The 144,179-nt window shown below is 44.0% G+C and overlaps 1 protein-coding gene across 1 annotated transcript; it reads right to left on the reverse strand.

Annotated features, from left to right (window-relative positions):
• Window positions 1-12,489: 12,489 nt before the first annotated feature.
• Window positions 12,490-109,455, reverse strand: CYYR1 (cysteine and tyrosine rich 1). Its single transcript, XM_044287609.1, has 4 exons — window positions 109,198-109,455; window positions 83,211-83,313; window positions 35,494-35,651; window positions 12,490-13,159 (listed from the first exon to the last, which is right to left on the reverse strand). Exons 1-4 carry the CDS (start codon window positions 109,265-109,267, stop codon window positions 13,026-13,028), a joined length of 465 nt encoding a protein of 154 aa, XP_044143544.1. The 5' UTR covers window positions 109,268-109,455; the 3' UTR covers window positions 12,490-13,025.
• Window positions 109,456-144,179: the final 34,724 nt, after the last annotated feature.

Consider the following 144,179-nt stretch of genomic DNA (forward strand, 5'->3'; position numbering starts at 1 on the left):
GAACACCAATCCTCTTGATTCTCCGCCACAAAACAACGCAGATATGTCTCCAGATTCTGATTGACGCGCTCTGTCTGGCCATTCGACTGCGGGTGGAAAGCAGAAGAGAATGACAACCGAACCCCCAAGCGAGAACAGAAAGCCTTCCAGAATCTGGAAACAAACTGCGTGCCCCTATCAGAGACTATGTCTGAAGGAATACCGTGCAACTTGACAATGTGATCAACAAATGCCTGCGCCAGCGTCTTAGCATTGGGCAAACCAGGAAAAGGGATGAAATGCACCATTTTGCTAAAACGGTCCACCACCACCAGAATCACAGTCTTCCCCGAGGAACGAGGCAGGTCCGTGATAAAGTCCATGGACAGATGTGTCCAAGGACGGGAAGGAATGGGTAAGGGAAGGAGAGGACCTGATGGCCGTGAATGAGGGACCTTGGCACGAGCGCAAGTCTCGCAGGCTGCCACAAAACCCTCAACCGACTTACGAAGCGCAGGCCACCAGAATCTCCGAGCGATGAGATCCAGTGTGGCTCTTACCCCCGGGTGCCCAGCAAGGACCGTATCGTGGTGTTCTTTAAAAATCTTGTGTCTTAAAGCGAGAGGCACAAACAACCTCCCAGGAGGACAAAGATCAGGAGCCTCTGACTGGGCTGCCTGCACCTCTGCCTCCAATTCAGGAAAAAGAGCAGAGACCACCACACCTTCAGCCAAAATGGGACCCGGGTCTTCAAAATTCCCGCCTCCCGGAAAACAACGTGACAGGGCATCTGCCTTCACATTCTTAACTCCAGGGCGGAACGTGACAACAAAATTAAACCTAGAAAAGAACAACGACCATCTGGCCTGTCTCGGGTTCAGACGCTTGGCTGACTCCAAGTAGGCCAGATTTTTATGGTCAGTAAATACGGTAATAGGGTGTCTGGCCCCCTCTAGCCAATGGCGCCATTCCTCAAAAGCCAACTTGATGGCCAACAATTCCCTATCTCCCACATCGTAATTTCTCTCTGCGGAGGAGAGTTTTCTTGAGAAAAAGGCACACGGTCGCCAATTGGCAGGAGAGGAACCCTGAGACAAGACCGCCCCCACACCCACCTCAGAAGCATCAACCTCAACTATGAAGGGTAATGAAACATCAGGTTGCACCAAGATGGGAGCGGAAGCAAAACTCTCCTTGATATCAGAAAAGGCCTTACGCGCCTCTACTGACCAAGAAGAAAAATCTACCCCCTTTCTGGTCATATCAGTGAGTGGTTTGACAATAGAAGAATAATTCAAAATGAACTTCCTGTAATAATTGGCAAAGCCCAAAAAACGCATCAGCGCCTTTTGATTCTCAGGAAGCTCCCACTCAAGCACAGCGCGGACCTTCTCGGGGTCCATGCGAAAACCAGAAGCGGAGAGAAGAAACCCCAGAAATTGAATTTCTGGAACCGCAAACACACATTTTTCCAGTTTCGCATATAGTTTATTCTCCCGCAGGATGAGCAAGACCTGAAGTAAATGTTCCTTATGAGTTTTGAAATCGGGAGAAAAAATCAAAATGTCATCCAAATACACCAATACAAATTTTCCCATCAAATGATAAAAAATGCTGTTCACGAAATGCTGAAAAACGGCTGGGGCATTCATCAACCCAAAAGGCATAACCAAATTCTCAAAATGGCCCTCAGGGGTATTGAAGGCCGTCTTCCATTCGTCCCCTTCTCTGACCCTGACCAGGTTGTATGCCCCTCTTAAATCTAATTTGGAAAAGACTTTAGCCCCAACAACCTGGTTAAACAGGTCCGGGATCAGAGGAAGCGGATAAGGGTCACGAATTGTGATATTGTTCAGCTCCCTGAAATCCAGACAAGGTCTTAAAGAACCATCTTTTTTCTTAACAAAGAAAAAACCAGCGGCAACAGGTGACTTTGAGGGTCGTATGTGTCCCTTTCTCAGACTCTCAGAGATATAAGTACGCATAGCGATCCTCTCAGGTTGGGAAAGATTGTATAAACGAGATTTAGGCAGCTTGGCGTCTGGGATGAGATTAATAGGGCAATCGTACTCCCTGTGCGGGGGCAAATCCTGAACTCCACTCTCAGAGAAGACATCCGAAAATTCAGAGAGAAAAGATGGTACAGTCTTAGTAGCAACCTCAGAAACAGATGTCGTGAGGCAATTCTCTCTGCAAAAGTCACTCCAACCATTTATTTGCCTTGCTTGCCAATCAATGGTGGGGTTATGTTTAGTGAGCCAGGGTAGCCCCAACACTAGAGGAGTCGGCAAACCGCTAAGGACGAAACATGACACATCCTCAACATGAGCATCACTCACAATTAAACGGATATTGTGAACTATGCCTTTTAATGACTTCTGAGAAAGTGGAGCGGAATCGATAGAAAACACAGGAATATCCTTTCTCAAAGCGCACACCTGGAAACCATGAGTTATCGCAAAGTGATTATCAATGAGATTAACCGCTGCTCCACTATCCACAAAAATCTCACAAAAAATGTTCTTGCTCTCTAGCGCCACCCTAGCCGGCAGGACAAAACGGGAACTACAAGCAAACGGAAAATCTTCAATTTCCGCCTCAATCCTGCCAATAGTAACAGACGGAACATTTTTCAAAGATTTTTTCCTCTTTGTTTCTTTATTATACCCAGAGAACTGCCTGAATCTCCTAGAGGGACAAATATTTGCCAAATGATTAATACCTCCACAACAAAAACAAACCCTCTCATGCGGGCTGAATCTTCTATTGTCAGAAGCAATCAACCCCAGCTGCATGGGCTCCTGCTCAGAAGGGGCTGACAGCGACTGAGACCCCTGCGCAGAGAATGGGACCACTGCACAGTCCTGGGACCGAGTATGACAGGAAGGAGAGATCTCTCCTCTCTCTCTAAGACGCCTGTCAATACGAACGGCCTGAGACATAGCAGAGTCCAAAGAAATAGGCCTTTCATGAAAGGCAAATGCATCTTTCAATCCCTCTGAAAGACCATGGCAAAATTGACTTCGGAGTGCAGCATCATTCCAACCAGTATCAGCTGCCCAACTCCGAAATTCTGAGCAGTATATTTCTGCGGATTGTTTACCCTGGCATAGGAGACGTAGTCTAGACTCCGCCAGAGCAATACGATCCGGATCATCATATATCTGACCCAGGGCTAAAAAGAATTCATCCACTGAACGGAGGGGCCGTGCCCCCTCCGGCAGCGAAAAGGCCCAGGACTGAGCGTTACCCCTGAGCAGCGATATAATGATCCCCACCCTCCGTTCCTCATCACCAGAAGAATGGGGAAGAAGGCGAAAATGGAGTTTGCAAGCCTCTCTAAAACGCACAAAATTCTCACTACCCCCGGAGAACGTATCCGGGAGCGAGATCTTAGGCTCAGAACAAGCTCCATGAACGCAAGCTGAACCGGTCACTTGAAGCTGAGACAAAGTCTTACGGAGGTCAGCTACCTCCAATGAAAGACCCTGGAAGCGTTCAGCCAAAAGTGAAACCGGATCCATGCTTAAGACGGTTTTGGCGGCTTATAATGTCACGGAATGTGTACAGGTAACAAGGCAAAGCAACATGTATAAACGACTCGCTGGATCCAAAAACTAAGGAACCAAGGGAGACCCCTGCAGAAGACCTGGCACTTTCCCTGGCTGCTCAGCCTATGCAAAGATCCTAATGGTGGAGGTTTGCATATCCACGAACCTTGACTATAAAGCCCTGAGCACCCTACTATAGTGAGGGGACACGACCACCGGCTCCCTACACAAGACACGGAGGGAGTCAGGGTCATCTGGGATCCAGCAAACAGATATAAACATATAAAAGTACACTTAGCTTTGAAGCAAAGAGGAGGACAGATCAGCGTGCACACACACTCCAGGAGGAAATATAAGCCGCCCAGAAAAGCATTCTGAGGAGGCATTTAAAGGGAAGCAATTAAGACATGACAGCTGAGAGAGGCTGACGAGAGGAGGAGCTGAATACCACAACACAGAAATTCAAGGAGGAGGTTCTGAAAGGCCTCTGTCAGAGCTTCTCAGCTGTCTGGTTGTGACACCTAGGTACAGTGAGGGGTTTGCGGAGCTGCGCTATGAAGCTGATATCTTAAGTCAGCCTGATGGAAAAGAAGTGTAAAATTAAGGCCTCATGCACACGACCATTGTTTTATTCCGTGTCCGTTACGCCGTTTTTCGTGATTTTCTGCAAACCCATTGATTTTTAATGGGTCCGTTGAAAACTCGGCTAATGCACCGTTTGCCACCCGCGTCCGTGATTCCAGTCCGTCAAAAAAATATAACCTGTCCTATTATTTTCACGGAAACCGGTTTGTGGACCCATTCAAGTCAATGGGACCGTTAAAAAAAACGCAGAGGCACACAAGATTGTCATCCACATCCACGCATCCGCGTCCGTTTTTTTCCTATCATTTGCATGGCAAACCTGTCTTAGACTTTTTTTTTTTACATTCCTTTATGTCTGGTGGTCCTCCGAAAATAAAGGAAGACACACGGAAACAAAAACGGAAACGGATCAAGGAACAACGGAACCCCATTTTGCGGACCGATGAAAACAACTGTCGTGTGCATGAAGCCTAACCCTTTAAGGCTTGCTATTATTTCCCAGTAACCAATAAAAATGCACCACATTTAGTCACCTCCCACCGGGGGGGGTGAGGTATATTCTGTGTGAACACTCACAATAAACTAGAGATTTGCTTTGACTCCAATGGGTGCATCAGAGTTTGATTTCTCAGTGCACGTTAAGATAGATTTCTGCTGATTTGGAGCATCAACCTACCTGGTATCTTGACCACATCCAAAACACTCCCACTCCTCTCCTCTGTTCAGGCTCTTCACAGGTCCCTGCAGATTCTGTTAAAAGTGAACAATTGTTCTCTTGTGGACTGGCAGATTGTGGTCCTGAGGGGGTCCTAGGAAACTGTGGAGAACATCAATGCTCTCAATGTCATTCATAAATGTATTTAAAATAATAAAAAGAAGGGGCATAAGGAGGGTGGGTACTGTCATGCTCTGCACCTGCTATATCTGTCATCACTGATGGATGCCATACAACAAATTCAGCTCTGCTAGATATGGACTCTATTATGTTAGTAACTAAACAATTAACTCCCGCATTACTAAACTCTATGGCTATTTAAGGAATCCTCCTCTACTCTTTGCCTCAGCAACCAGCTCAATTTGTTAATTTTTACATAGAAACATAGAATGTGTCGGCAGATAAGAACCATTTGGCCCATCTAGTCTGCCCAATATACTGAGTACTATGGATAGCCCCTGGCCCTATCTTATATGAAGGATGGCCTTATGCCTATCCCATGCATGCTTAAACTCCTTCACTGTATTTTCAGCTACCACTTCTGCAGGAAGGCTATTCCATGCATCCACTACTCTCTCAGTAAAGTAATACTTCCTGATATTACTTTTAATATCAGGAAGTATTATGTCCGCTAGCATGTCCGCAATATACCTGTCCTATAGGGCTGTGTGCTTTTATTTTCTTTAAAAAAGGATTTTAGAGATATGTAAATTAGTCTTGTAGGTGCCCAAGGGTCTATACGAACCTTCCTGGTGCCCAGCCACGCCCGCCTGCGAAGGAGCCCAGCACCGCCTATATCCTCCGAATCTCCTCCTTTCATCAACGATAGATTGCCGCGAGCTTGCGATGCGCAGTTCTTTCCCTGAGGCTGATGCCAGCAAGGGAAGGAACACTATACCGGCAGTGATAAAAGGAGGAGATTCGGAGGACATAGGCGGTGCTGGGCTCCTTCACAGGCGGGCATGGCTCGGCACCAGGAAGGTTCGTATAGCCCCTTGGGCACCTGCATGTCACGGACGGTGTACAGGAAACAAGGCAAAGCAACATGTATAAACGACTCGCTGGATCCAAAAACTAAGGAACCAAGGGAGACCCCTGCAGAAGACCTGGCACTTTCCCTGGCTGCTCAGCCTATGCAAAGATCCGAATGGTGGAGGTTTGCATATCCACGAACCTTGACTATAAAGCCCTGAGCACCCTACAATAGTGAGGGGACACGACCACCGGCTCCCTACACAAGATACGGAGGGAGTCAGGGTCACCTGGGATCCAGCAAACAGAAAATAACAGATAAAGGTACGACACTTAGCTTTGAAGCAAACAGGAGGACAGAGTCAGCGTGCACACACACTCCAGGAAGTAGTATAAGCCGCCCAGAAAAGCCTTCTGGGGAAGAATTTAAAGGGAAGCAATTAGTCCAACACATGACAGCTGAGAGAGGCTAACGAGAGGAGGAGCTGAATACCACAACACAGAAACTCAAGGAGGAGGTTCTAAAAGGCCTCTGTCAGAGCTTCTCAGCTGTCTGGTTGTGACACTCTGTCAGAGCTTCTCAGCTGTCTGGTTGTGACACTGCAAGACTAATTTACATATCTCGAAAATCCTTTTTTAAAGAAAATAAAAGCACACAGCCCTATAGGACAGGTATATTGCGGACATGCTAGCGGCGATCTAGCCGTGCATGTCCGCATCTCTATAGCCCAAAACTTGGTGACAGAATCCCTTTAAGGTCCTTCAATCTTTCCTGGTAAGTTTTGTCCTGCAATCCATGTACTAGTTTAGTAGCTCTTCTCTGAACTCTCTCCAAAGTATCAATATCCTTCTGGAGATATGGTCTCCAGTACTGCGCACAATACTCCAAATGAGGTCTCACTAGTGCTCTGTAGAGCGGCATGAGCACCTCCCTCTGTCTACTGGTAATGGCTCTCCCTATACACCCAAGCATTCTGCTAGCATTTCCTGCTGCTCTATGGCATTGTCTGTCTACCTTTAAGTCTTCTGAAATAACTGTATCACTGATTTTATATTCTGCTCTTGGGTTTTTACATTGCTTGGATTGTTTTAGATTGCTTGTTGCATTGGACTTTCTGCTTGGATTATCATTTTGTATGAACTCTGCCTACTCTGACTTTCTGCTTGATCGACTAGAAATTCTGTCTCCTGATTTTGCTACAGTGTTAATTGTTACCCACAGGCTCCACACCAAAAGCTCTTTCCTCCTTCTATGGCAACTCAAAGCATCCATTATCCAGGTAGTGTCACAACCAGACAGCTGAGAAGCTCTGACAGAAGCCTTTCAGAACCTCCTCCTTGAGTTTTCTTTGTTTTGAATTTCAGTTCCTCATCTCGTTAGCCTCTCTCAGCTGTCATGTAGTTGGACTGATTGCATCCCTTTAAATTCCTCCCCATAATGCATTAGTGTGCGGCTTTTACAACTTCCTGGAGTGTGTGTGCGCATGCTGATCCTATTTTCCAGCCTTCTACAAGATAAGTGCTGTACATTTATTTGTGATTTTCTGTTTGCTGGATCCCTGGTGACCCTGACTCCCTCCGTGTCTAGTGTAGGGAGCCGTGGTCGTGTCCCCTCACTATTGTAGGGTGTTCAGGTGGTATATAGTCGAGGTACGTGGATATGCGATCGTCCACTATTGGGATTTTCGCATAGGCTGAGCAGTCAGGGAGAGAGCCAGGTCTGATGCAGGGGTCTCCCTTTTGTTCCTTAGTTTTGGATCCAGTGAGTCATATATTCATTTTGCATTGTCTTGTTTCCTGTACACCTTCCGTGACAGGTAGGCCTCATGACCTATACAATATACTTTTGAGGGATGTAACATTTTTGTAGGTAGTCTACAAGATTATCAGAACATTCCTTCTGTTTAAAGAGTTTTTCAGATTGAAAGTGCTGCAGGGATGGCATTCATGAGGCAACTTCTGAACATTATTTTCATTACATTTTCATTTAAGCAATTCCCTGATATATATTTGTAGCTTCTGCTTAGATTTTAGATGGGAATTTAGAACATTTCTGTCTCAACTGATTTAACCCGATTTGAGAAAAGATTCCACATCTCGGACGACTGCAGCAAGCATCCTGTCGAGACTTACTGTAGAAAGGGACTGTCAGAAAGAATTAAGGACGATCTTGCCCCAAGTCATCTGCCATAAGCTTTAAATGACTTTATTTCAGTCACAGTGCCTCACTAAACATGGCTGGGTCAGAAACAGTAGGGGAAATCTTCCCCCTCATTTAGTAATGTGTCAAAGCAGGTCTGACGATTAGCTTACTATATAAAATTCTTCATGGCTCAGTTACCTCTCCGTTGGTATAACTCAGGCTTCTAAGTGTTTTTCTACAAATATTGTGACCTTTTTCGAGGTTGCTGGAGCAGACAGAATTAGTTCTTCTAGTTGTTATTGAATACAGCTTTGGAATATGTTGGTATTGATGGTAAAATGTAATAGTAGTGATGTGCATGTGAGTGAAAGTTTTAGAACGGTATCAAATCCCATTCTACAGTTATCAGATCATTTAAGGCAGACTGAATATTAAAGTGGTTTTCCGAGATTATTTAACTGATGACCTATCCTCTGGTCGGCGGGTTTCCTACATCCGGGACCCTTGCCGGTCAGCTGTTTGAGAAGACAACCGTGCTTGCAGTAGTGGCAGGGCCTTCTTGCAGCTTTAACTAAAACAGGTGACATCACATTCTGTCATAAGGTCTAGGCACAGCTCTGCTCCATTGAAGTGAATGGAGCTGAGCTGCAATACCAAGCACAGCCACTATCAAATGGTCGGCACTGTGCTTGGTGAGCTGAGAGAAGGCCGTGGTGCTACTGCGAGTGCCAGTGCCTTGTCTAACAGCTGATCGGTAAGGGTCCATGGTATTGAATCCCCACCAATCAGATACTAATGACCTATCCAGAGGATAGGTCATCTGTTAAATGATCTTGGAAAACCCCCTTGACTCCTTCACGACATCCGCCATACAGGTCTTTAAAGATGGTGCCGACTCCGGAGTGGAGTGAGCGTCATAACCGCAGACACCTTATAACTATGTCCGCGATCAGTGGTAGTGCTGCCCGTGGAATTTAACCCCTCAGATGCCATGGTCAAATGTGAGCACATGCTCCCGGGTAAGGAATGCCTCCCCCAGGCGGAGATCGGGGAAGGCGTTAATACATACTGAAGTAATAAGCCTTAGCCTGTACTAGGATTCCAGGCTCATTACTTGTATATTACAGTTCAGGCCAGCAGGTAGCAGCGCTGAACTGTAATATAGCGATTTCTATATTGAATAATGGAGCAAATTCCAATATTCCATACATGTGATGGCTAACCTCCAGCACTCCAGCTGTGGTAAAACTACAACTCCCAAGATGTACAGTTGCTTGGCTGCTCTCAGAACTCCATAGAAATGAATGGAGCATGCTGGGAGTCAGAGTTTCACCACAGCTGGAGTGCCGGAGGTTAGTCATCACTGTTTTATACAAATTACAATCTGATGACTGCAAGTTGGGGTCCAATTGGGGACCTAACAAAAAGTAAAAAAAAAAAGCAAAAAAGTTTTGAAAAATAGAAAAAATTATAAAGATTCAAATCACCCTCTTTCCCCAAAATCAAAATAAACAATTAAAAAAGCATCATGGGCATTGCTGTGTTCGAAAACACCCATATTATTAATATATTAAAAAGTTGTCCCATATGGTGAATGGTGAAATGCGAATTTTGTTTTTTATTCTGACATTAACCCCTTCACTGCTGTAGACCTCCAGGGATCCTTTCCTTAACCCACTCACTGTCTTAGATCACCCAGGATCCTTAGATTAACTCTCTCACTGTCCAAAACCACTAGGTACTGTATATTAAAGGGGTTGTCCAGTTTCCTATATTGATGACCTATCTTCAGGATAGGACATCAATATCAGATTGGCGGGGGCCCGACTTCTGGCCGATCAGCTGTTTGAAGAGAACGCAGCACTTGTGCAAGCGCTGCCTTCCCTTCACCGTTTACCTGCTCGTCGTTGACATTGCAACAGTGAAGAGAATGCAGTGCTGATTGGTGGGGGTGCCGGGAGTCGGGCCCCCACTGATCTGATATTGATGACCTATTCTGAAGATAGGTGATCAATATAGGAAGTGTAAAGGGCCTTTAGTTAGCATTGTCTAAAAGATTGTCTAGAGGACTCAGAGCATCCACGTGTTACACATACACCATGTAATGGCTCACTTCTCCTGTGGAAGAGCTGACAAATTGAACACTTGATAGTTTCCCTCATAGATCACAGATTACCACCAGGGGTCCAAAAAGCATGACCTGTGATCAGTTTATTTTTAGATTGGTTTTAAGGGGAAAAAAAATCAAGGTTGTAGTGGAAAACAAATTTTTTATTTATTATTTATATCTTTGAATGCCCAACCTAAGCTCAAAATTGTTATACCTTATGACATCTTAGCCACCAGTCATGGAGACAATTTGATGACCTTCGACAGAACTTCTAAGTGTAGTGCTCTCAGTGCTGGTTGACCTTCACAGGTCATATGGTGCCATCACCACAGATATGGGATTTATTCTTTATTGTCTTGTTATATCATTTTGATTTATACAATTTCAGGCCTTATCAAGCATTTTCTTCATGCTTTGCTTGTACTTGTTTGTTCTTCATGCTTTGTTCTTCTGTGACATGTACTATGCACAGAACATTGTGAAATGAACGGGTCCTGTGACAATTTTCTGGTGCATTTTTTTTTGTGATTTAGACATCAACAAAACAGAGTTCCTGTATACTACAAAACAATATTCTTAGCCAGACATAAAGTATTCTATTATTTGATGCCTGGGGTGTTCAGATATATGACTCACCTGCTTCTTATTTATGTAGTGGACCAAAGAAATACTACTGTTATGGGAGCAGAATCTGCTTGTCATAAAATGTAATAATTCATCAGCCAAAGGAACCAGTGCATCTCACTGCTTCATCTGCATTTTATCAGAAGATGTCCTCCTGCATGCTTATGAATGCCAGGGGCAAATTGGGAGTTTCAAGTGCATTGGTGCCCACAACTAAGGGCAACATTTTCATCTACCTCCTGGTTATAATTGCTTTTCTTAGTTATCTGCATGTAGGACATCATCCATTTTTACATAGGGCTGAGATGCTACTATACAGTACCAGTAATTAGTGATGAGCGGCAGGGGTCATATTCGAATTCGCAATATTTCGCGAATATTTTGTAGAATTTTCACCGAATATTCGTGAATTCGAATATTCGTTATATTCTACGTTTTTTTTACTCGGAAAATCGACAAGGTAATGATCGCGTAATATGCAAATTTTGATCACGATTTTTTAAATTGCCGAGAAAAAACATGATTCCTCCCTGCTTCTTGCTTGTTGGCAAATGAGTCATAGCACTATATCGAATATATTAGTTTTTTCGAATATTCGGAATATTCTAAAACAAGAATATATAGCAATATAGCGAATATTCGAAAAAAAAAATACGAATATAGAGCAATTTAGCTAATATAGTGCTATAATCTTGTTTGTCTAATAGTTGTAATTTTTTTATCATCTGAAGTTCAGATTGGAAAAAAATTTCAACTACTGAAAAAAATTATTATAGAACTATATTAGCTAAATTGCTCTATATTCGTTTTTGTTTTTTAATATTCACTATATTACTATATATTCTTGTTTTAGAATATTACGAATATTCGAAAAAACTAATATATTCGATATAGTGCTATATATTTGTTTTTTATAATATTCATCATTTTTCCCATTTAAAGTCATGATTCCTCCCTGCTTCTTGCTTGTGGGTCAATGAGTCATTGGCCCACAAGCAAAAAGCAGGGAGGAATTATGTTTTCACTCGGCAATTGAAAAATTTGCGATAAAAATTCACATTTCAAAAATTCGCAATAAAAAAATCTCTAATATTCGAAATTACGAATATATATTACTATATTCTAAATATTCGCAAATTTTCAAAGTACCTATATTCGCGCTAAAAATTCGCAATTTGAATATTCGTGATCAACACTACCAGTAATATCCCTGGGAGTCTAGAGTGGTTGAAGTCTATCTGTCATTTTGCTAAACATGTGACATGTCATATTGAGATAGGTGGAGTTCTGGGTGCTCAGACCCCACCAATCACTGAAATTAAGGGGCAAAAACACTCAGCTGAACGTTGTGTTCCTTCAACTATGATTGGTTCTCCTTGGGACAGCGGTGTCTATGAGCTGGTATACCGCTCATTCACCTCTCTGAGGAAAACCAAGAAGAACCATTCTGAGATGTTCCCCTAGACCAGAGATGGCCAACCTGTGGCTCTTCAGCTGTTGTACCCCATTTTTTAGCACTAAGACATATCAAAAGTTTACAAAATGATAGATACCTTTAAGATAGTTAATAGTATCTTAGATGGTCTAGGATAGTGAAGGGAATGTGCCAAAAGTGTGAGCCGACTTAAATGGTTGTGTTTTTGGGAAAAATCCCATTTATATTATACAGTAATATAACCACAGTGATCCTATCCTTATAATATGTCATGCTCAGGATTAGTGAGAATACGGATTAGCTGATTTTCTAGGTTATGGAATATTTTAATGAATACTTTTTATACACACTTTCATTAATACACAAATTGGACACTTTCTGATTTTTTATATCTTTTATTAAAAATGTATATTTGCCCATGACGGCCATTTATAGTGCACAGTCCACATCAAAGTAATACTGTTTTGCAAGAAAACCTTGGCACTTTTTTCTAGTTTTTCTTTATCAAAGTCTTAGAAATTCTCACAAATAAATGCACAGAAAAATAAATAATGTATTTAAAATGAAGCAGATATTGCAGATGGTCCAAAGGATGAGAGTTCAAGCACTTCAGGATATAAGGCTGGAAAGTTTAAGGATTATTGCAGACAGTGCAGAAGGTTGAAGCCTGTCTTCTCTGTTCCTATGCATCTTTCTACTGTTCTTTAATTGGGTTTTCCAAGATTAGCAAAAAAAGGTCTGTTTTTGTCTTGAAACAGCGCCACCATTGTGTCTGGAATTACAGATGAGCTTCATTCACTGCACATGGACAAGCGCGGCGCTGTTTAATAAAACAAAGTGCAATTTTTGTAATCTATGGGTCACCCCTGAAATTTTAAAACACTTTTATAGAAGTATCCCAGCTTGGCATTTTATTTTCTTGGTGGTCCAGGATATGGAGGTGGAGCACAATATTGTAAAGGCACTGGGGGTGTTGGTGTATATGGAGGAGGTAGATCCATAGGATACTCCATCTCATATTCATAGCTGTAAGGTGGTGGTGAAACTAAAGGGAGAGAGAAAAAAAAAATTAAAATTAGAATTTCTTTTCATTGCGGTGGAGATTTTTATGCAGTGGAAAAAAATATTAAAGAAAATTCTGCTGTTCTTTTTCACCCACAAGACACATATAACCTGGTTATTAGAATACTATAGCTCAGCTTCTAGTCACTATACTGCTAGCGAAAATCAAACTCCTCCTCTGCAGAAAGGAATATACTGTAGATGACATCATAGTAATGTCATAAATAGGGGACAAGAGGAGGGTCGGAGGATCTCTCAGTGAGAATGACAGATCATGCAGGAGATCAGCTGTGGTCACCCAATGCATGTATCCTGACATATCTGTTTTAATAACCACATGCATTCCCCATGTAATACCAATTCTGGAGCATCTATTGTTATGCATCTATGTTGTGCCATTCCTTTATTATTCCTGGTAGAAGTTATGAATTAATTACTGGCAGTTTGCAATGAAGGTCCAGCTGAGTGTTACCAACTGGGAGTTTGTCCCTTCACAATCTGACTCTGTCCAATCAGTTCTACCGATGTGATACTATGCAAGGACCACATCCTCAACTGGTAACACCTTATTCCAAATGCTAGCGTTTCAATAATAAATTCTAGCAGGAATAATAGAGGCCATGCCACGACATGGAGTCATAAGAATAGATGCTCCAGAATTGTTATTACAAGAGGAATGCAAGAAGTTACAAAAACAGACATGTCAGGAGTGGTGAAAGGTCTTCAATTCAAAAAGGCTTGGTTTTTGCGTGAGGAGTTGTATGTTTAAATGGCACAATTTAGGGGTACATATATAATGTATTGTATAACTTTTAGTAGTTTCTTTCTGCTGTGGATGGCATGCAAAAATACGGCAATTCCTGCATTGTATTTTCTAATGTTTATATTTTTGCAAAACTTATTTACTCTTGTACGCATGGAGCTGTGTGAGAGCTATTGCTATTTTGAGGTACATTACATATGACTTTTTAATCATTCCACCTCCCACAAAACACAATAAGAAGTGAACAAAAACATACATTTTTCCTCTTTTTTTTTCGATATTCACTGTAAGGTATAAGTATGTGATCATTTCACAAAAATGACCAATTAGGAGTAGTCTTTTTTTGTATTTATGAAAATGAAGGCCTTTGTTGGCAAACAAAAGTGATTTTTGGATGGTTAGAAAGGGTTAAAGGGTCAGACGTTGACTTTGGCTAGGTATTTTAATAGGTGGCGTGAAAGAAACATATTTTCTTCTTTTTGGAGGAGAGCTTATTTGGAGCGTTGAGCGAAATTGTGTTTTAAGTTCGGCGTCTAAAGTTCGGGTTATCGAAGAATCGCGTTATGGATTCTAAATTCCGTTATGGTCCGTGGTAGCGGAATCCATAATGTGATTGTTCGATAACCCAAACCCGAACTTTAGACGCCGAACTTAAAACACAAGTTCGCTAAACACTACTTATTTGCATACCAAAAACCCATGGATGCCTAAAAATGTATGGTCCTTTGGTCAAGTGGCTAACTACCCGCATGGCCAGATGTGTCTGAAGAGAGCTCCCACTCATGACCTTGAATCTCATTGATTTTAATTGCCATTAAAATTCCCTACCCGACTTGGAAAAGATTGCAAAAGTCTTGCAGAAAAGGAATAGCCTGCAATAAAGCTCGCTCTGCGACAAGACACCTCTGGGACTTTGCTCGTAGAGATGGTCAAGATGGTGCCGCTATGCAAAAGCAGATACGTCTGTTGCATCTGGGGACTCTGATCTGGAACCTGAGCTACCCTACACTAACTGACCCTACCCTACATGTAGATCTTCGGCCTCTTTGCAGGAACGGGTTAGAGAAGCTGAAGAACGAGTGTCCCAATTGGAGGATCGCACTAACCCTATCACGGCACAGCTTGCTGCTGTAGAATGTAAGGTGGACTTTCGGCAGGAGATAAGTGACGATTACGAAAAACAGGCTATGTCACAATCATTTTTGAATTGTTATGCTCCCAGAGCCAGATGAGGGCAGTAACCACTGTGAGTTTGTTGCCCTATAGCTAAAAAACACATTTCCAGATGCTACCTTCTCCACGTTTTTTACCATCAAGAAGGTGCATTTTCTACCCACCAATCCCCTGGCTGCAAGGAGCACCACCATGACCCTCGCTTGCACATCTCCTTAATTCCACTGATAGAGACCATGTTTTGCAGTTTGCTCATTGAAAACAGGAGACACACTTTAAGAATGCTATGATTCTGCATTTTCCTGACTTTTATGCTGAATTGTAAAAAAAAAGCAAGCAACATTCACAGCTGTTAAGAGGGGCTTGAGAGAGCTTAACATTAAATACCCAATGGCATACCCCTGTGGTAGATGGAGAAACCTCAAGCTTCTTGACATCCCCGTCTGATGCGGATGATTGGCTTAACGGTAGAGGTAAACCAGCCGGTTTACCAGGATAAAAAGCAGATAGCTGATTATACTTCTCTCTGGATACTGTTGAGGTTCCATACCAGAGGGTTTAGATTGCTCTTTTGTTTATATAGCTCCTCACCTAACAAGACCTACTGGAATATACGGTATGCTGAACGAATGCTTAATTGTGCTCTCTGCAGTTATGGATAAGTACTCAATAGGTTTAGATTTGCTGCATTATCTACGCACTCTCAGGGACTTTTCATGAACGTGTATAGAACTTTACTGATTGCACTAACCTCGATCCTGATAGTCTTTCCTCTAGGGCTGTGTCTATGTGAAGTACCGCTTGGGAATATAGTCTGGTCGCTGTTTGGAGCCTTTTTCTTTATACTTCCCTTCCCTCTTCTTTCACTCCTCTTATCTCTCTCCCTTTATCTCTTTCTTTTTACGCTTTCTCTCCTTTTCTTCCTCCTTCTACCATTGTGTAGGCATCTGTCTTCCTGACCTCCTCCCTTTTCCTCTACAGCAGCAGCCTCTCTGTTTCTCAGGTGGTCATCTAACCTGCTATGGTTCAGGTCCTTAAGCTGGGATTCTAGTTTTGTTTGTGTGGCAAACTAATCTACCACATGGCAAGAAACCCACCTGACTCTGGATCTGACTCAGAGACTGCAAAAGCCATGGGTCCAATGGTCTTGGCACTCCTGTCATACCATCTAATCCCAAGGAGTATCTCTCTTATTGCACAAATCCTTATGTTGTATACTTGTCAGAAAACGTACGGGTCAATAAATTTTTGTGACTATATCAACTGTGTATTATATATAATATTGTGCCAAGAATTAATTGTTACTACAGACTGCTACTTTTGTAGCTGCTCACCCAACTGCTAAAGTCCTTTGTATTGGTGATTGCAATATGCTTCTGAATCCCTTCCTCAATAATTTCCATCTGGGAGGACTACCCTAGGGTAGCTCTGTTTCACAGTCACTTCAGTGGATTTCTCGAGAAGTTGAGATGGGTGGACTTATGGAGACAAAAATACCTGGACACCCTGCTGTCTTCATGCCATTCTGTGAGCCATCATTCCCTATCTTCCATTGATTATGGTTTAGGTAACCCCCTGATATATGCAGCAGTGAACTCTATTGAATACATCACACAACCCTCTATATTTGACTATTTTTAGACCATCTCATACCCATACTAGCTCTATGAGAATTCATCTCTTCTGGCTATCACTTATGTCCCCAAATGACTGTGTCCCAGATCAGCTATCACTATTATAGAAGACCATATTGCCTTTTGGAGATATATTACTGATCTAGTTCATGCTTAGAGGAATACCTGAGGGAATGACTGAAAACATTAATTTTTCTTACATTAAATGATATACTGCACAAGAGGAACCTGTACTTGCGGTTGAGTGTGTCCAGCTGGAGGCAGCCTACACCGCTATTCCCTCTGATACAGGCAGAGATACTTAGCTACATAAAGGCTGTCAATATTTGTTTTCTCTACATGAGAAGGTACGGCATATTCTATTTTTCACAAGGAAATCATTTTTGAATAGGGTGACCAGCCTAGAAAACTTTTAGCTTATACTTTGTACCAAGATCAGGCGTCTCCTGCAGTGCTGCAACAGATAGCACCATGTTGATGGAAGCTGACAATATTGCACATAGATTTCAAGAGTTTTATCGAGGACTACTTAATTAAAGATTACCTCAGAGGATACTACTAATTTTCTTACTGCTATAGATTTTCCCTTATTTATTGTTGGACGTTCTCATTACCTCTAAGGAAATAGATGAAGCCATCTTGGTTCTTGCCAGAGGGAAATCCCTGGGTCCTGATGATATACTATTATCTCAACCTATCTTGTTATTAAACATAGATGATAAAATCCTAACAAAAATTCTGGCTTCCAGATTGATTAAATGTATCCTACACATCTACATTCGGATTAAACAGGTTTTATGCCTAGGAAGTTGACTTCAGAAAACATTAAGCGAGTGCAGATTATCTTGCAAACAGGATTTTGGCAAGAAGCACCAGTGAGCCTTGACGTTACTGAATGCTGCCAAGGCCTTCAATTCTTGACCTTCGAAGACTGGATGCGCCAATGCCTTCGACTTTTAAATGGCCATATTTAATTAGTACTCTGAGGTGATTTCGCTTTGGTGAATCCTTTAGAAAATGGGTTTCAACCCTCTATAAACATCCCAAACCCAATGTCTATGCTTATGGTATTGGTTCTATGTACTTGTCAGGGGTACCCTCTTTCCCCATTATTATTTGCTCAAGCCTTAGAGCCGTTAGCTATTCAGCTCCAGCGAGACCCCATCTATCAAGGCATCAAGAAAATGGATAGAGAGTTGGGCTATATGCAGATTACCTAATTCTATTTATTTCACAGATGGAAGACATCTTTGCCCACAGCATTACCCTCGTTAATGTTTTCGGTCACCATTCAGGTATAAGAATAACTGAACTAAATCTACAATAGTGCCATTATGGAATGCCTCTTGGCCGGACACCCGACGAGGCCTGAATGTAGTCTCTCTCATTATTTGCCTTGGTATATTTATAACTAAAGAACCAATGGATCCACACCATCTAAATATCCACCAAATTTCGATTGTCGAATTCACTACCTTTATCTTTGGCTGATCATATTAATCTTAGAAAAATGATTGTCAATATATATATATATATATATATATATATATAGTGCCTTGCAAAAGTATACACCCCCCTTGACTTTTTTCGTATTTTGGTACAGCCTTAAGTTCAATGATTTGTTAATCTGAATTTTATGTGATGGATGAGAACACAATAGTCTAAGTTGGTGAAGTGAAATGAGAAAAATATATAAATAAAACTATTGTTTAGAAATAAAAAAACTAAAATTGGCATGTGCGTATTCACCCCCTTTGTTAGGAAGCTCATAAAAAGCTCTGGTGCAACCAATTACCTTCCGAAGTCACATAATTAGTGAAATGATGTCCACCTGTGTCACATGATCTGTCATTACATATACACACCTTTTGTGAAAGGCCCCAGAGGCTGCAACACCTAAGCAAGAGGCATCACTAACCAAACACTGCCATGAAGACCAAGGAACTCTCCAGACAATGTTGTTGAGAAGTACAAGTCAGGGTTAGGTTATAAAAAAAATCCAAATCTTTGATGATCCCCAGGAGTACCATCAAATCTATCATAACCAAATGGAAAAAACATGGCACAACAGCAAACCTGCCAAGACACAGCTGCCCACCAAAACTCACGGACCGGGCAAGGAGGGCATTAATCAAAGAGGCAGCACAGAGACCTAGGGTAACCCTGGAGAAGCTGCAGAGTTCCACAGCAGAGACTGGAGTCTCTGCAAAGTATTGACTTTAGGGGGTGAATAGTTATGCACATTGATGTTATTTTGTCCTATTTGTTGTTTGCTTCACAATAAAAAATAAAAAACATATTCAAAGTTGTGGGCATGTTCTGTGAATTAAATGATGCAAGTCCTCAAACAATCCATGTTAATTCCAGGTTGTGAGGCACCAAAATACGAAAAAAGTCAAGGGGGGTGAATAGAAACATAGAAACATAGAATGTGTCGGCAGAGAAGAACCATTTGGCCCATCTAGTCTGCCCAATATACTGAATACTATGAATAGCCCTTGGCGCTATCTTATATGAAGGATGGCCTTATGCCTATCCCATACATCAGGGGTAGGCAACCTCCGGCACTCCAGCTGTTGTAAAACTACAACTCCTAGCATGCATACTTGCTCTGCTCTTCTAAGAACTTACATAGAAATGAATGGAGCATGCTGGGAATTGTAGTTTCACAACAGCTGGAGTGCCGAAGGTTGCTGATCCCTGCCGTACATGATAGAAACATAGAATGTGTCGGCAAGGCACTGTATATATATATATATATATGTGTATATATATATATATATATAAATACTATAGTAGTACACCGGCGCTTACACTGAATTTAGCTGACGCAGCGGTACCGCAACGGTATCGCCACCGTTGGATATCAAATGAATGATATATCTATTAGGGCCCAGCTCCCCAAACCTTCCCTCATCCCGAACGGCACCAAAAACAAAAAGAAAAAAAGAAAAGAAGAAAATTGGAAAGACGCAGGAGAACAGCACCCACAGAGGAGCATCTGGGATTAATACATCACAACCAAACTGTAAGTCCCTGCTATAACCATTACGTATCTTCATGGTGCCATTCTGAATGAGAAAGCAATAGGGAGTACGAGTCGCGCAGTACCTACATATATATATATATATAAATACACTTGAACACTCCCTGTGCATATGGGGTATTTCTCAACCTAAGTTGTCCATAAATACTTTTTGTCATCCTGAGGCGCGGGGTGGGGAAGGATGGGGGGGGGGGGGGGGAAGGTGATAGGTCTATGACTTCTACTATTACTTTCTTGCTGGCCAACTCCAGTACTTAAAATTCAGAGGAACATCTAGCTATTTATCTTAGTCTATGGTCTGTTTTGGAGAAACCTCAGCTTTTCACATGTATACTATTACTTATTTCATGATGTCATAGCAGAAATGTCATTTTGGGACCATGGCATGTTTCCTCACCCGTTGACCCTCTGGGGTCCACAGTTTTGGAAATCTTACAATCTAACCCCTCTTGAGGACATCTACTTTGCTAATGTTCTTCATCTTCACTCATTTTCACAGCCTCAGACCCATGGCATTTTTGTTTAAATATCTGCAACTCAGGTAAGCGCTAAGTGCACAATTCTCAGATGCACAGGTGACTAATTCACACTATCCCATGATTGGTATTTTTCAGTCTCAAGGTCCTCGTGGGCTTTTTTTTACCTTATATACTAATTCACTAGAAGCTAAAGTGCCTTCTACTCAGTTTGTGAGAAAAGCTAGAAGTTGAAGACCCTGATAACTACTCTTACAACTGAAGATTTTCAGAGCTTCTGAAATCAAACTTTTTTGATTATCTATTCAATTACGCATTATACATTATAGAGTTGTCAGGCATCAACACATTTATTCCCATTGAGCAGTCTCTCACATAGTGTCATCCGTGCTCCACAGACGGGGCTGATTTCTGCTATTTAATCTGAGACTGCCTATACATCAGAGCATAAATCTCCCCCTCCATACTCATCCCTCTGTTTATTTGGCCTTTAAGATGAGACGGTATATACACATGACACTAGGATTTGTCTTTAGGAGACTCTCTCTTTAGTACATAAAGCCATTGCTCTTAGATGGACTGGAGACAGAAGTCCTTCACTCTCTCAATGGAAAGCTCTAGTGAATACAATTATCCCATATAAAAACATTGGGGGTCATTTACAGAGACCTGCTTTTTATGCTGGTCTTAGATTTCCTGAAACAAAAATGGGATACAAAACATCCTGCACGATATGATACTAAATATGCGGATGTGCATGGCTACATTTATAAAGTCACAGAGAATAATGCACTATAGTAATAGATGCAAACATAACATATGGACTAGGCCCTCACTCTAGTAATAAAATCTGAGACACTTAGCTAATACATTTGGTCTTAGATTTCCCCTTGCGCTGCCGTAAGATTCGGCTTATTTATGACGAGGCATGCGACTAGTCGTAAATTAGGGGCATCTACAGCAGCTGTACACCGGGAGAGAGAAACGACCCCACTCCCTGAGGTTTTGTTTACCCTTGCACAGCCGGAGGATTAGACTAATTTATTATGTCTGAAATTTGGCTAATCTTTAACGCAGCCGTGCACCTAACGGAAAAACTACGGCAGCCTGTTTCCAGACGTACGTTAGTAAATTCACTGGAGCTGGGGCTTAGCCCCTGAGATGCCCCCAATCTGCCCCCGTCCCACCCAACTGTCAGCTGTTCAACTTCATATTGTCGCACGGCTGGTCAAAAAGGGGTCTTGTGACTATTTTTAAGCCAAAAGCTGGCATACAAATATTTGTAGATGAGCCCCAGTATCTCATGGGCTCTAGATATTTTATGAAAATTTCAGCCCACATGTGTGCCTAACCCTGGCCTACTGCAAATGTGGTTACAAGAAACTAATACTAATGAATGTATAGACTACTTTTCCACTGTGTAGTCTCCATACCCGATTGTGGGAGTTCACCTCGTACTCACAGGGTGAAGGGTAGGAATTAGGGATGAGAAAACCCGATGTTTTCAGTTTCGGCATTTGGGCAGTGGAGGATTTCCGTTATGGATTCCGTTAGCACGGAATATAACAGAATTCTATGACGAAATGCAAAACAGAACCCTTTAATAAGAGGCATTCCGTCATAATAGAAGTCTATGGGCAGCATAACCGATCCGTCTGGTTTACGCTATGCAGGACAGGACTTGGAACCAGACGGATCATTTTGTCATAGAATTCTGTTATATTCCGTGCTAACAGAACCCATAACGGAATACCTCCATCCCCCGAAACCCAAACCACTTAGTAAGTACTTGCACTCCCTGTGTAATGACAATTCTGGAACATCTATTCTTATGACTCTGTTGTACCATTCCTTCTTCTAGGAGTTATGAATGAATTGATTGCAGTTTGCAATGAAGGTCCAGATGGGTGTTATCAGTTGGGGGGGGGGGGGGGGCCTGACATTGGCTGCACAGATTCAACTGGTAACACCCAGCTGGACTTTCATTGCAAACTGCTAGTAATTCATTCATGACGTCTAGAAGGAATAATAAAGGAATGGCACAACATAGAGTCATAAGAACAGATGCGCCAGAATTTTTATTGGAAATCCAAGTATTTATTAAACAGACTTAAAAAATAAAATATTTAAGAGCATCAGATGAGATGCTGAAATTCATATTTCTCATATTCGTAACGTGAACCCCTCCTAACTTCCCTCTCATTTACTGCACAGTAAGCAAAAATTACCATCCCATTTTCTACATTACTTTAGAAGTCATACGATGCACACATGCAAGAATGATTAGCAATTAATTTGAAATAAAACATTATAGTTTTAAATCTATTGTCAAGCATATAATACTATTACAATTTTTATCATGTTAAAATGGTTCAACAAACAAACCATAGTGTAGATGTTCTAGAGCAGAGATGCCCAACCTGCGGCCCTCCAGCTGTTGCAAAACTACAACTCCCAACATGCCCTGATATGTGTAGGCTGTCCAGGCATGCTGGGAATTGTAGTTTTGCAACAGCTGGAGGGCCGCAGATTGGGCAACCCCGTACTAGAGTGTCAAGTTATGCATTACAACTCCTGGCCCTTTTAGAAGCGGTTATCATTTGCAAGGTGGCAAAATTTAGTTTTCACACACAAATGTTCTATTTTTTTTTTGTGTTCTCATTTATACTTCAAAAAAGCATAAAACATTACAAAAAGTTACTGGAAACACATAATGTAAATATTAGTAACTACTGGAGTCATTTATTAAGACCGGCGTCTAAAACAACTTAATCCCCCTGTGCTGGCGTCAGCCTCTACATAATTTAGGCGCATCGACCGCCGGTCTAAATCTACTCCAGCTCCCTTGCTAGCGTAGATTTTGATAAAACAGATGTAGAAAATGATAAATGAGATAGGCCGGCCAGTCCACCCCCTTCCCCGCCCACACCACTGCCCCTTGTTTTAGAACTAGCGTACGTGGCATGGATGGTGGAGAAGTCGCAGATTCGGATGCAAATCCCCTTTGCGACCGAATCTGCGACAGATATATACGTCAAAAATCTATTCATAAATGACCTCGTACATTTCTACAGAAAATGAAACATTTTTGCATATGTTGGGAGAAATCTTATTTAACCACTTCCAGACCGAGGCAGTTTTCACCTTTCCGGACCAAGTCTAATTTTGCAACTCTGACAAGTCAATTTATGTATTAATGACTTTGGAATGCTTTTACTTATCCAACAAATTCCAATATGTTTTACTTTTATTTACTTTTAAAAAAAAATACTGAGAATTTGGCAAATTGGCAATTTTCTAAATTAGAATTTTTCTGCATTTAAGACAGATAGTTATTAATTAGCATTGAACATATGTATACTTTATGTTTATAATTTTGTAAATGTCATTTTATTTATTTTTTAGGATGTTAGAAGGCTTAGAATTTTAGAAGCAATTTTTCAAATTTCCAAAACTGACTTTAACCCCTTTGGGACACAGCCTTATTTCACCTTAAGGCCTAGTTCACACGAACGTATGGCTTTTATAGTTTTTTGCGGTCCGTTTTTCACGGATCCGTTGTTCCGTTTTTGAGTTCCGTTGTGTTTCCGTTTCCTTTACGTTTTTACGTATGCCATGTACAGTATACAGTAATTACATAGAAAAAATTGGGCTGGGCATAACATTTTCAATAGATGGTTCAGAAAAAACTGAACGAATACGGAAGACATTCGGTTGCATTTCCGTATGTGTTCCTTTTTTTTGCTGACCCATTGACTTGAATGGAGCCACGGAACGTTATTTGCGGCCAAATATAGGACATGTTCTATCTTTCAACGGAACGGAAAAACGGAAATTCGGAAACGGAATGCATACGGAGTACATTCATTTTTTTTTTGCGGAACCATTGAAATGAATGGTTCCGTATACCGACCGTATACGGAACACAAAAAAACGGCCCGTACACTCGCAAAAAAAAGTTTGTGTGAACTAGGCCTAAGGACCAGGCCATTTTTTGCAAATATGACCAGTGTCACTTTAAGTGGTAATAACTTTAAAACGCTTTGACTTATCCAGCCCATTCAGAGATTGTTTTTTCGTCACATATTGTACTTCATGACACTGGTAAAATGAAGTAAAAAAAAAGAATTTTTATTTATTAAAAAATACCAAATTTACCAAAATTTTTGGGAAAAATTGCAAATTTCCAAGTTTCAATTTCTCTACTTCTATAATACATAGTAATACCTCCAAAAATAGTTATTACTTTACATTCCCCATATGTCTACTTCATGTTTGGATCATTTTGGGAATGATATTTTATTTTTTGGGGATGTTACAAGGCTTAGAAGTTTAGAAGCAAATCTTGAAATTTTTCAGAAATTTTCAAAAACCAAATTTTTAGGGACCAGTTCAGGTCTGAAGTCACTTTGCAAGGCTTACATAATAGAAACAACCCAAAAATGACCCCATTTTAGAAACTACGCCCCTCAAGGTATTCAAAACTGATTTTACAAACTTTGTTAACCCTTTAGGTGCTCCACAAGAATTAATGGAAAATAGAGATACAATTTAAAATTTCACTTTTTTGGCAGATTTTCCATTTTAATAATTTTTTTCCAGTAACAAAGCAAGGGTTAACAGCCAAACAAAACTCAATATTTATGGCCCTGATTCTGTAGTTTACAGTAACACCCCATATGTGGTCGTAAACTGCTGTATGGGCACACGGCAGGGCGCAGAAGGAAAGGAATGCCATACGGTTTTTGGAAGGCAGATTTTGCTGGACTGTTTTTTTTTTTTACCCATGTCCCATTTGAAGCCCCCCTGATGCACCCCTAGAGTAGAAACTCCAAAAAAGTGACCCCATTTTAGAAACTACGGGATAGGTTGGAGGTTTTGTTAGTACTAGTTTAGGGTGCATATGATTTTTTGTTGCTCTATATTATACTTTTTGTGAGGCAAGGTAACAAGAAATAGCTGTTTTGGCACAGTTTTTATTTTTTGTTATTTTCAATATTCATCTGACAGGCTAGATCATGTGGTATTTTTATAGACCAGGTTGTCACGGACGCGGCGATATCGAATATGTATACTTTTTTTTATTTAGGTAAGTTTTACACAATGATTTCATTTTAGAAGCAAAAAAAAATCATGTTTTAGTGTTTCCATAGTCTGAGAGCCATAATTTTTTCAGTTTTTGGGCGATTACCTTAGGTAGGGTATGATTTTAGTGGGATGAGATGACGGTTTTATTGGCACTATTTTGGGGTGTGTGTGACTTTTTGATCGCTTGCTATTACACTTTTTGTGATGTAAGGTGACAAAAAAATGTTTATTTAGCACAGTTTTTATTTTTTACGGTGTTCATCTGATCCCCTGCAGTCCCCAACACCCTTCGTCCCCCCTGTGCGATCAGCCCAAGTGCATCAGTTCCCCCCAGTGCCATCAGCTCCGTTCCCCCAGTGCCTTCAACCCTCCCCCACCCCAGTGCCATCAGCTCCACTCCCTCAGTGCCATCAGCTCTCCCCATCCCAGAGCCATCAGCTCACCCCCACCCCAGAGCCTTCAGCTCTCCCCCACCCCAGAGCCTTCAGCTCTCCCCCACCCCGGTGCCTTCAGCTCTCCCCCACCCCGGTGCCTTCAGTTTTCCCCCACCCCGGTGCCTTCAGCTCTCCCCACCCAGTGCCATCAGCTTCACTCCCCCTTGTACCATCGTCTCTCACCCCTTGTGCCATTGTCTCTCCCCCTTGTGCCATCATCTATTACCTCTTGTGCCATCATCTCTCTCCCCTTGTGCCATTGTCTCTGCTCCCCTTGTGCCATCTCTCCCCTAAGGCCGGGCCACACTTCAGTTCAACCACAGACGCACGGTCTGTGAAAGCCCAGCCTGCCCTCCTCCTGACACCCAGACTTCACAGCATCATTGGTTGTTATGACGCTGTGCACTCCTTCGTTGCGCCCCCACCCCCTTGGTGTCACTAACTTACGTTTTCAGCAGGGGCACCTCCGACACTCCATCGTTCTGCACTGCTCTGGGCCTCACGTCACACAGCGTGTCAGGTCACGGCGTGCGTATGTCAGGAGGTCAGTGCAGCGCGGGACCATTGACATGCTGTGGAGTGTCCGGAGGCCCCCTTCTGGAAAGGTGAGTATTCTGAGCGCACTGCGGGGCAGCTGGAGACCACGGAGTGGGAGTACTAGCAAGCGCTTCACTCCCACTTCGTGGTCAAGTGACACAAACGAATCCTCGATGCTAAAAATTAGCGTCAAGATTTTTTTTGGGATGTAATTACTCTATTTAATTGAGTACTCGTTGCAGTCCTAGACAAGTTACTTCACCACAATGAGCCATAGTGCTGCCTCATCCTCCTCTCTGCTTGTCGGGAATCCTGATCCCGAATACAGGTGAATCTCTGTGGGAATGGAGATGATGAGGAGACATGAGAGGAGGTGAGGTGTGGCTAATGGGCAGCAACACTTGTTTACAGTCTCCATTACTACAGCAACACATTACCACAGTCTGTTCTGTCCATCCTCTCTGTACTTCATGTCTTCTCATGAACTAAATTCCCCAGAGGTTCAGCTAAAGTTCTTATCATCTGTATTCAGGATCATAATCCCTGAAATGTAGGAGAGGAGGAAGAGGAAGCAGCTCTTTACCTCAGTGTTGTAAAGTAACTTGTCCTCATGTGTGATCAGGACAGGTTTTGTGTGAGCTAATGGGACAGCGGCCATTTTGCTTCCCCTGATGATTGCTCCCCAGACAAAACGAGCCATTGTAACTTATGAAATGTATTTGAGAATATATTTATAATAAATTAAGTATAATATTTAAGTATTTTAATTTTCTTAATTCCCGGAGAACCCCTTTAACCCTTTCAGGACCAGGCCATTTTTCACCTTTCTGCCCAGGCCATTGTTAGCAAATCTGACATGTGTCACTTTATGTGATAATAACTTTAAAATGCTTTTACTTATCCAAGCCATTCTGAGATTGTTTTCTCGTCACATATTGTACTTCATGACAGTGGTAAAATTGAGTCAAAAAATTTCATTTTTATTTATAAACAAATACAAAATCTACCAAAAATTTGGAAAAATTACCAAATTTCCAAATTTCTATTTATCTGCTTTTATAATAGATAGTACTACCTCCAAAAGTAGTTATTAATTTAAATTCCCCATATGTCTACTTCATGTTTGGTTTATTTTCAAAATGACATTTTATTTTTTTGCGACGTTAGAAGGCTTAGAAGTTTAGAAGCAAATCTTAAAATTTTTAAGAACATTTCCAAACCCCAATTTTTTCAGGACCAGTTCAGTTATGAAGTCACTTTCTGAGGCTTAAATAATATAAACCACCCATAAATCACCCCATTTTAGAAACTACACCCTCAAGCTATTCAAAACGGATTTTACAAACTTTGTTAACCTTTAGGTGCCCCACGAGAATTAAGTGAAAATGGGAATGAAATTTCAAAATTTCACTGCAGATTTTAAATTTTAATCTATTTTTTCTGCAACACATCAAGGGTTAACAGCCCAAAAAAACCTCTAAATCTATTACCCTGAATCTGGAGTTTACAGAAGCACCCCATATGTGCTCAAACACTAATGTATGGGCGCACAGCATGCTTCAGAGTGGAAGGAGCACCATATGGCTTTTGGAGAGCGGATTTAGCTGGAATGGTAATTGGGAGCTATGTTGCATATGAAGTGGCCCTACAGTGGAAACCCCCCAAAAGTGACCCCATTCTGGAAGCTACACCCCTCAAGGAATATTTCAAAGTGTGTAGTGAGCACTTTGACCCATCATGCTTTTCACAGAATTAGGTAACGATTGGCTGTGAAAATGAAAAATTTAAAAAATTTTCAGAAAAAGTTGCTTTACACCTACATTACACACACAGGACAAAATGCACCCCACATTTTGTTCCCCATTTCCCCCCAAATACACCAAAACCCCATATGTGCTCCAAAAATTATGTATGGGTGCATGGCAGGGTTCAAAATGGAAGTAGCACCATAGAGCTTTTGGAGGACAGATGTTGCAGGATTGTCTTTTGGGAGCTATGTCGCATATGAAGACACCCTGAGGTACCCCTAGAGTGGAAACCCTCTAAAAGTGACCCCATTCTGGAAACTACACCCCTCAAGGAATATTTCAAGATGTGTAGAGAGAACTTTGTCCTCAACAGTGATTAATGGAATTGGCTGTGAAAATGAAAGATTAAAATCTTTGCAAAAAAATGAACTTTAGGCCCCAATTTTTCACTTTCACAAGGGGGAACTGGAGAGAATGTACCCTCTAATTTATTTTCTCCTGATTACATCAATGCCCCATATGTGCTTGTATACTGCTATATGGGCATACCACAGGGGTCAGAAAGAAAAGAGCACCAAATGGCTTCTGGAAGACAGATTTTACCAAAATAATTGACAGGCGTCATCTTGCAATTGAACACACCCTGAGGTACCCCTAGAGTGGAAACCCCAAAAAAGTTACCCCATTCCGGAAACTACACCCCTCATTTCAAGGTGTGTAGTGAGCACTTTGACCCATCGAGCGTTTCACAGAATTAGGAAACGCTTGGCTGTGAAAATGAAAAATTCAATTTTTTTACAGAAAAAGTTTCTTTACACCCACATTTTTCACTTTCACAAGGAGTAACAGGACAAAAAGCACCCCATAATTTGTTCCCCATTTCCCCCATAATACGCCAACACCCCATATGTGCTCAAAAAATGATGTATGGGCGCATGGCAGGGCTCTAGAGTCAAACTGCTAAATATGGTTTTTGCTGACCTGAATCGGCAAGACATGTATTTTAGGTGCCATGTCGCATTAAATAAATTTTTGAGGTCCCCAAAAATGAAAAACCCCAATAAAAACCCCAACAAGTAACCCCACAAGGGGTTAAAGGAAAAAATGCACCCCAGGTTGTGTTCCCCATTTTCTCCCCATTCAGGAAACACCCCATATGTGCTTCTAGCCTGCTGTATGGGCGCACAGCAGGCAAACGGCAAAATATGAATTTTGCTGACAGGCCTGAAAAGTTAAAAAATTCAAGTTTTCCCCCCAAAAAATTTAAAGTTTCAAGTAAAAATAAACAAAAACTTCATTTTCCCCAAATAAAGTAAAAAAAAATTGGTAAAAAATAGGGGGGAGGGAAAGTTGACATATTAGGTATCGCCGTGTCCGTATCGACCGGCTCTATAAACATATCACATGACCTAACCCCTCAGATGAACGCCGTAAAAAATAGAAAATAAAAACTGTGCTAAATAAACATTTTTTTTGTCACATTACATCACAAAAAGTGTAATAGCGAGCGATCAAAAAGGCGTTTGTAGTACCAATCTATTCGTCACCTCATCCCGCAAAAAACGAGACCCTCCCTGAGAAAATCACCCAAAAAATAAAAAAACTATGGCTCAGAATATGGAGACACTGAACCATCATTTTTTTGTTTTAAAAAAGCTGTTATTGTGTAAAACTTACATAAATAAAAAAAAGTATACATATTAGGTATTGCTGCGTCCGTATCGACCAGCTCTATAAAAATATCACATGACCTAACCCCTCAGGTGAACACCGTAAAAAATAAAAACTGTTCTAAATAAACCATTTTGTCACCTTACATCACAAAAAGTGTAATAGCAAGCGATCAAAAAGTCATATGCACCCCAAAATAGTCAATAGCCAATCAAACCGTCATCTCATCCCACAAAACCATTCCGTACCTAAGATAATCGCCCAAAAACAGAAAAAACTCTGGCTCTCAGACTATGGAAACACTAAAACATGATTTTTTGTGTGTAAAACTTACATAAATAAAAAAAGTATACATATTAGGTATCGCCGCGTCCATAATAACTTGCTCTATAAAAATATCACATGACCTATCCCCTCAGGTGAATACCGTAAAAAAAAAAAATAGAAACAGTGTAAAAAAGGCAATTTTTTGTCACCTTACATCACAAAAAGTGTAATAGCAAGCGATAAAAAAGTCATACGCACCCCAAAATAGGGCCAATCAAACCGTCATCTCATCCCGCAAAAATCATATCCTACCCAAGATAATCGCCCAAAAACTGAAAAAAATATGGCTCTCAGACTATGGAAACACTAAAACATGATTTTTTTTTGGTTTAAAAAATGAAATCATTGTGTAAAACTTACATAAATAAAAAAAAGTATACATATTAGGTATCGCCACGTCTGACAACCTGGTCTATAAAAATACCACATGATCTAACCTGTCAGATAAATGTTGTAAATAACAAAAAATAAAAACTGTGCCAAAACAATTTCTTGTTACCTTGCCTCACAAAAAAGTGTAATATAGAGCAACCAAAAATCATATGTACCCTAAACTGGTACCAACAAAACTGCCACCCTATCCCGTAGTTTCTAAAATGGGGTCACTTTTTGGGAGTTTCTACTCTAGGGGTGCATCAGGGGGGCATAAATATTGAGTTTTGTTTGGCTGTTAACCCTTGCTTTGTAACTGGAAAAAAATTATTAAAATGGAAAATCTGCCAAAAAAGTGAAATTTTGAAATTGTATCTCTATTTTCCATTAATTCTTGTGGAACACCTAAAGGGTTAACAATGTTTGTAAAATCAGTTTTGAATACCTTGAGGGGTGTAGTGTCTAGAATGGGGTCATTTTTGGGTGGTTTCTATTATGTAAGCCTCACAAAGTGACTTCAGATCTGAACTGGTGCTTGAAAAGTGGGTTTTTGAAAATAAAATGTAATTCCCAAAATAATCCAAACATGAAGTAGACATATGGGGAATGTAAAGTAATAACTATTTTTGTAGGTATTACTATGTATTATAGAAGTAGAGAAATTGAAACTTAATTTTCCAAAATTTTGGGCAAATTTGGTATTTTTTTATAAATAAAAATGAATTTTTTTAACTTCATTTTACCAGTGTCATGAAGTACAATATGTGACGAAAAAACTATCTCAGAATGGCCTGGATAAGTCAAAGCGTTTTAAAGTTATCACCACATAAAGTGACACTGGTCAGATTTGCAAAAAATGGCCTGGTCCTTAAGGTGAAATAAGGCTGTGTCCTTAAGGAGTTAACCACCAGCATGTTATCATGGAGCAGAGCCCTACTTTCACCCATTCTCAGTGGTTGCACTACCAGGGATCTAGGGAGGCCTCTCTGATTTTTGCGCACTGTGTCGCAAGCCATAGTATCTCTGGCAGTTAGGGACCTAAATAGGGGTATGCTGGTATAATAGTTATCCACATAGAGGTGGTAACCCTTATCCAGCAGTGGGTGCAGTAACTCCCACACAATCTTCCCACTAACTCCTAGGATGGGGGGGAATTCTGGGGGTTCTATCCAGGAATCTCTCCCTTCATCAACGTGGTATATGTGGGTGTACCCGGAGCTACTCTCACAAAGTTTGTATATTTTTATGCCATACCTTGCCCGTTTGCTAGGCACATACTGGCGGAATCTAATCCTCCCTTTGAACAGTAAAAGGGACTCATCTACACATACATTTTTATCGGGGTTGTACACCTCAGCAAACTTTGTGCTGAAGTGGTCAATGACAGGCCTAGCTTTGAACAGAAGGTCAAATGTTGGGTCGTTTTGGGGTGGGCACTGTGCATTGTCATTGTAGTGTAGGAATTTCCGAATTGAATCAAATCGATTCCGGGTCATGGTCTGACTGTATATTGGAGTCTGGTAGAATATGTCTGAACTCCAATATTTCCTAATGGTTGTTTTTTTTTTACAACGCCCATATGCAGCACGAGCCCCCAAAATGTAATTACCTCTGCTGCACTTACTGGGGTCCAACCTAGGGGTCTAGCATATGGTGAAGTAGGATTCTGGGAAATAAATTGCTGGGCATATAAATTTGTTTGGGTCACCATCAAATTTATAAAATCTTCGGAGAAAAAGATTTTGAAAAAATACATTTTTGTGATGCCCATGCACTCAATGGAGCGTTGTTCCAGCCAATAGCAGCCCTGGCAGGGGACCCAAAACACTCCAAGGTGATCGGTGCTGACTTGTTCAGCACCTGCCACCTCCCCTTGACCTCCTCCCGACCCTCCCTGATGCCTTTGACAACTTCCTGCCCTGCGATGTGCCGGTCTCATTGATCACCCAATCACAGCGATTGGAGCTGCAGAGCCCCGCGGACCTTGCGCCATGTACGCACTGGGCCTTTAGGGGTTAAAGGCTATGTATACCTTCTGAGGCAATTTTTGTCTATCATTACATTTTATTCATTTTTGGCTAAAAAATGTATTTTCAATTGGCCTTTATTAAAAATATTGAGCCGCTCTGTCACAAAGGGTTAACTGTTTTTCTAACTGTGCGACTGATAATGTCATTTTCACTTTGTTCTGGTCAACTAATAAGCCTCTAAACTACTGAAAGGTCATAAACACTTATTTATTGGTCCCTATACATGGGACGAGGATCTAGCAGATTGTTGGGAACAAAGCGTTCTTTCCTGCAGGAGCATTGTTAGGTCAAAACATTCGGGGCTGGAGCCCCGGATGTTTTGTCCAGTGCCCCGAATGCAGGGCCGGCGGGGGCCCGCAGCGCCGCCTCCTAGCTAATTTATTCACTTCACTGCCTATGTCATCCACAGATCCCCTCCCCGCCCAGCGCCGCCTCCTAGCTAATTCATTCACTTCACTTGCCTCTGTGTAATCTCGCACAGGTGCACTGGCAGAGGCATCGTCGAGCAAAGTGCGCATGCACCGTCTTCCAGCGCACCTCGTTAGATGATGCCTCTGCCAGTGCGCCTGTGGGAGATTACAGAGGCAAGTGAAGTGAATAAATTACCTAGGAGGCAGCGCTGGGCTGGAAGGGGATCTGTGGATGACACTTAAGGGGGATCTGTAGATGACACTTATGGGGGATCTGTGGATGACACTTATGGGGGATCTGTGGATGACACTTATGGGGGATCTGTGGATGACACTTATGGGGGATCTGTGGATGACACTTATGGGGGATCTGTGGATGACACTTATGGGGGATCTGTGGATGACACTTATGGGGGATCTGTGGATGACACTTATGGGGGATCTGTGGATGACATTTATGGGGGATCTGTGGATGACATTTATGGGGGATCTGTGGATGACATTTATGGTGGATCTGTGGATGACATTTATGGGGGATCTGTGGATGAAATTTATGGGGGATCTGTGGATGACATTTATGGGGGATCTGTGGATGACATTGTTATGGATGATCTGGGGGTCACTGTAGTAATGCCTTCCTGACAATCTTCTGATCGCTAGGGGAGGAGACCGTGCATTTACATGCATCGATCTCCTCCAGGGTATGGGGAGGAGCAATCGCTAATGCCATCGCTCGTCCCCATACAGACTCGTTGTTTCCCAGCAGCAGATCCTGTTTACACAGCACAATCTGCCACCGGGAAACAATGATCTTTAGTGCTGCACCGCCACATCATTGCTAACGAGCGTTACTAGTAATGCTGTTTAGCAATTGTCTGTTTAATTGTCGGCCCGTGTAAAGGGCCCTTTAGCCACATTCTTATCAGTAAGATAGGAACTGAGCTATAATGAGTGTTTATAATGTCAGAGAGCAGAGATAAGAAACCCAACTGATGGAAAAGAGAGAAAATACAGAAGTTGCTACTAGAGCATCTCAGCCCTGTACAGAAAAAAGAGCTCCAATATTTTTTAATAAAGACCAATTGTCTCAAAATTAGTACAATACAATAATCAAATAAAATTGGGAGATGAAGGTAGCAGAGTCCATGTGCTCTCTCCCCTTGGTCCTCAGAATTCAGAGACTAACAAATCTCTGTTTGATTGCTGCAAAATCCACAGCAAGAGAGAAAAAAGACAGAAAGTAGAAGGCTCAGAAATCTGCATGGCCGAGCAAGAAGAAAGGAAAGAAAGGGTGCCCTCTCCTTATGCTGCACTGGCCCTAGGGAACAACGGTGAGAGGACAGCCACTGTCTTCTCACTGTTGTCCACCCATCAGTGCTTTTCTGCTATGGATTTCCGTAGCAGAATGCAAGATGATTCTGCAGCAAAATCCACAAGTTGCATGCAAATTCTGACACAGATATTACTAATGCATTGCAAAGGGTGAAATCCGTAGTGCAAATATGGTTATGAGGTGGCGGTGCTGCAGTAAAGTACCGCGCGGCCGTATGTGCTGCAGCTGGCTCTTGTTAACGAATGCGTGTCTGTGTCTGCATATTATTTTCATTAACAGTGACCGCCCAACAATCCCTAACAGGGAAACACTACCAGTAACAGACTTTCACCTCGCTACTTTTTTTCTGCATATCATTTTTATAACAGTGACCGGCCAGCAATCCCTAACAGGGAAAAGTAACAGACTTTTACCTCGCTTCATTTATTTTTTATTTCTTACTTTTTCTTTCTTTTTCTTACTGGTACTGATCACATGGGATACCTACCCAGAGTAACAGCAAATGATTGAAGGTGAACTCTGTGCTGAATGACTATACCTGTACCCCCACTACTGCAATTGCATTTATATAATTATATTGATATATTGATATATTTTTTTACCCCTCATTTTAACTTTTTTATTTTTTCCATTGTGTTGGTTAATCCTCCAACTATCATGCTTTTATAGGTGATCACTATCACTGATCACTACATTTTAAATCGAATTTATGCACACAACCCCCCCATTATATAATTTACATCGTATTAGTGATATTGATACCAAATAAATATATTTTTACCCATCAACTTGTCTACATTGCTCTTTGTAGTGTAATACCAGGTGAAGAGTGCCGGTTTTCTACATACATTTTATTGCATATTCTTCCTTCCTGATTGGGTGAATCAGTCAAACCTAGAGCACCTACACATTGTATTGGCCAGGTGAGCCACCAGCAACCCATTTTTTTGTTAAAAATGCTGTCTTCGTTAGTTAACAAGAGCCAGCTGCGGCCTGTTCACAACTACAGCGCAGCCGTATCACAACCAGATTTGCACCGCATCACAACCATGACACTATCTCTGGTTGCACCCCAAAAGAGGCAAGGAATTGAAACAGCTTTTACTTAATAGGATTATGTTAATGACAACATAATAAATTGAGCTTTAATTAGAATAAATTGGGCAACCATTTTATCGTGAATGGGTCATACAGTGAAAGTGTATTTCCAAAATAGTCGAGAAACGGTAGATATAATTAACACTCTTAGTCCCATTATTAATATCCTCAATTTACCTGAGTAAGAACTGATGGTGTTGATATGTGCCGTCCTAATCACCCCTACGCGGCTCCCCCGGCTGCTCTTCATACACATGCAGATACATATGGCAATTCCTGCAATCACTCCCATGATGAAGACAATACCAAACACTATTCCAGCTATAGCTGTGCCCCTGAAATAGAAAATATGGAATTATGTTATATAAGAATAACTAAATACATGTAGTATAATAAAACATTACCCTGAAGAACTGGGGTACCCCAGTCGCCGGTAACCACTGACCACCAGCACTTTTGTATGAAGCCTATGTTGATGTTGAATTTAGTTTGTACTGAAACTGTATTAAAACTTCCTTTTGCATTATCTGTACGTACTACCATGCTGTGTCCATGTCAAGTGGATTTAATGGCCGCCATTGGTTGAGCCATGAAATTAGCGGCAGCACACGTGTGACCTGTTCATGTGATCGGTGGGGGGTCCCAGCAGTTGACCCCTGTAAATTAGACACTTATATCCTATCCTGTGATAAAGGACAAGTTGTCTACATGGGACAATCTCTTTAAGCATAATCAGAGAATTGGACCATTTATATGTTGATGAGAACAACTGCTTAATATTATGAGGAATGGGGAAGGAAACAGCTCCTGAATGTTGCCTGTGGGCTGCAGACATCTTAATCCAGCGATAATTGCTCGCTGGCGTTTTGCTGGTGCCAGCATTTCTGTGGTAAAACAGACGTTTCTTGTCACTTCGCTCTTAAAAGTCAATTTGAGACTTTGGTTGCCGTAAGTCAGAATAGATTAAGTAAACCGTTATCCCAGCTGGTTCGGCTCCTTAAAGGGGTATTCCCATCTTATAATGTTATGGCATGTTGCTAGGATATGACATAACGTGATGACCCAGTGACCTCTTCTTCCATCATTCTTCAGAATGAAGAAACGGAGTACTTGCAAATCGGGTGATTGAATGCTGAAGATCTGAAAACTATTAGTGACATAACTTAAAGAGGTTTTCTGGGATTTCCATATTGATGGGCTATCTTCAGGATAAGTCATCAATATGATATCGGTGAGGGTCCAACTACCGCCACCCCTGCCAAGCAGCTGTTTGAGGAGACTGCAAAGCTCCAGGGAGTACCACGGCTGTGCTTGGTATACAGGGGCAGACTTACAACTTAAAGTGGCCCTGAAAAATGCCTAAAAGTGGTCTAACCAAATTGACAGAAGTTGGGACAACACAACTAGGGAGGGCCAACACAAGTAGGAAGTATCAGCCATACCTCTTGCAGCCTGGGGCCTTAGATGCCTGTGTCATGATGTCATCTGCAAACAGCCTTATAGGCTTCAAGTCTAATGGACTGTTTCCTATGAAGGTGAATGGCAGGGCACAAATCCATGGCCTCCTGTGCCCATCACAGTATTCAGTTGTCTCACCTTCCTGATAATGGTGAGAGAGTTGAATTGAGGAGGACACCCAGCCAGGTAATGTATATAAGTACCTGATGCTCCCATTGTTAATCAACACTGGGAGTATCAGATTGTTAGGAGGGCTCAGGTGGCCCCCAGGAAAGTTTCCCTGTAGGGCCTATGGCCGGTTATCCCTCTGTTGGAATTGCAGATCAGCCCCATTCACTTGAATGGGACTGATCTGTGCCTAGGCCAAGTGACCGATAAATGTGACTTCACGTGGCATAGTAAGAGGCCTAAGCGCTCACAGAGCTCCGAGCTCCGGAGCCTCTTCTTACAGCTGATTGGCAGGGGTGCTGGGAGTGGAACTCCTGCCAATCTCATATTGATGACCTATCTTGAGGATAGGCCGTCAATATGAAAATCTCAGAAAACTGCTTTAAGGCTTCTAGGCTCAAATGTAAAATCTGCAACAGGCCTCCCATCTATCGCATGCCATTTATAACTTACAGCTATTCTTATGTGACAGTGGGGCTTTTAGATCACCAGGGCCCTGGTCCAGAGCTACGAAAACATGGCAGATTTCTTCCTAAAATAGTGCACACTCATGTTGTGTGTGGTATTGTAGCTCAGTCTTAGGCCTCATGCACACGACCGCAAAAACGGGGTCCGTAGGTCCGTGATCCGTGACCGTTTTTTCGTCCGTGGGTCTTCCTTGATTTTTGGAGGATCCACGGACATGAAAAAAAAGTCGTTTTGGTGTCCGCCTGGCCGTGCGGAGCCAAACGGATCCGTCCTGAATTACAATGCAAGTCAATGGGGACGGATCCGTTTGACGTTGACACAATATGGTGCCATTTCAAATGGATCCGTCCCTATTGACTTTCAATGTAAAGTCTGGAGTTCTTTTATACCATCGGATTGGAGTTTTCTCCAATTCGATGGTATATTTTAACTTAAAGCGTCCCCATCACCATGGGAACGCCTCTATGTTAGAATATACTGTCGGATATGAGCTACATCGTGAAACTCAGATCCGACAGTATATTCTAACACAGAGGCGTTCCCATGGTGATGGGGATGCTTCTAGTTAGAATACACTACAAACTTTGTACAAGACTGCCCCCTGCTGCCTGGCAGCACCCAATCTCTTACAGGGGGATATGATAGCACAATTAACCCCTTCAGGTGCGGCACCTGAAGGGGTTAATTGTACTATCATATCCCCCTGTAAGAGATCAGGGCTGCCAGGCAGCAGGGGGCAGACCCCCCCCCTCCCCAGTTTGAATATCGTTGGTGGCACAGTGTGCGCCCCCCATCGGGCCCCCCCTTCCTCCCTCTATTGTTATAAATCGTTGGTGGCACGGTGTGCGCCCCCCCATCGGGCCCCCCCTTCCTCCCTCTATTGTTATAAATCGTTGGTGGCACAGTGTGCGCCCCCCATCGGCCACCCTCCCTCTATAGCAGTAACAACATTGGTGGCAGTGTGCGGCCTCCCATCTCCCCCCCCCCCCCGATCATTGGTGGCAGCGGAGTTCCGATTGGAGTCCCAGTTTAATCGCTGGGGCTCCGATCGGTAACCATGGCAACCAGGAAGCTACTGCAGCCCTGGTTGCCATGGTTACTTAGCAATAGTACAACAGTAGAAGATTCATACTTACCTGCTTGCTGCTGCGATGTCTGTGACCGGCCGGGAGCTCCTCCTACTGGTAAGTGACAGTTCTTTAGCAATGCGCCACACAGACCTGTCACTTACCAGTAGGTGGAGCTCCCGGCCGGACACAGACATCGCAGCAGCAAACAGGTAACTATGAATCTTCTACTATTGTACTATTGCTAAGTAACCATGGCAACCAGGACTGCAGTAGCGTCCTGGTTGCCATGGTTACCGATCGGAGCCCCAGCGATTAAACTGGGACTCCAATCGGAACTCCGCTGCCACCAATGATCGGGGGGGGGGGAGGGAGATGGGAGGCCGCACACTGGCCACCAATGTTGTTACTGCTAAAGAGGGAGGGGGGCCGATGGGGGGCGCACACTGTGCCACCAACGATTTATAACAATAGAGGGAGGAAGGGGGGGCCCAATGGGGGGCGCACACTGTGCCACCAACGATTTATTACACTAGAGGGAGGAAGGGGGGCCCGATGGGGGGGTGCACACTGTGCCACCAACGATATTCAAACTGGGGAGGGGGGGGTCTGCCCCCTGCTGCCTGGCAGCCCTGATCTCTTACAGGGGGATATGATAGTACAATTAACCCCTTCAGGTGCCGCACCTGAAGGGGTTAATTGTACTATCATATCCCCTAGAAGCGTCCCCATCACCATGGGAACGCCTCTGTGTTAGAATATACTGTCGGATATGAGTTTTCACAAAGTGAAAACTTAGATCTGAAAAAGCTTTTATGCAGACGGATCTTCGGATCAGTATGTATGAAAGCAACCTACGGCCACGGATCACGGCCACGGATGCCAATCTTGTGTGCATTTGTGTTCTTTTACGGACCCATTGACTTGAATGGGTCCGTGAACCGTTGTCCGTCAAAAAAATAGGACAGTATTTTTTTGACGGACAGGATCACGGCCTCGGCTGCAAAACAGTGCATTTTCCGACTTTTCCACGGACCCATTGAAAGTCAATGGGTCCGCGAAAAAAAAAAGGAAAACGGCACAACGGCCACGGATGCACACAACGGTCGTGTGCATGAGGCCTTATTCGCTTTAAAAGAACCTGAACTGCAGTACTAGACACAACCAATAGATAGGTGAGGAGCTGTTTCTAGAAGAAAGCAGCCATCTTTTTTTTAACCCTATGCAACTCCTTTAAACTGCATTTTCTACTATAGACTCTCCCTTTAATAATAATATAAGTAAATAAGAAAAATAACAGTACTTGAACAGAGATTTGTAGAAATAAATGAGTCAAGGAGACATCACCGTATTACTTGTGGTGGCTTTAATGGTGGCCATATTGATGGTCACTCAGGTATAAGGCCTGTATGGGAGCATAATGGAAGCATATGGAGGTACAGTATGGATCCATAGGCTTCACTGTGTCTTTTTAGAGCTGTAGGTTGGGGGTGTACATTGTGCATGGCGTAAGTGATTCTCATAGTACATGACTATATCTTCAGCATCAAGAAAAATTTAGTATTTGATTTGGGAAAAAGCAGAAATCTCTGCAGCAAAGTACGTGGACACATGTTAGTCATTAATTAGACCGGAGCTCCCTGCTGTGAATCCTTGTGTTCTCGGGCAAATGACAGGGAACAGGACTTCCTTTTCTGTCAAACCACTAATTTGAGGGTGGGGCGGACCACCAAGACATCCAGCAAACCAGAGAAACTGGTTTTCTCTTCTTTATGGTGCAGAATGAGCTCTGAGGGTTTTATTTAATGCAGTTTAAAGAGGTTGTCCACATTCGGGGTCCTTTTGCTTGACCTGACCTCCCCCCCCCCCCCCGCCCCCACTTTACAGGACCTGCGGAGGGAAGCATATTTATCTGCTGCCTGCTGCTGGGTCCTAGCTTCTTCGATCCCCTGTGCCACTGATGTGTTGCGGTCGCACATATCAACATGCTGTTTGACTGGGGTCACATGTGGAGCTACAGCCAATGACTAGCAGCATCGGTGATGTGTCCGCCAGGGGCGTAGCTATAGGGGGTGCAGAGGTAGCAGTCGCTACCAGGCCCAGGAGCCTGAGGGGGCCCAAAAACCTTTGTGCCACATAAGACACTGGCATTATAGAAAGTGCATGCTGGTCTATTTACACCTCTGGCTGGAGGGAAGGGGTTAGGTCAAGAATTTGGCATGAGGGGGTGCCCTTTCAATGTTTGCCTCTTGCAGCAGGAAGGCTATGTGCTACCCTGCCCCTTGCCAACAAGCACTAAAGGAATGGGGCCCAAGCTGAACTCTTGCACCAGGGCCCGTGAGCCTTTAGCTACGCCCCTGGTGTCCGCCATGCATCATGTGACCCCTTTGATGTGACAGATTGGGGATACATCACAGCTGTGGCCAGATATTGGCTGCAACGGCATCGGTAACCCCCATCAAACAAGATGCTGACATGTGGGACCACAGCACGCCAGCGACAGCGAGTACTAAAGAACCTGGAACCCAGCAGCACGAAGAAAGCAAGTATGCTTCCCTCCGCAGATCTGGCTACATTTTGGTTGGGGTGTCAGGCCAAAAAGCCTCTGAACGTGAACAACCAAGGATGTCTTTTAGCGGCTTTATTCAGCTCTTCCCATTAAAGACACATACACATTCAGCTACACTGAGCATGCCTGTCTAAGGGGTGGTCAGAAGGAATATGGCCTACAGCTATTGAAGATCTATGACTACCTCTGGAAGAGAGTAAATTTGGTCCATCACTACAACACATGCATGAAGGCTACACCATAGAAGGACTAAGATCACATTGACTGCTTTGGACTGTCCTTTGTTCTTTGAAGGGTCCCTTGATATGAAAAAGGTAGTGCATGCTTTTTTTTTTTTGTGTGGCAGACCTGCTAAAGGAAGCATACTTACCTGCTTCCCAACACCGGATCCCGGCTTCTACTCTCTCCAGTCTCCACTGCTCTGCCTGGGTCCCTGGATGTAAACTTCTGGGTTTGCCCCGCTGTAGCCAATTGCTGGCCGTAGCAGTCACCTGCTACCCTTGTGTCATGTCATGTGACATAAGAAGAGCAGGTCACCAGACTAGAAGTTTACATCCAGGGACCTTAGTGGATTAGTGGAGGCCGGAGATCAGAGGAGCCGGGAAGCAGGTAAGTATGCTTCCCTTCGTATATCTGTCCAGGAGGGGTGTAAGCCACAACCCATATAAGAGACACCACTCAGAAGTATCTTCAAAACCACAGCTTGTTTATTCTCTGAGCAAAAGTTATGTTTCTACCATAACAGTCCTTATCAAACTATCCTTGTTATAGACCTATTATGGTTGACTTTTCACATGGTGGGTGGAGAAACACGATAGCTTTCAAGAGTCATATGAATAAATAATCTCCTAAACTGGATTATTTGCTTGAAGTTTGGGGAAACTCAGACACCAGGAGACTCATGTGCAGCCTGGAGTAGTAGGACTACAGCTGCTGCTTCATCTTCTTTTCAGTCTACGTTAGTAAGATCAAAGGTTGTCCATCTGCTGAGACCACCAATAATCAGTTGTAAACTATGGAGGAACCTTGAGAGAAAAGGAAAATGTAGTGGATAATAGGAGTTGACACAACTGCAGCAAGGAAAGCGTGTCTTCTCAATTTATAGGTACACTGCGCATAGCACAAACTGGGAGAAAGGGGGAGACCATGTACAGACTTGAGTGTAGGGTTATCTGGAATTTTGATATTGATGGCCTATCCTCAGGCATCAATATCTGATTGGTGGGGGTCTGAATTCTGGCACTCCCACCGTTCAGCTGTTTGAAGAGGCTTGGCACTCTGGTGAGTGCTGCTGCTTCCTCACAGTTTACCAAGTACAGTGCCATACGTTGCAGTTGTGCTTTGTATTGTCGCTCCGGCCCATTCACTTGAACCTAGGCCATGAGACTGATGAACAAGACATCCTTGGTCTCCTCAAACAGCTGACTCCCACCGATCAGATATTAATGACCCATCCTAAGCATCAGCCATCGACATCACCCCTTTAAATGAACAGCACTGAGGTCAATCAGCACTGTAAGGAGGGAAAGAGAGGATTTTATAGATAAGTAAGGCCTCATGCACACGGCCGTTGTTTTGGTCCGCATCCAAGCCGCGGTTTGGGTGGCTCGGATGCGGGCCCATTCATTTTAATGGGGCCGCAAAAGTGTGCTGTCCGCATCCGTTGTTACGTTTTGTGGCCCCGCAAAAAAAATATAACATGTCCTATTCTGAATAGACAGTTATATGAAAGGCTGTCTGTGCCGTTCCACAAATTGCGGAATGCAAACGGACGCCATCCTTGTTTTGCGGATCCACGATTTGAGGACCGCAAAACACACAACGGTCGTGTGCATAAGGCCTAATTCTAAGTCATCTTATTCTTCATGAATAAAAGGGTTAAATAGAAAGAAATATACACATGGCTTTACGTGCAAGCTCCCTAATTGGCCTTAATGTGCTGCTACCTTGCAACCATCTGTCAAATATAAGCTCATGTTGCTAGCCCATAATAAAACAATAAGAACATCACACTTGCGGTATTTCTCATAATTTACCATGGCTCATGGGTGGGCCCAACGCGTTAAACCCCCCCCCACTAAAATGCCCAATTACAAATGGGGCTCCAGTGTAACTAAGGTATTTTAATTTGTATTCATAATGCCCGAATACCCAATTCTACAAAATTTTGAGATTAGGGTGGTTATAAACATAGAGCAAAATAAATACATAAAAAATATAAATAATACTATAAAATGGTGACAAGTTCCCATGTATGACGGTGCTAAATTCCCCAAGCTGCTGACATTATGCGTGATAGGATATTTTGTAAATCAAGCAGATTGCTGCTCCCGGTCTGTATTTTTCTGGCACAAAATTACAGTAATTTACAGCAGTTTAATAAACAAAATGGGATTGGAGTCACTTAGTGCTGTGCAGCGGCGAATGCCTTGCCGTGTTATGCTCCGCTGTACGTTGCTGCTTACCTGACCTTTGTCATCTACGCTTACTTGTCAGCCAGAAAAAAAAAATCCTGGCAAACTTTGTATCATCTATACATGGAATATTCTGCCAAGAAACCCAGTATAAAATGAGCTGCTTTCATTCAACAAATGTATTGTCCAAACTTAGCAAATTCATGTTCAGACTCAATTAGAATAAAATACAAGCTGTTTCAGATTATCTGGGTAGCATAATGTAGTCCTCTGATTTGTCATTGTGGCAGAAGATAACACCAGTGGGAGTTGAGAACCCTGTAGATTCCTTGAATGATGGAAGTGGCGAAATTAGATACCTCAGAGCCCCTTATAGTGGTGCTTTAAAGTTTGTGAACCCTTCAAAACTTTTTACATCTCTGCATAAATTGGATCTAAAACTACATCAGATTTTCACTCAAGACCTAAAAGTAGATAAAGTTGACCAAATAAATTAAATTAGTCAAAAATATTAGACTTGGTCTAATTGAGAAAAATGATCCAATATCACGTTTGTGACAAGCCTAGCAGATAATTTAAAGGTGAAATTAGAGTCAAGTGTTTTTTTACTATTGGGATGAAAATCAGGTGTGAGTGGGCGACCTGTATTATTTAAAGATCTATCTATGTCTGATCTTCACAACACGTCTTGGAAGTATACCATGGAACGAACAAAGGAGATTTCTGAGGGCCTCAGAGAAAGAGTTGTTGATGCTCATCGGGCAGGAAAAGGTTACTAAATACTGTACATCTCTAAAGAGTTTGTTGTCCACCAATCCACAGTTGGACAGATTGTATACAAATGGAGGAAAATCTGATGTAGTTTTAATTTAGCTCAAATCTATGCAGAAATGTAGAAAATTTTGAAGGGTTCACAAACTTTCAAGCAACACTGCAGGTGCTGAGCATGGTTGGTCATAGATTCTGACACCAAAAAAAAGCTCCAACCAAAAGAAAGCTCATGAGGTCCAATAAAAGACATAACTTGCTGGTGGAATTAGTGAAATGTTCTCGGTTATTTCATAAACAAGCCATTAATAACTATCCCTAAACTGCTGTATGGGCACATGGCAGGGCTCAGAAGGGAAAGCAGATCATATGGTTTTAGGAGGCCAGATATTTCTGAAATGGTTTTTCAGGTGCAATGTTGCATTTGAAGAGACCCTGAGATACCCCTACAGTGGAAATCCCCAAAAAGTGACTACATTTTGGAAACCACACAGCTCAAAGAAGTAGTGTAATGAGCACAGAAGGGCACAGAACCTCACTGCACACAATCACCAACTGAAATGGTGGCAATGCAGGAAAGCTCCTACTAGTCTGTATGCTCCTCTTGGGCTGCCATTGGCTGGTATAGCATACCAGCCAATCACTGGCACCTACAGAGGATGCCAAACACTGGTTTCCCCTGTATAACCTCAGTTGTGATTGGTGCTGTTCTGTTAAGCATCAGCCACCCAATTGGAGAAAACCTACAGCCCCCTCACTGGCTTTTACAGGGAGGAAGCTGGTATTTGTAGCACCATACATGTACGGCACATTGTGCAAACGTCAAGCTCGCTGCACCATACAGTGCAAATCCTTAAGGGGTTAAAACTGTCTATAACAAGACTATCCTTGATGCCCATAGCACTCAGGGGACTTCTGCTTCTCCTCTACAGCTGGAAAGGGCTCCCCCCGCAACTGAAGTGGTTGCACAGGCAGTATGGCTGCCCTTTTAGCAGGGTAGCCCTGATTTCTAAGGCCCCCAGCATTTGCTTGGTTTGTTTGGTGGTCTACCCTTCCAGGTGAGATGCAGAATATCTGCTAATCCAACACCTAGTCCTGTAATGATCACACAGGTGTATGGTTGCAGTTATATTATGTGTATTGTGCCCTTTCTTTTAAGGTGCTGTGCACCTGTGTGATCATCGCATGACTAGTGTTGGGTGAATCGAACGCCACAAAGTGGAATGCAATCCGACTTTCAGGGAAAACTCTAATTTCCTCGTGCTTCGTGGTAACGAATCGATTTTCCCTGAATGGCGGTAAAAAAAAAAAATCATACTTACCTCATCAGTTAGAGTGCGAAGAGCTGTCCGCCGCCAGCCTTGATTGAAGATGCCCGCTCAAAATCCTGTGCGCGGTGGCGTATGATGTCACCATACCAGCCGACCTGATGACATCTTCACGGGCCGCTCAATATTTTGGCCTAGATCTACAATCAAGATGGCGGTGGGTGACTTTTTGCGATCAAATGTATGATTTTAGTAATTTTATTTTATTTTACACTGTAATATTGATGTCAGATGCCGCAATCAGCTATGAACGCAGCATCTGAGGGGTACAATGACGGGGGGAGGCGCAACCGCTGCTCCCTGTCATTGCACCCACTACTTACAAAGAAATGCGCGTTAGCGATGAAGTAATTCGTCACAAAGCAAATTTTTTGCTAAATTCGGTGAAGCAGCCGACTTGAATTTTTCAATACTTCGCTCAAAGACAGTTTCCTATTGAATGACAGCAATGCAAAGATCTTACAAAACTTATTGAAAAACTGTACATCTTTCTAGATTATACGATAAAAAATCTTTCTTTGTGAAAACGGGAACGTCCCTTTAAATAAGCCGCTCGTTCTCCTATATCAGTGCTGCTGTTCCTGCACCGTTTTATTATCCTTATTTCAACCTCTCTTCACAATCCAGACCAAGTGTTAGAATAGTTGCCTAGGAATCTTCGGGGAGGGTGTACACACGGCCTAGCGGGACTTCAACCGGTCTAGCGTGTCGGGGCTTATAAAAATAGCATATGGCTCGTGCTATTGATAAATGGTGTCGGCAATGACAGTGCAATTTAAAATGAATGCAAATATTAATACATCTGCTGGAAGAGCATTATTTGTATGCCTGCATATCTCAGGAGCTTTGATTGTATAGCTGGTGAAGAAAATGTATGAGCGCAGGAGAGATCAGGTAATTCCATCTGGAGACATCTTTGTCTGATCGAAGGCAAACAATACTGCAGAACATTTAAAGAAAAAATAATGTTTAAATATATTTTGCAGCGTTCACATTGTTTAAAGGGATTGTCAATTCTGAGCATATAGATGTAGTAAGTGTGTCCTTGATTCCAGAACCTTCTTAAAAGCAAAGTGGGTCCCAGCAGAAGGAATCTGCTCATCATCTGAAGTGGCAGTGGATAACCCCTTTAATTGGCTGTGACAGGTGTTATGAGGTTTAGGGACCTCAGGAAATTCTGAAGTACTAATTGGCAAATGATGGCAATGAGCATGATGAGGTTGATGATAAAAAAAGATGTCATCAGTTAGTAAAGCTGTCCACAATTTGTTTGTTAGCCAAGGGGTTAAACTGATGTGGGGGCCCATGGTAAGAGGGGGGTCAGAGAAACTTTCTGCAGCTAAGAGGGATCGAAGCAATACAGAGTTATATATCTTTCATTGAGTTCCAAGTTAGCAACATAAATCCATATAAATTTAGCTCCCCCTAGTGGTGGCTGCAAGCATCCGTAATTATATCATTGACCAATTCAGAAAAACTAAACTTTCCACATGTAGCAACATTATGAATACAGAATATTGAATCTAGAAACAGAGCGGCAGCCTTCATTTTGACAAACAGCTTTCACTTACTACAATTATCATTTTGACTCTCATCATCGTAACTAATTATATCATTATTACTGTTCACCTCATTATTAATTTGCGCTTGTCGATATCATATGATTAGCAAATATTGTTACCACTGTCACTCCTTCTAATTGTGTTCTTGTCAAATATCATCATCCACGTTGTCAAATAGCATTTTCAGTGTAGTCTTTTATTTTCTTCATTTTTAAGTTACCTTTGTCAAGTATCACCATAATAATCATCATTATGTCATCGTTGTCAAAGATCATTATCCTTCTGCTACTCATCATTATTATTATTATGTTCCTGTTATCATCATTATGTCATCGCTATCAAATATCATTATTAGACTCCTTCTCCACCTCATTATTATGTCACTGCTGATCATCATCATCATTATTATGTCATCATTATCAAACATCATAATCATACTCCTCCTCCTCCTCATCATCATTATGTTGCTGCTATCATCATCGTCATAGTTATCAAATATCATTATTATACACCTATTGCACCTCATTATTATGTCACTGCTATCATCATCGTCGTCATCATTATTATAATATCATCATTATCAAATATCATTATCATACTCCTTTTTCTCCTCATTATTATGGACAAGAATAGGACATGTTTCATAATTTGCTGAACAGACACACTGGAGAGGGAAAGCACATGAACGAATCCGTGTGCAATCCGCCAAAATATGCAGATTGGAAATGCATACAAAATACGGTCATGTACATGAGGCCTTATTGAATTAGCTTTGGCGGCAAATGTCTATATCAAAGTGATCAGTCATTATCAAATATCATTTTCAATATACTTCCACTTTTTAAAATCGTGATGATCATCATCATCATTCTTATCAAATGTCTTCATTAAGCATCGTTATGACTGTACTCCTCCACCTCCTGACCCCTTTTGTCATTATAAAGCCATTATCTGATTGTCAGATGTCATCCTCACTGTCGCCTTGGGCGCAGCTCATAAAGGGTTACTCTACTATAGTCTGTGCCTTACGTTGCAATCTCATTACATCTGCAAGAAAATCACAGCATCTCCTGCCTACAGAGAACACACTGCAATTACAGTATAGCCCCAAGGGCAATTTCATTTCAGATTTCATATCACAGGGTACACACACAAAGGCGTAGGTGTGATCTCAGGGGGTGGGGGGCGGGTAGCATTGGGAAGGGGCACAACAAATCTCAGCTGTGTTCGGTAGGAATATTTTATCACTTGAACTATGAAAGGGACATAAGAGATGAAAGGTATTCACATGCAAAGCGAATAAATAGAATGATGCCCTGATGTTATGCCAAGTATAATTATTTACATGCGCCATATAACAGAGTATAGAGTCAGATGTAGCAGAGCTTGATTAGCTTTTATCCTTTTGTACTACATTTAAAGAATAAACTGTTTTCACAGATTTGTGATTTTTCTTGTTGTGAGAGTGAATGCTATCAGCCTTACTCCTGCCGCTCCCTGCATTTATGCCCCTGTAACATGCATTTTAATATATAGTTGATAATCTAGTATAGATGATAAACTATAATGACAAACCTATTGGTTCTGATCATACATAGATCTCATAGGGCCCCATAGGGCGGATTAAGTGCATGATAGGCCCGGGGGTGTCTACCTCACTGGCCCCCCTCCCTCCATATTAGTTTATTTTTATTTTTTTTGTATGAAGAGGCTGCGGTGCTTCATGAGCGACACAGTCTCTTCCTAGGCCATATGACATCTTCTGACTAGACAAATTACCCCAAATTGGATCCTAAACTGAAAACTTTGGTCGCCAAATTTAAAATACATATAATTATAAAAAAGACATGAAGGAGAATACAGCACCACATACCTCTTACATCTAGTGACATCTCCTGTCATGTGGACCTTCTCTTTCCTCTTCTCCTCCATTTGACCCAGACCACCATGGCAAATTCTTTCAGCCGCATCTCGTCTCTACAGTTTGTAACACAGACACGTTAGATTTCTCAATTTTTCCATCAACCTCCTCATCCTGGTGTCCCCACAGTGTCATGCTGCTGCCACTCCCTATACTGTGCCCGTTGTGCCCCCCAATGCCCCAGGAACTATACTGCTGAAAACATAGTGACCCTAATAGACATAATTGGGGTAATTTATCAAACTGGTGTAAAGTAGAACTGGATTTCCAAAAGAGCTGTCCAAAATGTATGGTGGAACCTGATTGGCTGCTATAGGCAACTAAGCCAGTTCTGCTTTACACCAGTTTGATAAATTACCCCAAATGTCCTTATAGTGTTCACAGCAGCTATAATGTCCCCTAGAGTGTCCCCAGTAATAATACCACCCTATATTTTGCTCCTGGCAATAATCCCTTTATAGTGTCCCCAAAAATAATAGAATTGCTCCTACAGTGCCTCCCCAATAGCAATGCGCCAATATAGTAATTTCCCACACACTGCCCCCACATAGTAATCCCCCCATAGTAGTTTGCCCCCACACAGTAATTCCCTCCACATAGCAATTTCCTCCACACTGCCCCATATAGTAATTTCCCCCACACTGCCCCCAAATAGTCATTTCTACCACACTACCCCATATAGTAATTTCCCCCATACTGCCCCCAAATAGCAATTTCTACCACACTGCCCCATATAGTAATTTCCCACACACTGCCCCCAAATAGCAATTTCTACCACACTGCCCCCACACAGTAATTTCCACCACACTGCCCCCATATAGTAATTTCCCCCATACTGCCCCATATAGTAATTTCCCCCACACTGCCCCATATAGTAATTTCCCCCACACTGCCCCATATAGTAATTTCCCCCATACTGCCGCCATATAGTAATTTCCCCCATACTGCCCCATATAGTAATTTGCCCACACATAGTAATTTCCCCCACACTGCCCCAACATAGTAATTTCCCCACATAGTAATTTCCACCACACTTCCCCAAAATAGTAATTTCTCCCACACTGCCCCATATAGTAATTTGCCCCCACATAGCAATTTCCCCCAAACAGTAGTTTCCCCCACATTGCCCCACATAGTAATTTCCCCCACACTGTCCCCACATAGTAATTTGCCCCCACACTGCCCCATATAGTAATTTCCCCCCACATGGTAATTTCCCCCACACTGCCCCCACACAGTAATTTCCCCCACATTGCCCCCACACCAGTAGTTTCCCCCACACTGCCCCACATAGTAATTTCCCCCACACTGCCCCACATAGTAATTTGCCCCACACAGTAGTTTCCCCCACACTGCCCCCACATAGTAATTTTCCCCCACATAGTAGTCCCTCCCATAATAATTTGGCTCCACACAGGCCCTGCATAGTAATTCTTCCATAATAATATCCCTCCACATAGTAATTTACCCCCATACAGAAGCCCCAATATAGTAATTTGCCCCCTATGTACTCAATGCCTCTTCACTAATATGTCCTCCTCTGTGTCTCCACCCCACATGTCCCCCAAAGTAGGCACATGAAATAAAAAAATGAAAAAATGAAAAAAAAATGTCAACCTAAATACTCACCTATGTCCAGGGCCAGGCGCTTGCTCGCAGAGGAAGGCGGGATGAGGCAGGCGCTCACACGTCACAGTGCTGTGTCCCGACACAGGCGCGCGAGGACATCATCACGCCCACCTGCGCAGGGATTTCATTACTGCATAGGCCTGAAGCCTATGGTGTTGATCGGCAGAGGGGCAGGGAACTATGCTCTCCCGTGCCCTGCTGCAGTATGTGGGCATTCGGGTCGGCGTTGGGCCCCCCAGCGGTGCTGGGCCCGGGGCTGCCGACCCGAACGCCCCTATTGTAATCCACCACTGGATCTCATAGGGCTACAGTGGCCAGACGTCTGGCTTTAAGCCGGGGAGCCCGATTTCCGCAAGGCCTGGACGGACGCTGGGGTGTCCTCTTTTTCAGTAGCTCCATGCTCAGAAAGCAGCATTGCACTCTCTAAGCATGAGCTGCAGGCAGAAACAGACTGACTGAGGCTTCTCTTACCCCCAATCAGTCATTAGAGGTGGTGGCCATGTCACTGAGTGACTGAGGGAGAGAGAAACAATCAGGGTAGGTAGCAAAACTTAGTATGGGTCCCCCTTACCACCGAGTTTCCCAGTACACCTTTAAAACACTTGCGGAATGCAAAGCACCATACCCCAGATTTCTGATGAATTTATGTTCAAAAGTAATTTTAATAAAACATATGTATCAAAAAAGTTATCCTCTGTCTCATCCACTTAATTTGAATTTTAAGTCGGAAACGGTGCTTCATAGCTCATACGGTATATTATTTATTTATTATAAACTGTCTGGTTGAAACCACCACTAGGGGGAGCTCACCACTGTACACGAGAGCCTGGCAAGCGTAGATTGCCCATGTAAAGGTGGCACCAATCAGATTTTTCATATGGCACCAAAAGTCAGTATTTTGATCATAATATGATCAATTGTACATTATTCACTTTCCTTTTGACTGTATGAAAAGACCCATTAAATAAGTATCGATTCAATTGTATATCATCTGTCGGTACTTGTAGTTGACTCATGAGAAAGGACCCTAATTGAGAATGGACATTAACATGCCCAGATCATCTAAGATAAGGTTAGGTTATAGGGCATTGTGAAGTACTGGCACAGTCGGGGTTAAGGTAACCTGCCAACCTACCTACCAAAAGCTGTTAGGACTTTACTGCAGCGAGGGACAGTGCTAAGACACCCTTCACACCTGGACACAACGTGGTGGAGGAGCATTTTATACTGGAACTATGATATGAGGGGGGGAATTATAGATATAAATATATATTGGAATTAAAAGGGGGGAACTATGGTGGCATTACTACTGGGGGTACTGTAGAGGAACTGTTATTATTGGGCACAATATGTAGGCATTGCTACTAATGGGGGCTCTCTTGGGGGGTATTATCACTATTGGGGGACTATTACTAATGAGGGCAGTCTGGCAGCACCTGTCACCTGTAGGTCACTAGATCTGCCTGTTTCAAATGTGTTTTGATATCTTTATTACGAAGTAAGGTCACTTTAAATTGATTCATGGGGGGGAGGGACGGTTTGAGCGCAATTTGCCTGCTCCGCCTAGGGCGCCAAAATATATTGTCCCTGCTTGCACCCATACAAACACTTTACATGACAAGCAACCCGACTGCCATCAAACAGGAGCCCCAACTTTAGGGTGTGCCCCAGGAAAAGAAAGGCTGGGCAATCCTTTCACTGCATGGCCCTAGGTTGCAACAGTGTGAGGAAAGCCACTATAAATGACTGTAACAGCCATAGCCACCACCATTTCCATCCTCTGCTCCTGCTCCTCCTGGGAGGGAACATAGATCAATTTTCTTTAAAAAAAAAAAAGATATGTAGATATTTTAATGCAATTAACAGGTGTAGCAAATTGCAGTTTATTATTTCTCTCAGTATCTGTGCCGCCACCATCTTGTGCACTAAAGCACACGTTACTATAATTACATACCGCTGTAATGGTCTGCGCCACTGAACCATCATTTTTATACAATACCGTTTATATGTTATAGGATTTGTAGTGAATTGATATATTGAATCATATCTACTCCTCAGCATTGAAAATGCAACAGCAACAAGAACAAATCGAGGAAGTAGGAGGTGTCACTAAGATCGGCAAATAACCAAATTTTCAAGCACCTAGCTCCAGTCTGTGACATGTGGGAGGAGCATAAAAGCCAGATTGAAAGGAAACTTTTAGCCTCAAAAATCTGATGAAGTCATATGAAATGATTATGCAGTGCGATTATGTGACAAACTGGAAGGGACAGAATCCTTGATTTGAGAGACTGTCAGGCGGCCAGGGAGACAGATGCAGTCTCCCCAGGAACATGTCACCACGCAAAGACGTGTCTCTCATTCTCCCAGGTGGTCTCTGGCCCTCTGGTGGGACATCCCTCACCCCTCGCTGTCCACGAGGGGCTGGGTGTCACCCCCGGAGGGCGGAGCTAGTAAAGGTTTGCGCTTTATGCGCACGCGTTACTCTGTGGGAACCTTTCCGTATATTGGAGCTGCTGGGAGACGGGACTACGGAACCCCTAGCTACAACCCCTGTTGTCATGTCTCCCGACTTAGAAATGTGGTGGGAGGTTCTTTCCTCTGCACACACTCAGCCCTCACCTGTGCTTCCCTGGGCTGAGGGTGGAGATTCGGGGTGAGGTGACCTGTGGGGGGATATTTAAACCTGGTCTTTTCCCTCACCCACTGCTGATTATTCAGTTGCTTCCCTGGCTCTGGATCTGAAGCTATCTGGTCAGTGGTTCTCTGGTTATTTACTCTTTGGTTTTGGTTGTCGCCTGGTTCTTGTGTCCTGGTTTACGTTTACGGCCATTCTCATGTTTCCCTATTCACCAGCGCATAGTGTCACTGTATTTTATTTGTTTGTTTTTTGCCCAACTGCGGCCGGTGTGCCCAGCCACCAGCCGCCCTGCATTTTGACACCTGTGAAAGGCTCTGCCAAAGTCTCCCTTCCTGCTGGAGGCGGGTGAAGAGTAACCCAGCCTTTAAGAGTGTTCAGAGTGTGACGGCTTGCGCAAAGTGTGTCCGGTGCGGCGCGTTTGCTGGCCGTCAGTTTGGCTTTATCATTTCATTAGCATTACATAGACCTTGGTTTATCACTCATGCAGATCACTATATGCCTAGGCCAAGAGCCAAGATGTCAGCATGGTTCAAAGTTGTGTGTTCAGGTGGTAGGGAGAACTACAATGAACTGTAATGACAGCAAGAGGTGCAGAAAGGCGAACCTCTACAAGGACGGATCCTGAATAATGTCATATAGTTATCCATTCTGTACTGCAAGTGAAATTAGACGACATGTCTGAAGCCTAAATGTTGTCTACAACAAACTATCAGAAGGTGTTTGCACGACATTGGGCTATGAGCCAGAATATCAGTAACAGGTGTTTTCTTGACCTCACGCCACCACTCTCAGGCTATTATGGTGCTCAGCAAGATGGCAGTGGAGGCTGGAATAGAGGTTTATCCTCTTGATGAGTCCTGCTTTTGACTTGGATGCAATGATAGCTGACGATTGGTCTGGAGACCACATGGGCAATGCCATGAAGAGGTCTTCACAAGGGAACTTCACACCAGTTCTACTCCCAGGATTAAGGTGTAGGGTGGCATAATGTACAGTAGCTGGACCCCCTGGTCTTTTTTTTAGGTATACTAACAGCTCAATGTTGCATTGATTTGTTCTTAGAACCAATATTATGGTCATTTCTCAAAAGTGGCCCAAGAGCCGTTTCTCAACAGGACAACACCAGACCGCATGTTGATCATGCTACTGTAAGCAGCCTACGTGACCTAAATGTCCTACCATGCCCTGCAGTATCTCCAGACTTGTCTCCCATCGAGCACATCTGGGACGTCATTGGTCGTCAATGATAGAGGGAGCTGCCAGTTCCGGATCTTGATTATTTACATGCCCAATAACATTCGGCATGACAGAACATTTCTCAACCAGCCATTAATAACCTCATTGTGATAGGATGACAAGACGTGTATGTCAATCAATTTCTAAATCCCATTTTTTTATAATTAACATATGATTAACATGCTTATAGATCCTGAGATTCCTATCATTTCACGACTTTTCCTTCTTGGTGTTGCAATTTTAATGTTTAGGAGTGTAGATATCCCCTGTAAAATCATAATTAGCGTTGGAAATTTTGACTCTGCAAGTAAGAAAATCTGAAAACGACAAATGAAGGTCTGAGCATAAACTTTATATATAATGAACTCAGTCTGCCTTCCCAGTCCTTGCCAAATTAATTTATCATATACAATTCAATACACAGTTCACTGGTTTGCACATTTAGACCCAAATGCCTTAACTTTTAAAGCAGAATTCAGGCTTAACATTTCTTAATGGGATGTCGCGCTCTGTTGCGCCTGAGAAAAGGAAAGTCATTTTAAAGTCGGAGGAGAGGATCATGATTACATATATAAAATTTCAGAAGATTCTTTTCAACAGGTACTTGCCAATGGTTTTATGAAGTGTGCAGGATAACAGAGATGTCTTAGAGCACTGGTCGATTCAATGGTGAAAGGAAGTCCTTGGCTCAAGCTCGTTGGCTTGTTGTATACCTTGTAGGCCATAGGCTAATTCTAGTTCGTGGCCTACTGCATGTCTTTCTATGCAGGTCTGGTAGTTACTATTATTATTTAGTTATTATTTAGCAGTGTATACACTGCTCATCTCTGGAACCCTTACCTCTCAAGAAAACGGGGGTCTCCAGGAGACCATACATTGTCCCTCAGGCCATAGATTTACAATTAAAGAAATTTCCTCTCTAGGGTCATACAAATGATTTAAAGGGGGGCGGCGCTGCACTCAGTTGAGGGGGTTTAACCAAGCTCACCACCAAAATAAGTTCTCCTCTCTAGAAAGCTAAAAATGCATTTATGGTGGTCTACGTGGACTGCAGTATGTAGCAGAAGTCTGGTTAAAAGACTTGGTTAAAAAATTAAAGTACCATACTGGACCCAATAATAGGTTAAATGGATTATTCAATAATTATTGTAAAATATGAAAATAAGACACCATATAGTACATGACAATCTCTTTCTAACAAAGCTAGAACCAGCCCTGTACCTCACATGGATCTAGAGATCTCCCCATTCATTTCTCCAATTGCTCTGCTAGATTTATCTCAAGCTGGAAGAAAAATAACAAATAGCGAGTGGCGCTCTACAGATACATTTTATTGAATAACTCAGTGGCCATGCTAAATTATATGCAATTACAAAAGTATTCAGATACAGGTGCTGGTTTGAAAACTGCAGAATATTTTGTTTTATAGGACAATCGCTTTAAGGACTGACTCCACTTTAGTTGAGAAAATGTATTTTACATCTATAGAACTCTATAGAACTAATAAAATAAAGGGATCCTCTCATCGAGTCTGAGGTTTCTCAAGTAGCTCGGGTCCTAACACTCACCTACCTGGGCCATATGGGCAATACCAGGAGCCAGTGGGCGAATTACAGGAGCGTAAAGGTCCGACTCACAGATAACTCACCAGTTACCTCCAGCATGAAGCCATGCTAGCAATGGGAGGAGGAAGGAGTCTGCGAGTCCCACTCAAGACTGGCTGATATGGCCCAGGCCTCGCAGGTGCACCTAAATGTGGCCTGTGGATGGAAAACAGGCTCATTTAAATTGGAGTTTATACACCTCCAGGCATCTCTATATATACAAACTGAAAAGAATGGCGTGCTCAAACCCATATGCAGTTGTGCATATATTAACAGGGGAGCAATTCCTGCACTTGTGGCCTGTTGCTAATGGCGATCCCCAGCAAACATGCATACAGTGGAGGATGCCTGCGGCGGAGCACAAGTACCACAATGGACATCCTACAGAAGATAGCAATTATGTGGATGTGATAATCAATATAACAATATAATAATAGCAAAGACAGGTGCACTCTGACTTACTAAGACTTACTAAGCCCTCAAACTGTTGATAAAATTGAGAGATTAGCCAACTTATTCCACTAGGGGGACATGTCTGAGCCCGAGCACTGCGCCAAGGTTTCTCAGGTAGCTCGGGTCCTAACGCTCCTGTAATTTGCCCACTGGCTCCTGGTATTGCCCATACTGCTCAGGTAGGTGAGTGCCGAGCTACTTGAGAAACCTTGGCGCGGTGCTCGGGCTCAGACATGTCCCCCTAGTGCAGGGCTGGCCAACCTGTGGCTCTCCAGCTGTTGCAAAACTACAACTCCCAGCACGCCTAGACTGCTTACAGCTATCAGCCTACAGCAGGGCATGGTGGGAATTGTAGTTTTACAACAGCTGTAGGACCGCAGGTTGGCCAGCCCTGCCCTAGTGGGATATGTTGGCTAATCTCTCAATGTTATCATTAGTTTGAGGGCTTAATAAGTCTGCAGAGTGCACCTGTCTTTATTATTATTATATTGTTATATTGATTATCACATCCACCTAATTGCTATCTTGTGTAGGATGTCCATTGTGGTACTTGTGGTCCGCCGCAGGCATCGTCCACTGTATGCATGTTAGCTGAGGATCACCATTAGCAACGGGCCAAAAGTGCATGAATTGCGCCCCTGTTTATATATATCCACAACTGCATATGGGTTTGAGCACCTCCTGCCTGTTTAACACCACACCATTTTTTTCATTTGTTTGCATATCCTCTCATCGAGAGACATCATTTGATTTGATTTGAGATGGGTGATGGGGACAGAGTATAACATAACCTGGTACCATTTTAGGGTCCCCTCTGTGTTGTCAAAAAAGAGCCACCAGCTTCTTAGACTACCCACCAGTAGCTTGAGACACTTTCAATTCTGCTCTTTGATGGATGCTCTGGAACCTACCAATAAAAATGTTATTTTTTGAGACTACTGTAGTTTCCAAATGATGGCCTATCCAGTTTTAAATGGAAAAATAACATATTTATAAAGGAAACCTGCAAAAAAAGTGTTATTTAAGATAGTATTTGCTAATGGTGAAGATGTGTCTACAATTAGGTTCTAGGTGGAATGGAGGAAGACGTTCAGGTTGCTTTTCCATGAATGATGTGAACCCGCACGGGACTTTCCCACAAGCACAGCAACATTAGCGAATGTGGAATGAAAATGCCCCATGGGTCATATTGTCCTTTCTAAAGGGACAAGAGGGGCAAAGGTGGTGACATAAAGCAGCAACAGGCAGAAGACCTATTTTGACCTCTCTCTTAGAGTCTCTTCCTTGTGTGCTGTATAGAATTATTTGGTGATTTTTTTGATGTAGCTATTGTTTTAATTTATATAAGGAAGCCAGCAAAAAATTACTAATTTGAGATGTCTTTTGCCCATGTAATGGACAGGATGACATCCAAAATATTTATGGTGCACCTTATATGTGAATAATATTATATTGAACTGACACAGAGAAACTCACTTGTTCATGGAAACTAAACAAACCTTCAAAATATTAGCGAACACGCCAAGAGGAAAAATCAATTCTGAAAAACAACTTAATGGAAGTCTCCAAAGTGCCATATTTGAAATCATTAAAATGTTTTCTCTTTCCACAAAAACATGTACAATTAAATCTATCATCCATGAAAGAACATCTGTCAACCAGCTCTTAGAAAAACATCTTTTCCGCCAGTAGTCTTCTGCAAAGGTAAAATCGAGCACTGCAGAAATCTACAATTTTTACAGCAGAGAAATTACTGGATAAAGTGTCAAATCTCAGTTTTACCTAAAGAGGGGGCAATCAGCCATCTTTTGGTGAATATGTCTTCACACAGTTGACCAAGTGGATCATGGCAAATCTAGCTGGTTGCTCTGAAGTAAGTAGGCTAAAGACCTCTTTACACAGGGCAATGATAGTTCCCGACAACTGTGTCGCCCCATGAAAAGGGGGCTCAAAGGGAATGTGCTATTAGAAAATGACCCATTGCTTAAATCAAGTCCTCATGTTAAATATTTTTATAATTTTTAAAGATTTTGTAAAGTTTTTAAGATAAAAAAAAAACTAAAATTAAGCAGTTCTTACACTGGCCTAAAATATGTCATTATGTTCCTATTTGGGCTGCTTTGAGAGCAGCTACATGGGCCATAGACACAAGGGACAGGAGGGGACATCATTGACTTCTAAGGGAGAGTCTTCTAGGCATGATCTGTGATATGTGCAGAGGTCAGGAGGGAATAAATAAAGCTGTGATATCCCCTTTTGTTAATGGTGAATACTGTCTTATATACACAGAGGAGCTATCTGTCATTGTAATCCTGTCTGTGATGATAACAAGATAGCTACTGAAAAGCTACCTGTACAGAACAGGAAATGATGAGTTATTATGATTATTATTATTATTAGTGGCCAGTGTGAAAAATACAGGAATATATATATACAGTATATATATATATATATAAATATATATAAATATATATATTCTTAAAATATAGTGGACACATGGGAAATTAAAAATCTCCAAAAATACTAAAACAAATATGTTTTACATATAACGTGATTTAAACAATAGGTAATTTCCCTTTAAGAAAAAACTCATTAAGACACAATAGATTAGTAAATTTTCAAGATGCTGGAGATTGAAGCAATGTTGGACAAGTATGAGATATTTGATATACGTTGGTGGATCCTAATGTTTTTAGGGGGTTCAACTGATAATCTTAGATCTAATGACGGGGAGGGGGGCAATAGACTTGACTGTTAGATATTGGAGACACTTAGCATTTTTATTTTGGGAATTGGGACTAGATCGGAGGTAAGATGGGGGGAACAGGCTTGAACAGAGAAGGTTAACTGGAGAGTTTTGACAGGGAGATGAGGATGGGAGTTGGTGATGACAACAGATGGGTGGGAAAGGCCTAGATGCCATGCAGGGAATTCTCACTTCAGGACATAGAGTAATTCCACCCATGCAAGACCATTGTCACGGAAGGTGTACAGGTAACAAGACAATGCAAAATGAATGTATGACTCTCTGGATCCAAAACTAAGGAACAAAAGGGAGACCCCTGCATAAGACCTGGCACTCTCTCCTCAGCCTATGCGAAAATCCCAATGGTAGATGATCGCATATCCTCGTACCTCGACTGTATAACACCTGAACACCCTACAATAGTGAGGGGACACGACCACCGGCTCCCTACACTAGACACGGAGGGAGTCAGGGTCACCTGGGATCCAGCAAACAGGAAATCACAAAAGAATGTAACACTTATCTTGTAGCAGACTGGGAAATAGGATCAGCATGCACACACACTCCAGGAAGTTGTATAAGCCGCACACTAATGCATTATGGGGAGGAATTTAAAGGGATGCAATCAGTCCAACTACATGACAGCTGAGAGAGGCTAACGAGATGAAGAACTGAAAACCAAAAACAAAGAATAGCTCAAGGAGGAGGTTCTGAAAGGCATCTGTCAGAGCTTCTCAGATGTCTGGTTGTGACAGTACCCCTCCGTCTACGAGTGGACTCCGGACACTCAGAGCCCACCTTCTCAGGATGGGACCTATGGAAAGCCCTGATGAGATGAGTGGCCTTAATGTCCGTCACTGGGACCCACATCCTCTCCTCAGGACCATAACCCTCCCAATGAACGAGGTACTGGAGAGAACCGCGGACAACACGAGAATCCACAATCCTGGAGACCTGAAATTCAAGATTCCCATCAACCATAATCGGAGGAGGAGGCAAAGGCGAGGGTACAATGGGTTGAACATAAGGTTTTAATAAGGACTTATGAAAAACATTATGGATCTTCCAAGTCTGAGGAAGATCAAGACGGTAGGCAACAGGATTGATGACAGACAGGATTTTGTAAGGCCCAATAAACTTAGGACCCAACTTCCAGGAAGGAACCTTCAATTTGATATTCTTGGTAGACAACCACACCAGATCACCAACATTCAGGTCCGGACCAGGCACACGTCTCTTATCTGCCACACGCTTATATGTCTCACTCATGCTCTTTAGATTATCCTGAATCTTTTGCCAAATAGATGACAAAGACGAGGAGAATCTGTCCTCATCAGGTAAACCAGAAGACCCCTCTCCCGAGAAAGTCCCAAACTGAGGATGAAACCCATATGCACCAAAAAGTGGTGACTTATCAGAGGACTCCTGACGACGGTTATTTAAAGCAAACTCAGCAAGAGACAAAAAAGAACACCAATCCTCCTGATTCTCTGCCACAAAACAGCGCAGATATGTCTCCAGATTCTGATTGATGCGCACTGTTTCGCCATTCGACTGCAGGTGGAAAGCAGAAGAGAAAGACAACCGAACCCCCAAGCGAGAACAGAAAGCCTTCCAGAATCTGGAAACAAACTGCGTGCCCCTATCAGAGACTATGTCTGAAGGAATACCATGCAATTTGACAATGTGATCAATAAATGCCTGCGCCGGCGTCTTAGCATTGGGCAAACCAGGAAAAAGGATGAAATGCACCATTTTGCTAAAACAGTCCACCACCACCAGAATCACAGTCTTCCCCGAGGAACGAGGCAGGTCCGTTATGAAGTCCATGGACAGATGTGTCCAAGGACGGGAAGGAATGGGTAAGGGAAGGAGAGGACCTGATGGCCGTGAATGAGGGACTTTGGCACGAGCGCAAGTCTCGCAGGCTGCCACAAAACCCTCAACCGACTTTGTAGGAACACCAAGGACAGTATCGTGGTGTTCCTTAAAAATCTTGTGTCTTAAAGCGAGAGGCAAAAACAACCTCCCAGGAGGACAAAGATCAGGAGCCTCTGACTGGGCTGCCTGCACCTCTGCCTCCAATTCAGGAAAAAGAGCAGAGACCACCACACCTTCAGCCAAAATGGGACCCGGGTCTTCAAAATTCCCACCTCCCGGAAAACAACGTGACAGGGCATCTGCCTTCACATTCTTAACCCCAGGGCGGAACGTGACAACAAAATTAAACCTTGAAAAGAACAAAGACCATCTGGCCTGTCTCGGGTTCAGACGCTTGGCTGACTCCAAGTAGGCCAGATTTTTATGGTCAGTAAACACGGTAATAGGGTGTCTGGCTCCCTCTAGCCAATGGCGCCATTCCTCAAAAGCCAACTTGATGGCCAACAACTCCCTATCTCCCACATCGTAATTTCTCTCTGCGGAGGAGAGTTTCTTCGAGAAAAAGGCACACGGTCGCCATTTGGCAGGAGAGGAACCCTGAGACAAGACCGCACCCACCCCCACCTCAGAAGCATCAACCTCAACTATGAAGGGTAGAGAAATATCAGGTTGTACCAAGATGGGAGCGGAAGCAAAACACTCCTTGATATTAGAAAAGGCCTTACGCGCCTCTACCGACCAGGAAGAAAAATCTACCCCCTTTCTGGTCATATCAGTGAGTGGTTTAACAACAGAGGAATAATTCAAAATAAACTTCCTGTAATAATTGGCAAAGCCCAAAAAACGCATCAGCGCCTTCTGATTCTCAGGAAGCTCCCACTCAAGCACAGCGCGGACCTACTCGGGGTCCATGCGAAAACCAGAAGCGGAGAGAAGAAACCCCAGAAATTGAATTTCTGGAACCGCAAACACACATTTTTCCAGTTTCGCGTATGATTTATTCTCCCGCAGGATGAGCAAGACCTGACGTAAATGTTCCTTATGAGTTTTGAAATCAGGAGAAAAAATCAAAATGTCATCCAAATACTCTAATACAAATTTTCCCATTAAATGATAAAAAATGCTGTTCACGAAATGCTGAAAAACGGCTGGGGCATTCATCAAACCAAAAGGCATAACCAAATTCTCAAAATGGCCCTCAGGGGTATTGAAGGCCGTCTTCCATTCGTCTCCTTCTCTGACCCTGACCAGGTTGTATGCCCCTCTTAGATCTAATTAGGAAAAGACTTTAGCCCCAACAATCTGGTTAAACAGGTACGGGATCAGAGGAAGCGGATAAGGGTCACGAATAGTGATACTGTTCAGCTCCCTGAAATCCAGACAAGGTCTTAAAGAACCATCTTTTTTCTTAACAAAGAAAAAACCAGCGGCAACAGGTGACTTTGAGGGTCATATGTGTCCTATTCTCAGACTCTCAGAGATATAAGCACGCATAGCGAGCCTTTCAGGTTGGAATAGATTGTATAAACGAGATTTAGGCAGCTTGGCGCCTGGGATGAGATTAATAGGGCAATCTTACTCCCTGTGCGGGGGCAAATCCTGAACTCCACTCTCAGAGAAGACATCCGAAAATTCAGAGAGAAAAGGTGGTACAGTCTTAGTAGAAACCTCAGAAACAGATGTCGTGAGGTAATTCTCTCTGCAAAAGTCACTCCAACCATTTATTTGCCTCGCTTGCCAATCAATGGTGGGGTTATGTTTAGTGAGCCAGGGTAGCCCCAACACAAGAGGAGTAGGTAATCCGCTAAGGACGAAACATGACACATCCTCAACATGAGCATCACTCACAATTAAACGAATATTGTGAACTATGCCCTTTAATGATTTCTGAGAAAGTGGAGCGGAATCAATAGCAAAAACAGGAATATCCTTTCCCAAAGTGCATACCTGGAAACCATGAGTTATCGCAAAATGATTATCAATGAGATTGACAGCTGCTCCACTATCTACAAAAATCTCACAAAAAATGTTTCTTGCTCTCTAGCGCCACCCTGGCAGGCAGGACAAAACGGGAACTACAAGCAAACGGAAAACCTTCAATTTCCGCCTCAACCCTGCCAATAGTAACAGATGGAACATTTTTTAAAGATTTTTCCCTTTTTGTTTCTTTATTACTCCCAGAAAACTGCCTGAATCTCCTAGAGGGACAAACATTTGCCAAATTATTTATACCTCCACAACAAAAACAAACCTTCCCATGCGGGCTGAATCTTCTATTGTCAGAGGCAATCAACCCCAGCTGCATGGGCTCCTGCTTAGAAGGGGCTGACAGCGACTGAGACCCCTGCGCACAGAATGAGACCGCTGCACTGTCCTGGGACTGAGTATGAAACGAAGGAGAGATCTCTCCTCTCTCTCTAAGACGCCTGTCAATACGAACGGCCTGAGACATAGCAGAGTCCAAGGAGATAGGCCTCTCATGAAAAGCAAATGCATCTTTTAATCCCTCAGAAAGACCATGGCAAAATTGACTTCGGAGTGCAGCATCATTCCAACCAGTATCAGCTGCCCATCTCCGAAATTCTGAGCAATATATCTCTGCGGATTGTTTACCCTGGCATAACAGACATAGTCTAGACTCAGCCAAAGCAACACGATCCGGATCATCATATATCTGACCCAGGGCTAAAAAGAATTCATCCACTGAACGGAGGGGCCGTGCCCCCACTGGCAGCGAAAAGGCCCACGACTGAGCGTTACCCCTGAGCAGCGATATAATGATCCCCACCCTCCGTTCCTCATCACCAGAGGAATGGGGAAGAAGGCGAAAATGGAGTTTGCAAGCCTTTCTGAAACGCACAAAATTCTCACTACCCCCGGAGAACGTGTCCGGGAGCGAGATCTTAGCTTAGAACAAACTCCATGAACGCAAGCTGAACCGGTCACTTGAAACTGAGAAAGAGTCTTACGGAGATCAGCTACCTCAAATGAAAGACCCTGAAAGCGTTCAGTCAAAAGTGAAACTGGATCCATGCTTGAGACGGTTTAGGCGGCTTATAATGTCACGGAAGGTGTACAGGTAACAAGACAATGCAAAATGAATGTATGACTCACTGGATCCAAAACTAAGGAACAAAAGGGAGACCCCTGCATAAGACCTGGCACTCTCCCTGACTGCTCAGCCTATGCGAAAATCCCAATGGTAGATGATCGCATATCCTCGTACCTCGACTGTATAACACCTGAACACCCTACAATAGTGAGGGGACACGACCACCGGCTCCCTACACTAGACACGGAGGGAGTCAGGGTCACCTGGGATCCAGCAAACAGGAAATCACAAAAGAATGTAACACTTATCTTGTAGCAGACTGGGAAATAGGATCAGCATGCACACACACTCCAGGAAGTTGTATAAGCCGCACACTAATGCATTATGGGGAGGAATTTAAAGGGATGCAATCAGTCCAACTACATGACAGCTGAGAGAGGCTAACGAGATGAAGAACTGAAAATCAAAAACAAAGAATAGCTCAAGGAGGAGGTTCTGAAAGGCATCTGTCAGAGCTTCTCAGATGTCTGGTTGTGACAACCATTAAAGAGAGAACTGCGATGGCAGAATGGTCAGTTGCACTACTGTAAGATAATTCATAAGAAAACTAGGGGGGTGGACACAGACATATGTTATAGCTTAAATCTGTGCCAGCTCATAGCTGGTGTAGTTTTGACTTTTTGGCACATGGGGGGCTAGGGATGCACCTATTGAGAGGTTTGTGCCTCTTAATAAATCATAACAATCAAATCCCCATATTAGTGAGTGCTGGGTATAATTATTTTTCCATGCACAAAATGCCCTAAAGGCAACAAAACCCCATTTCTGCTTCACACTAATTGCTTTACATCTGGGATAGAATTAATGGGGGGAATTTAGCCAGACTGACGTTTCATACGCCAGTCTTGATCTACTCAGGTTGGGGTGAAATGTACCCAATTTATTAAATTGGGTACATTTCACCCCAACCTGAGTAGATCAAGACTGGCGTATGAAACGTCAGTCTGGCTAAATTCCCCCCATTAATTTTCGACAGACACAGTGAAGGAGACTTATCATGGGAGGAATTTTTTAAGCCATTTTTGAGTCTGTGATGCTGTAATTTATGCAAAATTTCTCAAATGTTGCATGATACTTGATAATTTTGGTGTATCTTTATTCATATCACTTTTATCTAGGGATGTTACTCCACCTCCCCAATTGTAATAAAATTGCACCATCCTTTGTGCATTTGATTAATCTGGTGTACAACTACTCGCCTGGCTAACAACACCCATTTTTTATTTAATAAAAAGTCACAATTATTTGCGTAAATGTTTTTTTTTTTTATGTAGAGATATATACTGTTTAAGACTGATGATAGACAACCCCATTAAAGGCATTTTCTTAAATTTAGATATTGATGGCCTATCTTCACGAGAGATCCAATTCCCAGCACCACCACTGATTGACAGCTGCAACATGGTTTGTTTATTATTTACCTGGCACAGCTCCAGTGAATGGGACTGAGCTAATGTATTGAGCCACTACAAAATGTATGGTATATGTCTGGTAAACAATAACAAGGCTCTTCATTCAACTGATCACTAGGGGTGCTGGGAGTTGACCCAACATCGATCCAATATTGATGACCTATTCCAAGGATAGGTCATCAATATTTAAGTCCCAGAAAATCCCTTTAATTGCAATATGCAGGGTGTGTGCAGTAAGCTCCTCAGCTCCCTCTAGTGGTGGCTGCAGGCAGTCAGAATGTTATATTTTAGATTTATGTCTATGTAGGGCATTTGAAGTTCTAATATAAAACACAAAAGTCCAGCTCATCTGTGGGTATTCCTCGGCAGCACAGATAATACTTGGATTGGGTGCAATTTGTTTATTTATGCAATTTTATTTATGCAAATAGATAAAAAGCCATACTCATAGACAATAGCGTCTACATGTTTTGGGTCATTGCATACAGACCCTTACTCATGACATAATGCTATACAAGACACAGTACACATATAACCCAAAGGAGCCAATCACACTCCTGTTTCTAATATCTTTACAAATTCAAGGAAAAATAAAGCTCCTACTGCTATAAAGATATATTAGGAAATGATTTAGCACAGAATGTGAACCTATTGAGATAAAAAATACAAAAAAATGGTATTCAAGGGCCCTTGTCTTGCCCCTTTGAAATGGTGGAAGAAATCGGTGACATCCAGGTAGTGCTGAGATGATGGTCACCAAGACAGGATAAGTGTTTTCTATTTTCTATAAATTACCTCAAGAAGAGACATAGGCACCTTACAGCAGAGGATCATGTACAGTGATGCACATGCTGGAAGTGGACTCTCCAAGCTGCAATCCAATAGTTAAATCAAGTTTCAGCATCTGAGGGATTCCCTAGGATTTCACTCTTTCAACCCCACACATGGCTTAGGACTTTATTGCAGGAAATCCCTATGTAAAACATAGGAGCTGGCCACGAGTTGCCAACGGTAGTCAGCAGCATAATATTGAATGTAGAGAGAGATCTAAGTCAGGAACAAAAAAGAGGTCCAAACCAGAGAAGTTAAACAAGAACCAAGCCAGGACTCAAGGAAACACTCAAATGAGACCAAATACAAGACAAGGTCAGGAACTGTATCTGAAACACACATAGGCAAGAAATATGAGATCTGATTGAGGATTTAGACTAAGACCACATGGCCACTGGATTGGGCTGATGCACCGAAACCACCCAAAATACACAATGGGTTTTGGGATAAAATCATGTGGTGATTGGCCATCGTGGGTGGATGGAGCGCTGGCCTTGTGCGTAAGCGAAGTCATGTGGTTTTACCCTCATAGAAGGCTAATGAGTTGCTCACAGACAGAAATCAGGACAAGGAAGAATTATCCATTGCACTGCTAAGCAGGTAGAGCATGTATAGGAACCCAGGAATATGTGTAATACATAAACATAGATTCTTCTAGAATAGCTAACTAGATTACTGTATGAGTATAGGAGATTTTATTTTCTATAATATGAGCTTGTGGCTATAAATAAATGAAGTGCTTATCTGTTGATCACATATCTCCTGTGATTATCAAGCTTTTTGTTTTCAAGGCACGTTCCCCCGTTGCTTAACATTTTGATAATATCATGAATTTTATCTGTATAATTGGAAAATTAAATCATAAAATAAGACTAAAGGGGTTATATTTCACATTTCCAATAGATAGAAGAGTCAGATAAATAGAAGAGGTCAGATAAATGGCACAATGTGCTCAATTAATGCACGCACTACATAAGGATAGTTATTTCGCCATCTATACTCCATACAAATAACCAGTGTTGGACTGACATGACTTTAGGCCCAACAAGTTGTCAATTCATATTCTCATCAATAAAGTCATATGAATTGTCCCCAGCAGCAAGTCATGGCTTCCAATTCACTTTCCGCTGGACCTTTGGGGGTCCATCACTGTATCAGAACTTTGGTCCACTGTAGTATGTTCTTGTACTCCGGTGCACCAGTCCACCCCTATCTCTCATGATACAGAGTGCCCTTTAGTGACCAGGGCTGCATGTATAAAGTATATTGTGGAAATTTTTATTAGAGTCTATGCCAAAGATTCTCAATGGGATTAAGATCTGGGGGGTTTCCAGGCCATGGACCCAAAATGTCAATGTTTTGGTCCCCGAGCCACTTAGTTATCACTTTTGCCGTATGGCACGGTGCTCCATCGTGCTGGAAAATGTATTGTTCTTCACCAAACTGTTGTTGGATTGTTGGAAGAAGTTGCTGTTGGAGGGTGTTTTGGTACCATTCTTTATTCATGGCTGTGTTTTCGGGCAAAATTGTGAGTGAGCCCACTCCCTTGGATGAGAAGCAACCCCACACATGAATGGTCTCAGGATGCTTTACTGTTGGCATGACACAGGACTCATGGTAGCGCTCACCTTTTCTTCTCCGGACAAGCCTTTTTCCTGATGCCCCAAACAATCGGAAAGAGGCTTCATCAGAGAATATGACTTTGCCCCAGTCCTCAGCAGTCCATTCACCATATTTTCTGCAGAAGATCAATCTGTCCCTGATGTTTTTTTTGGAGATAAGTGGCTTCTTTGCTGCCCTTCTTGACACCAGGCCATCTTCTAAAAGTCTTCGCCTCACTGTGCGTGCAGATGCGCTCACACCTGCCTGCTGCCATTCCTGAGCAAGCTCTGCACTGGTGGCACTCCGATACCGCAGTTGAATCCTCTTTAGGAGACGATCCTGGCGCTTGCTGGACTTTCTTAGACGCCCTGAAGCCTTCCTAACAAGAATTGAACCTCTTTCCTTGAAGTTCTTGATGATCCTATAAATTGTTGATTGAGGTGCAATCTTAGTAGCCACAATATCCTTGCCTGTGAAGCCATTTTTATGCAACGCAATGATGGCTGCACGCGTTTCTTTGCAGGTCACCATGGTTAACAATGGAAGAACAATGATTTCAAGCATCACCCTCCTTTTAACAGGTCAAGTCTGCCATTTTAACCCAATCAGCCTGACATAATGATCTCCAGCCTTGTGTTCGTCAACATTCTTACCTGAGTTAACAAGACGATTGGCTCCTCACTGGTGAAGGCCCCAAGGTGTTTGCTCCTTTTGCCCTCTCACTTCTTCAGTCCCATCAGTGTAAAGGTACAAATAGACCTTCAATAGCCGTCAGTTAATGACTTATTAAAAAAAAAGATTGGTCACTGAAATTCAACTCACCTGATCCTTCTTTTATCTGACATGTCGGAGGACAATCAGAAGGCCCTCATACACATTAGATCATTTTCCAGCCCACCAAAATTAGCAGGTTTGACTGTTGATAACCTAATGTGCTTGGGGTCTTTAACACTAGAGGAGTTACTATAATACGGCACAGCAGAGATGATGAGGTGGTCAGACATTGCTGGTGGAGTCAAATTAGCTGAAAAACAGCAGCTGCTACGACAACAGTTTATGAGTTTTTTAAAGGGAAAGTTTGGAATCGCATTTTCATTTCCATTGCATTAAGTTCCTCACAGCAGCTGTGGATCGCCACGGCCCAACTGTGCAAATAAATAAAGAGGTGCATAAAAAGTGAAAAATTACCAGCTCAATGCTTCCTTAATCTTAATGTTTGGACAGCTACAGATCCATCGTAATATTTAATTATATGAGCATGGAAAGAATTTCAGAAGACTAGATTGATGGTCGGAGTGTGCATCCTCTGACATATGTCCTGACAGGATGCAGACTGATCGTCCATGTCACAACAGGATATGCAGCAGCCGAACCCTTGTCTTTTCTGTCATCACTTTCATGAAAAGGTTTCTTGTTAGGAATTTGGGTGGTGGAGCTTCATGCTAGTGACAATGGAATAACAGGATCATATGTATCATCCTGTCCAATTTGTAACAGATATAAAAGTGGTTGTGTGATTTAGAGAATTCATTTTAAGATATTTTATTGGGCAGCTAGTAGAGAAGATGCCCTTGTTAGCTCTGCGGTCTGTGCCCACCACCCCTCTGCTGTCCTCTGTGGGCATGGATGATGTGTTACTTACCATGCCATTGGGTATCCTGATCACCAGCGTCATCCTCCCCTGTGATGCTACCTTCATGCCCCTGCCCGAGGCTTCCTTAGGCCAGTGTGCTTGCTTCCAAATACTTCCCCAGCCAATGGTTGAAGGTCCCTGGGTATTTAAGGCACCCTCTCCAGGCAGAGAGTGCCTGAGCCTTAGGTTCCCTAGTAACCAGCAACCACTACCCTGCCTGATACTTTCCTTTGTCTTCATGAATCATTAACTGTCGCTGCCTGGTTCGCTAAAACCAGCATTTAAGCCTTGGTGCCTGTTCAGACTGTACCTGTGGTTTTCCCGTGTTTCTGGTGCGTTTTCTATTCTGAGCTTCTTGCGCTTGCACCAGAGTCCCTGGCCCCAGTGGGTCAGCTGTCAAGAGGTAGCAGTCTGGTTGCTAACCCACAGCGAAGTCCAGATCACACTCGCTGATTCTGAACACCCACATCAGGATGCCACAACTACCTGCTTTATCCTGTTCATGGCTCTAGCCGCACAATAATGACAGGATATGGCATGGCAGTTTCCCAGAATTTTAACCTAATATGGTCTGATTTATTTTGGGCCTTCAGGACCAAACATTTTTTTAAATTTTTGATTGATGCGAGAACCAGAACTTTTATTTTCCCATCAATGTAACTGTATGATGGCTTAATTTTTGTAGGACGAGTTGTAGCTTTTTGTGGAACACTTTTGGGGTAGATTTTATCTATCTTTAAAGGGGTTGGCTCACTTCAGTAAGTTGCATTTATCATGTAGAGAAAGTTAATATGAGCCACTTACTAATGTATTGTTAATATCCATATTGCTTCCTTTGCTCGCTGGGTTCATTTTCCATCACATTATACACTGCTCGTTTCCATGGTTACAGACCACCCTGAAATCCATCAGTGGTGGTCGTGCCTGACTTTCTGTCTTTGATCCTGTTGTCTACTACCAATTTTGGACCTGACACTTTCTGTCATTGACTTGGATCTGCTGTGACTATGTCTCAGTCCCAATGACTGCGAGACGGTCAAAAAAATCTTAAAGATCCTCTAGTCCATAGCCACTATATACCTATGATGGAAAATGAACGAAAAAGGTCCATGAAGGGATCCTTTCCATGCGGATTCTGCAAAGCATGTTCAAATATGGATAAATGCATACATTTTTTGAATTTGGATAAAATACGGTCCTTTGAAATAAGGCATTACATTTCCTGCACATCGACAGGCGTTGTCTATTATGCACTTTGTCCCTGTGACAAAATCTACATAGGTCTCACTACAAGAGAACTCCGGAAAATAATTTTTTGAGCATGTCAGGGACATAGAGAAGGCAAAAGATGAAGAAGAACTGACGCATTTAAAAACCATCCCCAAGCATTTTAAACTTCACCATCAGAGCAATCCCAATTTGCTGCGATTTAGAGGTATTGATCGAGTACATCTGGGAATAAGAGGAGGTAATTATGCAAAAATATTAGCACAAGTAGAGAGTAAGTGGATTTTTAGATTGAAGACCTTGACACCAAAGGGGCTTAATGAAAATCTGAGTTTTGCTCCTTTCCTTTGAACAGTAGTATCTTTTTAAGGGGTTGGGGATAATATCCATATAATGTTATTTATTTTTTATGTTTAGGGCCCTTGAGGTGTAATTATCATGAAAATATTTTTTGTTTTTCTATTTCTTGTCATTTTAGAGTCCATAATTTATTACCAGCAGAAGCGTGTGGGATCAAGAATGCATTTACTTAGATCATCTACTAATGAATGAACTATATATTTAAGGCAGCTAAATATGGGGTTTTGTCTCCCTTTTTAGGGTTTATGTTGATGTTGAGTATAGAATATTATGGGCATATATCTATATATATTTTGTGTATTATTATTACAAAAAACAAAATGGCTGCACACCATTATATATACAAACAATAGAGCTAAGAAATGGGGGTAATTCTAGATAAAAGTGGTACAATACCGACTATAAATGAGTATACATAAATAATGGAAGCTCTTAGAGCATATACGTGTCGGGCCCATCTACCAGGCGTCAAGGTGGCTTCCGCAGATGGGTCCCTATCACTAAAGAAACTGCCTCACTTTGGACTTACAAAATATTCAGGGCAGTGTAGGAACCAGCTACAAACATATTCTGCTCAGAAGTCCCAGGTAGATGGGCGTGTCCAGTGTAAAAGGGGTGCCACCCCCAATATATTGCAAGAAAATTTAGACTAAAACCTTCAGGATCACAGGTGCATATCCATGAAGCAAACATAATTACAAAAAAACAAAATGACTGGACATGCCCAATCTACCTGGGACTTCTGAGCAGAATATGTTTGTAGCTGGATCGGCCAAAAATCCGGAACACTTGCCGCAAGGCCGGATCCGGAATGAATGCCCATTGAAAGGCATTCATCCAGATCCGGCCTTAAGCTAAACGTCATTTCGGCGCATTGCCGGATGCGACGTTTAGCTTTTTCTGAATGGTTACCATGGCTGCCGGGACGCTAAAGTCCTGGCAGCCATGGTAAAGTGTAGTGGGGAGCGGGGGAGCAGCATACTTACCGTCTGTGCGGCTCCCGGGGCGCTCCAGAGTGACGTCAGGGCGCCCCAAACGCATGGATCACGTGATCGCATGGATCACATGATCCATGCGCATGGGGCGCTCTGACGTCATTCTGGAGCACCCCGGGAGCCGCACGGACTGTAAGTATACCGCTCCCCCGCTCCCCGCTCCTACTATGGCAACCAGGACTTTAATAGCGTCCTGGGTGCCATAGTAACACTGAAAGCATTTTGAAGACGGATCCGTCTTCAAATGCTTTCAGTACACTTGCGTTATTCCGGATCCGGCGTGTAAATCCGGCAAGTGGAGTACACGCCGGATCCGGACAACGCAAGTGTGAAAGAGGCCTAAAAGAGCTCTTTTTTGATATGTAATTTGACCTGTATTGTCTGTATTGGTTGCATGTTTCTGTAGTCGTCCGTGCGCATTTCCGCTCTACCCGCCCGTCTGTTTCCGCCCATCTCCCAATTGGCTATGACAGAGGCGACGGCGATCTAGGTGTGCACGCATTGATCGTCCTCTCCTGCGTCGGCTTTGGGGTGAGGGCAGAAGCATTATGACGTGGCGGTTCAGTATTGGTCATGCGCCGCTTGCATGATGACACAACGCAATGTCTACCACATGATTGCAGTGCACTCTTTCTATTGGTATGGACTTAGTTTTTAAGTAATTACACCCCCCTGTTAACCACTCCTCCTGAGGAAGCGATCACTTGCGAAACGTGCGTCGAGGAGCGCCACCACCTCTGTAGCCGCTATTTTCTAATTAGGTATGTGTACCATAGATTGGAACTTGATTATTTATGTGAGATATTGGGCATGAGTTTGGCCGCTTATTTGTGCGGCAAGAGATGAGCACCCAGTAAACTAGTAAGTGTTGTTAGCTCTATTCAGGTAGATGGGGTATGCTCTGATTCCATTCAGTTTACGGATCGGCCTATACATCCCTTTTTTACGTTGATTTTGAGTGAGCTACAGAAGTGTTGTGCGGCTGTTGTCCCCTGCTATTATGTCATATCATTGTAATGTCATGATGATTATTTTTTAACATTGTACTTAATAAAACTATCTTTTTTAATGATTTTGGTGTTTTTGCACTCCAATACTTATAGTATACTGCACATATGTAGTACCCTTAGAATAGGGTAACTGCAATGGGTAAATTGTTGTCATCTTGTATTGTTAAGTGAAATGTTCTGATTTACTGTATGTGCATACCCAATTGTATTGTATGAATAAGTCTGAACCAACACCTTGACTTATCCCCTTAGATTTCCAAGAGATGGACCTGGGTCTACCCCCTGCTTAGACAGAGGGTAGTTGTTTTGTGTTAGCTGAGGAAGAGAGAGGACCTACATGTGCTTACTCCTCAGAACTAGGACTGAGCTCAGACAATAATTACCCCTGAGATTTTTTAGGTAAAGAGCAACTGCTGCAAAAAAGTGCTCCAGAAAGCGAAGAAGTTAGAAGATCCAGAATCTACAAGGCAGTGCATTGGAGTCAGTCATCAAGGTATCGTGCTACTCTATGGCATAAAGAGAGCCCTTACTGTGGTGAGAGGGAATATTGCACACCTTTCCACACTTTGAGATGGTTTGGCAAGCTGTATCTTAAAGGGGTCGTCTAAGTATTTTTTTTGGTTCTTTGTATGTTCCTAACTAGGCAAATGTAAGGACTTTATTGATAAAAAAATATATATAGACAAGGTGAAAACAAAAAAGGAGGAGGAGGTAACAAGATCCCCTCACTCCTGATAACCCCTGATAGAGGAGACCACACAGGTAATCAGCTCAATATGATGAAGTCCTTCAAAAAGGTCTCACTTCTGCTCCCTCTAGTGGTATGGATTTCTTTACTGTGGTAAAGGATCTGGAACTATTTGGGAGAAAACTTATTTAAAAAAAACATTTTTGTAAAAATTTAGGCTCAATAGACTTTCCATCAGCTATGGAACAACAAGCTTTGGAGGACTTACAGTCCCTTCTGGATGAACAGGAAGAGGCCCCCTCTCCTAAAACACCTAGACATCTGTCCCGCCGCTCACAACTGTTTCCACCTCGTAACATTTGTCCTACAGTCGACATCTTTATTAAATTAGTAAAAAGGGAAATTGAATCCCTCACAAATCGAGTTGAACATCACAATCTTACATGGGGCCAATGCAATGCAATTAAGGGATTGCGCAGCCTTAAAGATGTCGTGATAAAATTGGCTGACAATGGTGGTAATGTTGTGTTGTGGCCGGCACAGATGTATGAGAGGGAGGTTTTCAGACAATTGCACCAAAAAGTATGTTATAGACGGCTGGACTGCAACCCGACCCTCAGATTCAAAAGTGAACTCGACCACATATTACAATCTGGGGTGGTGAATAACATTCTCACACCAAGATTAAAACAGGGTCTGGTTGTGGATCATCCAATTACACCCACATTTTACCTGCTACCCAAGATTCACAAGGGTAAAACCAACCCCCCAGGATGGCCGATTGTGTCCGGCATAGGGGGGCTTTGTGAACGGGTTAGCAGGTATGTAGACTTTTATCTGAGGAGCTGCGTGGAGACCCTTCCATCCTATGTAAATGATACCTCTGATATCATTAGGAGATTCAATGGGGTAAGTCTGGAGGATGACATGTATTTTGTCACCTGTGATGTAGAGGCCCTCTATATATCGATATGCCATGACCCCGGGACCCGAGCGGCCAGGTATATTTTGGAGATGACAGACCTTGAGCCAGAACATATACAGTTCATTGTCCAAATCTTGGACTTTGTACTTAGACACAATTATTTCACATTCAAGGACCGCCTCTTCCTACAGCTCCAAGGCACGACGATGGGGCCACCTGTGCGCCCTCATATGCCAACCTGTTCCTGGGGCTGTGGGAAAGAGAGATTGTCCAGAATCTGCCTGGGTTTGGCTCAGTGGTCTCGTGTTCTAGGTATATCGATGATATCCTATTTATGTGGCAGGGGCCCCTGGTAGAACTTGACAACTTCATTGTACAACTTAATGCCAATGATCTCAACATCAAACTCACATGGAAATATAGTCGAGAACAAATTGAGTTTTTGGATAGATGGCAGGGTCTCCACGGACCTCTTCAGAAAACCCAGAGCGACCAATGCTTTATTACATGCTAACTCCTCCCACTATCCACAAACGATTAAAGCCATACCTACTGGCCAATTTTTAAGATTACATTGGATCTGCTCCAGTGACGACCCAGTCTAGAGATCTATCCACCAGATTCTGCAATAGGGGCTATAACCAATATGACATCAGGAAAGGTTACATAAAAGCTAAAGGTTTCTCCAGAGACTCCCTGTTGGTGAGTAAACAGAAGAACAATGACACTAAATTACGATTCATTACACCTTTTAACTGTCATTGGGGCAATATTCAGGACATTGTGTCCCACTATTGGCCTATCCTATTATCGGATAGTGATCTCAGGGGATCACTCTCCGATTACCGTTTAATCACATGGAAAAGGTCAAAAAATCTGGGAGACCTGCTGACAAGAAGTCACTATGTCCCAACAGGCAGGGGTAATCCTTTTGACAGCAGGGGTCCAAGATGGGGGTCATTCCCCTGTGGCAATTGTCGGGCCTGTGGGCACATGTCAAGGTTAACCACCTTTAGAGATTCCAGTGGTAACAAAGAATATCAGATAGTACATCATATCAACTGTAGATCCACAGCAGTCATTTACCTTTTAGAATGCCTCTGTAATCTTCTGTATGTGGGCATGACTACCAGGGAGCTCCAAGTGAGGATTTTGGAACATACAAGTAAGTTCAGAAGGGCAGAAACAATGAGGTTGGAGGAGCTGAACAAGTCGCAACCCATTGTCTGGCACTTCAAGGAAAAACACAATTGCGACCCGAGGGGTTTGCGAGCAAGGGGTATTGATAAGGTGTCCCTTGGCTGCTGTGGTGGTGATTATAAAAAGGCATTATTACAGAGGGAAACCAAGTGGATAGTACTGCTAAAAACTGAGATCCCTAAGGGATTGAATGAAACAGTCAGTTTCAGGCCCTTTCTTTGAATTGCGCTCTGTTATTTCGATCTCTGGTTGGGATCGTATGTGGGTATTTTTGTGTAATTTTATTTTATATGTTTGTTGTGTTTTCTATTTCTAGCACCTCTGATGTAAGGCATTTTTCCAGCAAGATACAACACGTCATTTGAAGTTGTGATTAGATGGGGAAAACTTCTTATCTGCACTTGGCACTTTAATCCTATGGACTATTTGGTCTTCTGACCTCTTAATGTATTTTGGTTGCACTGCTCTTTATAATCATGTCTAAACTTGTTATCTATATAGTAACACTATCACGAGATGTGAGTGCAGAAACATCTACTAAGAACCTCATTGCCAGCCTTAGGTTCTGCAGAGAGAGATTTTGGAGAGACAGAGAGCAGGAGTTCCACAACCCCCATCATTGCTGCTATCCATTCATTGCTGTTGGGGAAGATCTGCACTGTGAACTGCTCAGATCTGTGCCTTAATACTGTTGGATGTACTACTACTCCTACCCTGCACTTTAATAAAGAAAGATTTATTTTCTACCACTGGCCTGGTTACTGACTCCTCACCCATCAGCTGGCCACTTCATCCACACTCCTGCCTCATACTCTACCATAACAAAAAGGGCATCCAAATTATCAACAGGCAGGAGCCCTAACATCAGGGTGTGCCCTGGGGGAAAAAAGGATGCATCTTCCTGTTACTGCACGACACTAAGAACAATTGGCGTAACGGTTGCCACTGTAATCCATGTGTACAGCCACTATTGCCAGAGTTACTACCATTCCCATCCTCCACTCCTGGGCTCGCTGAACATCCACATGCAGGGGTTGAAAGGTTAGGTATAACAGGATACCGTAGACTTCACACCTCCGGTTAGCCAGTGCCAACTTAGTACCATCTCTGGCCACTGTTCTAGGCGCTTGTTGTCTAGCTTCTTCCATTACATTCCCATCTGAAACCCTGATACCTCTATACTGAATGTCATCTAGTTGGGATCTACATTCAGGTACACTTTTTGACAAGAATCTTAAAGTGAGTGTTATAGCTCCTGGAAGCAATGAAGAGCTTACTGAAAGACATTCCCCAAACAGCTTACAGTAGTTGGGCTAAGCTCTGTGCAGACTTCAGGACAGCAAGTTATGCTGACATGGATCTTCTCATGAGGGAAACTGAAGCCAGAATATTGAGTATAACTTCAGGACTCATGTGAGATGGGGAAACAGCTCTTCTTGTCTGAACACTGTCTGTGTGATTAAATTAAATGTTCTGGACTGATATTCTGCTGTTTGGCCACAAGATGCCGCTGTTTTCATAACACAGCTACAGACTGCACATATATCTCCATATTTATGAGAGAGATGGGGTTTACACAGAGTCTGGGGAGAGGAGAAGGACAGAGCAGCCATCTTAGAGGGAGGTGAAACTAAGAAACTGTGTGAGCAGAGAATCTGACGGCATCCAGCTGTGAGAGAATCCCTCAGATACCAGATCTGCAACTAAGTGAAGCTGATCGTGTCCAAGACCCTGATCCTGTCTAGATGAACGAGGATTGCTTCCAGGAACACTGATGAGAGCTGAGGAACAAAGCAACATACACTTGCTTGTTGGAGTCTGAGAGACATTTGTTCTGTTCAGAGTCACCAGTGGATTCAAAGCAGACCCGGGTCACTCACCTCATCACAGTGTTGGTGCCTATAGACTGAGACCAGGCCTGTAGTTAGTTAGTTAGGGTTACTGTTTGTGTCAGGCCACAAGTGTTACTACTGTTCCTTTCAAGGACTCCATAACTTAAAAGTGACATTTCACATTGGAGAGTTGATAAAATTCTCACAAACTCAAGACAGGCTGGCGTTTTCTTGCTCAGGAGGAATACTCGGGCACGTGCTACAGGACCAGTTATGGGAAGGGGGATACTGTAGAACTTGGTAAGATTGTAAGCTGTTGTGCTTCACCGCAGGATAGCCCATACCACACACCCATACAGTGGTTCTTCTTTTTAGTGTACAACAGTGACTTCAGTACTTACCGCCATGCACACTATATACCCATTCTACCATCAACTAAGGTGAGCATTCACTTTATCTGAATGGATCAGGGCTGCCCCTTTTGGAACATTTTACATGAGGCATTGTCCACCTCCTTTTTCTGTTTAGTTGTCTCCTCAGATCAAGGTGTGGTGAGATATTTCAGATTTGAAGTCTGAAGAATAGTTAATGCAGCTCTGGACTATAGTTGGGGCTGTAACTTAAGATCCTGTTTGGTGTACAAATATGCCACCAATAAACAATCTTCTGTCAATTTGTTTAAAAAAAAAAATCTGCTCTGCTAATTGTTGTGATATCTGAGTACTCGATATGTTGAGTAATGCATTCTTTACAGCCCACAAAGGTTTTTTAAGTTGTCCGTCTATTCTTTCTCCAGATCGGTAAAGGTCTCCAGAATATAATGGAATATCTTAATGATGATGATAATACTCCTTTAAGCTCAGTCTTGAGACTCTGGCACATGTCCATACATGCCATTAGTGCTATGGATCCATAATACTCCACCCATAGTAGTTTATGGGACATATATTTAAATGAAGTTATGGCATGTACCATTAGATATTGCAGATCTAATAGAAAAAAATCATCCAGCAATCACAGAAATATCTGGTAAAATTTATTTTAGTAGATTAAAATACATCCAACATTGGGCCCATCTGACAGTAATGCCTATGCGTGTCAGATACATCTATCCTTATTGAATTCCTATTTGCTATGAATAAGGATAAAAGTATCTGAAAGGCATAACTATTGCTGTCAGATGCGCCCAATGTTGTATGTATTTTAATCTACTGAAATAAATTGGGATTTTATTGGACATTTCGTGTGTGTGCTGGATGACTTTTTCTACTGGATCTATGATTGATCCTTTGGACAGATAATTGCACCTGTGGAGTTCGAGCTGAGCAAAGTGAGCTGGATCCCATTTCCATTTGAAATTAGATATTACATAGAGGTATATTCCTCTAGTAAACAGGTAATATCTTCCTTAGGGTCCATTCACAAGACCGTGTCCATTTGGTGGACTCCAAACCACGTATCCGCAAAACATGGACACCGGCCATGTGCACCCCACATCATGGTGCAGACCCATTGACTTCAATGGAGCCGTACAGTAGGTTCACATCTGCGGTACAATATTCTGGTAGTCTGTTCCGGCAAGGGAGCAGACTACTGGACTTGTCATATTTGGCATAGCTGGACTACTGAGGCCCTGATAGATGCCCATTCACTAAAATGAAATCCATTGAGTTTCTGGCATGAATGCTGCCTTTCTGCTGGAAAGATACCGCCGCATGCAGCAGAATTTTTCCAGCAGAAAGCCGGCATTCATGCCATAAACCCGATGGATCCCCTTATAGTTAATGAGGAATCGGCAAGCCATAGAGGCACCATGTACATGACCACAAAACGATAAAACAAAGCTCAGACGTACAGTATTCCACACAGCACACTGCTGATGACTGTAATTATTTGGCCGAGTAGAATACCTTTACTTCCTGCCCTGGGAAAGCGTATTAAAAATAAATCGCATTAAATCTTAGAGAGAGGCGCAGAACGTGAGCGCCTTGTCAGGAGGAGAAAGGCTTTTATTCACCCGCGTTGCTGAATTGTTTCTGGCTTTTAAACTTTAATAACGCTGAGTGCGGACTAAGGCATTAAAATGCTTTTCCTAATGGAGGATCTCAGCCGGTATCTGAAAACATGACTTTAATTCTAATAGCAGGAACCAAGGAAAATAACAGCAGAAAATGCAGTAAAAAGGGATTTCACTTCACCCTTTAGATTTCAGTTCCGATTGCCCATGTGTCACCATGAATGGTTTCTGATCTGGAAATAACAGATATGTATAAAAGGGCATAACTCGGCGCACACTATTTCATGTAGTGTATTGCTGCCGCTTGAGGATATGGCCTCATGCACACGACCATGGTTTGTTTTGCGGTCCGCAAATCGCGGATCCGCAAAACACGGATGGCGTACGTGCGCGTTCCGCAATTTCCTGAAGGAGGTAGCTGAAGGACAGGGGCATAGCTATGGGGGTGCAGAGGTAGCAGTCGCTACCAGGCCCAGGAGCCTGTGGGGGCCCACAGACATATGAAGACACTGGTATTTTAGAAAGTGCATGCTGGTCAAGTTACACCTCTGGCTGGAGGAAAGGGGTTAGGTGAAGAATTGAGGGTGCATGAGGGGGTGGCGTTTCAATTTTTTTCTTAGGCAGCACAAAGGATATGTGCTTCCCTGCCCCTGATCGCTAATCACTAAGGGAAGGGGAGCCCAAGCCGAACTCTTGCACCAGGACCCATAAGCCTTTAGCTATGCCCCTGCTGGGACCCAAATGGCAAAAATTCGAGAAGCTCTGTTCAATCTCACACTTGAGGTCCACTATGAAGTAACGTGTATCGGAATCGGACCCATTGGCGATTTGACCCATGAGAGATTTGAATCTAATTCAGGGCTTTTGGGGAAACCAAGTAGGGCCCTACAGATGGCAAATTAGAGGTGGTACCGAGTCATAATACTGTAGTATGTATGATCCCTAAGGGTATGTGCACATGCGGCAGATTTGTTGTCGAAATGTCATCATCCCATACATCCGATTAGAGTTGTTATTTGCAGCCTGCGGGTGGATTTCTGCAAATCCCATTGAGATTTGATATGTATTACCGCTGTGAAAAGCTATACAGACCCTATACTAAAATGCATATGCAATCTCATGCTCTCCGCTGCTGGGCTTACTGCTAAGAAACCAGCTATAGAGAGAAGAACATTGTCCTACTAATGAATGGAACCTGAACCAACAGACAGCTGATGCGAGGACTCAAGCCTGATGGCAGACTGATTTCATGCCCTGTGATGCCCACACAATAATGATGTCTTCAGGGATTTCCTCAGAAGCGCTCCAGTGCAGGATGTCTGCTGTCTCGAGATAGGCCGAGCGCGGCTCAGACTTGGCTGCACACACCATCTCTTCTAATAGGATATTTTATTTGAAGTAAAGTTCACTGAGCATCAAGCTCGGCGGTGGCGTTATGTCACATTTCCCCACTGTGCCAATCTCGCATATAACTCTGGAAAGTGTAGCTGGCATTAGTAAAACAAAGATGCATTTGTCCATTGCACCCAGCAAGACTATAGCGACTAGATTCTTCAACTATGATACAGATGTAGCAGAGCTGAGCTGGTTATTTGGTGCATTATTATTAGCTATTTCATGTAAGACTGCAGGTAAAGCTAAAAGGGTAATTCCTGGGTCCCTGTGCAATATCTATGACAGGGTCCCCCAGTTAGCATATGTCATTTACTTACTGTTTTTAGTAAATATGGGGCACCCTGGGAACACCCAAATACAATGGAACTTCCCACTCATGGGTGGAGCTTGTATAAGCCCTGCCTATTTTTGTCCCGAGACAGCCTGATTTGCTGAAGGTTAGGGACAGTTCCTGCAAATTCAGGACTGTTGGCAGTTATGCATTTATAGCACTCCTGCCTTCTTGTGAAAAGTCAACATTGCCTGAGAGATTCTCCTCTTTCACCATCAGATGACAGACAGTCCTATATACAGACAGCAGTGAAGTCGGAAAGAAGCCTCGGCATATCACTGCTGGCTGGAGCAGTCATGTCCTTTTGTGCCCAGCTCCTTTTCTCAGAAAAGTCCACCAGAGATGGGAAGGGTGTTGCTAGAGAGGAGCTTGTTCTAAGAGCAGGCATCCTCAAACTGCGGCCTCCAGCTGTTGCAAAACTACAACTCCTAGCATGCCCGAACAGCCTACAGGCATCAGCCTACAGCAGGGCATTGTGGGAGTTGTAGTTTTACTACAGCTGGAGGGCAGCAGTTTGAGGATGCCTGGTCTAGAGGAAGAGATTTGTAACGCACAGGAAGTGGGCAGAACCTGCTGTAAGGTACATTCCTGAGAGCTCTGTGTACCAAGTCAGGAACAAGAGGAGAGCAAGGAAGACAGCCAGGAGACGTAACCAAATAGTGATGCAGGACTGGTGAAACAACAGCATCAGTCCTCGGTCTTCTGGTCTATACACTGTGTATCCTAGAGCTCTGTTGGACAATGGACCAGAAGGCTTCTGCTGTCCCCTCACCGGTTTCGCACTTTCTGCTGTCTGTTCACCATTTCTAGTTCTCTCAGGTGCTCTGCACTACGGTTGCCTCTGCTCTTGCCTTTGTGTTGGTTTTATGATCCCCAGATTAGTAGGGTCCCTAAAGCAGATCAGGGAGTCAAACACTGAAGGGAGTGGAAATGTGTGAGAAGCAGAAAAGCTTCCAAGGACACTTGCCTTCAGAGGAGTCAAGTTAAAACAGTAAGATTAACTAAATCATCTGAGACTGTGTTGTATAAAGCACTCCAGAACTTCGTACCGTTGCACCCCGGAGCATACTGTAGAGAGAATTGTGTTCTTGACCTGTTCCAGACAAGTTATTGAACTGTTGTTGATTGACACTACTGTGGTGTTCAACTCTGATTTGTTAAGCTTGTGCAACCTTGAGAGGCATCTAATCCTGAGAGCCAACACCCACATGCAGTTGTATAGAGAAGGCTGCCATTAGCAGAATTAATTAGGACCTACTGTAGGTTTAACCATCAGAGACCTGTTCAGAGACCAGGAAATATGTTGTATTTACAGGGGTTTTCCAAGATTTTGATACGGATGACCTATCCTTAGGCCTATCAATAGTAATATATAATAACATAAGCAAGGAATAAATCAGACAAAACTTACGAAAGGACATTTCCAATGTAGGCATAGTAGGAACAACAGTAAGGAGGAGTCCCATCACAGCAATAGTATTTGCAGTCTGTTCCACAGTTTGCAAGGCAGGATTCTAGATGAAGTAAAGACACAAGCCAGGTAAGGAAAAAGTACTCAGATTACATATATACATGTGTCATAAATTTTTTATCTTCTACAAGTTTTATTTGTTCCACATTTTCCAAATTATTGTTATTTCACAGTCCAATATCACTCACCCAGGGTCAAATTTGAGGCATGGCAAAATGAGATTTCCAAGTGGCCTCCTCCATCTAGGTACCTACAATTATCTATGGTTTCTGCTAAGAATAAATGAGCCACTCATTTAATGCCATCGCTTCTGGAGAGGGAGACCACACCAAATGTTTTGTCCAAGAGGTCTCCACCGACCTATATCTTGCTTAGCTTCCATTCACTGTGATGAAAAATGACTGTGCTCTCCACAGGAAAAGTGGTCAGACACGTCTATTCTAGGAATCAGATGATGAACTCCCCATTGATCAGATCATAACTTCTATTATGTGAAAATATCTTCTTTAAATACAAGTTCATACCCGAAAAGTTTCTAATTCATGAGGGTTGAACAAAAATAAGTTCTTCATATTAATTAAAGCGGCATTCCCATCTTGAAGGCTAGAGTATGCCATCACTTTATGATCAGGGGAAGTATGACCTCTCGGACCCCTAGAGACTTCTATGTTAATCGAAAGGATCCATGATCATTACCATTTAAAAGTACAAAAATAGAGCAAAGCGGTCGGCACTGCCTAATGTGTGTAGTGTTCATTCCTGGACTACTCCGAGTCCTGCACCATTTCAATTGTGACCACCGGCGGTGCTCAGCCAAACAAAGTTCCATATCCACAATGATCACCGAGAAGGAAGAAACGGCAGCACTCACCAGGACCTTTCTGCAGCTTTTATTATTTCATCTTTAAAAACATGTCAGGAGAGGGTACAGCACAGTGAAAAGTCCTGGTGAGTGCCGCTGTTTCTTCTTGATGATCATTACCATGTAAAACCCTGCTTGTGAAGTACCCCAGACCTGGGGGTACCTGCAAATGTTATGTTTTGCTATGTTATGCCATGTTGTTTATGTTACACCAGAAGAGGTATGGTTGCCAGGGTTAACCACCCTGTTCTTCCCCTCTTGGTAGAAGTGGGCTGATCCTGCTTTATTTAAGGAGGAGGAGTTCTAGATAGGACAGCCAGGAGGAAGAAAGCACGTCCAATTCCTCCTACTTCAAGGGCCTTAGGGACCAGCAAGAAACTCTATTCTCCTATGAGACCACTACTCCAGATAGACTGCAAGAGCACCAGGAAATCTGAGAAGTTACAGCATTGATAGTCAGAAGAGGAACCAGCAAGTCACAGTGTCACAGACCCTGTTGCAGGTGAGGGGATACAGTTCATACACTCATCACCTAGGTAACATCCAGGCTACACCAACTCAAAGCCTGCAATACACAGTGGACACCTATATCTACAAGTGTCAGCTAACAGCTGTTAGCCAGAAATGCAAGACAGAGTTATTAGCAAGATAGCATATCTGAGGTGCCCTAATTGCCACTTTGCCCGCCACCATACCTCATCATCTGCTGGTTGTACTACAATCTTTCTTTTTGAGTAAAGACAGACTTTTATTCTTGTACTTCTGGCCTAATTCTTCAATCCACCTTTCCACTGCACCAATCCCCATGGAGCAACGCCCTGAGGGAGTACACCACGGCACAATATCTCATGAGGGCCACTAGCACTCCCTGCATCGGCTCCTCAGGGGTTTGCTGCACTTGAACAAAGGATTTTGTCTTTTGAGGACAGTTATCTGGAGGACCATACTTGTGTATGTATTACACATTGATTTTTTTTTATCCTGTGGGGGTGCTGTAGGAGAACAGAGCAATTGTTGGGGCACCAGAAATGGAATACCCTTTTTTTAACAAAAAAAGATTGTCCAAAGTGGACAGTCCCTTTAAATAATGGTAATAATGCATAAGTGGTGATAGAGAAAAGGTCTATGGGTTTGAATGAGGATGCATAACCTACAACCCCATGCAGTTACTATTAAAATTGTACCAGTTGATAAATATATAGAAAATATCTGATATATAGAAAATACTTAAAATGGATTTACATGCTCCAATGAGCAGACAACCGTTCAGTGGAGGTGAAGAGCTGTATGAGGACGAGCGATGGCTACTGCATTACAGTGTAGACAGCACAATCTGCTGCCCAGAAATTATCAGTTCAGTGTCTACATAAACTATTATTCCATCCGATGGACGAGTGTTTGCTCGGGTGATCTGCGGCACATTTAGACGGGCAGATTATCAGGAACTAGCGTTCATACATTCATCCCCGATAATCTGCCTGACAGTCAGGCAGTGTACACCCGGCACTAGTCAGCAGAAGCAGCAGAACAGGGCTAATTTAATGAATTGTGCACCGTTATGCTGTTATCTCCTCCAGCAATCCCATTAAGAACCGATTTCCACTATTTATATTCTCAGATGAGCCAGACAAGCAAATTGTCCAATGATTTGTCTCTACAGCTAAGAAATAGGATGAGAAATGTATTTGCGTTTCTGAGAAATACGATAGAGATTCTCACATATGCAGCTGTGTGTGAGTGTGGCGGTATGATGACCTCAGGTCTAAAGATGCCCATGCATCTTCAGTAGCTTTCAGCCAACAACTATTCCTTCCAACCCTCCGATACAAATTTATGTTCAGTCATGTATGTTTTCAGTTGGGAGAGGAGAAAGCCTGCTGCCAGACACCTTTGATGGCAGCTTATCTCCCAGGTCAAAAGTCAACGCTCTAGTCTAGACTCTTCTAACATTGACATCATCAACTAGGGAAGAAATGTCTGCTTGCTCCTCATACACATTAGATTGTGGTATGGTCCCACCAAAAACAGTGAGTTTGGCCAACAATAGTCAAATGTTTACGGAGGCCTTAAAACAGATGAATGTGAGCCTATATGGTTTGTCTACACAGCGTCAGGGGGTTCCTTGGATTGACAAAGGGACATGATTTCGAGGGTTACCCTCAATATATACAGATCCGTCCACTTATAATTGCATTGTAACCATTGATGTCATCAGTGCACACACATGGCATATCATCAATATGATGCAATAGTTGGCTCACTGGCTGGCACCATTACCTTGCAACATTAGGGGTTCTGGGTTGAAATCGAATAATGGACAACATCTGCATGGCATTCATATGTTCTCTCCATGTTTGCATGGGTTTCCACCCTGTATTTTGGTTTCCTCTTACAAATACCAGTAGGGTCATTTGAAATTTAGATTGTGAACCCCACTGGGGACAGGGATCAATATGAGTGATAATGTATAGCACTGTGCAATGCATAAATGGTTAAAATAGATAACTAGGATATATCAGGAATCATGCCATAAGAAAGCTCTAGTGGTAATTTTTTAGCTCCTAAGCTACCTCCAAATGGGGTTGTCTACTGTTGGGCTTTTGAGATACATTATCATGTTAGAACCTCAGCCCACGGGTGGCTACACTGGTGGGCCAGTCTGAATATGGGTCAAAGCCATGAGTGTCCCACCAGAAGGTAATTTATGGGCAGAAGAATCACTCTTGCTTTCTCCTGTGGGTTTTCATTAAGTTTTACTTCTAGTATTGTGCAGATACCTGGCACATAATAAGAACATGATGCAGCTGTTGTGATGACTTCATCTGCAACCATTTCCCAAGGGAAAAGAGGTTAAAGCAACATCTCACCGACTCTGCAAATCCTCAGAGGGTTCCCAGGTGTGCAGAGCTGCTTATCTCATTCTGCACCTCAAACTGCAGAAATAATATGTGACCAGATATAACTGTAGGAGGTTGGAAGTTGCATCCTTGAATTAGGTCACTGAATGAGATAGGATCCAACAGTTGAAATTCTGAGAAGTCTGGAATCTAAAAATACCAAAGGCAGGAGAGTTATACTCCCCATATACAGGAGGTTTGGCCGACAACTCTCCCCAACAGATGACATCGGGGAAGAGAAGGATACTTTAATTCTCCCAGGAGGTAGGGTATTGGCACTCCTTAAAGAGACCAGTCCTTTATGGAGACTTATTGACAATGCTCCCTGAGAATACAACATACAAAGAGGTATCCCCCAAGGAATGAGAACCATCTTTCTAACACCACTTTGTAGAAGTGGTTCCCTATGACTCAAAATTTGACTTCTTAACCAGCCTTGGGACATGACAAGGGAAAATAGCCAAATATCTATCTGTAGACAGCTGTTTGGGGTTGCTTGCTCCTCATCATTACTGATTAGGATCCTGGCTGGCTGAGAGCAATGCCTTGGAAGAAGCTTAGGTGGGGTGCTAGTTCTCCTTAGAGAGACCAGCCCTGGTGTCATGTCCCAAGGCTTATTAAACAGTTGGCCACAAGGTGGCCTACTGAGATTGTTCTCTTTCCTTGGGAGATACCTCTTTGCATATTGTTTTTCCATGAAGCATTGCCAATAAGTCTCCATACTATGGAGTATTTCCAGTAAATCTGCATACAGGGCTGGTTTCTTTAAGAAGAGCCAGTAGGTTACCTAAACTGCGTCCAAGGCATCGCACTCAGCCAGCCAGAATCCTACTCAGTACTGATGAGGGGCACACACCTCAAAACAGTTGTCTACAGATGGATATTTTCTCTTTTCATGTCCCAAGGGTGGTTTAAAAGTTGGATTTTGCATCATAGGGAGAAACTTCCACTAGGTGGCGCTAGTGAGATGGTTCTCCCAGGAGATAAGAAGTGTCTGGCAATGGCTCTCTCCCCATTGATAACACATACACATTTGGCCATATTGAACATGTATGTGTAAGGGGGTTTAGGGATAGTGTTGAAAGACATAGCCATCGGCTTTAGTAGAGTGATAACCAACATGGGCTCATGTACACATCAAAGCCTTGTGCATTGACCTTGAATGTTTGCAAACGGAGTCTCTATGATTCTATCTACCTCCACATGGTGCCTCACTGAGGCACCTTAGTCACCTCCAATAGCAAAGCCCCCAAGGAAGAAAACCTCCATAATATTCATTTGAATCCATTGGTGAAAAGCCCTATAAAATCTGAGACACACTGATTTTCCATATGGCTAAGCCTTCATATCATTCTATAGGCACCATACTATGGTACTGTACAGCCAGGGGTATAGCTATAGGGAGGTAAGAGTTGCAGCCAGGCCCTGGTGCCACAAAAGGAGGCACCGTTATTACCAATAACGCATGATGGGTGGGTGATCCTGATTTTACATTGGGACCGTACAGTACAGATCTGTGATACGGCTGTGTGCACGAGCCCATAACTAATAGTAGCTTATTTCTAGTGCATTGTATTTTGGTTTATGAATCTGAAGGATCTCTATTATTATTACCAAACTTTAATGTTGTATTAAAGACATCACACTATTCCTGATCATAATGGATAGTTAAGTGGCCATATAAAGATGTTAATATAAAAATTTTAAGATTTACCATCTATAAGATGGGTTCAACAATGCCCATATGATTACCATGATAAAATTCTGCGCTTCTAGAATACTGTTCTAGAGGTAATCAACGAACCATTGTTCCAATGCCGTTACATTATACTAGGACATCTCATCATCACCAGTATTTCTAAATAATTCCCAGGGACACTTGGCTACTGAACCAGTGTATTTCCAAATATAAAGTGTTTATACATGGATGCAATCAGCAGCCTTGTAGAAATGCAGAATTGCAACCATAAAAGAATCTCCACTGTCTCAATTCTTCTAATCAACTCATTGCTTAACCCCTTCCTGGGTTATCAAAGATGGGTGTTGGCTCAGGAGAGTGCCACAACTGGCAGGTGCCTGCTGGTTTACTGCTGGCAGAGTCCGTTATCAGACACAACTTCAATCATGGACGTTTAAAGGAGTTGTGTCACTTCAGCAAATCACATTTCTCGTGTAGAGAGAGTTAATACAAGGCACTTACTAATGAGAAAAAAATGGAAGTCCAGCTTCTTAAGATGATGAGCTTTATTTCATGTGGTAAAACATTCTAAAACAAGACAGGGTCCACGGTCTACGCGTTTCGGACCACACAATCCAGGTCCTTACTCATGAAGTAATGAGTAAGGACCTGGATTGTGTGGTCTGAAACGCATAGACCGTGTACCCTGTCTTGTTTTGGAAAGTTTTATCGCATGAAATAAAGCTCATCATCTTAAGAAGCTGGCCGACAAAATATTTTCCATTTTTTTTCACTCAAGTTCTTACAGCTGGGTCCAGGCTGTGTCCGTGCTTCTCAAGTTGCAGGTGAGAACTGCTTTTGTCTCATTGGTTTCATGAAGGAACTTACTAATGTATTGTGATTCTCCATATTGCCTCCTTTGCTGGCTTACATAGTTACATTGTTACATAGTTACATAGTTAATACGGTTAAAAAAAGACATAAGTCCATCAAGTTCAACCAAGGGATAGGTGGGGACGTGAATCCCAGAAGGAAGTGAGACTCAGATTGCTACACATTTTCATAAGCATTAATGTCATTTACTTTTAAGAATTCATCTGAGGCCTCTTTCACACTTGCGTTGTCTGGATCCGGCGTGTACTCAACTTGCCGGAATTACACGCCGGATCCGGAAAAAAGCAAGTGTACTGAAAGCATTTGAAGACGGATCCGTCTTCAAAATGCTTTCAGTGTTACTATGGCACACAGGATGCTATTAAAGTCCTGGTTGCCATAGTAGGAGCGGGGAGCGGGGAGCGGTATACTTACAGTCCTGTGCGGCTCCCGGGGCGCTACAGAGTGACGTCAGAGCGCCCCATGCGCATGGATGACGTGCCATGCGATCAAGTGATCCATGCGCGTGGGGCGCCCTGACGTCACTCTGGAGCGCCCCGGGAGCAGCACGGACGGTAAGTATGCTGCTCCCCCGCACCCCGCTACACTTTACCATGGCTGCCAGGACTTTAGCGTCCTGGCAGCCATGGTAACCACTCTAAAAAAGCTAAACGTCGGATCCGGCAATGCGCCGAAACGACGTTTAGCTTAAGGCCGGATCCGGATCAATGCCTTTCAATGGGCACTAATTCCGGATCCGGCCTTGCGGCAAGTCTTCAGGATTTTTGGCCGGAGCAAAAAGCGCAGCATGCTGCGGTATTTTCTCCGGCCAAAAAACGTTCCGTTCCGGAACTGAAGACATCCTGATGCATCCTGGACGGATTTCACTCCATTCAGAATGCATGGGGATAATCCTGATCAGGATTCTTCCGGCATAGAGCCCCGACGACGGAACTCTATGCCGGAAGACAAGAACGCAAGTGTGAAAGAGCCCTAAACCCTTTGTAAAACTGGGTTTAGATGAAGTCTATTCCACAGATTCACAGTTCTTACAGTAAAGAAGGTTTTACACTTCTGAAGACTGGACTTCTTTTTCTCCAGTTGGAGGCAGTGCCCCCTTGTCTTCTGAGGGCAATTTACATGGAACAGTTTTTCACCGTATTTTTTGTATGGCCCATTTATATATTTGTATAGGTTAATCATGTCCAACTTTAGACATCTCTGCTCAAGACTAAATAAATTTCATTCTTTAATATTTCTTCATAACTAAGACCCTCCATGCCCCTTATCAGTTTAGTCGCTCTCCTCTGTACTTTTTCCAGTTGCAGTGCATCCTTTCTATGGACTGATGCCCAGAACTGAACTGCATATTCCAGATGAGGCCGCACCAAAGCTTTGTAAAGTGGTAGTGTTACATCCCTGCCCCGCGAGTCCTTGCCTTGTTTAATGCCTGACAATATCCTGGTAGCCCTAGAAGCAGCTGATTCAATGGCTTGATTCAATTTTCGATCATATTATACACTGCTTGTATCTCTGGTTACGACCACCCTGCAATCCAGCAGCAGTGGCCATGCTAGCACGCTACAGGAAAACGCATCAGCCTCTCTGGTGGCCTGGACTAGGGAATGCGCATAGGCCAGCGATTATTCCTAAAGTATGTAAGCATGACCACCTCTGCTGGATAGCAGGGTGGTCGTAACCATAGATAGAAGCAGTATATAATGTTCTGGAAAAAATAATGAGCCAGCAAAGAAGTCTTTATGGATAATACCAATACCTTAGTAAATGCCATTTTGCTGAAGTGAGACAACCCCTTTAAATCTTAAGGTAGATTTACATGGGTCGACTAGAAACCGATGCGTTCCTTCCCAACAGTTGGTTGCTTGTTAAGTGGGAGTTAAGCGCTGCATTTACATACAGGGATTGCCTCCGCAGTATGAGAACGAGCAATTGCTACTGCGATAGCTCGTCTTCATATAGCTGCATTGTTTCTAGGCACCAGATCGCTGTTTAGACAGGTGCCTGTATGAACAACAGGATCACCCGATGAACAAGCGTTTTGCTCATTCATCAGGTGATCGGCTGCACCTTTAGATGGGCAGATTGTCGAGAACGAGCATTTGCAGGAACATTTGTTTCTGATAATCTACCCAGATATCACCTCATCTAAATCTATCTTTAAGATGCAATGGTCCATTGTGTCCATCAATGTCGTAGTCAATTGCAACCAGCATCTGAGATATCATTTAGAGGAAGTAGTCTTGGAAGTGGTCTGATTACCATATGGCAACAAGATTTTAGGAGCTGTTCAGTTGCTATGGCTGCCTGGGGCCTTGTGAAGGCTCCCAATCCTGCCATTGTATAGTTTCTACTAGGGCTGCACGATATATCACAAAATTTATCGAATCGCGATAATCGACAAATGCGTTAAGGCGATTTGGCCGACCCAAAAATGACGCGATTATATATGAAGGGGCCCCGCGCACATAACTGGCTTTGTGTGTAAAGTATTTTAATAGTGTGTGAAACAATCTCTCTCCTATTGATAACATGGCCAGCCTCTGAACTCACTTTCAGGATGAATGCACTGCAGCGAGCGGCAGCGAGCTGGCCGGCTGGCGCGTGACTGACGTCACTTAGTAACGCTCCTGCTTCCTGAAGTGGGAGGAGCGTTGCTAAGTGACGTCAGTCACGCGCTGCCCGGCCCGCTCGCTGCAGTGCATTCATCGTGACAGTGAGTACAGAGGCTGGACCTGTTATCAATAGGAGAGAGCTTGTTTTACACACTAGTAAAATACTTTACACACAAAGCCAGTTATGTGCGCAGTTTAGGACACATAGGGCCAGTGAGGGGGACCAGCATAAGATGCTATATGTCTTATGCTGGCCCCCCTCATGGCCCTATGTGTCATAGCACACATCCCCCATAACAGCGTCCTCCACAGATCCACCCCATAACAGCGTCCTCCACAGATCCACCCCATAACAGCGTCCTCCACAGATCCACCCCATAACAGCTTCCTCCACAGATCCACCCCATAACAGCGTCCTCCACATATCCACCTCATAACAGCGTCCTCCACAGATCCACCCCATAACAGCGTCCTCCACAGATCCACCCCATAACAGCGTCCTCCACAGATCCACCCCATAACAGCGTCCTCCACAGATCCACCCCATAACAGCTTCCTCCACAGATCCACCCCATAACAGCGTCCTCCACAGATCCACCCCATAACAGCGTCCTCCACAGATCCACCCCATAACAGCATCCTCCACAGATCCACCCCATAACAGCGTCCTTCACAGATCCACCCCATAACAGCGTCCTCCACAGATCCACCCCATAACAGCGTCCTCCACAGATCCACCCCGTAACAGCGTCCTCCACAGATCCACCCCGTAACAGCATCCTCCACAGATCCACCCCATAACAGCGTCCTCCACAGATCCACCCCATAACAGCGTCCGCCACAGATCCACTCCAGACCAGCGTCCTCCACAGATCCACCCCATAACAGCGTCCTCCACAGATCCACCCCATAACAGCGTTCTCCACAGATCCACCCCATAACAGCGTGTCATCCACAGATCCCCCATAACTATGTCATACCCAGCCGCGTCAGCGGCTCATATGGGAAAATCCAAGCAAATAGACCTCTAGCACAATTCCCTTAAAATATTGCATTGCATATCGTTATCGCAATTTTTAGGGCCCTAATCGCAATCGCACAAAATTCCCATATCGTGCAGCCCTAGTTTCTACTAACCAAGCCCTGCCTCAGGCATGGCATGATACAGTAGAATCATTGTCATAGACGTCAATAGCAGTTAGTCAATGGTACAAATCCCCTAGGGGGCTGCAAATAAATATTGAAAAAGTAACTTATATAATACTATTAAGGCAACTACTTCCAATTTCACTTGAAAGTCAACTGAGTAATCCATATTTTTAGCCCCAAAGGGGGGAGGGTTTCTGAGACGTGAGTCTGTATTACACTGCCAGATTTTTGCATGACTGCTCATTAGCGATCATCTTGCAGTCTAATATTGCCGCGATTGCCTGATGAATGCGCAAATGCTCGATCATCGGGCATTCCAAATCTTTTGAAGGCAGTATTGCACAGCCCGATGTGGCAGGCGATTGCCAGCAGCTCGCCAGCAGAGGAGACCGCTGCTATTACATGCAGCAATCTCCTCCACAGCATGGGCTGTATAATGGTTTGCCAGTGGCAGATCATTATTAGACACCAGCAATTTACTGCCTGCCAATGATAATTTTCGAACATGTCAAAAGATTTGGATTGCCCGATGATCGAGCATTTGCTCGTTCATTGGGACAATCTGCGGCAGTATATAGGTCATCAGTATCTAATCAGTGGGGGTTCAACACCTAGGACCCCCACGATTAGCTGTTTGAGAAGGCAGCGACATTCACAGTAGCACTGCAACCTTCTACAGCTTTCCAGCTTGGTTAGCATGGAGAAGGCCGTGGAGCTCACAGGAGCCTTCTCAAACAGCTGATCGGTTGGTTCCCGGGTGTTGGACTTCCACCGATCAGATACTGATGACTTATCCAGAGGATAGGTCATCAGTATTTAAGTCTCGGAAACCCTTTTAAATATTCAATTTATGCTATTTTCCTGTGCCCGTTGCCTTACAAAACACCTTGGTAAAAGGCATCTGTGATTAATCTTCATTCTCGTGTGTTCCATGAGGCCAAATGTTTGTTTTCAGAATAATTACATTTGGATAAAGAGTTTTAGAGCCATTTCCCAGTTTTCTATAATTTTTTAAAGGCCATTCCCTATAGAAACCTGCACAAGATGAGATGATTTAATTCACGAGCCAGCACTGGGCCAAGAGACAAAGATCAAGTTTCATTACTATTGACTAACTTCAATTAAAATGTCTAATAATGAAGCCTAATTTTCTGTATCTAATTGTGTGCAGGAGCGGGGATGAAATGGCGGCCACCGGGCTGTTATGATGTAGAACGCTAGATGTTCACCAATTACAAGGTAAAAACTGATTCATTAAATCAGGTTGATAATCAAATAGTCCATAAAGTGGGTTAATGTCTCAGAACCGCAGAGTAAAAAGGCATTCCCTCTAAACTGCCCTTGAAGCAGTGGATGACCGTAGTAGCTGTGTTCTCTGGAGGCCAACAGAAAAGAGACGCCGAAACTCAACTTATTCAAATTTTCTGACCATTTAGTTACATGGAGCAAAAAAGATGAATTTAAAATATCCATATTATAAGATGGTGCTTTAGCACTGCCCAAAAATCATGCTCCTGTAGGACTCTTGAGTACAGTGCTCACAGCAGTCCCAAAGAAGAGAATGGAGCAGTGGTCACGCATGCGCACCATACATTGTAAGACTTAGAAGGCCACGTAGGGCCTAAATGAATATGATAATATCTCCAGATATCATTTTACCAAGTAACAAAATAGAAAACACAAAAAGAGAACAGGGAGAGATGTCAGTTCCAGAAAGTGTCTCTCATAAAGTAAGGGCCTTCAATGGTTATCTTTCAGGACCCTAAGGTGATAGTCATGGCAGGTATGATGTACGGAGAGGATAATGGTAGGCATAGATGCAGAGTTTGACCAGGGGAAACAATCACAGATTGGAATTAGAATAAGAGGACCAAGGGCCCAGAGGGTAAGAAATTTAGCTTGGGTACCCAGCTACAAGGTTCTTCAAATCCATACATTTGATTGACTTTTTCTTTTCATTGCTAATTTAAGGGGGATAAGAATTTTTGCCACTTGAATAACCAAGTGGTGAAACATCATTTTGATGGTTTAAAATCAGTTGAGGTCAGACAAAGCAATACTGTTTTTGGCTTGATGGTAATATTGCGTTTACAAGTTATCTAAATTTCCTTACACATTTTATCCCAAAACTGGGAGATGATTGGGCAAGTAAACCAGATATAAAGATAGCTACTGGTAGAGTCGCAATTACTGGAGCTACACAGATTTTTTTTTTTTTTAAATAGGCAGGAGTTCGGTACTAAAGAGTCAGAAGCTTGTATAAGCGGGATAAGACATGGGAGTGGCTTAGAATGGTTCTAACCTCTTCATCTGAAAATTGAAGGCCAAACTATTGTTCTTATTCCTGTAATAATAGGGCTTCGTATCGGATGAGTGAAAAGAAGACAGGAGTAGAAGTTTGAGATAAAGCGAGCTTTAGGTGAATTTTTGAGACTGTTCAATTCCCTCAAAGGTGCCTTAAGCAATAAGAAAATAAATGTTTCAAGTAAATGATACAATTGAAGGAGTGGAGGAGGAGGCACGAAGAGTAAGTCAGTCTCTAAATAGGTAGGAGGTAACTGAGTCAGTGGGACATGGAGTAATTGGAACCAGATTTCCAAAGGGGGATAACGCCAATGGGCATCAGGAGAGACAGGTCATCATTGTTAGCCATATTTAAGCAGAAGTTACACCAAACTTTAATACTTCCTAAGGTAAGTATACTGGTGATTGAAGCTGTCTTGACTGGCAGGGGCAGACAAGAGTGGTAGCCAATCTGGGGCTGTGAGAACATGTGCGTTTCTAGTTCAACATCTAAGGATGGTTGGGTTTAAGCGGGGAGATTAGTTCAAGCCAGCAGGCCAGATAGATCGCTTTGTAATATAACAAAGGTCCAGGAGGGCAAACTCTGTTTACTTTCCTATTCTGCAGCCCTCTTCTCACAGCCTTGTCATGTGCAGGCTGTCTCCTCTCTGATATAAACAAGAGACGGGGAGAGCACTGGGAGGAGAAGGCCTGGGCAGAAAGTGGAGGGGGGGGGGGGGGGGCTGCTTTATATGCTGCTTGTTCCTGAATGGTAGCAGCTAGAAACATGCAACTGAGCTTGTTTGAAAGCTGACAAGACAGAGGAGAAATCACTCTTAGAAATCGAGTCGGGAATACTGTCGAGTAATCATTGTCTCACTAGACTGGAACTCTCCTCTCCTGGAAGGAAGTCGGACCAGAAGACTCCTACCAAAAGGGGAGGAACAGGGTAGTTAGCCCTGTACCTGCCAACCATTACCTCCCCTGCTGGAATAAATGGCACAGCATCACATTCTATTACATAACATTGTGTATAAAACATTAAACAATTGCAGATACTCCCAGGTCTGGGATACTGCACAATGACCTACTGTAACGGTAACTCCTCAACCTCAATGCATATTATATAACATGACCCCCAACCCGTGACCCATTATTTTTTGCACCTGGTCTCCTCTTATGATGCAAAAGGGCCCTCTAAGGCCCAAGTGTGAACCCGATCCTCTGCACCCCTAATAGTTACGCCACTGATGTGACCCACTTTGTTAAGGGTGTTAGTATTGATAGCAGCCCATAGACTGACTGCGACCCAAGAAGATGATTTTTTTGTACTACCTCTAACTAAATGACTGTAGTAAAATAATGACAACGTGTTGTTTTGTGTCATGGGTGAATTGCACATTTAAGGTGTTAAGTCTGATCACTTGGCACCTTTTCCAGAATAAAACTTGTAGCTGGAAATATAGACTCTGTTGCCAGGAGAACTCCTCACTTCTATCTCTGTTCTTGAAGAGGTTCAGGAGGAACTACAGAGAGGAGATACCAGCGATGTATAAACCTCACTGAGTTCATGGTTTAATGGCCTATTATAACCAGGCAATGTCAACCAAGATATATATTTTGTAGATATACTCCAACAGGGCAATTGCCCAGGACCCCCTTCCCGAAAGGGACCCCCTGCTGTTTGATACATAAGCCGTCCGATGGTGGGAGCCTTTTTTGGTATTCAATTGCTTTATTTCCCTCCTCCACATGCATCCTTTCTAACATGCTGCAGCGGCCCCTGTAAATTTACACAATCACCTCTGCTGTGCACCTCGCACATAATGTCACTCTGTCTCACCAGATGTCAGTGACGGCACCACATTATCTACAATCCTGATACCACAGACCAGCTTTAGGACATTCTGCGTAGGCTGAGATAACACAGCTCCGTCCCCCATCCATTCCCTGCACTTGCTCCAGGCTGCAAGACCTCAGACTGGGATGACTGGTGATAACTGGGCCTTCTGCTGCATCCGACCCCCAGGCTCTGACCTCAGCTGCTGGACGGCAGGGTGCTCCCAGGACCATCTCTTACCCAAATGTAATGCCCCTCTCCTATGGTTGATTTCATGCCATTATGTGTATGCACATTGTGTATTTGTATTTCTGATTTTGTGACTGTTAACATGTAATGTGCCTGGTTCACCAGCAGATGGCGGCAATAATGGCAGAGCTGTTTTTCCTTTAATGGAACCTTCTATGCATTCTAGCCGTCTTTAGAGAGGGAGGAGTTTTAGTTAGTAAAAGTCAGTCTAGCCTACCCCTTCTAGGGGAGAGGTCATGTCTAGCTTACCCCTCTGCTGGGGGAAGGCTGTGTTCTATCCAGCATAGCACCTTCCGCTCTGCTGGACCTAGAGGCCCAAGCTACAAGCTTCAGAAGCCAGAGAAAAGCTCCTCTGGATAAAGCCAAAGACAGACTATAGAAAGTCAAGTTCAGCAGAAAGGAAAAGTTCCTATTTAATATTGTTAGCACAGCAGAGCCAGAGAGCAACAGATGTAGCAGAGCCGAGTGTGTTTGCCTGCCAGAGTTAATGCCTGCCAGAGTAACCAAGATAAAGTCTAAAAATCGTTTGGAAGAAAGTTTATTCAAGAAAAGCTGCTGTTCAACGTTATACAAATTCTGTACTACATTTTTTTCTCCATTTCCTTCAACTATTCCCTTTTCTGCAACCGACGACCACGCCTGGGGTTCCAGAATACCCAGGTAGGAAGCACTGTGACACGTGCACAGCCACACCTAAAGGGGGCATTTTAGGCTACCATTACACCACTCTGGTATTCCTACATCTGGGTACCATCCTATCACTAAAGGGGGGGCCTGTGCCTGCAATGCAACTGGCGTCACAACAAACATTCATAACATTTAAAAGGGATCCCATGGCGGATGGCTTTTTTCCTGCCCGCTGCATAAACACCTGGCCTGCTCCCTCTCCAGCTAATTATGGATCTGGTAAGTCATTGTTAAAAAAAAAAATGCAACAATGTCTATAGGAGGAGGGTGCAGGGCCGCTGGTGGTCACACTGTCATTGTAGCAGCCCTGCACTGCCCTCAAGTACTGATGGTCACTGACCTGTGAGTTTCCACTATGAGCTCCCCATTTACCCTGTCTGAGTGGTATGCCCCCTGTGTGAACGTTGTGTGCTCCATATGTTTGCTTCCTGTGCCCCCTGTGTAGGGTGGCCAGATGTCCGGTTTTCTGGCTCCCTGTCCTCCATTAAGTGTAGGGCTGGACGGACACAGGGATGTCCTCCTTTTTCAGTAGCTCACGCTCAGACAGCAGCATTGTACTGCAACTACAAACTGACTGACTGACTGAGGCTTCTCTTCCCCCCCAGTCAGTCAGTAGAGCCCGTGGACATGGCTCTCTGTGGCTGACTGAGGGTGAGAGAAGCACCCTGGACTGCCCTGCCAGCTCACCTTCCCATCTTCCAGTTATTTATTTTTTTCCTTTTGCCAGCAACGGGGGCGTGGTTTAGCGGTCCGGTACCAGTGGCCACCCTACCTGTGTGAGCTGTGTGCACTCCCTGTGCAAGCTTTGCTCCTTGTGTGTGCCCCCTGTGCTCCCAGTGTGTGCTCCCAGTGTATGCCCCCTGTGCTTCCAGTGTGTGCCCCCTGTGCTCCCAGTGTGTGCTCTCTGTGCTCCAGGTGTCATTCACGGATCCCCCATAAGAGTGTGTCACCCACGGATCCCCCATAAGAGTGTGTCACCCACGGATACCCCATAACAGTGTGTCACTTATAGATCCCCATAACAGTGTCATCCACAGATCCCCCATACCAATGTGTCATCCACAGATCCCCCATAACAGCGTGTCATCCACAGATCCCCATAACAGTGTCATCTACAGATCCTCCATAACATTGTGTCATCCACAGATCCCCCATAACAGCGTGTCATCCACAGATCTCCCATCACAGTGCGTCATCCACAGATCCCCCATAACCGTGTCATCAACTGATCCCCCATAACCGTGTCATCCACCGATCCCCACATATTAGTGTCATCCACAGAATCCCCATAACAGCATCATCCACAGATCCCCCATAACAGTGTGTCATCCACAGAGCTCCCATAACAGTGTGTCATTCACAGATCCCCCATAACAGTGTGTCATCCACAGATCCCCCATAACAGTGTGTCATCCACAGATCCTCCATAACAGTGTGTCATCCACAGAACCCCCATAACAGTGTGTCATCCACAGATCCCCCATAACAGTGTTATCCACAGATCCCCCATAACAGTGTGTCATCCACAGATCCCCCATAACAGTGTGTCATCCACAGATCCCCCATAACAGTGTGTCATCCACAGATCCCCCATAACAGTGTTATCCACAGATCCCCCATAACAGTGTGTCACCCACAGATCCCCCATAACAGTGTGTCATCCACAGATCCCCCATAACAGTGTGTCATCCACAGATCCCCCATAACAGTGTGTCATCCACAGATCCCCCATAACAGTGTGTCATCCACAGATCCTCCATAACAGTGTGTCATCCACAGATCCCCCATAACAGTGTGTCATCCACAGATCCCCCATAACATTGTGTCATCCACAGATCCCCCATAACAGTGTGTCATCCACAGATCCCCCATAACAGTGTGTCATCCACAGATCCTCCATAACAGTGTGTCATCCACAGATCCCCCATAACAGTGTGTCATCCACAGATCCCCCATAACAGTGTGTCATCCACAGATCCCCTAGATAAAAAAGAGAGAGACAGGAGGCAGCGCCTCGTGTGTGGAACCATTTGATAGTTTAAAAACACCAATACACTGATTGTGCTTACCGTTTTGGGTTGTGATGAGTCACAACTCCTTTGAATCACTTTTGCTGGTAAAAAAACCTGTCCAGCTTGCAGGGGTGTCTGCTGCTGCTGCCCAGGTCCTTCCCCGTTGCCGTGGGAAACGGTCACAGGGATACGGCGGATAGTGGATAGGTTTAAAAAATGTGACACAGATTTATTGTCCTGATGAAGGGGGCAGTTCGCCCCTGAAACGTGTAGACAAAACTATAAATAAAGATCCTTCTATTTATCCACCGAGTTCTGACTTCCTTCTGCAGCAGCGCCGTTCCAAAAAAAGGTCAATTTTTTCAACCTATCCACTATCTCCAGATCCCCATAACAGTGTGTTATCCACAGATCCCCATAACAGTGTGTTATCCACAGATCCCCATAACAGTGTGTCATCCATAGATCCCTCATAACAGTGTGTCATCCATAGATCCCCCATAACAGTGCGTCATCCATAGATCCCCCATAAAAGTGTGTCATCCACAGATCCCCATAACAGTGTGTCATCCATAGATCCCTCATAACAGTGTGTCACCCACAGATTCCCCCATAACAGTGTGTCATCCACAGATCCCCCCATAACAGTGTGTCATCCATAGATCCCTCATAACAGTGTGTCACCCACAGATCCCCCATAACAGTGTGTCATCCACAGATCCCCCATAACAGTGTGTCATCCATAGATCCCTCATAACAGTGTGTCATCCATAGATCCCTCATAACAGTGTGTCACCCACAGATCCCCCATAACAGTGTGTCATCCACAGATCCCCCATAACAGTGTGTCATCCATAGATCCCTCATAACAGTGTGTCACCCACAGATTCCTCATAACAGTGTGTCATCCATAGATCCCTCATAACAGTGTGTCACCCACAGATCCCCCATAACAGTGTGTCATCCATAGATCCCTCATAACAGTGTGTCACCCACAGATCCCCCATAACAGTGTGTCATCCATAGATCCCCCATAACAGTGTGTCATCCACAGATGACAGGATGTTCCGTGGTATATAAGGCAGTTTCCTCAAGGGAGGGTGTCTGAGCTTAAGTACCTAGTTCACCAGAAAAGGTGTTTTGTTATTTGCTAGTACCGACCCCTTTCTCTGCCTGACTATTCTGACTTTCCGCTGCCTGCCTTGACTATAGCTTTTTCTCTGTTTTGACCCATTTCCGCCTGCCCCGACCTCTGACCTGTTCTATCGATGTTTGCCGCCTGCCCTGACCTTGGCTAGTTTTCTGGTGTGTTTTGCCGGATCCCTTGGTGCTCCACATCGGTGTCTCTGACCCCCCATAGGTCAGCTGACAACTACACCAGGACTACTCTTGGAGGTAGCGGCCTCTGCAACAAAGTCCAGATCCCTGTACAGGGGTTAAAGAGTGAATACCAGGGAACCGCCAGGATAATGCCCTTAGGTTTAGCCCAAAGTCAGACTGGTTAGTTACCACCACTGCCCGTTACAAATGTATATTTCTAGACAATGGTCCAAACTTATAGAAAACTGGGGACACATAATTCTACATTAGTATGATGTAACCACCTCTTGAATTATTTCACCAGAGTTTACCTTTAGTTTTCAGGATATCTGTTTGATTGGCATCAAAAGTTGAAGGCTATGTATTTTTTACATTGTAAGGAAATTTGAAATAGCTCAAAGTCTTATGTAATAAAGTACAGGGCTGCACCGCCAATTAGGCTAGGTGAGGCGATCGCCTCAGGTGGAGCAGCAGGGCAGGGAGAGATGAGCGCTTCCATTGTGGAAGCGCTCATCTGTATATTCATCTCTATCGCCGTCCTGAGGACAGCCATACAGATGGATGTGCTGCGGGGCAGTAGAGAGGCTGCAGCCTATCAGAGGCCGGTGCAGGCGCCGCCTGAGCCGTACAGCGCGGGACACAAGCCGGAAGAGGCCTGCATTGCATCGCTGCCAGCCTCATGGAGGTAAGTATAATTGTTTATTCTTTTATATAGCACACAATGCAGGAAAGGAGCACTATCGGGGCATCTAGAGGCACTCCTTACTGGCACATTATTGGTGGGCACTATGGGGGCACAAAAGTGGTATTTTATATCATGGCCACTATGGGGAAGGGGGGAGAGGAACAGTATGGGGGCATCTAGGGGCACTTCTTATTGGCACATTATTGGGGGGCATCAACTGAGGGCACAAAAAAGGGGTATTTTAAATGTGGGGCACTATGGGGAAGGGGGAGATGAACACTATGGGAACATCTACTGAGGGCACAAAGAAGGGGTATTTTATATGGGGGGCTCTGTATACGGGGAATTTTATACTGGTACATTATGGGGATGGGGTGCACTATGGGGAAGGGGGGAGAGGAGCACTATTAGTGCATCTACTGGGACATTTTATACTGGTACATAATCGGCGGCACAATGAGAAAGGGGGGAGAGGAGCACTATGAGGGCATTTACTGGGGGCTTTATATAGGGGTATTTTATACTGGCACATTATAGGGGCACATTGGGAAAGGGGGCAGAGGAGCACTATGGGGGCATTGACCTGGGGGCATTATATAGGGGTATTTTATACTGGGACACATCATGGGGACACTATGGGGACATTGGCACAACTGGGGGCATTAAACATTATAAGGAAAATTATTACTACTGGGTGGCATTGTGGTGGGCTTTATTACTACTGGGGGACTGTGGGGAACATAATACTAGTATGGGCACTATGGGAGCATTATTACTTCTGGGGCACAGTGGGGACATGTTGGGGGCACTGTAGGGGCAGTGTTACTACCAAGTGTGTAGGAGCTCCCTGGCATAATATTAGCTTAGCACAGTAATTTTGGGGGGACCTTATGTTTACACTATTGGTATCAGGGGCACTATTTGCTGGGTGCAGTTATTTCAGGACACTGCATGCCAATAATTATTGAAGGGCACTATCTGCATGGTACTAGTATTATCAGGGGGTTTATCTATTTCTGCAGTATAGTATTGGGGAGCACGGCAGGCACAGTATTGGGGGTGGTAGGATGATTTGTCCAGAAGATGGGAGGATAATGGAAAAGTAGTAAACTAAGATGTTTTTTTGCCAAACTACAGAGACGAGAGATGGCTGAAAGAAATCATCATGGCGGTCATACTGCTGGAGGATATATCATACTGCTGGAGGATATATCATACTGCTGGAGTTGATGAAAGATTGCCTGACAAATAGAGAAATGTACTGTCTCCCGCAGAACCACTGACCTTAATTTGCACTTGATTTATAAAAAAGTGAATCAGTTCCCCATTTGCATTTCCATTACTCTCTGTACATTTGCATAATAAGAGAGCCAATTAGTTTGCTAAATGTGATGCGCACAGTTCTGTCAAGTGCAAATGACTGCCCGCAAAGCCTGGTTACACTTGTGACATGTACATGAGCTGGTGGAGTGGAGGACTACAAGTTCTGGAGACCAAACCCACCCATATTCAGGATTCAATATATAATTAGGGCAGTCATACACATTCAATAGCTGACAGCCGACATGCGAATGTTCGCCTGACAGCTATGTCTCCTGACTCCCACCCGGCTCCCCCATACACATAGATCAATGTATGTATTTTAAATGGGTAGAAGATAAAGCTGTTGCCAGACGCTCCCAGGAGAACAAAAGGATTGGGCAAAAATATTCACTTTGCCCCACCCTTCTCTCCCCCGACATCATCTGTCAGGGAACCGTCGGGCGTTCCCCACACATATTGGACTGTTGGGCGAACCCGGTCTCCTCAGCAGGTCCGGCCAACAATGCAATAATGTGTAAGGGGGCTTTTAGACCGGAGGGTCTTCTGATAGTGCACACTTAGGTTTCCTTCCTTAGGTTCATACATTTCATTAGTTTTTTTAAATCATTTTTTGGGTGAGATTTTTTTCACTCATACTTGTCTATATTTAGAAGTTGGCTTGCAGGATGGACTTGATTAAGACACAAAAAGCCCTCATTTTTCAGACATGGACATGCTTCTATCCACAAGAATTGGCCGCCTTAGGGTACGGCTACACAGTCAGGTTTCTGCATGCAGTTTTGGAAGACAAAACTAGTAAATTCAAAAAAGTCTGGTATACTTTATCTCCTTTTATGATCCACTCCTGATTTTGGCTTCCAAACTGCATGCAGAATCCTGACCATGTGGCCGTACCCTTACATCTAGACTCCACCACTTTTGTGACACACGACTCCCTTTCAGAACATGGGCTGATGCACCATCCCGATGCCACATAAAGTTACTTCTCATGGAGGGTTGCTTTCATGTGTCGTGCAGTAGATCTGCCAACTCATTTGGGAGGTCTCTTTTTTTCTGGGATCCTCCCAGATGTTCCAGGAGAGTTTGCAAGTATTATTTACACATGCTTTAGGCTAATGCTGCAGTCACAAACCGCGGATCTACAAAATAGGCATGTCGTCCGAGTGTATGCCGCATTTTGGCATCCGTGTGCCGTTCCCATCAGTGTGTCTGTTCCACAAAAGATAGAAAATAACCCTTTGGAATCAATGGGTCCTACTCCAACTTGTGGCATGCACAAAATGTACATGGTAGTGTGCATGAGGCCTTAAAGGGGTTATCCAAGAGTATAAAGTGTCCCCCCATGTGCTGGGCCCCTCACATGCAGAGCTGTTGGTTCCCGCACCGCCACTGCTGCTTCTCACTGTACACGGATTAAAACATCTGGTGTCGGGGGGAGGGCAGCCAATGGCAGGCGGGGATGGGGATGAGCCTCCCTAGCATCGCGGGTGACGCTAGGGAGGCTCGTCCCCGCCTCCCCCGACATCGGATGTTTTCATCCATGAACAGGGAGAAGCAGCAGCGGCAGCGTGGGGACCAGCAGCACCACAAGGAGCGGGGTAAGTATATTCCATGTGGGGGGCCCGGCACATGGGGGGCCACTTTATACTCTTGGATAACCCCTATATCGAAGCCTACAGCAATACACATGAAAAATACTGCAGCACATAGAGCATGCTGGTAAAATCCAAGTGCGGATCCACAGGATGCCAAATCCATAGCAGAAATCCAGGAGACATCTTTGGATTTCTGCCATAGATTCAATGCTGGAGTTTTCCAGACGGAAATCATAAAAACTAGGATATCCAGATGAAGTTGCAAAACTTCAGAACTTGATCAAGACTGGTGGCGGTTCCTAGAAACATAACTGTTGGGGGTAGCGGTGTAACACATTGGACATAAACATTACATAGTGGTCGGCAGATCCTGCTGAGGTCAACAGGATCAGCCAGCGCTCTTGTGTGTGGCTAAAGCCCCTATGGTGGAGGCTCCTAGACAATTGTCCGTTTTGACAAGCTAAACCTAAACTCATCTGGCAGCGACGGGAGGTTTAGATACAAATCGACATGTGGAACTGGAACGGATACTAAGATTTCACAGGAAATGACCCTCGACCCTGCCATCCATAGCGTCAGAGATGTGACTGTGAGTGATGACCTTTTGGGTTGTTTCCTGTGGAAGAACTAAAAAGTAATCCGCTAATAGTTCAAATAACCAGATGTAAGAAATTACCCATCGGAAACAACAGGAAAGTGACTGCGCACCCAGCGGTGGTAAAAAGAAGAGGAGAGGATTCTAGCGCTGTGTCTTGCTTCATTTTTTCTTTGAGGGTACATTCACATTCGAAATGGGTCGTGGTGCGGCAAGAAGCATGTTAACCCCTTAATGACCACCCATGCTTGTTTTTATGGGGATAATTAAGGGGCTTTAATCTGCAGCTCCTATAAAACCCCAGCCCTGCAGAATATTGGCTGCCACTGGTCAGGTGCCCGGCTGTCTCTGACATTCAGCTTCAGTTTCTGCCCTCCTGATCTTTGCACTTGTGGCGGTCAATGACAGAGCACACCCCCGCGGTACCACTCCATTCAAGTCTAGGAGCCTGACAAAGATGGCCAAGCGTTGTTCTCAGCTATCTCTGCCAGCTCCACAGACTTTGGGGTGGCAGCATGCAGGTGCAACTATTCAAATGTGGGACATTGGACGCTTGTTCTTCTAATTAGTGGGGCTCCCTACAGTGGGACCACCAGTAATCAAGCATGTATCAGTTTTAATAAATTATTGTATTTCACATAAAATTACAATTCTGGAGTATCTATTCTGGAGAGGGGGCAGGTCCTCTTTTAAGGATTTTCTGAGACTTTACTTCTGTTGACCTTTCATCAGGATAGGTCATCATTATCTGATTGGTGGGGGTCTGACACCCAGGACCCCCACCTGTTATCTGTTTGAGAAGGCAGCAACGCTCGCAGTAGCTCCGCAGCCTTTTCCAGCTTTCCCTAGGCCATGTGACGTCACGTTCATCGGACATGTGGCCTAGGCACAGCTCAGCTCCATTGACGTGAATGGGGCTGAACTGCAATACCCAGCACTGCCACTATACAATGTAAGGCGCTGTGCTTGGTGAGCAGAGAGAAGGCAGTGGCACTGCTGCAAGCGCCGTTGCTTTTTCAAACAGCTGATCAGTGGGGGTCCCGGGTGTCAGACCCCCACTGATCAGATACTGATGACCTATACTGAAGAATAGGTCATCAGTAAAAAAAAAACTATTAATTGTTAGGAAGGCCATCAGTAGCTGATTGGTGAGGGTCCGAAACCAGGCACCCCCGCTGTACAGCTATTCTGGAAGTTGATGCTGGAACTACACATCTCCATCAACTGTGCAGTGGCCAGTGCCTCCACTGACTTTAATGGTAGTTCTGCTGCCGCCTTCCAGCAATGAAGCTACACCCAAACAGTCAGTAAAGTGGGGATGTGGAGTGTCGGAGCCCTGCTTAACAGCTAGTGATGGCCTGTCCTGAGAACAGGGCATCACTTAGTAAAAGCTGAACTCCCCCTTTAATGCCTATTCCAGCAGATTAGAGGGTTACTAACTTTTCAAAAACGTTTGATATTTCATAGAGTCATACCAAAAGTTTAGATCGGTGAGTGTCTGAGCCCCGAGACCCCCATCGATCTCTAGAAGGAGGGGAGAGAAGCGAGCGCATAGTAGAAGCTAGACTACCCCTTTAATGCCTATTCCTGTGGGTCACTAACTTTTTAAAAACTTTTGATATATCATAGAGACATATTAAAAGTTTCGAAAGGTGGGGGTCTGAGCATTGAGGCGATATGAGCTTGCTTCTCTCTCCTCATTCTAGAGATTGTCGGGGTCTCAGCACTCAGACCTCTACCTATTAAACTTATAATGTCTCTATGACATATCAAATGTTTTTTGAAAATTAAGTGACCTATAAAAGTTATTTCAGATATAAACTACATGTTTTAACAGTCATCCATAGGTTCTCATGTTTACCCCCCCTCCCATATACTGCACAGTGTACATTTTTTTACCCATTCCATATGACAGAAATATCGTATCTTTGACCTATACTAACCCGACGGAGACCAAAAAGGGAGACTCTTCTTTCGGGAGAATGGGAGTCCTACGAGTATATTTGACATGCAGAATGACTGGGAACTCTCGAGGCACATGCAGTGCGATGTATACAGCACACCGTACATACACCTGTCTCCGGCGTATACAGCTGTCAGACCAAAGCTCTGCCATCTGGTGCTCCAGCCTCCCAGTATGGATATAGTCTGCCGGTGTGTCTATGCCTGGTATTATAGTCTCCACAACCATGCCTCGACCCTCTGTTCCTCTCCTCCAGCATCCAATAATTCAGAATGCCGTATAACCCAGACTGAGAGGAGAGACACAATTATAAAATGTCTCAAAATGTGACAGTAGCAGATCTGTGAAAATATTTGATTTTGCACTTATCTCCTTTAGTACGCTACTGGTTTTTATAGAATTTTCTATGACCAACTGATAATCCAGAAATATTTGCCTCTCCAAGTGTTGATCTGGAGGACCAGGGCAGGCAATGTGGAAGCAAGCAATATGGTACATGGACAACGTCATCCGGGGGCACTCCGCCTGTTGTTGGGTTGCATGCTGGGGGTTGTGGTTTTACAAATGCTAGTGTGCCAGAGGTGGTTGACTCCAAGCTTTCGGGGGACCCTTTTAATCCTTCAAACCCCAAAATAGTCCTGTATCCGCTGTTTTAATGGAGCGGTGTTCATGGGGGCCCCATGGGACTGATGGGGAGTACGACGCTTGTCTCTATGTGGCAAAGCAAGACTTTGAATGTAGCGGTTGTGCGCATGAGCGACGACCGCTCCATTCGAAGGGGGGGGGGGGAGCATGGAACCCCGTTTCTCGTGAACGGTGGGTGTCCCAGTGGTCGGACCTCCAACGATCAGACGCGTGTCACCTATCCAGTGGATAGATTAGTTGGAAACCCTTTAATATAATGGATCGGGTTTACTTTCAGTGCTACGCGATGCCACAGAGAGTTGTGCCAGTGGCAAACTCATCTTACCTACATCTGTACTGCATCCCTGCCCTCATCTGCTGCAGACTGCAATGTCTGACGGACAGGCTTTTCCCATTATTAGCAGATGTTTAGTCAATATTCAGATGTATCAGTATCCATGAGGTCTCTGTATTGAGAGACAGCATAGGGGAGCTGAGTTTGTCTGAGGTCAAGAGCTAGGTATTCCCATTCTGCCTTCTATAAACCTAACACGTTTAGTTATTACAATGCACAAACCATGCAAAGCGAGGTGACAAAGTCAGCTTTGCTACACCAAAAAAGTTACGTAAGAAAGTAAGCAAGAGTGCTGGGGACTTACTGGAGCTGATAGCTGAGAGCAGCAGCGCGGTCCGCAGACTGGTGTGGCTGGGTGCCCGGGTCAGGTCCATCCAGGCAGCGGATGAGGGCACGGCGTGCAAATCCAGGCAGGAGTCAGCGTCATATAATGCACAGTAACCTATATTAGTTGGCTGGATGTGACTGTGTCCTCCCTCATGCAGAGCTGTGAAGCTGCTGGGTCCCCCCCTACAGATTTTCTTTGTGTGTGTGAGAATTCCCTGCTCCTTCCTCTTGTATTCCAATAGCTTTTCCTGATGCCTCCATTCTCAGATTTCACATTTCTGCTAGGTGGGTGGCAAGTGTTTTTTTTTTTTTTTTTTCTTTAAAGATACAGCTCTGTGTGTGACATCCTGCAGGAGCCTCTCTCTCCTTTCTTAAAAAAAAAAGTTACTAACATTTTCTTATCTCTTAAAAAAGAAATGATGTAAAAATAAATAGAAGTTCTTCCATGAAACTTGATCTTTAACAAAAAAAAAATCATAACCAAATAAAAAATATATATTTTTTATTATGTTATTATTATATTTTTTTTTTACAAATTATTTATTTTATGCACTTACAGTTAGGTCCATATATATTTGGACAAAGACAACATTTTTCTATTTTTTGTTCTGCACATTACCACAATGGATTTTGAACAGAACAATTCAGATGCAGTAGAAGTTCAGACTTTCAGCTTTAATTCAGTGGGCAAGATAATTGCATAAAAATGGGAGGAACTAAAGCATTTTTTTAACGCAATCCCTTCATTTCAGGGGCTCAAAAGTAATTGGACAAATCAAATAATTGTAAATAAAATGTTAATTTCTAATTACTTGGTTGGAATCCCTTTGTTGGCAATGACTGCCTGAAGTCTTGACCTCATGGACATCACCAGACGCTGTTTCCTCCTTATTAATGCTCGGCCTTTACTGCAGCGGTTTTCAGTTGCTGTTTGTTTGTGGCCTTTCTGTCTGAAGTTTAGTCTTTACCAAGTGAAATGCTCTATTGGGCTCAGATCAGGGGACGGACTCGGCCATTCAAGAATATTCCACTTCTTTGCTTTAATAAACTCCTGGGTTGCTTTGGCTTTATGTTTTGGGTCATTGTCCACCTGTATTATGAAACTCCGACCAATCAGTTTGGCTGCATTTGGCTGGATTTGAGCGCACAGTATGTCTCTGAAAACCCCAGAATTCATCCGGCTGCTTCTGTCCTGTGTCACATCATCAATAAACACTAGGGACCCAGTGCCACTGGCAGCCATGCGCAGTGGCGACTCTAGGAACAATATATAGGGGGGGCACAAAGATACCACAGTCAAAAATGGGGGGGCAAAAACAAAATAAGTATATAGAAATAAGATTACAAAATACGAGAGAGTTGCGGTCTGCAGGGATACAGTTATAATAAAACAATTTACTTACAAAAGAAGCTATTCAGTCGTCTGCTGTGCCGTCCTCTGCTTGCTTCCGCGGATTCTTTCCCCTTCTTTCTGTCTCTCGTCAGTGCACAGGCGCACTGTTATGGTGGATCTGTGGAAGACACACTGTTATGGGGGCATCTGTGGATGACACATTATGCCTCTCATTAGCCCTCATTATGCCTCTCATTAGCCCCCATATCAGCCCTTATGCCTCATTAGCCCCCATTATTCTTCTTATTAGCCCCATTAGCCCCCATTATGCCTCATTAGCCCACATTATGCCTCATTAGCCCACATTATGCCTCTAAGTAGCCCCCATTATACCTCTAATTAGCCCCCATATGCCTCCAATTAGCTCCATATGCCTCCAATTAGCCCCCATATGCCTTCAATTAGCCCCATATGCCTCCTATTAGCCCCCATATGCCTCCTATTAGCCCCCATATGCCTCCTATTAGCCCCATATGCCTCCAATTAGCCCCATAGACCCCATATACTTCCAATTAGCCCCCATATGCCTCCAATTAGCCCCCATATGCCTTCTATTAGCCCCCATATGCCTCCAATTAGCCCCCATATGCCTCCAATTAGCCCCCATATGCCTCCAATTAACCCCATAGACCCCCATATACCTCCAATTAGCCCCCATATGCCTCCAATTAGCCCCCATATGCCTCCAATTAGCCCCCAATTAGCCCCCATATGCCTATTAGCCCCCAATTAGCCCCTATATGCCTCCAATTAGCCCCTATATGCCTCCAATTAGCCCCCATATGCCTCCTATTAGCCCCCATATGCTTCCAATTAACCCCATATGCCTCCAATTAGCCCCATAGACCCCATATGCCTCCAATTAGCCCCCATATGCCTCCAATTAGCCCCCAATTAGCCCCCATATGCCTCCTATTAGCCCCCAATTAGCCCCCATATGCCTCCAATTAACCCCATATGCCTCCAATTAGCCCCATAGACCCCATATGCCTCCAATTAGCCCCCATATGCCTCCAATTAGCCCCCATATGCCTCCAATTAGCCCCCATATACCCCATATGCCTCCAATTAGCCCCCATATGCCTCCAATTAGCCCCTATATGCCTCCTATTAGCCCCTATATGCCTCCTATTAGCCCCATATGCCTATTAGCCCCCATATGCCTCCTATTAGCCTCATATGCCTCCTATTAGCCCCCAAATATGCCTCCAATTAGCCCCCAAATATGCCTCCAAATGCCCCCATATGCCTCCAATTAGCCCCCAAATATGCCTCCAATTAGCCCCCAAATATGCCTCCAATTAGCCCCCAAATATGCCTCCAATTAGCCCCATATGCCTCCAAATGCCCCCATATGCCTCCTATTAGCCCCATATGCCTCCCATTAGCCCACATAATGCCCCCAGCAGCCACATTTTTTATAAAATAAAATAAAAAAACACTTACCTCTCCTGCTCCTGGACGGACGCCGCCTGCCATTTTCTCCCTCCTCAGTCGACTGTGCTCTAAACTGGCGCGCACAGCGTGAGGTTACAGAGCAACCTCACGCTGTGCGCAGCCCTGCACAGCCGACAGCCGAGGACCAGGAAGTGGTAAGTACAGAGCGTTCACCACTTCCTGGTTCTTCGGTACTAATGAGCACTTCCATAATGGAAGCGCTCATTAGTATTCACTCGGGGGAATCAGCGGGGGGGGGGGCACCCGGGGGGGCAAGGAACAACATAGGGGGGGCAATTGCCCCCCCTCGCCCCCCTCTAGCGACGCCACTAGCCATGCGTGCCCAAGCCACTACACTGCCTCCGCCATGTTTTACAGATGATGTGGTATGCTTTGGATCATGAGCTGGACCATGCCTTCACCATACGTTTTTCTTTCCATCATTCTGGTAGAGGTTGATCTTGGTTTTATCTGTCCAAAGAATGTTCTTCCAGAAGTGTGCTGGTTTTTAAGATGTTTTTTTTTAAGATGTTTTTTAAAGTCCAAAGTCCAATCTAGCCTTCTTATTCTTGAGGCTTATGAGTGGCTTGCACCGTGCAGTGAACCCTTTGTATTTACATGCAGTCTTCTCTTTATATGGTAGATTTGGATACTGATACGCCTATATCCTGGAGAACGTTGTTCACTTTGTTGGCTGTTGTGAAGGGGTTTTCTCTTCACTATGGTAATTATTCTGCCATCGTCCACCACTGTTGTCTTCCTTGGGCGTCCAGGTCTTTTAGCATTGTTGAGGTCACCAGTGCTTTCTTTCTTTCTCAGGATGTACCAAACTTTAGATTTTGCCACTCCTAATAGTGTAGCAATTTCTCGGATGGGTTTTTTCTGTTTTCGCAGGTGAAGGAAGGCTTGTGTCACCTTCATGGAGAGCTTCTTTGAAGGCATGTTTACTTCTCAGCAAAATCTTCAAAATGCAAGCACCACACCTCAAATCAACTCCATTATTTCATTCTTAAGTAAGCACATAAAAGGCCTGAAGGAATTGCCCACACCTGCCCATGAAACCGCCTTTGAGTCAATTGTCCGATTACTTTTGGTCCCTTTAAAAACAGGGTGCCCCATGTAAAGGAGCTGAAACTCCTACACCCTTCATCCAATTTTAATGTGGATACCCTCAAATGAAAGATAAAAGTCTGGACTTTATGTCCATGCCCATTATATAACTATAACTTGAATATGTTTTAGTAAACAGGTAATAAAAACAAAATTTGTGTCAGTGTCCAAATATATATATGGACCTAACTGTATATAGCACTGACATATTTCGCAGCGCTTTACAGACATTAGCATCACGCTGTCCCCAATGGGGCTCACAAGTTCCCTATCAGTATGTACAAGCTTTTGACCTATTTTATTTATTTTTACAAATTATTGTTACATTATATTCTTTTTTTTGTATAACCAATTTTATATATTATTATTTTTTTTAACAAATGATTATTACATTTTTATCTTTTTTATATATATATAAGCTTGCAAATTATTGGCAAAAAGTTTTAGAATTTTCTTTGATTCTCTGGGTTTTTTAATTTTGGAAAATGTTTTGAACGTTATATTAAAGTCTATATTTCAAAAGGGGTTACTGATGCAGTTTGGGAAGGGCTACTTTTTGTGGTGATTTCACATATGTTTGTTGTTGTGTTTTTAGCCAAAGCCAGAAGGGAACTCAAAAGAAATAGGAAATATAAAGGAAGGATTTAAAGTGCCAACGCACATGAAAAGCAGTCCAAAAGGTCGACCATCGTTCAAATGATTAGCATGAAGGATCATTTGCGATGACCAACGGCACACTTCTGGTTACTGGAAATGTAATTAGCCAGGTTGGAAAACTACATGAGTATGGCATGATCAGCCAAACTCCAACTGATCATTTGCCATTTTAACATTTTAAAAACGGACTCTGTGATCGGCCAGTTTAGACTCACATATTGCAGATGGGATTGTTCACATGAATGATCCCACAGATGAATGATCACTGACAGCGCCACTCCCACTGCAGTGAATGGAAGTAGCATTCTCCGCACAATATATGGAGCTCTGCATTTCCGGTGCCGGAGACTGGAGCTACTCAGGAACACTCAGGGGCGTAGCTATAGGGGGTGCAGAGGTAGCAGTCGCTACCGGGCTCAGGAGCCCCAAAGACCCTTGTACCATATTAGAAGACACCTGTTTTCTAGGTGTCAAGTTACACCTCTGGCTGGAGGGAAGGTGTTAGGTCAATAATTTGGCATGGTGGGGGGTGCAGTTTAAATTTTTGCCTCAGGCAGCAGGAAGGCATTGTACTTCCCTGCCCCTGGCCACAAAGCAATGAGGGATGGGGGGCCCAAGCTAAACTCCCGCACCAGGTCCCATGAGCCTTTAGCTACGCCACTGGGAACAGTTGATTGGCAGGACCCCTACTGGTCTGATATTGATGGCCTATCCTGAGGATAGGCCATCAATATTAGAATCCTGAAATACCCCTTTAAATGTTTTTGTCCTCAAACAATCAGAATCAGACATGTTTTTTTTGCTTCCTTATATCCACCAATCACAGCCTATGCAAAAATGGTTAAGTACAGAGATAGATTAGTTATCACAATGGCCACTGACAAAAATTAAAGGGTTTTTAAGGGATTTTCATCTTAATGGCCTGAGGATAGGTCTGAATCCCAGCATCCCTGCCAATCAGCTGTATGAAGAGGAGCTTTGTGAGCGCTTAGACCTCTTCCTAGTGATGTCACGTACATCGGTCACGTGGCCTAGATGCAGCTCCGTCTCATTTAAGTGAATGGGGCTGAGCTGCAATACCAAGCACAGCCACTCTCCGATGGATGGCGCTGTGCTCACCAGAGCTCTGGTTAGCCCTGCAGCTTCCTCAAACAGCTGATTGGTGGGGTTCTAGGAATATGAACCCTGGCGATCTAATATTGAGGACCGATGACTGAGGACAGGCCATCAATATGGAAATCGTGGAAAACACCTTTAATGAGTATCTATGCCCATATAGTGGATGGTCCCAACATAATTTATTTTCCCGTGCCATCAGTGATTAAAGGTCACAGTCACGAGGCTCCATGCTACTTCTTCTTGGTTGGCTCCACCTAGAGAAACTCAAGTAGAGCTGTCAGTGATAGTGATGAGCAGCAGGGGCAATATTCAAATTTGCGATATTTCGTGAATATTTGGTAGAATATTCATCATATATTCGCGGATTTGAGATTATTTTCTTGATCGCGAAAAATCGGCAATGTAATATTCGTGTAATGCGCTCGAAATACAGGCGTGGGTCACTATAGCTACAATTTTCAAGCTGCTAGAAGTTTCCTGAGACTGGAGAAAATGGTTGGCATGACAGAACATTACAATAGCTTTATATGCAGATAGAGAGCTCCAATATATTCACAATTACAAAATCGGAACTAATGATGAGAATATTTTGGCACAATACGTGCAACTTCACATTTTAAAAGATCTGACTACTTATTAGTGATTGGTGCACTAAGTATTGTTGTGACATCACATCACTATATATGTATGTATATATGGACAGCAGAACTGTCAGCTGTACTATATCACTATCTAACCTACACTGACTATCTCCCACTAACTATCTGTATTATATAAATATAAGCTAACTAACTATCTAATGTAATGACACAGGAAAGCACAGAGCACAGCAATGACACTGCTCTCTCTCTCTCTCAGATCTGCAAAATACTGCATACAAGGGCTGCTGGGGAGTTTCTTATATAGTAAGGGGTAGGCAGCTTTCCTATTGGTTGCTAGGGATGTTGCTAAGCTCAGACAAAGACATTGCAGCCTTCTCATTGGCCCACAAGCAAGAAGGGAGGTTACTGATGAAAAAAAAATCTAGACTATTCGAAATTGCGAATATATATCACTATATTCTAAATATTCGCAAATTCTCAAAGTGCCGATATTTGCGATTAATATTCGTGATTCGAATAGTCACACCCAACACTAGTCAGTGAAACAGTTCAATATAAGATTCTGAATGAGGACCAGCTGCAGTACCAGACACAGCTTTGGAAACACATTACTTTGTAATCTCATACAACCCCTTTATGTCACTACCAGGACAAAAAAAAACCCGGAAAAAAACTGGTTACACTCCCATAAAGGAAGATTTGTATTTTACGACCAAATTGAATTTCCAAGTGGTAGAAGTAATTCTAGAAATACACTTTTACCAGCTGTAAGGATGCCATATATTGTGATGCCAATGCAGGTCCTATAGGAGTCCATTGAAGAGAAGCTCAGGTTGACTCATTTCCCTATCACATGGAAGATGTGAACCTGCTGAGGACTCACGCCCATGCAGGTGCCGAAATGTTAATAAACCAGGAGACATCTGCACGACCTGAAGTTACACTAGATTACGGTTACAATAATTGATCCCCGTTCCACCAGACAGTCGAGAAAATGTGTTATGGCTCCATTGCCCTCTCTCTATACATACCTGGTAAAAGTAGCCCTGGAAAAAGCTAAAAGTGGCCCCATGTTGTAGGCAGGTCCAAACTAACGGGGGGGGGGGGGGGGGGGGGTCAACCAAAGTAGACAAAAAAAGCAATACCCCAGCATAGTGCAGCATAAAATACTTCCCCAGCATAACCAAATGCTATAGTGCAGCACAATATAGTGTCCCAACAACCCACATTCGTGCCCAGAAGCTGCCCCTCTTAGGTGGTCAGTGGAGGCTGCCACATCTCTAAGACCTTGTGAGATGCGTCACAATTAGTAACAGATGTGCACCTCTCAAAAATGCCTCTGATGCCATTGCCATTGGGGTAGAGATTAAACTGGCGTATATAAAACTCCAATCTTAACAAGTGTACCCCCCCCCCTCTACTCAAAAAAGTTGAGTGCCGTTGGATTACTGAATTTGTACTTCTGATTTACAGACTAGATTATAGACCCACAGCTGCATGTTTTACTTTTTTCTACTGGTTGTCACTGGAAGCAGTCAACAAGCTTGTTGACAGACACCCCCCCTTCCCCCATTGCTTAGCTTCTACAATACTGTGGGATTGTCCCTTTTCCCTACACCAGATTACTGTACTCTGCCTATTCTATGGCTCCTAATGGTGGCTACTTACTGCGTTGTCATATACTTGTTGTCCTAGAGACAAATGGCAGAAAGGTCCAGGAAGAAGGGAGGAGCCGATTACATCAGAGCCTGGCTACAAGGAGAAAGCAGGGACAAACTTCCAACAAGTAAATACACTGCAATAAGAACAAAAAGACATGTAGGAATGAGCGAAGTGAGCCTCGGATCCTAGATCCGAAGTCGCTTCACTCAAAACGTTGTTTTAATGCTGTACTGGGATTCGTCTCTGTACAGCAGTAAAATGTATGGGCTCCGGCGAGGGAAATTCGTTATCACTGAAGTCTCGCGGGACTTCGGTGAATAACTTCGGGATTAGATTTTTAAACTTAAAAACCATTTTAAGACTTGGTTCCAAAGTCGGCTTCGATACCTGTTTTAAAAAAGTCTTCAAATGCTGAAGTTATTCACCGAAGTCTCGCAAGACTTTAGTGATAACTCATTTTGCCTCAACAGTGCCCATACATATTAATGCTGTATGGAGAGGGATCTCAGTACATCATTAAAACAAATTTTTGAGCAAAGCGACTTCGGATCTAGGATCTGAAGCTCACCCCGCTCATCCCTACATATAACCATGAGGTATGGGACATGACACCTATTAACAATTGATAGCTGTCTCTGTACGCATAGTCATCCAGTGAAGGCTGTCAATCAGTGAGTAGGACCGACCACTGGACTCCTAAGCATAGAAAGCTCAGGGAGTTAGATGAATAAGTTACAAGTTACATTGAATCTTTTCCCACAAAATTATCAGTCTGCTCGGTTCCTCCTGCTGTATTCCATGCTGCCTGCAGATTACACTGCACTTTCGATGTGATGGGTTCTCTTTAAAAGGGTTTTCTCAGACTTTTATATGGATGACCTATCCTCCGATAGTGTAATTTTGTATGCAGAGCAGCACTTCTATACCTTACTGACTCAATTCAGGAGATATGCATCAGCCTGTCTCAGGCACCAGAGCCACGGTCACCCATGATAGACGTTCAAATAGTAGATGACGGCAGCATCTTCTCCATTAATTCTTTATTTGTTGTTAATCCATGATAGGCTGGACAAAGACTACATCGTAGTTGAAACGTTGCTGCTATTAATGGTCTTTTTTGTACATATGTCATGGATTAACAACAAATAAAGAATTAATGGAGAATGATGCTGCCGTCATCTAGTATTTGAACGTCTATCCTCCGGATAGGTCACCAGTATGTGATCGGTCGGGGGTCCGTCACCTAGGACTCCCACCACCAATCAGCTGTTTGAAAAGGTACCGGTGCTCCCAGTAGCACCGCGGCCGTCTCTCAGCTTTGCTTTTTTTCCTTTTGAGGATAGAAATCCGTCCAGGCCCTGATGCAGCAAAGCAGCCCCAAACCATGATGCCCCCACCACCATACTTCACAGTTGGGATGAGGTTTTGATGTTCGTGTGCTGTGCCTCTTTTTCTCCACACATAGTGTTGTGTGTTTCTTCCAAACAACTCAACTTTTGGTTTCATCAGTCCACAGAATATTTTGCCAGTACTGCTGGGGAGCATCCAGGTGCTCTTGTGCAAACTGTAAACGTGCAGCAATGTTTTTTTTGGACAGCAGTGGCTTCCTCTGTGGTATCCTCACATGAAATCCATTCTTGTTTAGTGTTTTATGTATTGTAGATTCACTAACAGGGATGTTAGCATATGCCAGAGACTTTTGTATGTCTTTAGCTGACACTCTAGGATTCTTCTTCACCTCATTGAGCAGTAGAGTAGCGTCAGTGCTGAACTTTCTCCATTTATAGACAATTTGTCTTACTGAGGACTAATGAACAGCAAGGCTTTTGGAGATACTTTTATAACCCTTTCCAGCTTCATGCAAGTCAACAATTCTTAATCGTAGGTCTTCTGAGAGCTCTTTTGTGCGAGGCATCATTCACATCAGGCAATTCTTCTTGTGAAAAGCAAACCCAAAACTGGTGTGTGTGTTTTTTATTGGGCAGGGCAGCTGTAACCAACACCTCCAATCTCATCTCATTGATTGGACTCCAGTTGGCTGACACCTCACTCCAATTAGCTCTTGGAGATGTCATTAGTCTAGGGGTTCACATACTTTTTCCACCTGCACTGTGAATGTTTACATTGTGTGTTCAATAAAAACATGGTAACAGTTAATTCTTTGTGTGCTATTAGTTTAGGCAGACTGTGATTGTCTATTGTTGTGACTTAGATGAAGATCAGATCACATTTTATGACCCATTTGTGCAGAAATCCATATCATTCCAAAGGGTTCACATACTTTTTCTTGCATCTGTATGTTCTAAAGTATTTTATGGCTTGTATTAGTGGGAAAAAAGGGCTTATTAGCCGTTGTGTGGTGAAGTGCAAAAATTACAGCCCTTTTTAGCGTGTATTAGTGGCGCAAAATGTATTTGCCGTTCAGCAGTGCAGTTATATATTCTGAAGCCTTTTGTGGAGTGTGTAAGTGGAAAAAAGATAAATATATTTGCCGTTCAGCGGTGCAGTTATATGTTCTAAAGCCTTTTGTGGAGTGTATAAGTGGAAAAAAGAAAAATATATTTGCCGTTCAGCGGTGCAGTTATATGTTCTAAAGCCCTTTTGTGGAGTGTGTAAGTGGAAAAAAGATAAATATATTTGCCGTTCAGCGGTGCAGTTATATGTTCTAAAGCCTTTTGTGGAGTGTATAAGTGGAAAAAAGAAAAATATATTTGCCGTTCAGCGGTACAGTTATATATTCTAAAGCCTTTTTTGTCATGTATTAGTGCAAAAGAATAATATATTTGCTGTTCAGCGGTGCAGTTATATGTTCTAAAGCTCTTTTTGTCTTGTATTAGTGCAAAAGAATGATATATTTGCCGTTCAGCGGTGCAGTTATATGTTCTAAAGCCTTATGTGTCATGTATAAATGGAAAAAAATAAGGGCCTATTTGCCATTCAGCAGTGCAGTTATATGTTCTAAAGCCCTTTTTGTCATGTATTAGTGCAAAGGAATAATATATTTGCCGTTCAGCGGTGTAGTTATATTTTCTAAAGCCTTTTGTGGAGTAAATAAGTGGAAAAAAATAAAGGACTATTTTCTGTTCAGCGGTGCAGTTATATGTTCTAAAGCCTTTTTGTGGAGTGTATAAGTGGACAAAATAAAAATATATTTGCCGTTCAGCAGTGCAGTTATATGTTCTAAAGCCTTTTGTGGAGTGTATAAGTGGAAAAAAGAAAAATATATTTGCCTTTAAAGAGGACCTTTCACGGATCCTGACATTGTGAACTAAGTATACAGACATGGAGAGCGGCGCCCGGGGATCTCACTGCACTTACTATTATCCCTGGGCGCCGCTCCGTTTTCCCGCTATGCCCTCCGGTATCTTCGGTCACTAAGTTATAGTAGGCGGAGTCTGCCCTTGTTCTGCTGTAGCGCTGGCCAATCGCATCGCAGAGCTCACAGCCTGGGAGAAAATAACCTCCCAGGCTGTGAGCTCTGCGCTGCGATTGGCCAGCGCTACAGCAGAACAAGGGCAGACTCCGCCTACTATAACTTAGTGACCGAAATCTCCGCCTACTATAACTTAGCGACTAAAGATACCGGAGGGCATAGCGGGAGAACGGAGCGGCGCACAGGGATAATAGTAAGTGCAGCGAGATCCCCGGGCGCCGCTCTCCATGTCTGTATACTTAGTTCACAATGTCAGGATCGGTGAAAGGTCCTCTTTAAGTGTGCAGTTATATGTTCTAAAGCCTTTTTTGGAGTGTATAAGAGGAAAAAAGAAAAATATATTTGCCGTTCAGTGGTGCAGTTATATATTCTAAAGCCTTTTGTGTCATGTATAAGTAAAAAAAAATGAGGGCCTATTTGCCGTTCAGCGGTGCAGTTATATGTTCTAAAGCCTTTTTTGTCGTGTATTAGTGCAAAAGAAAAATATATTTGCCATTCAGAGGTGAAGTTATATGTTCTAAAGCCTTTTGTGTAATGTATAAGTAGAAAAAAGAAAAATATATTTGCCGTTAAGGGTGCAGTTATATGTCCTAAAGCCTTTTGTGGAGTGTATAAGTGGAAAAAAGAAAAATATATTTGTTGTTCAGCGGTGCAGTTATATATTCTAAAGCCTTTTGTGTCATGTATAAGTAAAAAAAAAAATTAGGGCATATTTGCCGTTCAGCGGTGCAGTTATATGCTCTAAAGCCTTTTTTGTCGTGTATTAGTGCAAAAGAAAAATATATCTGCCATTCAGCGGTGAAGTTATATGCTCTAAAGCCTTTTGTGTAATGTATAAGTGGAAAAAAGAAAAATATATTTGTCGTTAAGGGTGCAGTTATATGTTCTAAAGCCTTTTGTGTTGTGTGTAAATGGGAAAAAGAAATATATATTTGCTGTTCAGCGGTGCAGTCATATTTTCTAAAGCCTTTTATGGAATGTATAAGTGGAAAAAAGGGCCTATTTGCCGTTCAGCGGTGCAGTTATATGTTCTAAAGCCTTTTGTGTAATGTATAAGTGGAAAAAAGAAAAATATATTTGCTGTTAAGGGTGCAGTTATATGTTCTAAAGCCTTTTGTGTTGCTGTTCAGTGGTGCAGTTATATTTTCTAAAGCCTTTTATGGAATGTATAAGTGGAAAAAAAATATATTTGCCGTTCAGCGGTGCAGGTATATGTTCTAAAGCCCTTTTTTGCATTTATTAGTGGCACAAAAAAAGTATTAGCCGCTGTGTGGTGAAGTGAGAAAATTACAGACTTTTTGGGGGTGTTTTAATTTACCTTTTATTTATTTGCTCTAACTGTATGTCAGACAAAGAAGTGCCAGGCCCTGCACAGGGGAGTGGCTTCTGGCACAGGCATAGGTCGCAGCAGAGTAAGGGGGAATGGCAGCAGGAGTCGCAGCGAGAGGCCTGAGCTCCCGTTGTCATCTAGCGGTCATGTCTTGACCAGCAACCCAGCGGTTCTTGAATGGTTGACTCGGTCATCTCTGTTTTGGATCTACTCCTGTTTATTTTGGCATTAGCAATACTGACGGATTACTGACCAAATGCTGACCAAGTGAAGGCGAATGTGCAGTGTCCCACTCAGTGATGGTCGTGGGCACTTCAAACTTATGTATATGTTATGTCTATTGATTGCTGTATGTAACTGTAAATTCCTTATAACAGGCTGTTAGGGTCATTACATCTATTCACCCCTAGGTGGTGCTGGCACCACATATATATATATATATATATATATATATATAGCTGAGGGGATGCTAATGCTAAGAGGTTCAGAACAAGAAGTTAAGTTATGTGTAAGGAGGTGAGGAGCAGCACCTGTCAAGGATGTAGCTGCCATTGTAGCCCCATGGCCCTGATCAAACTGAGGGAGCATGGAAAGCAGTATTACAGCTACCTAGCACAGACCAAAGAGTCAATACGTGGATATAGAGGAGTCTAGAGGAGACAGAAGCAGCATTAGCTCATGGGCTCCATAAGCACCAGTGACCGGGAGAAGCCTAAAAGCGCCTGGACACCACTGGACGACTATACGGGTGGTTGTCTATTACCACCTTCCTCTATGGACATTGTGGAACAGAGTCAGAAAGCATCCTGCACAAATAATGGAGCAGAAGGATTTTGCCTGCCGTTAGGGAGACCGCCCTGTGGATTGCTAATTACAAGTTATTATATCCAGTACCTGAGTGCTAAAGTGTGGACATAGTGTAGACAGATATAAGAAAGAATCTCTCTCACCTGTTTGAAAGGAAATTCTGCAAGCTACAATTGCCAAGCCTGTTATAAGGATTACAGGGGATATTATTGGGATTATCATCTTTGCCATATCAATGAACTGTATTGACTACCCTGAGACAATTGATCAAGTAAAAGTTCCATTGTTTTCAACCATTGACTCCTTATCCTTTCTACCACCTTCCTTTTCACCTAACGGTGCTGGCGTCACGAACACCAGGGACCCTGCCTCCAAGGCACCTAAAAACCCATTCCAACAAGGGCACCTCAACCACCATCTGGCGGGAATCCCTGGACAACAGGGTGTGTCCCGAAGGAACTGGCGCTGTCCTTCCCTTCACTGCACGCCGACCCAGGGAGCGCTGCGAACCGTGAGTAAAACTACTACTAACCCCATCGGCCCACCGTAGCTCACGTGTTGCCCCTGCGGCCAAGTCGCTGCAGATGCTCAACAGACAGGATCCGTTTTTTGGGGGTTATTGTTCTGACGGATCAGAAGAAGGGCAAAAAAATCTGTGACGTCAACACAAACTTACTGCTGACACCCTCTCCACTCTGTCGGGGGGCTCTACTGGTATAAGTGTTTAATAGAACAGGTTCTGTAGACATCTATGTGGAATCAGCTGCCGACGGTGTAAAAGGAGTGCGCTTCTTATTGGTGCTAACATCGACCTGTAAGGCTGGTTATTTGGTCAGTTTTGGCCCTGTGACTGCCCAAATAAGTGATGTGTGCAGTGATTCTAAGAGCGACGCCTGTCATCTGCATGTCATACGGACTCACAGTATTGTTTCACTACCAAAGCAGACTCCCTATGCGTGTTATTGCATGGTACAGTGTTCTACACCACTATAAAGGCTCTCTGCAGCCAGGAAATAGCAGGTTTTTTTTACGCGATTCGTGTTTTCCAAAAATTCGGCAAACCGGCCAAATTGAATTTTATAAAATTCACTCATCTCTACAAATCAGCCCAAGGTTGTACCTGGAAGGGAAAACATCACCAAGTTCCACTGTCATAAGTGGAAAGACCCAGCACCCTATTGTGGGCCAATTTTTTTATTTTTGCTGTGCCCTCCCTTCTTCAATATATAGCACTGCTTATACAGTAGCTCGTAAGCGGTCAGCAACCTGTGGATTTCCAGCTGCTGCAAAACTGCAATGCTCGGCATACTGGGAGTTGTAGTTTTGCTTTTCATACACCTTCAAGGAATAGTTATTACAGCGTAAATCTGCATGTACACAGAGTCGGCCCATATATCACAAAGCAGATATTTGGTTAGCGGGGCGCCTCTGGGTGTAGCTGATGTACTGCAGCCTTTCCTTTGAAACAGAGGAAATTTCAATCACCATAAGTTCGTCATGAGCTGTGTCAACTAGAAATGTGTTTTGGGCTTATACCTCGTAGCTACTCCCAGGTTAGGAATAGGAATAAAAATTAGTTTAGATTTCCCAAAGCGGTTTTAGTATTAAAATTAATGGGATACTTAGGCTGAGATATAGGTAAGTGTCTCTGTGATCATTTTTCAACAAGCGATTGCTCGCAGCGTCGGCTCCGTACAACCGAGGAGCGAGTTAACATTCAGAGCACAGAGACCCCGGCACAGAGAAGAAATGAATGCTGTTTATGGCCAAAATTGTCTATTAATATCACAGAATTGTGTCTCCAAAAGGAATGTGAATTTCTCTTCCTCCTGCTTTTATATTCACAGGAGCAAAAATATTATAATGCAGAGACCAGTCAGACCTCACTTACTGCAATTAAAGGGTACAGTGGGATGCGAAAGTTTGGGCAACCTTGTTAATCGTCATGATTTTCCTGTATAAATCGTTGGTTGTTACGATAAAAAATGTCAGTTAAATATATCATATAGGAGACACACACAGTGATATTTGAGAAGTGAAATTAAGTTTATGGGATTTACAGAAAGTGTGCTATAACTGTTTAAACAAAATTAGGCAGGTGCATAAATTTGGGCACTGTTGTCATTTTATTGATTCCAAAACCTTTAGAACTAATTATTGGAACTCAAATTGGCTTGGTAAGCTCAGTGACCCCTGACCTACATACACAGGTGAATCCAATTATGATAAAGAGTATTTAAGGGGGTCAATTGTAAATTTCCCTCCTCTTTTAATTTTCTCTGAAGAGTAGCAACATGGGGGTCTCAAAACAACTCTCAAATGACCCGAAGACAAAGATTGTTCACCATCATGGTTTAGGGGAAGGATACAGAAAGCTGTCTCAGAGATTTCAGCCGTCTGTTTCCACAGTTAGGAACATATTGAGGAAGTGGAAGACCACAGGCTCAGTTCAAGTTAAGGCTCGAAGTGGCAGACCAAGAAAAATCTCGGATAGACAGAAGCGACGAATGGTGAGAACAGTCAGAGTCAACCCACAGACCAGCACCAAAGAACACAGCATTCCAATAAAAACACCTGCTACCTACAGTAAAATATGGTGATGGTTCCATCATGCTGTGGGGCTGTGTGGCCTGTGAAGGGACTGGGAATCTGGTCAAAGTTGAGGGACGCATGGATTCCACTCAGTATCAGCAGATTCTGGAGACCAATGTCCAGAAATCAGTGACAAAGCTGAAGCTGCGTCGGGGCTGGATCTTTCAACAAGACAACGACCCTAAACACTGCTTAAAATCCACTAAGGCATTTATGCAGAGGAACAAGTACAACGTTCTGGAATGGCCATCTCAGTCCCCAGAACTGAATATAATTGAAAATCTGTGGTGTGACTTAAAGAGAGCTGTCCATGCTCGGAAGCCTTCAAACCTGAATGAACTAAAGATGTTTTGTAAAGAGGAATGGTCCAAAATACCTTCAACCAGAATCCAGACTCTCATTGGAACCTACAGGAAGTGTTTAGAGGCTGTAATTTCTGCAAAAGGAGGATCTACTAAATATTGATTTCATTTCTTTTTTGTGGTGCCCAAATTTATGCACCTGCCTAATTTTGTTTAAACAATTATAGCACACTCTCTGTAAATCCAATAAACTTAATTTCACTTCTCAAATATCACTGTGTGTGTCTCCTGTATGATATATTTAACTGACATTTTTTTTATCGTAACAACCAACGATTTATGCAGGAAAATCATGACAATTAACAAGGTTGCCCAAACTTTCGCATCCCACTGTATGTACACTTTGTCACCTTTTTTGTAACCCTCGAATGTATGCAAAATAAAAAAATAAAAAAGCAAAAAAAATTATAAAGTTAATTTTCACAGTCTAATAAAAAACACCGTTTTGTGTATGCAGCTTCTATGCAGATTTACGTCTCCATGGATAACTAGCAATGTGTGAACTATTGAATATATAGTATACGCCTTTTTACTGACGTTTAAGCTAGACAGCTGGCTTTAATCAATGATTATATATACGCAAAATGGTGCATTAAAAACTAGAACTTGTCCTGCAAAAAATAAGCCCTCATACAGATACACTAATGGAGAAACAAAAAAGCTATAGCTCTTAGAACGCAATGATGAAAAAAATTGTATGGTCACTAAGGGGTTAAAAAAATCCATCCGTTGTGCATACAGCTCCTATGCAGCCCTATGTGGTCACAGACAATATACAGATCCTGTGTAGGCTGATCCGATGCTCCGCTAGCATCTCTTTCCTCTCATCTTGCTGATTTATACACAGCAGAACGGAGCAGATTGGAGGAGTAGGACATGACTGCAGGATCAGACTACGCACATGGTTCATTTGTAGTCTGTCGCCATGGAGACACATAGCCATGTATAGGAACTGTAGGCACATAGATGTGGGATTTTTTGTTGTTGTAATGAACTATTTGCTAAGCTGTTTTTTTATTTTTTATAAATTGGCACAATAAAAACAAGTGGTCTAAAAGTTCACATACTCTGTAATCCTAGATGTTCACATAGAGTAGAGCGCTATTACAAAAACATAGTAAAAAAAATGCCAGGAATTATATTTAGCTTTTTAATCAATTTCTTAGCTTTAAGTGGCTGGTGACAACCAGTGATGGATGCCAATTCAGTGGCCATTTGATTGTCACCTGGATTTGAATGAATTCTATTAAAGGTTGTCTGTCAGCCACATCAACCCTATTAAACCATCCATCATGCTTGTTAGCAAGGCCGGCTCCAGGTTCATGTGGGCCCTTGGGGGCGATAAAGTCACAGTGCCATGGACTCCATGCTGGTGGCGCTGCCTCCTCTTCCATCTTCTTCTTGCCCCGCACAGAACGTCCTGATGCAGCTGCGTCAAGGCATAGGAACACTGTGGGCATGGTGATGGTGACACACACAGAGACAGACGCACACACAGGGACAGACACACACACAGGGACAGACACACATACACACACACACACACACACACACACACACAGGGGCAGACATACAAACACAGGGACAGACTCACACACAGGGACAGACATACACACATGGACAGTCACACACACAGGGACAGACACACACAGGGACAGACACACACAGGGACATACAGACACACACAGGGACAGGGAACACACAGGGACACACATACACACAGGGACAGACACACACACAGGGACAGACACACACAGGGACAGACACACACACACAGGGACATACAGACACACACAGGGACATACAGACACACACAGGGACACACACACACACACAGGGACAGACACACACACACACAGGGACACACACAGGGACAGACACACACACACAGGGACAGACACACACACACAGGGACAGACACACACACAGGGACAGACACACATACACACGCAGGGACAGACACACACAGGGACAGACACACATACACAGGGACAGACACACACAGGGACAGACACACAGGGACAGACACACAGGGACAGACACACACACACACACACAGGGGCAGACATACAAACACAGGGGCAGACATACAAACACAGGGACAGACATACACACATGGACAGTCACACACACACACAGGGACAGACACACACAGGGACATACAGACACACACAGGGACAGGGAAACACACAGGGACACACATACACACAGGGACAGACACACACACAGGGACACACACACACAGGGACACATACACACGCAGGGACACACACACACAGGGACAGACACACAGGGACACACACACAGGGACATACAGACACACACAGGGACACACACACACACAGGGACAGACACACACACACAGGGACACACACACACACACACAGGGACAGACACACACAGCTAGGCCTCACCACACTCCAGCCTGGCTCCTCTCCATACAGGAACACAGCTCTCTGCTCCTCCCCCACTGGTCACATGGGCGGATGACATCAGAAAGATCCTTTAGCCCAGTAGGAAACTCTATCTACCCTGTTCTGAGTCCTGCGGCCGCCCACCCCAGCAGTGCACTCAGCGAATATTGTCTGCATTGCTGGGTTAAGTGTCACGGCCTCTGTTGTGTTCGCCATGACACGGTTGCCTTGCATGGTTTTGTCTGCTGCAACTTGTAGTTGTTGCAGCATGTAGGTGGCTCCTCCTTTCCCCTGGGTCCTTACCTGTCTGGTGCTGGAGGGGTTAATTATCTAGCTGGTGTGGATTGAGGTGTGTCTTGGGTGTGGCCTCTTGGCTCTTTATATGTTGTGTTGTGAGCGTGAGGTCAGTTGCCCTTCAGCCTTTGTGAGTGCTGCTCCTATCCTGGATATACCATCTGTCCAAAGAGCCAAGAGGCCACACCCAAGACACACCTAAATCCACACCAGCCGGATAATTAACCCCTCCGGTACCAGACAGGAAAGGACCCAGGGAAAAGGAGGAGCCTCCTACATGTTGCAACAACTACAAGTTACAGCAGGCAAAAACATGCACGGCGACCGTGTCACAGCAAACACAACAGAGGCCGTGACAGTAAGCTGCTCTAGAATTCAGAACAGCCAGTTTGAGGAAGACCAGGACAGGGCTGCAGGAGTGAGCAGGCACAGTGGGCTCCCCCCCAGGCACAGTGGGCCCCGTCACTTGCTCGGGTATGCCGGGTGCTGACTTGTTAGGGGCTGATCCTGCTGATTAAAACAATAACTTTCTTCTACAAATTCATCTCTGGGCTTAGGAGAAATACGTTAAAAAAAATATGCACATTTGGACTAAAGGGTATTTCCATTATATAAAGTTATACCCTGTCCACCAGGGGCGTTGCTAGGGTCTCAAAGGATCCAGGGCCCAATTCCCAATGAATATGGCCAAGTTCTCTAAGGCTACTTTCACACTGTTCTGGCGGGTAAACAGCCTGCCGGATCCGTGCTACCGCTAGTTCACCGTGCCGCCAGATGTCCGCTCCGGCACCATTCACTAAAATGGGGCGGGCCGGATGTCCGGCCGCAGCACGGCGAACATGGCGAGAGACGGCTGGAATAAAACTGCAGCACGGCAAACATGGCGAGAGACATCTGGAATAAAATTGCAGCATTTTTTTTGTAAAAGGGGCCTGAGCGGACTTCCAGCGGAATGGTGCACTAGCGGTTGCACGGATACGGCAGGCTGCTCACCCGCCAGAACAGACAGGCAGAGATGGCTACCTCTAGTGAGAAAGTAGCCTAAGTCGACCCTCCCCACGCACGCTGCATTTTGCTGTATTCGCTATACAGCATCATATACCTTTCACATCCGGTGCCTCCAGGTGATGTCTCCTCTGATGTAGATCTTCTCTGTCATCATCTTCTTCACTCGGTCCAGACAACTTCTTTCAGCTGCACCTCGTTTCTGCAGAGTGTGACACACAGACATCTTAGCTTCCTCACATTTCTATCATCATCCCCCAATCTGGAGTCCCCACAGTGTTCTCCTGCTGCTTAATGTGCCCCCTAATACCCCCAAATATTATCCTGAAGAAAAATGAGTGCTGTACAGATAGCCCCCCATAGTAATAGTGCTCCTCATGGTCCCACCAATAGTAATAGTGCTCCCAACTGTGATAATGCTCCCCAAGAGTGCCTCCATTAGTAGAAGAGCCCTCCAGTATTAATAATGCCCTCACAGACCCCTCAGTAGTAATAAGGCCACCATAGTGCTCTTTGTAAAAATAAGGCGGATCTATAAGTCACTCATACAGAGCCCCCAGTAGTAAAATAAATGCCTAATGTCCCCTGGATTTAAAATGCCCCCACAGTGCCCCCAGTATTGATATGGCCCACTCCTGTTATAATGCTCTCCCCTGCAGTGCCCCCTGTAGTTATATTCCTCCTCTTAGTGTCCTCACAAATTATAATTCCTCAGCCCCTCCACCATACAGTCTCATGTAAATAACACTATTTACTTCCCTCCACCATAGAGTCCCATGTAAATAACATCACTCCCTCTCCAGCCACCATCAACATACAGTACCATGTAAATAACATCACTTCCTCCCCCAGCCGCCTTCAACATACAGCCTCATGTAAATAACATCAGTCCCTCCCCCAGCCACCATCAATATACAGTCCCATGTTAATAACATCACTCCCTCCCCAGCCACCATCAATATACAGTCCCATGTAAATAACATCACCCCCTCCCCATCCTTATCCAACATACAGTCCCATGTAAATCCCTCTTTCCCCCAGACACCATCAGTATACAGCCCCATGTAAATAACATCACTCCTGAACATTTAGTCCCACGATAACATCCCTCCCTTCATCCCAAACATAAAGTCCCAGTTAAATAACCACAACTCCCAGCATTGCTCTGCCTCTCCCTTCACATACCTTTCCTCATGTAGCAGACATCACCACAGCTTCTTCCCCAGGACTTCTCCTCTTCACTGCAGGCCTCTCCTGCACTAGTCAAATGATGGTGACATCATCGCAGGCCCTTCTCAACCCCTGCCTTCTGCACTGATCACGTGACCTGTGATGTCATCACAGGTCCTTCAGATCTTGCAGTGCATTATATTTAATTGTATTGCCGTCCTGAGGACGGCAATACAGTTGTATCTAGCAGGCAGTAAATTCGGGGCCTGGGACAAAACATCAGGGGCAACGCCCCTGCTGTCCACAGGATAGAGGATATCTATTAGATCTGTGGGCTGTTTTACTGCTATGATGGCCACCGATCATGAGAATGGGGGCTCCATACTCTGTGCCGGTTGGGCAGGCACATGGACTCTCCATTCATTTCTGGGAATCTCAGGGTCCCCATTTTTATAAACAGCCAGGTCCCAGCAGTAGAACCCCTACCAATCTCATAGTTATTCCCTGTGGATATGGGTTAACTTTACATAACTGTAATACCCCTTTAACCACACCAAAGGCGAGCCCTATCTACTGTGTGCACCTTAGCTACTGCTTGCTGCTACCCTGGACATCCTGCCTCCACCTGGATGTCTGTCCTTGTCAAACAAGTGAATGGGTAGTGTCCAGGGAAGCAGAGCGGATGAGCTAAGGTACACTACATGGGTATGGCCTGCCCTCAGTGCACTTAAAGGCCAGATTTGTACCTATGAAGCTGAATGACCTGTTGCATGTACGCTTGTGTAATGACCCAGAGTTCTATTACCACTCCGCACCCTGCTACTGTCTTCTATGGGCTAACACAGTGGTCATCTTATGCATTTATTTCAGTCCACTACAATGTGCATTGCTATTTCTATGCAACTGTTATTGTTCATGTAATGTACCTGGTTCACCAGAAGGTGGCAGCAAGCATGGCAGAGCTACATTTGCAGAGGATGGAACCTTCTTTCCATTTTCTTCTCTCCCTCTAAGGAGGAGTTTAGTTAGAGGTCAGTGGAGAGTACCCCCTGCTTGGGGAAGGAAGCAGGTCCACGTCCCTGCTGGACGTGTCCTGCCAAAGCCAGCTAGAGCACCTTCAGCTCTCCTGGACATCGAGGCCACAGCTTGAAGCCTCTGAAGCCCGGAGGTATGGTTCCCGGGTATTTATCTAGAGACAGACTACAGAGAGAAGTTGCAGCATAAAGAAAGGAGCAAAGTTATACAGTAAGCTCTTCAGCAGAGCAGAGCAAGAGAGCAACAGATGTAGCACAGTTGAGTTTGTTTGCCTGCCAGAGTTAATGCTAACGCCTGCTGGGAACCAAGGCAAAGCCTGAAACTGTTGGAGAAACGTTTATTCAATTAAGCTGTTATTGAACTTCATCACAAAGTCTGGACTCAATTTATTTATTCAAATCCCTCAATTATTACCCCCTGAATACCCCGTGTCTGCTTCGGACGACAACGCCTAGGTTCCAGCGTATCAAGGTAGGAGCACCGTGACACATGCACAAACCATTAAGGGACATTTAGGCCGCCCTAAACCACTCTAGCATTCCTACACCTGGGTACCATCCACTATATGACTAAAAAGGGGCCCTGTGCCCTTGTTGCTTTACTGCAACTTGCGTCAGGGCCAGCACCACCCATAAGCAGAGTAGGCCACCTCATAGAGCACACTCTGGCTGGGGGCGCCAGCGCTCTGGAGTCTGGCCGCCTATGGCGTGGCGAGGTAGGTGCGGGCCGCACCGGGTGACACCAGTTTTCCAAGTTTCCAACACCACTAGCACCTCCCCGCTGATCTGATCCTGTACTTGCTGGCTGCGCGGGCATGAGTTCAGTCACTTTGGCGGGCAGTCCCACGAGACCCGTGACCTCCCGAGGTGGGTCTCGCGGGATCACGCACCGCAGGGCGGGATTGTGCGCCGAAGATACTGAACTTAACTGAACTCATGTTTGCGCAGCCAACAAGTACAGACTGTACAGTATCAGCGACACAAGTATGGGGGGGGGAACTACATAATGGAGGGCAGCCTGGGGGCAAAATTAACTTGTGTGGGGGCAAAATTACTTAGTGGGGGAAAATTACATAATGGAGGGCAGTGTGGGAGCAAAATTACTTAGTGTAGGGGCAAACTACTTAGTGGGGGGAAAATTACATAATGGAGGGCAGTGTGGGGGGCAAACAACATAATGTGGGGCAGTGTGGGGGGCAAATTACATAATGTGGGGCAGTGTGGGGGGCAAATTACATAATATGGGGCAGTGTGGGGGGCAAATTACATAATGTGGGGCAGTGTGGGGGGCAAATTACATAATGTGGGGTAGTGTGGGGGGCAACTTACTTAATGTGAGGCAGTGTGGGGAGCAAATTACATAATGTGGGGCAGTGTGGGGGGCAAATTACTTAATGCGAGGCAGTGTGGGAGGCAAATTACTTAATGTGGGGCAGTGTGGGGGCAAATTACATAATGTGAAGCAGTGTGGGGGGCAAATTACCTAATGTGGGGCAGTGTGGGGGCAAATTACATAATGTGGGGCAGTGTGGGGGCAAATTACATAATGTGGGGCAGTGTGGGGGCCAAATTACTTAATGTGAGGCAGTAGTCGGGGCAAAATAATTAATCTGATGAACAGTGGGAGGCAAATTACTTAATGTGGGGCAGTGTGGGGGCAAATTACATAATGTGAGGCAGTGTGGGAGGCAAATTACTTAATGTGGGGCAGTGTGGGGGCAATTTACATAATGTGGGGTAGTGTGGGGGGCAAATTACTTAATGTGAGGCAGTGTGGGGAGCAAATTACATAATGTGGGGCAGTGTGGGGGGGGGCAAATTACTTAATGTGAGGCAGTGTGGGAGGCAAATTACTTAATGTGGGGCAGTGTGGGGGCAAATTACATAATGTGGGGCAGTGTGGGGGCAAATTACATAATGTGGGGTAGTGTGGGGGGCAAATTACTTAATGTGAGGCAGTGTGGGGAGCAAATTACATAATGTGGGGCAGTGTGGGGGGGGGGGCAAATTACTTAATGTGAGGCAGTGTGGGAGGCAAATTACTTAATGTGGGGCAGTGTGGGGGCAAATTACATAATGTGAGGCAGTGTGGGAGGCAAATTACTTAATGTGGGGCAGTGTGGGGGCAATTTACATAATGTGGGGTAGTGTGGGGGGCAAATTACTTAATGTGAGGCAGTGTGGGGAGCAAATTACATAATGTGGGGCAGTGTGGGGGGAAAAATTACTTAATGTGAGGCAGTGTGGGAGGCAAATTACTTAATGTGGGGCAGTGTGGGGGCAAATTAATTAATGTGGGGCAGTGTGGGGACAAATGACATAATGTGAGGCAGTGTGGGGGGCATATTACTTAATGTGGAGCAGTGTAGGGGCAGTATTACTAATGAAGGCATTCTAGAAGGGAATTACTATTGGTGGGACTATGAGGAGCACTATTACTATGGGGGCACTATTATTTCTTCAGGATAGTATTTGTGGTATTGGGGCGTTCCTGTCAGTCAAATAAAACCATTAAATACCGCTGTTACATTTTTGGGCTTCAAGTTCCCATTTTTGGGTTTAAAGTACCTCTGGGGCCTGCACATGTGACAGGCAGGCACATAAATTCAGCAAATACATCTGTTCCATTGTAGGGCTGACATATCCACCATTTTTTATGTTAAAAACCCCTGTGCTTAATTTGTGAGAGTGAAATATAATCTCAGTCAAATCCATCTGTTTTATTTAGGGTTAAAAAAACCTTTTTGCCCTGTGCTGCATTTCTGGTAGTTAAAGGGACTCTGTCACCAGTTTCTAACCCCCCCTTTTAAAACTATTGTTCTGTCCATGGCGCCCTTGTGATTACAAAGGTGTTGTTATAAGCTAAATCCGCCGTCTCGTTTTGATAAAAAAACTTTTATCTAACCTGTCAATCATGTGGATAAGGTGCCCAGGGCGTTTCTCAAGGTCTGAAGCTGCCGCCCGCCGCCGTTGGTGCCCAGCTCCTCCTCTGCTCTGGTCAGTGCCACCTGAAATATAAAGAAATACGCCTCCGGCTCTCCCTCAGTCCCCCCTCCTTCTCTTCTAAGATCCCGCGCGTGCGGCAGTGTTCGCGTTATCGGGAGGTTGAGCGAAGTGCGCATGCACACTTCGCTCAATGAGGCTGAATCTAAAAGTCTGCATGGGCGCATCAGGCACAGGCCTGTGCGCACGCGCGGGATCTTTGAAAAAAAGGAGGGGGCACTGAGGGAGAGCCGGAGGCGTATTTCTTTACATTCAGGCGGCGCTGAAAGGAGCAGAGGAGGAGCTGGGCACCAACGGCGGCGGCGGCGGGCGGCAGCTTCAGACCTTGAGAAACGCCCTGGGCACCTTATCCACATGATTGACAGGTTAGATAAAAGGTTTTTTTATCAAAACGAGACGGCGGATTTAGCTTATAACAACACCTTTGTAATCACAAGGGCGCCATGGACAGAACAATAGTTTTAAAAGGGGGGGTTAGAAACTGGTGACAGAGTCCCTTTAAAGAAATACAGTTAAATCCATCTGTTTCATTGTGTGTGAGAATTTTATTTTTTTGGGGCAATAAAGTACCTTATCAGACCGGGAAATAATTTAAAAAAAATCGTTTGTTCCATTGTTGGGTGACATTAACCCATGGCATGACAGTTCTTCAGACCATCACCTTGGTCACTAAGCATCTACATAATGTCCCATGGCAGCGTTCAGCTGTCTATCTCCCAAACACTGGAGCGAAAGAGGAAGTACCCCCCCTACCCACCCGCGATCCCTGGCCCTGAATGCCAGCATTTCTAAATTACTGGCCTTTGAAATGCTGTCATTTCGTCTGGTGGACACGGACAGTTTTAAGAATCTGATAGCGGTGGCTGTCCCATAGTACGTCGTGCCCAGCCGCCACTACTTTTCCAGGCGAGCCATCCCTTCCCTGCACAACCAAGTGGGGGACAAAATCAGGTGTGCACTGCGCAACGCCATCTGTGGCAAGGTGCACCTCACTACGGATACGTGGACCAGTAAGCACGGTCAGGGACGTTATACTGTATCTCCCTAACAGCACACTGGGTAAATGCAATGGCGGCTGGGCCTGAGGCGGATAGCAGTTTGGCACATGTCCTTCCACCACCGAGGATTGCAGGGCATTTCTCTTTGCCTCCTGTTGCTTCCTCCTCCTACTCCGCTTCCTTCTCCTCTACCGCCTCCTCATCTGGTCAGCGTAACACCTTCACCACCAACTTCAGCACAGCAAGGGGGAAACGATAGCAGGCAGTTTTGAAACTTATCTGTTTGGGGGACAAACCCCACAACGCGCAGGAGCTGTGGACGGGCATGGAACAACAGACCGATGAGTGGTTGGTGCCAGTTAGCCTCAAGCCCGGCCTGGTGGTGTGCGATAATGGGCGAAATCTCGTAGCAGCTCTGGGCCTAGCCGGTTTGACACACATCCCTTGCCTGGCGCATGTGCTGAATTTAATTTAATAACTTGACCCACCCTCTCCATCCAATGAGATTTCAGCCATTGACTTCACCTGAATGTGGTATCCATTTCTCAGGCTCCCTCTCCGGCATGGAACCCTATATAATGTTTCCTCATCCAAAATACCGCGGTGACATTCCCTGTAATTTTGTATTACTCATTCCAATAACAGGGCATCTTAAGAATCCTGTATTGTTATTTTTTGTCACTACCTCCCCGAGTCGGAAGTGGGTAATTGCTGCGCGCCTCCTGGCTTCCTTCCATTTTTCTGCTTTAATAACTTGTCCCACCATCTCCACCCAATCAGATTTCAGCCATTGACCTCCCTTGGATGTGGTATCCCTTTCTCAGGCTCCCTCTCCGGCATGGAACCCTGATTTGCCGTTACCCGTGATCACCATGGTAGGTGAATAAAAGAACATTGAAAGTTGATAGGGAAGATATCAAATTAGATCCTTACGGTGACGTGCGACATGGTGGAGCAGTATGTGTGCACACGCCTACACGAACTGACTGATGGGTCTGCCCCCTTCAACTTCTGGGTCTCCAAATTGGGCACATGGCCTGAGCTTGCCCTTTACACCTTGGAGGTGCTGGCCTTCCGTGCAGCCAGTGTATTGTCTGAACGTTTGTTTAGCATGGCAGGGGGCGTTATCACAGACAAGCGCAGCCGCCTGTCCACAGCCAATGTGGACAAGCTCACGTTCATTAAAATGAACCAGGCATGGATCCCACAGGACTTGTCCGTACCTTGTGAAGAATAGACATGTATACCAGCCTCACCCAGCCATTGTTGTACTCCAGCTCACTTTCTCTTTGTTTTATTTTTTATATTTCCCAATGTTTTGGGGTCTACAAAAAAAAACAAAAAAAAAACAGTGTTGGCGTTGGCTACCCCCTCCTCCTCCACTGCCGCTTCCACCTACACCGCCACATCCACCGCCTCCTCAACTTCCTACTCCATATGGACCTCCTCCTCCTAGATCAAGATTATTATTTTTAATTTTTATGTATTTTATGTTATTTTAAGTCATTTCCCTATCCATATTTGTTTGCAGAGCCATGCTCTTAACCACATTTTTCTGTCTTTTGCAGCCCTCTAGCCCCTTCCATGACTTTTTTTAGAGACATTTTAGTGCTCCAAAGTTCGGGTCTCCTTTGACTTCAATGTTCGGGGTCAAGTTCGGGTCCCGAACTCAAACTTTTTTGCGAAGTTCGGCCGAACCCGTCGAATCCGAACTTCTATGTGTCCGCTCAACTCTACATAAGATTTCTGATGAGGAATTTGATGGGAGACCAACAGGCCCTTGCATGGAAGTACTGGACATACTGGAATCCAGAGTGTGGGGAAGAAAACAGTGGCACTGTAGAAAAGGCTGGGCCCCATAGCAAAATTTGCCTCCTTATTGCCCCACACAGTGGTCATGCCCCCTTAGTGCCCCACATAGTAGTTATACACATTATGCCCCCTTATTGCCCCACACAGTAGTCATACCCCCTTAGTGACCTGCCCCCCGGTTGAATGCTTCCTTAGTGCATACTTCACAGTAGTTATTTTCCCTTAGTGCCCAAACACAGTAGTTATTTTCCTGTAGTGCCCACTTTACAGTAATCATACCCCCTTATCCCCCCACAGTGGAATGCCCCCTCAGTGCCTCCGCCCACACAGTAGTTATACCCCCTTTGTGCCCTCTAGTATTGGGCACCTGTGCACAATAAAGACAGAGCAGAGCTGGAGAGGGTTCAGAGGAGGGCAAGTAATAACTGGAATGGGGGGATTACAGTACCCTAAAGGATTATCAACATTAGGGTTATTCACTTTAGAAAAAAGACGACTGAGGGGAGATCTAATAACTATGTATAAATATATCAGGGGTCAGTACAGAGATCTATCCCATCAGCTATTTATCCCCAGGACTGTGACTGTGACGAGGGGACATCCTCTGCGTCTGGAGGAAAAAAGGTTTGTACACAAACATAGAAGAGGATTCTTCTATAGGCACCCCCATAGAGACATGCCATGCACCTACTGGAATACACTTACCACTCAGTGGCGGATCCAGAGCCTGGTCTCGGGAGGGGCACTTTCAGATTATTTTCTGTCCGCCGCCACAAAACAATGGTGCTTATAGAACAGACTACACAGTGTATGCTATATGTGTATAACAATCATATTTCACATGAACACTCACAGTTACTTGGCTTGGCCCTTGGGGATCTCGGACACCACTTCCACACTTGGCCGGGGGCTCGGCGGAGCTGATGTTGTGTTTTATCATAATGAGAAAGATTTCATAATAAGGATTTGGAGAAAGGGCAGAGGGATAGCAGAGCAGGGAGAGGCTGGTGCTGCTACTAGGGGGCTCATACCATAGGGGAGTAATAAAGCCCACCATAATGCCCCCCCCAGTAGAAATAATTCTCCTTATAATGTGACAGTGCAAAAAATACCCCCTTGTAATGCCCCCAGTTGAGCTAATGTCCCCATAGTGCCCCCATAATGTGCCAGTATAAAATACCCCTATATAGTGCCCCCAGTAAATGACCCCATAGTGCTCCACACCCTCCTTCCTCCTAGTGCCCCCCATAATGTACCAGTATAAAATGCTCCAGTAGATGCCCTCAGTGTCCCCCATAATTTGCAAGTATAAAATACCCCTTCTTAGTGCCCCCCGTAGATGACCCCATAGTACTCCTCTCCCCCTTCCCCATAGTACCCACCATAATGTGTCCCAGTATAAAATTGTACTGTACAGAGAGCCCATATAAAATACCCCTTCTTTGTGGCCTCAGTAGATGCCCCTATAGTGCCCCCAATCATGTGCCAGTAATAATTGCCCCCCTGTGCCAGTAATAGCAGCCCCCAGTAATAACAGCCCCCCCTGTGCCAGTAATAACAGCCCCCAGTAATAAGAGCCCCTCTGTGCCAGTAATAACAGCCCCCAGTAATAAGAGCCCCTCTGTGCCTGTAATAACAGCCCCCAGTAATAACAGCCCCTCTGTGCCAGTAATAACAGCCCCCAGTAATAACAGCCCCTCTGTGCCAGTAATAACAGCCCCCAGTAATAAGAGCCCCTCTGTGCCAGTAATAACAGCCCCCAGTAATAAGAGCCCCTCTGTGCCAGTAATAACAGCCCCCAGTAATAACAGCCCCTCTGTGCCAGTAATAACAGCCCCCAGTAATAACAGCCCCTCTGTGCCAGTAATAACAGCCCCCAGTAATAACAGCCCCTCTGTGCCAGTAATAACAGCCCCCAGTAATAACAGCCCCTCTGTGCCAGTAATAACAGCCCCTCTGTGCCAGTAATAACAGCCCCCAGTAATAACAGCCCCTCTGTGCCAGTAATAACAGCCCCCAGTAATAACAGCCCCTCTGTGCCAGTAATAACAGCCCCCCTTTGCCACTAATAACAGCCCCCAGTAATAAGAGCCCCCCTTTGCCAGTAATAACGCCTCTCCCTTCCCTGCCGCAGCACAGGCAGGCATCTGTATCGCTGTCCTGAGGACGGCGATACAGATGACTGGAGATGAGCGCTTCCACAATGGAAGCGCTCATCTCCCTGTGCCCCGCCGCCGCCAGCTCGGGGGGGGGGGGGCAATTGCCCCGTTGCCCCCCCCCCTGGATCCGCCACTGGTACCACTGAATAAAAACCTAGTTTCAAGACCAACCTGCAGCATTCCACAAGCCTTCAGGCACGATATGGAGGTATTTTATGGACAGTGTATAACAGCATAATTTTAGCCATTGTATGGCGGTAATATTTAGCTCCTTAAAGGGGTTGTCTAACTTCAGCAAGTGACATTTATCATGTAGAGAAAGTTAACACAAGGCACTTACTAATGTATTGTGATTGGCCATATGGCTTCCTTTACTGGTTGGATTCATTTTTCCATCACATTATACACTGCTTGTTTCCATGGTTATGACCACCCTGCAATCCATCAGCGGTGGCAGTGCTTGTACACTATAGGAAAAGTCGCTGTAGGACAGTAGGAGAGCAAATAAGCTAATGATTTTTCCTATAGTGTGTAAGCACGACCACCAGTGATGGATTGCAGGGTGGTCTGTAACCATGGAAACGAGCAGTGTATAATGTAATGAAAAAATGAATCCAACCAGCAAAGGAGGCAATATGGACAATCACAATACATTAGTAAGTGCCTTGTATTAACTTTCTCTACATAATAAATGCCATTTGCTTGAGTGAGACAAACCCTTTAACAGGTTATTACATATATTATTGGTTCACACACAGGCAAGGTGCACGGTTCTCAAAAAACAGTGAACTGTGCAAAATGTGAGGAAGTGTAAATTGTTTGCGTCTGCATTAAAAATGAGGATAATACACTTGAGAGCGAGAATGAAAGTCATTGTAAATATGATTACACACTATTCATCTGATAGCTATCGAGTGGGATATTAGCTTCACAACAGCACTGACAGCAATAAATAGCCCGGCATCAATAGGATGCCATTCTGCTGAGGAATGACAGCATATCCTTCATGGTGCTTCAATTAAATAGAGTTCAATCCATTTATGACCTAATTTAACTAGGGCGCCCAGGACCAACTAGGGGATTATTGGAGACCATGTGTCAGCGCCTGTGTGTCGTACATACAGATGACCAGGGCCGGATTAAGAGTATCATGGGCCTGGTGCTGAGGATTTTGCTGGGCCTTTTTATGGAAATATATACATAATATATAAAATCAAAATGCAAAACAACTGCACTCAGTGTCTTAAAGGGACACTGACAGGCCCAAAAAGCATATTTAGGGGTATATATGACAGTATAGGTCTTATAAAGTGTATTAGAATCATCTAAGTATCCCCCCTGTCCACCTCATAAATACAGTAATCTGAAGTTTTATAACCTGCTTTCATCGTGTTCAATCTGCCCAAGGGGCGGTGTTTCATCTCAACTAGCGCCCAGCCAGCCTCGCCACAACTGCCGTTTGAAGCGCCGCCCAGCTAATCAATATTCACTTCGCTGGGCGGCTACTAGTGTCCCCGGCCATCTTCAGCGCATGCGCCCAGCACCCTCACTGGCCGGGATCGCATCGCATCCCTGCGCACAGTCTGATTCCCAGAGGCCGATGCAGCCTCTGCTTTATGCGCATGCGCAGGGCACAGCAGCGCTTCAGAGTAGCCGCCCAGCGAAGTGAATATTGATGAGCTGGGCGGCGCTTCAAACGGCAGTTGTGGCGAGGCTGGCTGGGCGCTAGTTGAGATGAAACACCGCGCCTTGGGCAGATTGAACACGATGAAAGCAGGTTATAAAACTTCAGATTACTGTATTTATGAGGTGGACAGGGGGGATACTTAGATGATTCTAATACACTTTATAACAGTGTTTCCCAACCAGTGTACCTCCAGCTGTTGCAAAACTACAACTCCCAGCATGCCTGGACAGTCTTTGGTTGTGCGGGCATGCTGGGAGTTGTAGTTTTGCAACAGTTGGAGGCACACTGGTTGGGAAACACTGCTTTATAAGACCTATACTGTCATATATATACCTAAATATGCTTTTTGGGCCCGTCAGTGTCCCTTTAATTACATATATATTTTATCGATACCATTAAAGTATTTTGTTCCTGCAACTACCCCTTCATTTGGCGTCTATCTTGGCAACATGGAGGGGGACCTCGGGAGGGGGACCCTGAGGGTGGGGGCACCCTCAGGGCACTATAGTGTCAGGAAAACCGCTTTGTTTTCCTGACACTATAGTGATCATTTAACATGAAGATTACTGTTTTCTAGCTGCTGTGGACTGTGGACAACAGCAGCTAGAAACAGTAATTTTCATAGAGCTGTGTTCTGATTTATGGACACAGCACTCAGCATGCTTAGCCAGTCAGATAGAAGGCTGAGAGCTGGGTCTAAATAACATAACACATTAAAGGGATTCTGTCACCAGGTTTCACCTCTGTCAGCTAAAAATATGCTGATGTTCAGGGCGTCTTCACGATTCCTAATGTGGGCTTATAAATGTCATCTGTGGGCTTATTTAGCTAAAAAACTGCTTTTACTAACCTGTCAGTCAAACAAATAAGGTGCCCAAGGGGATGTTAATGGATGCAAGGTGCCGGCCGCACCCGCCGCCGTTCATGCCCAGCGCCGCCTTTCCAGACTTCTGCGCCGCCTCCTAATCCTCTGTGCCGCCTCTCCCTCCCTCCCCCCTCCTCCTGCTGTAAGATCTCGCCCATACAGGGGTTGAGCGAAGTGCCGGCGCATGCGCACTTCGCTGTAAGAAGCCACTTCGCACGGCACATCAGGCAGAGCCCTGTGCGCAAGATCTTACAGCAGGAGGAGGGGGGAGGGAGGGAGAGCGAGAGGCGGCACAGAGGATTGGGAGGCGGCGCAGAAGTCCGGAAAGGCGGCGCTGGGCACGAACGGCGGCGGGTGCGGCCGGCACCTTGCATCCATTAACATCCCCTTGGGCACCTTATTTGTTTGACTGACAGGTTAGTAAAAGCTGTTTTTTAGCTAAATAAGCCCACAGATGACATTTATAAGCCCACATTAGGAATCGTGAAGACGCCCTGAACATCAGCATATTTTTAGCTGACAGGGGTGAAACCTGGTGACAGAATCCCTTTAAAGAAATTACTGTTTCTAGCTGCTGTGGACTAGCAGCTAGAAACAGTAATTTCTTTATGTGTTATGTTATTTAGACTGAGCTCAGTCTCAGCATGCTTAGCCAGTCAGTAATTTTCATAGTGCTGTTATGATTTATGGACACAGCTCTCAGCATGCTTAGCCAGCCTTCTATCTGGCTGTGCTTCTTGAGAGTCACAGTCCACAGGCTCAGAAACAGCCTGTGGACTGTGACTCTCAAGATGCAAAGCCAGATAGAAGGCTGTGCTGCAGAGAGCGGTGTCCATAAATCATACCAGCAGCACTATGATTGCCCTCCCTTCCAACTAGATGAGTTGATCTGAGACTGATACCTGCAGCCTCCAGAAGCTCCTGCTGTCCAGCCTGTCTCCGTGTGGCCGAGCTCTGTGGGCCGTCACCGTCCGTCCGTGTGCTGGTCGAAACTGCTGTGGTGCAGGAGGGATAACCGCGGGCATACTGAGTTCATATCCGGCGGGCCGGCATTACAGGAACCGCACCAGCTGCTCTGACGTCCTGTCGCCGGATATCCTGTGACGTATATCCGGCGGCAGGACGTCAGAGCAGCTGGTGCTGTTCCTGTAATGCCGCAGCCCGCCGGATATGACCTCAGTGTGCCCGCGGTTATCCCTCCTGCACGCTGCGCAGTGTACAAGTAACAGAGGACTTTTAGCGCCGACCTTTTGGCTGGCGGATGGGCCTATTTTATGGTAGGGGCCTGGAGCTGCAGCTCCATCAGCCCCTATGTTAATCCGGCCCTGCAGATGACGAATGCTTAGTGCTGAGGACTGTGACGCTATAGGGGCAGTCAAAATGCCTGTTTGGATAGACTCCCCGAACACCTCGGAGTCTGGGCAGGCACTGGGCACATGGACCAATGCTAGGGGAAGGAAAATCTGTGAGATGCTGCTATTACTCTTTTTGTGCCAGCCTTCTATTTCTATGTGGCTGCCTGTTGGCACTACTGCTGGGGGCATGTGGCTCACACTATAAGCTGGGGCACTTGGCTGCGTCTATAAATCTGCTGCGCTCTGTCATCACTCGGCTGCCACCATAAATGTGGCCTCTGTTGGCTCTTTCAGTGTGGGTCTGTCTGCTGGAACCACTGCTAGCGCTAATGTTTATATGATACACTCTGCAGCAGGTCTTATAAAGTCAGCTTAAAGGGGTTGGCAACTTTTTGTTTTTTTGTTTGGCTAACCCACCCATCCTGGTCAGACCTGCTCCCCACCTCTGGGTCCTGGCTCCTTTGCTCCCTGGTTCCCCGTTGTGAACATCTGCTTTGACGCTGCTCTAGCCAATGACTGACCACAGTGGTGACCTGACCTCCTTACGTCATGTATATTGGCTAAATGACACAAGAGGGTCAGGTTACCGCTAGGGCAAATAATTGGCTGCAGCGGTGTCAAAGTGGGGGTTGACAGAGGGGTACCCGAGCCAGACATTG

Source organism: Bufo gargarizans, chromosome 3, assembly GCF_014858855.1.
Source record: "Bufo gargarizans isolate SCDJY-AF-19 chromosome 3, ASM1485885v1, whole genome shotgun sequence".
NCBI lineage: Eukaryota > Metazoa > Chordata > Amphibia > Anura > Bufonidae > Bufo > Bufo gargarizans.

Bases quoted from the DNA above. Each gene is read 5' to 3' on its own strand.
- CYYR1 (XM_044287609.1), bottom strand. From the start codon at position 109,267: ATGGACCTGACCCGGGCACCCAGCCACACCAGTCTGCGGACCGCGCTG. The intron at 83,314-109,197 runs GTAAGTCCCCAG...TACTTCATCTAG, and splicing joins GCTCTCAGCTATCAGCTCCA to AATCCTGCCTTGCAAACTGT. The intron at 35,652-83,210 runs GTAAGTTTTGTC...TTTCTATTTCAG, and splicing joins TACATTGGAAATGTCCTTTC to GGGCACAGCTATAGCTGGAA.